Source organism: Meriones unguiculatus, chromosome 2, assembly GCF_030254825.1.
Source record: "Meriones unguiculatus strain TT.TT164.6M chromosome 2, Bangor_MerUng_6.1, whole genome shotgun sequence".
In the NCBI taxonomy this organism is placed as follows: Eukaryota; Metazoa; Chordata; class Mammalia; order Rodentia; family Muridae; genus Meriones; species Meriones unguiculatus.
Genome location: NC_083350.1, coordinates 187,338,242 through 187,460,137, shown reverse-complemented (window position 1 = coordinate 187,460,137; position 121,896 = coordinate 187,338,242). Strand labels below are relative to the sequence as shown.

The 121,896-nt window shown below is 47.1% G+C and overlaps 2 protein-coding genes and 2 long non-coding RNA genes across 4 annotated transcripts; 1 reads left to right on the top strand and 3 right to left on the bottom strand.

The window, feature by feature from the left end:
• Window positions 1-2,276: 2,276 nt before the first annotated feature.
• Window positions 2,277-19,470, bottom strand: Rnf175 (ring finger protein 175). The gene is given in 11 exon segments (XM_060378635.1): window positions 2,277-2,364; window positions 4,421-4,522; window positions 4,910-4,916; window positions 7,949-7,990; window positions 7,993-8,058; window positions 12,046-12,087; window positions 12,090-12,163; window positions 16,608-16,715; window positions 18,786-18,819; window positions 18,822-18,939; window positions 19,312-19,470. Coding segments are annotated over 11 exon segments (840 nt in total).
• A 9,762-nt stretch (window positions 19,471-29,232) lies between these two features.
• On the bottom strand, window positions 29,233-39,527 carry LOC132652489 (uncharacterized). The gene is made up of 3 exons (XR_009590132.1): window positions 39,349-39,527; window positions 34,526-34,557; window positions 29,233-30,587 (listed from the first exon to the last, which is right to left on the bottom strand). It is a non-coding gene; the product is annotated as an uncharacterized LOC132652489 (long non-coding RNA).
• A 464-nt stretch (window positions 39,528-39,991) lies between these two features.
• On the top strand, window positions 39,992-55,789 carry LOC132652488 (uncharacterized). Its single transcript, XR_009590131.1, has 3 exons — window positions 39,992-40,318; window positions 54,311-54,445; window positions 55,384-55,789. It is a non-coding gene; the product is annotated as an uncharacterized LOC132652488 (long non-coding RNA).
• Window positions 55,790-55,796: 7 nt separating this feature from the next.
• Window positions 55,797-63,883, bottom strand: Sfrp2 (secreted frizzled related protein 2). The gene is made up of 3 exons (XM_021649647.2): window positions 62,738-63,883; window positions 60,532-60,612; window positions 55,797-56,932 (listed from the first exon to the last, which is right to left on the bottom strand). Exons 1-3 carry the CDS (start codon window positions 63,237-63,239, stop codon window positions 56,628-56,630), a joined length of 888 nt encoding a protein of 295 aa, XP_021505322.1. The 5' UTR covers window positions 63,240-63,883; the 3' UTR covers window positions 55,797-56,627.
• Window positions 63,884-121,896: the final 58,013 nt, after the last annotated feature.

Sequence of the window (121,896 nt, the reverse complement as noted above, 5' to 3'; positions counted from 1 at the left end):
ATGACTATTGAACCAACTGGGCACGGTATTAACCTGTACCCTAAGTACTTATCTTTATGTCCACAGATTTGTGCAGTTCTCAGCCTTTGTTGGGGAACCTTCTTTTTGTAGTTGGTGTTGATTGACACATAGACTCTCCACTGCTCAAAGCACTAGGGGATGCTCATCTGAAAAATGGACCATCCCCCCCAAGGCTCATCATGGAAGAGGAAGCAGACAGATTGGAAATACTAACAGGACTCCTGTGACACAGTTCCTTCTAGCCATGATAGCAACGCTGCACAGGAGCTCATAGCAGCTATGAATGCAAACACAAGACCTGTATAAGATCAAGCCAGCAGAAATCCCAGCATGGACTGGGGATGGGATCACAAAGTACACCCCTAGATCTGCTTACTTTGGATCTATACAGTCCCCCATAAGTCGCTCGTGTTCTAGGAAACGGTCTCTGTACCCTGCACATGTTGGCAGCAGTAAGTGGACTCAGAGGAGTAAAAAGGAAAAGAGTACAAGAACTTGGAAGGGAAAAGTGGTAGAGAGACTGGGAAGGATAGGAGGGGAGAATGCAGAAAGAAGATTTGGTCAAAATATATGCATGAAATTCTCAAACAATAAAAAGAATGTTTTCTTTTCTTAGTCCTTGCATATGCCTACTATACAATGCCTTCACCTACTGTCAAATAATTAAGGTAGCTGTCAAGTACAGGAACATTAGAATAAAGCTAGTAGTTTGAATGGTGAACCAGCTGTAATACTGAAGCATTTGGTAGTTTGAAGAAGCAAAATTCCCAACAAGAAGACAAGTGCGTTACTTTGATGATGAAACATTGACCACCACGTTGCCAGTCTGTAAAAGGCAAGTGAAGCAACATGTGGTTCCTTCTGCTTCATTAAAGTGTAAAAGTCTCAGGGGCTGTAGAACAGCTGTCTGCTTCTCCACAGACAGCGTTGGCTGTTTTAACAAGTAAGCACTAATTTCAGATGGATTAATTAGGAGTAGTAACAGTGACCTTTCTATGGCTGTGACATACCATGACCAAGTCAACTTGGAGAAGGGAGGGTTCATTTGGGCTTGTGGCTCCAGAGGATGGAGGTCCATCGCCATCATGGTGAGGCAGAATGGTGGCAAGCAGGCACGGCTACTAGAGCAGCAGCAGAGGGCTCGTATCTTGACCCACAGAGTGAAGTAGAGGGTGAATTCGGAATGTGCAAGTCTTTAAACTCGCAAAGGCGCTTCCAGCGGCAGACTTCCTCCAACACTGCCAGCCTTCCTACGCCACCAACCAGCGCCATCAAACGGGGTTCCAAGCATTTAAACACTGAGCCTATGGAGCGCATTCTCATTCAAATTCCCACAAGGGTCCAGACCCACCCCTCTTGGATCAACTCATTTCAACTGCTCTCATGTATTCTGCTACCTTTTTCCGCATCAACTTACTCTCTCAACAAATCGTTCTGAAGGATCTGCTGGGTACTGCTTTAAGAGCCATGAATGTAGTGGGGGATGAAAAAGATGAAACTTGGCTTTGTGGACTACAAGACAAGCAAAAGTATATGGCATCTGATTTTCAGATGCTGGTGAGTTCTCTGAGGAGGGTACCATCAGGTATCAAAACAGAATGGTAATGCCACCCATGTGTCAATGTGTGTACAGGTGTGTGTGTGTACCCACAAGTGGTTTCTTCTCCTTTAGTTCTGCCCTCGGGCGGGTTGAGGTTGAGTTTGAGTTTGGCAGTACTCAGCATCCCAGAGAAGCCAGCTGATAGAGCTTTAAGGGTCGTTACATGTGTATAGAGGGGCTTCACAGCGTCAGAGCAGCCACATGCTGGGAAATATGACAAGCAGACTGGATGGGCTCCTGAAGCTGTTGCTTAACGCTTCTACTGACATTCAGATGATGCTGAACCGATGCTCCCCCTTGTACATGTGATACACATTCTCAAGCCTCCTAAACACTCTAAAGATCTGGTTATTAATCAGCCAAACAGGGGCCCAATGCCTATGGCCAGAAGAGATGTAACAAGGGTGTCTCATGCATGGGCGAGAGAGTGTTAAAGGAGAGATGGAAATGCACAATGTTGTTAATTCTATCACTTAGCTTTTAACTCTTTCCACGTAGATGAATTATGTTAAGTGTGGCATCAGACTTTGCTTCCCGACCTCTCTGGATCATCTCCAAAATCCAAACAGAATGCCAGTGTTGAACACAGGACCACAGTTTTAAGAATATCTCCACCACGCAATACAGTGGGGAAGTCTGCGGTGCTATTCTAGCTTCAGGAAATAGTTAATGCCCTGAGCCAGGCCACCAAGTAATGAAGCCAGTCTGAGATCTTTACACAGAGCATGTGTGTGCGTCCCCAGCTGAGGCTAAGTTAAGGGCCAAGCAGAAGAAACACCCATCAATATCTCTTGTAAAGATGATTAACATGTCTCAAAGGGGCAACTCCTCTTGTAAATTCAATGTGCTCTATTTAAAGAGCTTTATATGCTGGTCCCCATGATGTGTGTGGTCCCAGCGGCTAGTGAGGCTGAGGCAGGAGACATACTTGAGCCTGAGAGTCTGGAGCCTGCCGTTGGGAGGCAGCCTCTTGAAAAAGGAATAAAAATAAATAAATATACAAGTTAAAGCATCTACAAAATCCTCAGCAGTACGATTGTTATTTACATCACACCCAATTCCCGAAAATAAGCTGAGAACACTCACCTTAAGACCAAACAGTGACAAGGGCAAGGTATATGCTGAAGAAAAGGAAAGGAGAAATTTGTTTATGGAAAACCAAGGAATCTAGCAGCTGCTGCTATGTGGGCAAAACCTGACCTCTGGACTCCCCAGGGTGGACACATGAGAGGGAATTCGGGACAGGAAGAAGAGTGGAACCAGTTTATTGCATAGGATCATACCTTTTATCTTTTTTCCTGGCATCACTAGTAAACTGTGCTAAGACAGCTTAACTGATGGACCGTCTCACTGATGGCAATGTTGCCAATGAAGACCAGCTTTCTCACACAAGGTTTTCCTTGCACGAATCTCAATAAACAGAGCGTATGCTGCACTCAGTGGTTTGTTCTAGACAGTAGGAAGAAACAGATTTCTGTTTTTTTAAGGATAATTTAACATGGCAACTGGTTTCCTGACAGTCACCTCACATTGGACAGGAACTTCAGGAACAGTAGGTGAGGAAGGGAAGGTGACCCCAGGCAAACAGCGCAGTGCCAAGCCTGTGGGTGGAGCTGCACAGCTGGTCTCACCCACAGCTTCACCCCGAGACCCAAAGACCAGTGATGCAGGCTCTTCTCATGTCCAGGCTGAAAGAGTCGCTGTCTGTAACAGTCAGAGGTGGGACAGCCACCACAAGGCCACAGGCTTTTGGGCTGGTGAGGAACAGAGGAGTGGAGAGGAAGGACATTGCCTCCTCGGGACTGTGGCATTTCTGTCTGTCAGCATGTACAGAAGGGCAGCCTCCCATGAGAAGACGTCTGTGGCAGGCTAATGGCACCTTCTCTGTGCCCTCTGCTTAAGAGGTGATAGCTTGAATCTCTTGGATCCTTAGAAGAAACATGTTATGTTCTTGGGACAGAGTTACGGAGGACTAAGTCTTTCTACTTAGTTCTCATTGAGGGTTGTTACTTTCTTGTGATCTTTTGTTTGCTTCGGTTTTTGGAGACAGGGTTTCTCTGTGCAGCCTTGGCTATCCTGCTCTGCCTGCCTCTGCCTCCCCAAGTGCTGGGATTACAAGAGTGTGACAACATGCCAGGCACTTATTGTGGTCTTAATGAAATATGCATTTATTCTGTTGTGCATTGTTTTGTCTATAGTTTGTTTTGTTTTGAAAGTCCTAGTTGTTGCTGTTAGCTCCCTGAGTCTGTGGATCTTTGGTTCCTTTCAGTATCATTATTGCTGGAATTTAGTCCAAAAAAATAAGGCATAGCAAGAAAATTTAAATGCTAAGATGCAAGACAAGACAAAATCTAGTCATTTCTGGTAAAGATAAAATCTGTTCAGCCCACAAACAGCTCTCTCCACACTAGTTCAGTTTCAGCTTTTAAAATTTCAATTTCAATTTATCTGTGATATATCCACAAACCCATCTAACTGAACTATTTGTCCATCCATCCATCCATTTGTCATCTCTGTTATTCTTCCTCATGTAGTGCCCATTTTTGAACTGCTCCAACACATTTCTACTAAATCTCTTAACACGGGAAAGTATGAGCCATAAAGGGTGGAAAGGTCTTGGGTTATTTAATCTCCTCGCCAGAATAGAAAAAAAAAGCACAGAAAACCCAAAGAGAAGTCGTCTGGAAATAAGTTGTTAGGGACAACAAAAGTTTTCTACCACAGCTATACAAAGACAATGGCGGTTCAGGCCGTACTACGCATCCCTGGACATACTTCTACTGCGCACTAGAAGGGTACGGGTTGCGGAGCATCCTCTTCAAATCAACCTTCTCTTTGCAGTAAGGCCAAGTCTGCTTCTTCCCTACGATACACCAACCTCAGATGCAGAATTCACGAAAGCTGAAACAGCTCCTTAAGAAAAGTCAGTAAAGAGCAGTGCCCGGATGGTGGCGACCCGGAAGTTCAGTAAAGAGCAGTGCCCGGATTATGGCAACCCGGAAACGATCCTTCGGTCTAAGGCGTGGGAAGCTCAGAGCAGTGATCTGTCGGCCAGCACGACTCACTCTGAGTGTGCATATCCCCAGTTTAGGAGAGACAGCGACAGTGAGGATGGAATGGGGATTGCAGCAGCTTTATGGCCCTGATGAATTTACTTAACGTCTTGGCCTTGTTTGTGCCTTTCTTGATTCTAGTAAAAATTAGATGAAGAACATGAGGACCCTTTTGCATAGTAGTTTTTTATGCAAATGTATCTTTGTGCTTCCTATATTTGTGCATTTCCCACACACATGCTCTGGCATTCCCAATCCTAGAGAGTATGCATTACTTGGTACTTTGTATGAGTACTACTGACAGGCGCTGGGGTTATGTGTATTCTTAAACTTCTGGCTGTTTCTCTTCCTCCCCTCCCCTTGTCTCCCTCCTGATCGAGCCCTGGGCCTCACGCACACTAAGCTTTACCACTGAATTACAAATATTTCTAATAACTTCTTAAATGCTTTTCCTCAACTTTCAAAAATTGCTGATAATGGGTCATTATTTTAATGTAGTATAATAATGGGTCATTATTTTAATATAGTATAAACACAACAAAAGTCTCATCGTCTAGCCTGTGCAGATTCGTTTACATAAACATCTCTAGAAAGTCTTCCCATCGTCCCTCCGCGGGCATGAACCGTGTTTTCCGCAGGGACTGGAGACAGCTTCTCAGACAGCATGGCCTGCTGTAAGCCTCCAGGCTCTCTCAAGTTACAGGTGACTGCAGGAACAAGCTCCACTCACCCTTTTCCCGTGCCACCTTACGCAGGAGTCCAGGAAATGTTTATTGAATGAGCACAATGAATCTTTCAAAACTAATTATTTTTAGAAATTAAGATTTCCATGCTTTCCAGTATTGCAGATTTGGGGAAATGGTTAACTCTAACTACTGGCTGATTGACAGTCATTGGTCTGAATGTGGTTTGGGGCCAAAAGCACATGGCTTTTTGGCCAGCTACTGCCCATCCATGTTGACAGCAATGATATAGAATGTCCCTCCTTAAGAAACGGAGGACTGTGTTTGGAACCCTGGCAAGGTCATTGGTGTAATTCCTCCAGACTTGTTCTTCATGCAACTAAGAGTTTCCACTGTTTTATGTTCTTGGAATCTGGGACATTTTGGCAATGTGCTTGGATTAGCATAAAGCGGTATATTATAAGAAGGATTGCGAACTCAAACCCACACAGCCAGCCTTTAATTTTAAAAGGCTGGCATTGAGCCTTGCCTTTCAGACAGGTAGAGCTCTGGGGTCACAGAGCTGGCATTAAACATTCCCATCTTCCCTATTGTGCCTTTTCATCTTCAGAGTTTCTATTCTGGAGCTCGCATGCTGGCAGAGCTGCTGCAGAGAGAAGCCAGGTAGCCTCTCCTGGCTAACAGGACTCACGTTTGTGCACTAAATATGACTCATGCTAAAATGGGCCATTAATAATACTCCCCGCAAAGCATATTTAAAGGTGACTACATTTTAGATTACATATGCACACATGTACAGCAATCCCTAAGGGCTTTTAAAGATGGAGAGAGAAAATATTTCCACTTGAAAATGGTTGAGGAGGCTCTGTTCCAACATTTGAAAAGTAAATCATACTTAAAACTAGGGCCAGGCTTGGAAAATTTCTACTAAGAATGATAGTTTTTTGGGGTGTGTATATCACACTAAGAAAAAAAAACCTCACTGTAGAATTCCATATGGTATATCTTTGTGTTTCTTCCCTTAAATTTTTAGGGCTTAAATGTTGAAGAAAGGCTCCTATTACATTTGAGATGCATTCGGACCAGGTTCTGACTGCTAGCACAGAATCAGTGGAAAGCGTCCAGATTAAACAGGACTGAATCATTAGTCGTTCATTTAGAAGGTATTAGTGTGATGGACGGGATGAGGTGGGCTGCTGTGGCAAAGGACAGCTGGCCCAAGCATCTCGCGGCAGCAGAGCTTTGATCTGACTGGGCACATGGAGACAGTGCTGTAAAATCAATGGTGTAATGCGAAGATGAGCAATGCTTTGTTGTATGTTTAGGAACAGGTGAAAGTACGGACTGCTGGCCAACCCAGACACAACTTTGCTATCTGCAGCCACAGGCCTGGACAGCAGAGGCTGCTTTGTTCAAGGGCCCTAAGACGTCTTTCTAGTTGGGTCTGTTCTCACAGAAACCTGGTTTATGGGACCAGGATCACCCACTGTGGCTTGAATGTGAAACACCCCTCTCGGGCTCCTGTGTTAGGATACTTGATCCCAAGGTGGTGGACCATGTTGGAAGGTCACAGTCCTGAAGATCACAGAGGCCAGTGGCGTTCATGGTGGAAGAATGTCGCTGGGGTGGCTCACTGAAGCTTATAGTCCGCCTGTGGTCCCAGCCTTGCCTTCTGTGTTATGGTCAGCCATGACATAAACAACACCTAGCATGTCCGCGCCTGCCACCGTGCCTGCCACTGTGCCTGTCCTGCCATGATGAGCCAAAACCCTCTGAAACTGTGAACCAGAATCTTTCTCCCCTTCAGGTTGTTTCTATGAAGAAGCTTGCTCATAGCCATGTGAAGGTGACCAAGATGGATTCCTACCATTCCCGACCCTCTAGCCATCAGAGAGCTGTTGGAGCAAGACCCCCTCAGGAGAAGTTCTGGGTGGTCCAAAAGGAAGACCCCCAATGCTTGTCCCTCTTTTGTGATCTATCACACGGGGCTGCTTTGTGGTGCTGTCATATTTAAAGGCCCCTAACTAGAAACGTTACACGAGGCTTGGTTTTCTTCTTCCCCATGGCTGTTGCTACAAGTGGGCTCCTTGTAGATTATTTTCAGTCAAAGTGGACTGTGTATGCGTTATTCCACCAAGGTTTAGACACAGATTCTCCACGAACAGTCTGGCATTCTTCCCTGCATCTGACATGCTCCAGAGGGTTTTGTGGTGCTGGCATGAATACAAGGCCTCTGGCATCGAGTGATACCCTAACACTATACTTGGCTCTTTTGCTCACTCTTTTTTTCTCATTTGCCCCCTTCTGTCTCTGCTCCTTTATACTCACTTACAGTTTCTACCAGCTTCTCCAGGCAGCACCCTGCTCAAGTGGAGCTGCCTTCCCGCCCATGTGGGATGAAGCCTTTTTTAAAAAAGGAAATTACTATAAAGGGGAGGCTCATTTTAATCAGCCATTCATTATTCAGCAGGGATCACAGGACAAAGGTCTGGGGCTGGAGAGTGGGGGTTATGCAGGGCAGAGAAAGTGGGGACAGAAGGCAAGGATGGGAAGCCAGAAGCTTCGGGAAATCCATCAAGGGATTCTGTGGCTGCATGAAAACCGGTAGGTGCTTTCCACGAGCCCTTCTTCGTCTGCCCCCAAACGGCACGAATATCGCCGGACAGCCTCCTAGTGGGGATCCCGCTCTCCCTGTAGAACCACCAGGGAAAGGAAAGAACACTGGTGGCGAGGAGGGCCCAACATCGAGGGCACACAGGATGACCACTGCAGACACTGTATCACACAGTGCCTGGGGCCTGGGGTCTTCACTGCTTTTGAACTGGAATAGTATCTGAGAAGCCTTTTCTTGCAGGGTCAGCTCAGGGGCGCTGAGGTAGGGCCCGTCAGCGCCAACAAACCTGGAGTGCATTGCAGTTACAGTGGTCCAGAACCTCTGCACAGGGCAGCTGTGGAGCTCTCCAGGCCGGGACCTTCCCTCCCAGCATCCTCCACTCAGAGCCCTGCAGCAAAGCCGTGCACTTCCTTTGCAAGACTCCCACGTCCGCGCGCTCAGCCTGATCAACTCCTGAAAACAACCCTCTTAGAATATGACCTCAGGAAACCTTCATTTTCCAGAGGTGCAGGTGAGACTTTGATCAACACATCAGAAATCCTCATGAAGCGAAAAACAGTTGTTTTTGAACACAGCATTTATCTGTTTTAGATTAAAAGAAAATATTCAGAGGTAGTACAAAGGGTGCCACACGTGGACTTGTCTGTTAGTAAGACCTGTTTGAAAGACCTGGCAGACGAGTCTGGGGAGCGAAGTCGAAAAACCCACAGGGCAGCCTGGCTAAGACTGGGCACGGGTCCGTGCCGCTTCCCGGAGGAAGGCTTCCTTCTCGGAGCTCCGCGTTCCTTCGGGGCAGCCTGGCTCAGTCTGGGCACGGGTCCGTGCCGCTTCCCGGAGGAAGGCTTCCTTCTCGGAGCTTCCGCGTTCCTTCGGGGCAGCCTGTCTCAGTCTGCCGTGCCGCTTCCCGGAGGAAGGCTTCCTTCTCGGAGCTTCCGCGTTCTCTCAGTCCTTTGCTTAGCGCAGGTCCACGTGTGGAGGCCTCTAACCCCATGAACGGTCTTCCTATCAGCCCACGCTCCTCTCCTTCTTTCTACCTGTATTCTAAACGTCTCCTCTGCCGCTTTCGGCTCCCCACTCTTTCTCTAAAGCTCCCTCTCTGCCATAATGTTGCCTGTCCATCACGTGGCTGATCTCCATACAAACTTAGACAAGGTGGCATTTTTTTTTTTTTCCTCATACTTTTTTCCATTCTGGGCACCTGCTGAGATTTACAGCTTGCCTGCCTTCAGGGTTTTATTTTAGACTCTAATAAAATTGTCCTCAAGGTTTTTAATTAATTAATTAATTAATTTTTAAAGACCTTCATAGCTACATCTAGATTAGTGTTTCAACAAGCAAATTCAACCACGGCAATCTCCATGAAAGTGGTGTGTTATATCAGTGAAGAGACATTCTGCTATCCATCTACTATCCTGGACGACTTGTTCAATTATTTTTTATATCAATCTGAACTTCCGGATTATTTGTTTGGTGCTCCAGGTAATAATCTAGCACCCTTCTGCCGGCTACCAGCTGTGTGCATTGGAGGCACTCCCCCCCACTTCCCTGTCACTGTGGGTATTGCTCTGTTTTCACTCTCTTACCTTTGAGGGTGCTCCAGGCTCATACTGAGTATTTCTTACCCTCATCTGTAAACAACCGTTTCTCCAAGAAGTCTGGCTCTTTTTATTATAGGATGGCATGAGAAATCAGGGTCTGGCACTGGGGTGCCATTGCTTCAGGATCTCTTAGACAACAGAAAGAGGAAACACATTTGTGCATAGTAACTTGGGTCTATACACAAGCCTATAAATGTTTTGCACGTACTTGTCTGCATCTACACTAACCAAAGCGGGAATTATATTGACGGCTCCAATTCAAGCCCATTGTGACATGGGTACTTTGGCCACATCTCCTTCTTATCTGTAATTTCTTGTTCTGATAAGGAGGAATTCAGAGTCTAGTATCAACTCTCCATTTCTTTAGTGGCTCCATTCCAGAATGTACATACAGAACAATCAGAGTCATTAATCTATTAGCTCTGGCGACAGTCACCACATATCACAGACTGTATGGTCCTCTGTACAGCTCTCTCTGCTTTTAGATCTATACTCTGCACTCGGTTTAAGGTCAGCATAAGAGTGTGCGAGTGTGCGTGTGAGCGCACGCGCGCGCGCGCGCGCACACACACACACACACACACACACACTTCAATTAGATTCCTTTCATCACACTTTTTTTTTTTTTTTAAATCTTGGGATTCTCTGGCCTCCTAAATAGTTTTTTAAAAGTTTGCATGCCTGAAGAAGATACATCCCACATAGTTCTGTGGATGTTTGAAAAGGTCATGATGTATCCTTCAGTCTAGTGTTGAAGGACAGTCCTACTGCTATGAAAGTCTCCCTGTTCTCCCTCATGTCAACCATCTCAGTCCCTAAGCCCAGCCCCTGGCAAGCACTGATCTGCTTAGCATCTCTATGGCCTTTTCCAAAATGTCGTGGACATGGGATTGGCCCCTCTCCACAGAAATATGCTTTGAGGCCCATCCGTTTGTGGATGGTTTAATAGCTTACTCCTTTTTCTTGGGAGGTTTTTATTTTTAATTTTTAATTTTATTTATTTATTTTAACAAAGCAGATGCACTGGCTCCATTCCCAGCCATCCTGACTTACCTGATCTGGTGTGAGGCTCAGACATCAGCATGGGAAAAACAAGTTTGTTCCTCTCTCAGCTCACACACATGTGCAAGTGTTCACCTTGTGTCTACACGCAGCACCCGTACCTATATACTGTACATATGTGTGTGCGTGCGCATCTAAACTGGTGACTATAAAATATTGTTTTTCTAGAATAGATTTTGGACCTAGAATGAAGGATGAGGATGGCATTTAGGACTGTGGGGTGGGCTCGGTAAGAAGTCTGGGAGTTGGTCTTCATGGCTGGGCTGTCCCACCCTGGAAGCTCTTCTTCCTGGGGAGAACAGAACACAGCCCATCTCTCTCTTCCTCTCATGTTCATAAACAAGCTCAAGAGGCATTGGTGATCTTCTTAGGGACAGGATATCTGGGCTTTCCTGGAAGTGGGAGCGAACATGTTGCCTCCTGTGCACACAGTGAACATTATGAGGAGTGTGGTTTTCTGTGCTTGTCCCCAAGGCAACAACAGCAGAGGACTGGTGGAACCCGGGAAGGCAGGGAGGACAACAGGTACAGAGGAAATCAGATCCAGATCCACCAAGGGGTAAGAAGAGCCCAGAACCTCACCTCTGCCACTTACACGTATTCCCCACTTCAGACGGGCATAAGTCACAGGAGGACCAGGATGCAAACTCTCAGGGTCACACAGCCCGCAGTTTGTGGTCAGAGATGCACACGTGCCAGACACAGGTGATCGCTGTTGACTAGCCTTTGTGGTACAATTACCCTGAGTTGCTGCGATATGTGAATGTTTTATGTAGCATCAAATATGTTTATTTCCTTTCCTAGCTAAGAAGTCAGCTCAGGGCTTCAGATGTGTTAATCAAGTGCTTTACTCTTGTCTATATCCTAGCCTCTTAAATGTTATTTTTATTTTAGTAGATGGCGTTTTAGTCAAAAATAAGTGGTTTTTTATGGCCTTTCTTTAATTAACTCTTTAAATGTTGGCAGTTAAAATATTGCAGTTATGATAACTCAAATAAGTAACACTTTATTTTACAAAATGACACATTTCCCAATACTTCTACATACAGAATGTATCTTTTACATTTAAAACTTATTTATTGTGTGGTGATGGGGTGGATGGGCATATGTCTCTGTGTGGAGGTCGGGAGATGACTTGCGGGAGTCAGCTCTCCCTCCGCCATACGGACTCCTGATATTGAACTCTCGTCATTAGTCTTAGCAGCAAATGCCTTTTTCCACTGAGCCATCTTGTTGACCCCAGGAGTGTAGTTTCTAATTAATTAGCAATGAATAGCTTTTGAGAGAGTGAGGCTCCAGGGAACAATAAGTCTGGAGAGCCGTGACAGTACAGAAGGGAGTGACACAGATATAGAAGGTGGGGCTGATTCTTCCCCCATCACAAAGGGCTTCAAATGAAGAAAACATACTTTCCCTATGGTAGATGCCATATAGTCTGAGCAGATCTCAGCAAATCTTGACCCATTATCCCATAGTAAAGGCCATAGAACAAGGATCCAATCCCCAGATCCATGGACTCTCTAAATTTGATTCTATGAAGAAAAGCAATATAGAAGGAAGTAAGAATGAGGCATTTGGGTTGGGTAAGGGAGATGTGGAGCTTGGGAAATATTACCACAATATTTAACAGAGCTTTGTGGCTATGCAATTGTTCAATAACTTGATTTTTTTGTTTTATTTTTTCTTTTTAAAACTAGAGACTAAAGTTCTCTTCCTCAAGTTGTACCACTCAGTGTCAGTGGACAAAGGAATCCTTGATGACACCTTTGTCCTTGGATGTCATGCTCCGAGCTCAGGGATGAATGAGCTCTTGGATAGGACTGAACCCTCTGTATGATGTGGGTTTTCCAATATATGCACACACATGTATCTATTATGAAGTTTCATCTACAAATTAAGCACAGTAAGAAGTTCAAAAAATCAACAATGAAATAATGAACACAGTGTAGTAAAACATCTGTGCTTTGAGAATGTTTATGAAAATCTGGTTACTTGAACACGAGTATCATGTGCGATGATAGCTGATCTGATAGCTGAGTTGGCTACTAACTGGCTAGCAGGTGGGTAGCAGACGCATGGCAAAGGGTGATTCCTGTGTCAGGTGAGATGGAGCACAGAGGTGAAGGATTCATAGGCTTCTGAGCTGAGAACATTATGAAACTTGGGGTTACTATTTATTTACAGAAATTTCCATTTAAAGTATTTAATCTTTGTAGATCATGAATCACTGGAGCCACAGAAAGTGAAACTGCAGTGACGAGGGACTGGCAGAGTCATGCAATGATTGTCTGTAATTCAAGCCTGTTCTAACCAATGCCAAGGTTTGGCTCGACATAGGAAGGCCTGGGCTACCTACAAAGTCTGTCTCGGGATGACGCCCTATCCCAGGTACCCCAGAATCTCGGGATGGAATCCTAATCTCAGGATGGCAGCTGTGGAGTGATAGTTTGATGGTCCATTGAACCCAAGGGCTTCTGAGGGTAGCTGAGACTGTCAACCATTAGAGAAACAGTTCCTAGACCTAAGCAGAGATTAGAGTCACCCGGGGGATTTCTGATGTCCTGATGGCCTCTCTCAAATGCTCCTGAGTTCATGTGTGCTGCAGCTGTGAAAGGAGCCCCACTGTGGCGGCCGTCAGGTACCCCAAAGATGAGGACCTCCGCCATAGACTCTGGGCTCTGTAGGATGGTTGTAAATATTCTGACTTGCCTAAGAATAAAACGTCTGGAGGAGATATCATTCCTTCTTCACACATGAAAGCATGGAGACTAGAGAGACATCACGCAATAGTCAAGAATGAAGCTCAGGTCTTCATGCCCTTTGCTTTTCTATGCTGTAGCTGCCACATAGCAAGAACCTCGGTTCTGCAGGTTGGGTTATCTTTCAAATGCACTAGGATTCCCTGTGACGGTCTCCTCCCACATCTTAAAGAAAGATCTTAAAAACATACAAGCCAAATGAGACAATAACCCCCATACAAGTAGCCCTAATCTTGATTCATGAACCTTAGCCCTTGCGTATTTGGTGGGTTTTATCTGTAAAATATTCTCCAGTGCCAGCAGTGGCCTGCCAGGTTTCTCTGAGTGTAGGAAGGGAGTGAGGTTAGAGCTGGGCTGTGTGGGCTACCGCGGGAACCCCGGTCTGATTACTTTTAATATTTATTGATTTATTTGAGAAGTGGCTCATTATGCTGCCCCAGCTGACCTAGAACTCATATTTTCCCTTTGTCTGGCTTAATTATTTTTAAAAAAAGAATTTCATACACAATCATTGTTCTATATACTTTCCACTCACATGTTTTTTCCTCCTGTGATGCCTCCTATGTCACCCCGACTCCCTTCAGACTCGTGATCCCTTCTTTAATTTCTCTTGTTTCACACACGCACCAAGTCCACGCAGTGTCACCCGTACATATTTGTGGTTACTCACTTGGGATGGGCTATCCTCCCAGGGACTCCCTGTGGGGAGGACGGCTCCTTTCTCTGGTGGCCACTGATCGCCTGCATTTCTTCACCTGAATAGGGCCTGGTGGGACTTCCCCCATCCACAGGGCAGGGGGCAGCATTGCTGAGGCTCCCTGCGTGCAGCTCACCACAGAAGGCACCACCCGCCACAGACTGCTGCTCCTTGCCGCCCTCCTGCCCCTCTCCTGAGGTGCTCTGAGCTCAGGCTCCGTGGCGCACGGGAGATGCACGGATTGGGGTGTGCGCAGTCAGGTGTTTCCTGCATTTTGACCAGTTACAGGTTTCTGTAACAGTGTCCGTCAGCTGCAAAAATCTTGGATGAAGGGTGAGAGCTACGCTTATCAGGCAAGACCAGTTGCATGAGCCCTGTGTGACCAGAGTGAGGCCAGGCCGAGAGTTCTTGAGCTCCCTGCTAGGATCCCAAGTGCTGGGGTTACAGGTACTCAGTACCACGCCCAGCTTTTCTGAGCAGCTTTGCGTGCTCATTCATTTAAAGAGGACACAGTACAGACTTTTCACATTTAGAAAAAAAAAAGTGTGTGTGTGTGTGTGTGTGTGCATGCATGTGTATCTCTCTGTGTGTGTGTTATATGAACTGGGAATTCCAAAGCAGATGGCCATGCATTCTTCCAGGACACATCCGATGTATTTGCTAGGATTAGGACACTGGGGGAGATCAGCTCTGCCTTCCCTCCACACCAGAGCCGTACGTCTGCATCATCTTAGCCATTAGAATTACAGTAAGAAACTCATGGCTTCACCCGAAGAATCTTAGTGGAATATTCCCCACCATTAGTAGTGAAAAGCTAGTCCCTCCAGCCAGAAGGGCTAAGTTTTTGGCCTGCCTTCTCGTAGGAAAGTTCATGGTTAAAGGTCTGAAAATCTGAGCAGTAATGGTCTTGGAACAACTAGAGTCCCAAGTGTTTCATAAAAATCTTTTCAAATATTTTAACAGTCACAAAAATAAAGCATTATAGACGTGTACTAAAAAAAAAAGTAGTCTGTGACTTTCTCGTCTTAAACTAGCAGTGTTTGGTTGGCACAGTTACTCCTGTTCTGCTCTGCTAGCAGCATTAGGAGCTGTCTCTGGAAGTCCTGTGAAATGCCTATAAAATCAGATCGCTGTGCAGCCAGAGGAAGTGCCCATGGCAACACAGGGCCGATTGTTCATCCACTTCCCTGTTATTTTATGACTCAATGGTTGCCAGTCCCTGCTTTTTAATTTTTGTTATGGTCCCAGAGACTTGGAGTGACTTCAGAATGAGGGATAATCTGGGGAATTTTTATTTGAGCGGCTTGCTTTCCATAGCTGTGTGATTCCTCCCAAATCCCCTTCCACAGCACAGGCCTGGTCCACGGCCTCATTAACTCCTGAGCCACCTTCTTAATAGAGAAGCAGCTCTGACTACAGGATTACCTATCCTAGTTTATTCTCTCTCAAGACTCGGCTCTTGTGGTATTCTTTCATTTCTGTTTCTAAGCACCCACTTTCCCCTGCCGCTGAAGATCAGTGATGCAAAATGGAAATAGAGCCACGAGCACACAGCTAGGAACTGAGTGACGACCTTCCTGCAGTGATGGGCCTTGGATAGAATGATGGCCCCACACTCTTCTACCACCATTTGTGTAACTAGCAGCAGTATTTGGCTGGGTCTGCGAGGACGTTAGTCTTTTTAGGTGATGCTTTGTGAGGGAGACACATTGTGAAGCTCCTAACAATTCTCAAAGCGAACCACCCCAATTAAGCGATTCGAGCCTATAATCTGAAATTTTCCAGCAGCCACATGCAAAGTAAACAGGAACAGGTGACATGTATCCCGGCAACGTGTTCCCTTTCAACATGTAATCACATCAACACACGTCCTTATTCTCATCAGACTGTCTCTGAACCCCAGTGTGTAGTTTCCATATAAGATGCATCTTATTTCACATTTTAAGTGCTCAGTCATCATAAAAGCTAGTGGGTTTGGCGGTGGTCAGGTCAGTTCTAAGGATATTAAGAAACAGGATGTTTAACGGGGGCTATGGACACTACGGTTTCATGAGAAGGGAGCACCGTGTAGTCAGTTATTCTATACCACTAGAGACCCATTTTCATTTTGTTTTGTCTTTTTGAGACACGGTTTATTTTTGTGGCCTTGGCTGTCCTGGACTCCCTTTGTAGACCAGGCTGTGCTTGAACTCACAGAGATCCACCTACTTCTGTCTCCCAAGTGCTGGGATCACAGGTGTGTGCCACCGCTCGGAGCCTCACTTTCAATGGTGATTGTCTCAGTTCGCAGGGGAACTCTTTAAAGCTCTCGATTTTTGAAAAGTTGTATTTTGTAAGGTGTCCTTTCTTGCTTTTCTCTTGGGCCCTCCAACGATAAAGCTACATGTAGATATCTGCTATGGAAAATGTGTACCTGGAACTTGGCAGGGCCAAGTGATTCCAGCTGAGTGAAGGGCATGACCAGGTGACTGACCCATGAAGGTGCTTAGAGATATTTGTCTCCTAAGTAATAATACTTACTTCAGTATTAGGCTGAGTCCACACATTGTAAACTTGATGGCCACATAGCCTACTATACCAAGTGCACAGCTGGCCTTGTAGCTTAGCAGAAACCATTTGTAGACCAGTCTGTGGAAATAGAAATTGGAGGCAGCACAGAGTATGTGAAAAAAGCACTCTCTCTTTCCAAACACTGTTTAAATACAGTCTTTCTATATTGATTTCTGGGTTGAGGAGCTTAAAATATTTTTGTTCTTTTAAGATAGGGCCTCAGTATGCAGCCAGGCTAGTCTGAAACTTGAGATCCTCCTGCCTCAGCTTCTGGAGAGTGAGGATTACCTGGCTTGCTCCTGCTTCCCTTCTGATTTTGAATTGTCTGCTTATTGCAATCCTACCACCTTCTCCAACAAATAATTACATTAAAATAAACTTTACAACTTATCATTAGTAAATGTTTAATTCACACACATATTTTATGTACCCGTCTATCTGGGGACATGTAAAAATTACTCTAGTGAAGACATTTTAAAAACTGCTTTAGAACACAGGGGAAAGCTTCATTTTGGGGCAGCAACGGGGTTCTATGGAGCCCATGCAGGCAGATGTTGAAAGGGACCGCCATGGGCGTGAGACCCGGACAGCATGGTAACCTGGTCATTTGAGGTATATGGGCCATGGAGCTCAGCGAAGCACATTTGGACAGTTCCTGCGGTGAAGTGTTTCTGCTCAGGAGCCTGCACTGAACTAGGGAATTCTTTATGCCGTGGGAAAAGAAAATGCTCGCATTGCCAGTGAACTACATGTACTCATTGTATTCCAGGATGAACTAAGTACATTTGGGTTCTGAAACGCAAAGTGCTCTGACAAATCTTAAAAAGCTTATAACATTTGGTAGTCAGGAGAAAGGCAGCCATGTGTCTACTTTTTATGGACTTTTAAAGGCTTTATAAGACCCCTATCTGGCTAGTCTAAGTTGTCTCCTGACACTGCGCCCAAGCTCTTCTCAGTGTGGAATTCGGTTAACTACCTGCACACCTGCATCATGGAGCTGCTTTGTTTTGTTTTTGAGACAGGCTCATCTGGAACTCACTACGTAGCCCAGGCTGGCCTAAAACTCATTGTCTTCCTCAAGAGAAAATTTCAAGCTTATCATCATGTTTATTTAAACATCTCACATTGTATACTTCTGCTTTGCCAAGCTAAAAAGGAAAACTTACTGTTCTATCTTTCTTAGTATTTAACAGGACAAAACCAAATCCACAAATGGAGAAATGGTCATGAAAATATTTCCTTGAAGCCTATGATTTTGTTTTCTCTGAAAGGGTAAACTTTTGCCATTGTCTCCTGACCTCTGCGCACTGCACATGCTCTCCTTTGCTCTCGGCGGAGGTTCCTCGGTGAGGACTTGCACCCCACTCACAGAGCAAGAGCAAAACTGGAGGCGTCTGAGCTCCTGTGAAATGAGACCTGTGAGACCTGTGAAGATGTCATGACACTAACTCTCAAGAGGCCGCCAGCCCCCGCGGTGTTAAGCATGGGTTAGACATGCTTCTGTATATCCCTGTGTGGTAGGTATGTTCAGCCCTTGTCCTGTTCTGAAGTTCCCCTGACACAACCTGCAGGAGGAGAAAACAAAACCAAACATGCACATAGTCTTCTAAAGATTAAGAGGAAAAAGGTAGTTCCCCTTGCCATTTGTTGTTGCCTCTGTAAAGTCTGCAGTTAGGAACTTTATTGGGAGGCAAGTGTGAATGGCCATTACAGACACAGGGTCTGTGAACTAACAGTACGGCACTCAGTCTCTAGCTGGCTTTACTGCAAAGGTAAATAAAGATTAAAGGATCTCCAGAAATGTGTAGACACTCCACGAAAAAGGGAAATTAAATATACTTTTTAATGTTTACAAGACAGAGATGAAGCCAGGCATGGTAGGACAGGCCTATAAAATATTTTCAATACCATTTACCCACTTAGGACTTTGGTTTTATCATCTAAACTACTAGAAAAGATTAAAATACTAATTCTAGCTCTGGGAGAGCCCAAGGCAAGGGTATTATAAGTTTTAGGCATATATTTAGCCCATATTGTGAATTCTTGTTTCAAAATAAAACAAACAAAACCCAAGACCAACCAAATAAAAACTTTAACTCAAAGTGAAGCAAAAAGGACCACGAGGAAAGACTGACTGGGAAAACCTACCGTGGTGTTTGCCCTGAAAGAGGTTTCCGGGTGCTCTGAAGAGGGTGTAACTGGTAACAGCGGAGGTGCTTCCCCTCAGAGACAGAAGCCGCCACCAGTACAGCTTTAGCGTGAGGTACAAAGGGACGAGGCACATCTGCAGCGAAGTCACCAGCTCTCAGAGAGACGACTCCTTCACTGACAGGGGCCCTGAAGGGCACCTCAGCTTGCTGTGCGAGGCTGGTGATTGCTGAACCAGACGCCAGCCCCGGGACCTCCATCACTCACTAAAGGATTAAGGGAAAGCAACGTCGCCATCACGTCTATCACCTGCCAGCTGTGAGTCAGTGCTGCAGGGAAGTCATGGAGGATTGGCTCAGTCACCGAGGGCTCCCACGGGAATGCTCCGGACGCCCCCGCCTGCCTGTTCCTTCTGACTGCTTTAGACGAAGCGGTGTAGGGCCTCCACAGTGAAGGGCTTTCGGATAGGACCGCATCACTGTAGCTGTCAAACTTGGGGGTGCGGAGGTCCACACTGCCTTCCTACCTGCAGGATGACACAGAGATCAAACGCAACCTCGGGAAGAAAGAGCTCGGAAAACCACACTGTGCTACACGGAGCCCAGGGCCCGCTGTTGCTGACACGTGCCCACTTGAAAGGCCACGGAGGAAGCGGTGGTCGGTGACTCACAGGCTTCTGGGGCATCTACCCAAACCACGAGTTCTACCCTCCGCTCTCTTGCCTCTATTAGGTCCTTCCCTGTGCTCCTTCTTCTTTCTCCTCCTTAGCTACTGGTGTCCTCTGTGTTTGTGCCAGTGACCAGAGTCCAGGAGGCCTCCAGAGGGTACTCGGCTGGGCCCACCTCCACAACATGGGGTCAGGACAGACTGAGCCGCCGGGCTGTAGGTCACTGGTTGCTGCGGTTACTTAAGCAACAGCTGTACTTTCAGAGCAGGCCTTCGGCTAGCCACTTCCCTTGTCAAAAGCAGACTCGGAAAAGTACGACCTTCGGTCTTCTACATTTCACAGCATCAACCTCTTATCTCCTCAGAATGGTTACAAAGAACCGCCAACGGGGTTTCGTCTCCAAGGGGGAACAACCACATTTTAGGATCGCCTTGCACAGCCCCACTGACTGGCTTGGCAGTGAAGAGCCCCGTGTCTGTTCATTGCACTCCCAGCATGGTGGGAAGGGTCGCTAGAGTACCACACATACACACACACACACACACACACACACACACACACACACACACACCATCCCGAGCACAGAAGAGCTCAGGGGAAATGTCTGTGTGAATTTGCGGCTCCCTTACATAAGGTCTTGGTTGTGATAGTTTGAGGTTGATAAACAAACCACAGGACAGGACAAGACTTCAAGACGTGAGAAAAAAAGCAAACGATGGGGAATTTGCCTGGCTTTTGAGTCTCCGCCCTGCCTCCTCCAGCCTGAGAAACAGAACTGCTCCCAGTCACTTTTCAGAAAGCACCAAGGTTGCATTCTTTCACAAGCACTTGAAAAATACGCCTTCAGAGAAAAAAAATCTGCAGAGTTTTGGTGAAAAAATTTGGCCAGCTCTGCTTTTCAGACTTCAGAGAAGAGTGCATATTCTTTATTCTTGTCTAATTAGGCAGGTAACCGCATTTCCCACTGTATTTGTGGGCATAGTAAACTTGTGCGTGTGTGCATGCGTGTGTGTGTGTGTGTGTGTGTGTGTGTGTGAGCGGTGTATGCATGTGCATGCATGTGTGTGCATGTGTGTGTGTGAGCAAGTGGTATACGTGTGTGTGTGTATGCATGTGAGGGAGGAAACAAGCCTTACTTTAGAAAATAGAACTGTTTTCATTAGGGCCTGCAATCAAGATAACCAAGACTTGATCAAGGTCCACAGATGTTGGTGCTCGCCATGGTGACTGCAGAATTCTGCTGTTAACAATAAAAACTGTCAAATCCTAAAAATTTTTTTTCTATATTTTTGGTCATTTGTTATATATCATGAATCGTGCAGTTTCTGTCTCTTAAGGTCTATGACTTCTGGTGTTAAGGGAGATGGATATCTTCCAAAATCCTATCATCTGCTTTTGTGTTTTGTATTTGTTTTAGTGTCCTTCATTTTTCTAAGAATTCACCTTTTACATTCCTTCTGTACATGGCATTTATAAGAAACAAAAATCTGGGGCTCGAGAGATGGCTCAGAAGTTAAGAGCACTGACTGCTCTTCTAAAGGTCCTGAGTTCAATTCCAGCACCCACATGGTGGCTCACAACCATCTATAATGAGATCTGGTGTCCTCTTCTGTCATGCAGGTCTACATGCAAATAGAATGTTGTATACATAATAAATAAATAAATAAATCTTAAAAAAAGCAGAAATCTGTCTGTTCATTTTAAAATGTTTTTCTCATTTATTTTATTCACTTTACTCTTTTAAAAAACTTTTGAAGGCTTATTTTTCTTATTTTATTGCATGAGTATTTTGCCTGTACATATGTGTGCATACTGCATGTCTGGTGCCTTGGAGATCAGAAGTGGCATTAGTTTTCCTGACACTGGGGTTACAGATGGTTTTGTGCCATCATGTGAGTGCTGGGAGCCTGACCTGGGTCCTCTGTAGGGGCAAGAAGAGGGTCCTTCCTTCCCCACACCTTTACATAGTTAATAACAATAAAAAGTATCTTAAGAAATAAGGAGCCACTTGTGGAAGACCCCAACTTTCTGTTTTTGTAATGCCTAGATTTAATCAGCAACAAATAGCAATGTTCCGTGTACAGGTATGATTCCTTTTTTCGAGAGAGGCAGGGTTTCTCTGTGTAGCCTTGGCTGTCCTGGACTCATTTTGTAGACCAGGCTGGCCTCAAGCTCACAGAGATCCACTTGCCTCTGCCTCCCAGAGCACTGGGTTACAGGTGTGCACCACCAAACCTGGCTCAGGCATAATTCTTAACAACAGGCTTCAGAGAGAGATCAGAAATGAAAGTAGAACCAGGGCATCACCACAAAGTGCAAGTGTGAAAATACTGGCTTTTCAACTGTCTTTGAATTGTATATCCAGAACCATATTTTCTCAACGGAAAAGTAAAAGCTCCCATTATGAATTGAATAATTGTATGAGGAGGGTTTCAAAATGAGGGTCACATTTCATAGCAATTTAAAAGATTCTTTATCAATTTCCAGAGCAGTTAAAACTCCTCCTTTTCATATGTAGGATGCCGTGTCTCAGCAATAAGAGCATACCCTAAGTGAGATCAAGGCATGCACGTGCAGAGAAGGAACCTGGCTTATGGGACACATTAACAATGCCAGAGGGGTCACCATCTGGGCATTCGAGGAGAGCGCGCATTGCATTATTGGCAGAGGGCAGCGTGAGCATCTGGATCACATCAGCCGCCTTCTCCCCACCCACACATCACAGCAAGAGGAATTTCCTGACAGATCAGATGTTGCCCAAAGGTACCATGGTTTTTTTTCTCCTTGTTGTCATGTACATAAGTAAATGTCAAAAGAATAACAGATCAAATAATCAGAGGTATATTTCATTTCATTTGAATATAATAAATGGGAGCATTAAAGGAGAGGAGACTGTGATGCTCATTTTCTTTGCACTGTAAGTCTCCAACTATTAACAAGCCTTTGTATATACAGATGGCATATAGGGAGGGCAGAAGGCTGCTCAGATGTCAAAGGGGAAACGTTATGGAAACAAATAACTCCAGAACACATTGGTGCTATCCATGTAAGGGCAGAAAGTGTGGACATGACTCTGAGCAAGAATAATGCATGGAATCCTGGCATGTGATAGGCCCTGAGAACAACAGTTGCCCACATTTCTATCTTACAATCAATCCACATAGTTGATTTTGTTATTTAACTCTTAAAGACAGTCCTGAGATGGTACATTAATAGCTGTCTGTGTAGGCCCTGCCCTGGCACATACATGACTGTCTGTGTAGGCCCTGCCCTGGCACATACATAACTGTCTGTGTAGGCCCTGCCCTGGCACATACATAGCTGTCTGTGTAGGCCCTGCAACATACATACATAACCATGTCTGTGCAGACCCTGCGATGGTATGTTCATAACCATGTCTGTGTAGTTCCTGTGATGATAGGTTCATAACCATGTCTGTGTAGTTCCTGTGATGGTAGGTTCATAACCATGTCTGTGTAGTTCCTGTGATGGTAGGTTCATAACCATGTCTGTGTTTGTATCTTGCTTTATTTTCAAAAGATTTGAGCAGATTCATTCAGTATTGGCACAAGAATCATTTCCAATGTTTCATGCCTGTTAATAGGCAGGAAGTTTGATTTAACCAGGGCAAAGCTTTGATCTATTATGAATTATTTGTTTTTGTACTGAGGTAAGTTAATGGTGAGTCAGAACTCTGAATTCTGTATAGGTGGTTATCAAGCTTTATCAATTTATGGAATTGTTGAAGGGTTCTTTTTTCAGAGTAGACTTCTCTCATTACTTTCTGAACATATGAAAAGTATCTTCACATTAAAACAGGTAAAGATAACAGTATTGAAAGATTTTATGTTTTAATTAAGAGCTGTTAAAAGTACTTGGAAAAGATGTAACCTTGAAGTTCTGCCAACGTCTACTCTACATCAAAATTATCACCTTGAGAAAATCCTGGCTGAAAGAGAACAACTCCGGCTTTCACATGGCCGCTCTGTACCGTGCTGGAGATGTAGGGTAGAACTTCTACGTAGTTAGTAGCAGCCCAAGAAGGGTAGATCCTCCCTCAGCCCCTGCACTTTGGTTTCACACATGACGGCTAATTACGCTTTCAGACTATTTGACAAGTACATCGGCTGCTTTGCTTTTCCTTTGTTCTGAATTCTGCAGCTTCTATAGACCACAGAGCATAATTTGCCTGGACAAATTAAATGACCATTTCATGGGGGGGAGGGAGGGACAAAGGGAGGGAGGGGAGAAGGAGGGAGGGAGGGAGGGAGGGAGGGGGAGAGAGAGAGAGAGAGTGAGTGTGGTGTTGTGCAAGGCCTGGTCTCATACAGCTCAGGGTAGTCTCAAACTTGCCATGTAGCTGACTTTGGCCTTGAACTCCTTATCCTCCTGCCTCTAGTTCTGCAGTACTGAGATGAAAGGCATGAGCCACCCACCATACGTGGTTCACAAAGTGTTCTGGCCTTGTGAATTCTCTGTCCACTTAAGTCCATACCCCTACTTACGTTTGACAAAATGTGAAAATAATCTACAACATAAATAAATAATAGTGTCTTCTGTGTATAAAGCTCATTAGCATGCACTTCAGACATTTCCCACCATTTCTCTCTGCATAACGTCTGCACACACCTACCCAAGCAGCAGGGAACACAGCTCCCGCCGGCACCTGTTTACCTACCTGCACGTTCCCACAGAACACGGTCCGATTGTTAACCACTGCCCTAGAGTGTGCTCGTGGGCAGTCTCCAGAGCCTCCATCTTCAGACTCCACTAACTGCCAGCACGGCGTGGAAACACACTTTTCCGCCTCCCCTCCAGTGTTGCTTCCCACAGTGGAATTTACTCGGGTCTCCTGTTCTAGTGCATTTTTCTTATGATTCCCAATCTTATACTCAATCTTTAGAAATGTCTATCTTTTAAGGTCCACTCTCTGCACTGTGCAGTTCTTTGGGATTTGACAAATGAGTGTTTTGTACTCATGACTACAGTATAACACAGATCAATTTTACCACTTAAAAAAACCCCAACTCATCCCATCTGTTAATTTCTGCTCTTCCCTCGGAAGCACTCAGTGTTATACTGAATGGGTTCATACTTCTGCATATTCCATAAAATTAGACCCACACACTGCAGCCATTCAGCAGGTTCCTCCTTGTTTTCCCATGATCTGGAAGCTTCCATTTTTGTTGAATAGCATTTTATTGCATGGATATATAAGTTAGCTCACCTGTTCAAAGTTTAGAAAGCACCTGGGTTGCTTCCCAGTTGGGGATGATTATGAATACAGAGGATATCTATCTATCTATCTATCTATCTATCTATCTATCTATCTATCTATCTATCTATCTATCTATGTATCTATCTATCTATCTATCTACTATCTATCACTGTCTATTTCTATCTATCTACCTATCTAGCACCGTCTGTCTATCACTATCTATCTATCTATCTACCTGCCTATCTATCATCTCTTTATCTGTCCATCCATCTGTTGCACAGACACACACCCTCGCATCAGACTGTGAATGTAAATTCAACTGAGGAAGCACCTGGTGCTGATCCTGCGGGAAGACCATGCGCAGCCGTTGTGGGAAACTACTAAATAGCTTCAAAAATGTTGCCTTCTTGCCCATGAGACTCCTGCTCTTCTGCCTTCCCCACAGCATTTAACGCTCTCTTGTACTTGAGCTTTTTTTATAGCATGGATTTGAAGTTTGTTATCCCCGCAGTTTTCAGTCCCCTATGGCATGAGAGGCTGAAGAGGACAGTTTCTTCACATATGTCCATTTGCCATTTTCACATCTGTTTTTATCAGCTGTCCTCCCACATATCTTGTTACTTTAAAAATTAGTTGCTTTAAGTTTTTAAAAACTGTGTGTGTGCACGTGTGTGTGAGTTTATGCACACGAAGGTCATGTAGGAGCCCCAGAGGCCAGAAGAGGGCGACAGAGTCCGTGGAGTCGCAGGCAGTTGTGCATCCCTGATTTGGGTAGGAACCAAACTCAGGCTCTCTGCAGGGCAGTACTTGTCCTTCACTGCCGAGCCACCTCGCAAGCCCCAAACTAATTGCTTTTTAAAGTATATTTTAAGTATATTTTGGATTCAAGTTTATTTCCAAGCGTGAGTTACTGTTAATATTTTATCTTAGCCTGAGGCCTGTTTTGTTTTTTTTTTAATTTTTTTAATTTTTCTTTACAGTATCTTTGACAGGATAGTTTATAAGTTCATAAAATAAAATTTCATTTTCATTCATGGGTCAAACTTTTCACATCAGGCCTAAGAACTCATCACCAAACCCAAGGGTACTGAAGTATTTTTTCCTATGTTATCTTATAAAAGTCTTATATTTTATATTTAAATCTAACATATTTTGAATTTCATGGAAATTATAGGTTTTGTATCCAGATTAACCTTTTTTTTGGCATATGGAAAGTTGAATTGATCCATCACCGTTTGCTGAAAAGCTTAGCCTTTCTTCTCTGAACTGTCTTTGCTGTTGACTTGGATGACTTGATTGCTTTTGTTTGTTTCTCTTAGGGGACTTCCAGTCTGGCCAGTAATCGTGTGTTTATTCTTTTTGCTAACACCACACTGTTAGTGACTGAAGCTGTATAGCAAGTCTTGAAGCTGGACAGGGTCCATCCTTCGACCTCATTCTCCTTCAGTGTTGACTTACACTTCTGGTTTTTGGCCTTTTGTTATCAACTGTGAAACTGTTTTGTTACAATACATAGAATAGCTTACTAGAATTTGCATTGGGCTTTTGCTGATTCTATAAGTCAAAGTGAGAAGAATTAGCATCTTAACACTATGTAGTTTGAACATGAATTATCTTTCCACTTAGCTTAGATCTTTCAGTCGTCTGAATATAGATCTTGTACATGCTTCTTAGATTTATGCCTACGTTTTCTTGGTGCTCCTGGGAATGGCAGATCTCAGCTGGGATCACCCCCATTCACTTATCTCTGTGAATTTAAGGCCGTAGTCCCTGTGGCCTCAATCCCCTGACAGGATAGTTTTTGATACTCAGTTTGCACAGGCTGATGCTTGTTGTAAGGTGGGAAGGATGACTTTAAAGTTTTTATATGTTGGAGCAGAAACTGACAGCTTTTTCCATTTCTTTACGCTCTGTTATCTTTACATACTGGGGAAATGAGCTTCACTGTGATTCTCTGAATGGCTAGAGTCGTCAGCTCCTGAGAAGACCTCCTTGTCTTCCTTCTTCATCATCCTGCCTCCAGCTCCAATGGGCACATCTTCAAAATTATCCCAGGGACTTGTTCTCCAAACAAACAGGGCGGAGCAGAAGGGCGTGGCAAGCTGGCAGTGTGCACAGGTGCACTGCTTCCAAAAAGACATTCACCAAACGCCCTCATGCAATCTGTGAATCGATGGCCAGCGAAGTCACGTCAGCTTCACAAGGCATCTAGAGAGGAACCTTCCATTAGCAGACTGCTGCAGCGGGACCTACTTATATATGCAAAGACCTCAAATACAGGCACTGTCTGTTCTGTGCATGGAGAGCAAACACAGGGCTCTGAACCGTCCAGTACCCTCACTGGAAATGCTCGTGGAGAGGGTTCCAAGCTACACCTCTGTGACATAGGTCTTTACATGTGTCTGCTATACAGAGAAGGGAGCTGTAATGCCAGGATCACGGGACTTTCAGAGATCACCAGGAGACCACTGGATGCAAGAGCAAGAGAGCTTTATTATGAGACCGATCGAACTTGGGACCCAAGTCTCACTGACGAAGCAGTAGAGAAGTGGGACCCCGAGCTCTGAGTGAGTAGCATTTTTAAAGGGGAAGTCTGTGAGCAGGAGGTTGTTTCCATGGCAGCAAGCAGGAGGCACATGTCTTGACCTTTCAGGATTAGGTAAAAGTTAGAGGGGTGAGGTGACTTCTCTGAATCACAGCTACCTAAGGCATACAACCACAATGGCTAAGGCACACAACCACAATGGCTAAGGCACACAACCACAATGGCTGTTCTTCTGAACTGTATTTGAAACATTGGGGAGAATTTTCTCACCCAATTCCCAACCGGTTTTCATTGATTATTGCCAAGGAGATTGCCTCTATTTTCTATAAAGTATTTATTCTGTGATATTTCCTGGAGGCTGTTGCTAGGAGAGTTAACTTTGTTTTCTGCCACGTGTACATTTTGTGATATTTCCTGGTACCTGAATTCAGCTCCAGTCAAGAAGGCTTTTTATTTCAAAATGAGGTTATACCCAGGCTAACTTAAACTCTTCAGAGCCACGGCACAGGGATATTTAGGGAGCTTGCTCTTGGCGTGACAGTAAATGGAGGCTGGATTCTAGCTTCTATCTGCAACCAATTAATTATACAGCTTTGGCCAATGTGTTTAAACTCTATGAACTACATTGTACAAAGTGGGATTAAAAATTAAGTAGCACTCAGGGTAACTAGACTAACATTCAAAAGGCTCTTATCCTGGCTATAATACACTTCCAGAGGTTTACACTATTATTACAGTGATTATAATAATTATTATAAGGTGATTATTACAGCAATTATAATTATATATGCTGTTTAATGATGGTCTACTAATATATTGGTAGAAGTTACAGCAGCAAATCATGGAGATAAACTTTATTATATGGCTATTCATTATTTTATGTTGTAGGCGATGTGGCCTCTGTTCTATTGTTTTGTAGGCGATGTGGCCTCTGTTCTATTGTTTTGTAGGCGATGTGGCCTCTGTTCTATTGTTTTGTAGGCGATGTGGCCTCTGTTCTATTGTTTTGTAGGTGATGTGGTCCTCTGTTATGTTATAGAAAAGAGCTAGAAACTTTACAAATCATATAAATGAGTTCAGGCCCTCCATAGCCCTGGTCGGTACTGTGTGACCTCAGGTGTCCATGGAAAACATTCAGAAGTTAGGCTCTCTCTGGACAGTTATTTAGGATATCAGACTGTAGCCTCAAGATATTAACTGGAGTAATACACTCAGTCCTGCTTTCCCCAGCCTAGCTCATTTAACACATAAGGAAAGAGCAGAGTCTTCTGAAGCCATGGGTGCTCCGTAAGCACTTCTGGGGCCAGCGGTGGGAGATGTCTCCATGTCCCCACGAGCGACAGTGGAGACAGAAGGGGGACAGCTTGACCTGATCCTTTGGACAATGTGTTACGGGACTGCTGGCCTATTTAGTCTCTAAGCTAACCCACCAGAGTATGGCCACAAAGAGACCTGGCTCTGCACCTGTCAGAGCCCTTTATCAAGGTCTGCAGCTTTGTGAGGAATAGGACGGGCTACCTAGAGGGAGGCCACGCTCTCAGCCCCCTGGTTACCTTCAGGGTGACCTTTAGAACTGCAGAGCCCCTTTGGGTGGCAAAAAACAAACAAACAAACAAACAAACAAACAAACAAACAAAAAACCCGGGAAAGTGTGTGAAGGGAATCAGAAATTACAACCTTAGAGAGTGACAGGGTCTGGGGTCACCCCAAAGTACGGCATCTCACGTGTCCAAGTCAGCAGAGTGAATGCGAGGAAACAATGCAGAGCTGCCGCCGCCAGCTGACATCAGGGTCACAAAGCCCATCTGGACCCATGCGTCCTTTCACCAAAGAGGACCAGACGCTCAGTGGACACACGTCCTCAGAGAGAAGCTGCTCAGTGTGTCACTGCATCTGCTGCGGCCGCCACACTCTCGGGTGCGCACAGGACTTTTAAACCCAAGGACTGAGCCCGCGGCATTCGCCACCAAAACCCAACAAATAAGACTGTGTAAAGAAGCCAGGCACATGTGGGCTCATGTGGCATTGTTTCCTTTCAAGGGCAGGAAGCTAACGGCAAAAGTCATACCTCAGTACCACAGAAACAAACCACCCTACATTATCTAATTCAGAGGTACCTATCAGGTACGGAGAAAAGATGGAGCCACGGCTCAGTGGTTCAGAGCGCTTGTTTTTGCAGGGGATCCAGGTTCGGTTTCTAGCGCCGCTCACAACCGTCGGTAACTTCAGTTCCCAGGGATCTGACGCCCCCTTCTGAGCTCCACAGGTACTGCAATCGTGTGATGCACTTAACAGATGCAGGGAAACACTCAGACACATAAAATAAACACATCTCCACAATCAAAAGGACAAAGGTGGAATGGAGCCCTGGGTGATTTCTTAGGTCACCAGGTTCCTTTCTGCACGAGGGCTTAGCATTTCCAGCCTGGGGTTTTCCGTTTTACGGAGTAGGGGCTGTCGGGAGATAGAGTTCTTCTGTGAGGCAGACAGTGGATAACTAGTGACATTTAATTCTAGTTTTATCTATTTAAAGTGTATTCAAGGCACTATAGTGGTGTTTTTTGTTATTATATCGTTACTTATTCTTGGAATGGTGTTCATAGAGGTATATAATGTACTTCCTGTCTACCCAATCTCCCTTCAACCCCCCAGTCTCCTCCCACACCCCATCTCCTGTCCTTTATTAAAAAGGAAAGGCCAAACCTCAAACCTACTGAGTCCAGTTGGCTCTCCCCATGTGCTCAGGGCTGTAAAGCCACTCATGAGTCACCTAGGGCCAAGGAGGTTGGCTTTTTTTTTTTTTTTTTCACAAGAAAATGGTGGCATACAATTTTGATGGATTTGTTTAAAAAACAAAAACAAAACAAGATTCTCTTCTCCCCTTAAAATATTAAAAAATGCCTAAACCTAAATAGTATACTGTACTGAAAATGCCTCTACATCCTGGGCTGCAGAGGAAATAATGTTTAGATGGAAAAATAAAAGAAAACCCTGGTCTAAGCCAATCCTTCACCTTTCACGGCAAGTCTTTTATAGCGACGAGTGCAAGGCTCGTTCCCACAGAGAGTTTCCACGGAGGCTGTGCTCCTTGCACTGTGTCTGTATTTAGGCCATGTTAGGATGTAAACCAGGGATTTCCCAAGTGTTATCTCAGGAGAGTCAGCAACGAAAATGCCTTCAGACTTGGTTCCAATTCAGTAAGAAGTTCTGGCAGTGGAGCGTTGGATCTGACGACAAAGCCATCCGGGGACTGCGGATGAGGATGTGAAGGCAGGCTCTCCGGCTGCAGGGTTCAGAGGATGCGGTCCCGTGGAACTGGCCAGCAGAAGGGACATCCCGATCCGAGCTGCGCATCTCCGTGGAAATGCAAACCTTTCATGGCAAGACGATAGATAGCAATATCCATTAGCATTATTTACCTCCAGTGACACAACATGAAACCGCTTCAGCTTTTGATCTCTGCTATCCTAAACCTCATTCTCTAGGCTTTTGGCAAGGTAGTACATGAACAGAGAAGAAAATGGCATGTTGGTATGTTTTTTTTTTTTAATGTATACACCTTACCCTTGTTCATTCAAATACTGATTTCTCCCCCACCCCACCCGCAACTCTCTGGTTTCAATCCGGATATTGTATTGTGATACTCATTCTAAGCATCCTGTCTCAACTCTTGTGTAAACAGGAACAAAATAAAAGCAACTAGACACAATGTTGAGCAGGGAGGAGCCAGAGGACAGGAAAGAGGGGAGGAGCCAGAAGGCAGGAGATGAGTGGGAGGAGAAGGAAGAGAAGGGGCGAGAGGAGAGCAAGGAGAGCAGAGCTGGAGGAGAGAGCTTGGAGGACATGGAGCATGAACCAGACCTAAGATTTCACAAAAAGCAAGTATAATGTGGGAAATCTAAATGTTAGGAAACTGAGGGCTTGGAGGTTTAGGAGGGAGTAAATATTGCCCAGTATCGTGTTCTAGGTTAACTAACAACCCAGTCTCTGTGTGGTGATTTGGTTATACAGCTGTTTAAGATTAACAGCAAGCTTGACTAGAAGATAAACCCATGGTAAATATTAATAACCACTTACAACAGTGGCAGTTAAAGCCAGGCCTCTCACCCTGGCCTCTGTGGTCATTCTTGGTGCAGAAGCTGCCCTGCGTGGTGGAGGTTTTGCCCATCCCTGGGTTCTTTCCACTGGACCCCAGGAGCAGCCCTCTCCCTCTGTACAGTCCCCTCAAGCCAAGTCTTGATGATCAGAAGCCTTCGCAGACACTGCCAGCCATCACCGCAGAGCAAAAGTGCACTTGTCTGAGAAGCACCGACCTAAGCTAAAGCATCCATAGTGGCCAAAGGATGAGTGTGGCAGCCGGAGGACGGTCCAGCTGATGCTGGGGACTCACTGTGGGAGTGGCTACGCCCCGTCTCCACTGCACCGGCATCATCTGGACTGTAATCGGGGAGGAGAAGATCAAGATCATTTTCACGTGCGTGGCCTCTCAGCCTGTTGCATCTGGAGTGTCTTCTCCTCATTCAGGCTGCAACTGGCAGACAGGGGCGTGAAGAAAAGACCCCAGCCATTGCACATCTGGCAAAACATCACCACCACCCTCCTGACTCAAAAACCGAGCATTTCAAATGTAGGTGGGTGAGCTTTGATCACAGAGTTTGGCTTGGTTTCTTCCTTTCACTTGGGATTGGGGGAGGAGCAGCAACATCAGTTCCCCAAGTGCTTAGCTCTCATGTGCGACTCTGACCCCAGTCCTGTCTTTTCATTTAAGAGACCGAGGAGGTGGAGAAGACTTGGGTTCCAGCTGGCTCCAGGTCAACCACTTCATCATCTCATAACCTAGGAAAGTCATCTGTCTTTTTGTGTTAATCCCTTAGTAACTCATGGTACATTACGGCTGTAAAAGAACCCGTAAGCTGCCTTCAAGCAGCTTCGACTATTTTTAAGCAAAAAGCTGTCTTGCAGATAAAAGGCGCCAATGGCTGTGACCTTAACTGACAGGCAACTGACAGCTCTAGGGCGGACCGCATAGACAGTTAATTAACACAACCAACACAGGGGGAAGACCGGGTCTAAGCATTTTCCTAGACAAGCACAGGCATTCACGATGGTGAGCGGCTTTCAGGTTCTAGCTGGACACTTGCTTTTGCACCTTGGTGGATCCGTCAGTGAAACAGTGTACCACCTGAGAGGTGGCCTTGGAGAGAATCTAGAGCAGAGGATCTCAGTCTGTGGGTCCAGGAGTCACACATCAGGTGTCCTGCGTGTCAGGACTGCACTGCGCTTCACAGCAGTGGGAAACCACAGCCATGAAGGACAAACCAAGTGTTGGGGTCGCTACAACACAAAGAACTTCATTAAAGGGCACAGTGCCCACGCTGTACCCCATATCCATTAACTGACAAGCAAGGGCCATTGAGAGCTGAACCCCACAGTGAAGGACCAATCCCTAGCCTTGCCAGAATTCATGAATTAAAGATACAGCCCCTGTCAGCTCCATTTGTCAGCCCAGCCTTGCCAGCACTTTGATCTTGGCCTTTCAGTCTCTAGAAATACCAGGTAATCAACATTTGTTGCGTAAATCATTTCATCCATGGTAATTTATTATAGTAGCCCTAGCAAATTATTTTTCAAAATTTCATCATGATAAGTTTCTTTTTAATGATTATATAATACTCCATTTTAGTGAGATACTGTGTGAACTTACATACATGCATAGGCGGCATAATGTTTAAAGTATTAGTTATTAAAGAAAAAAATCCTCACATGATTTTAAGGGTGGTCAACACTGGGACCACTGGTCCGAAGGGGGCAAGGAAGAGATAGAGAGTGGGGGAGAGGAAGGCAGAGAGAAAGAGAGAGGGTGAGAGGAAAGGAGGGGAAGGAAGGGAGGGAGGAGGGGGGAGAAAGACAGGGGGAGAGAGAAGGAGAAGGAAGGGAAAGGGAGAGTGGAAAGGAGAAAAAAGGGAAGGAGAGGGGGTGGGAAGGAGGGAGGGAGGGGAAGAGAGAGAGAGAGAGAGAGGCCTAAAGTCAATTCAAACAGGTAAGAGGAGGAAAATTAAGCACAGGACAGCATGACCTCAGTTGCAGTGGGGAAACTCTGTCACAAAATCCTTAAAGAAACTTTTCGGCTCCTGGCTGGTTACCACGGGCAGCTAGCTAGTGTTGCCGTCAGAAGGCGGGGACCTTGTGCGGTTCTTGTTGGATTTACTGCCCCTTTGTCTTTCCTCCTCCAGCGTTTCCACAAAGCTGGAAGCATCCAGCACTGCAGAAAAGATCCCCATGCAAACCCCAGGGGTGCCCCCTGCTGGAGAAGGCACAGGCATGAGCTTTCTGTGATAATCTGTTGGAGAGGGACTTAGGAACAGTGCTGGAAGGGATAGAGAAGGACTAGTAAGCCTTGTTCATCAAGTGTGGAAGTCAGGTCCAATCAGGAAGTCACATGAATGAGGCTACAAGGATCTGTTGGAAGCTGATCTCAGAAGACAAGGATGATATTTTTTTTTTAAGGCTTATGAGAAATACACTTACTCTCTAGAAGAAACGGAAGCAAAATGACAGGAGTCTAAGAACTTATGTCTTTTATACACCTAAGTTCAAAATAGGGTTGAAGTATTCTGTGGCATGAATGGACTGTCCACATGGGCCATATGTGTGGACACATGGATTTATCATCACTCTAAAATGAGACTTCAATAGATAGAAAACAAAATCTGCCTTCTGATAGTCATCCCCTGTGTGTGTGTGTGTGTGCGTGTATGTGTGTGTGTGTGCGCCCCTCCCCCCACTGCACACCCACGTATGTGTGTAACGACGATGCAGCTCAAGGGGGTTAACCTATATGGAAGTGCTTTGAAGAGCATGAATTAGTACACACATGTAATAAGCATTTCCTTATTTTGAATAGAAATACACCCATAATTGATTACTGTAATACAAGAGGGGAGGGGCTTTGAGTTTTATTTCTTTCATGTGGGGCCCGCAGGACCCAGTGGCCCCACTGTAGATCCCAAACACAGAGAAAACAGCACGTAAAGAAAACCAGATGTCTCATCGCCCAAAATAAACGAGAACTTCTTAGTGCCACATTTTTAAGAACACACAAATCTAACTTGGCGGCACTGCATGGATCACATTGGAGGAGGCACATAAACCCGCACTCTGGGGCTGAAGCATGTGTGTTACACACATGTGCTGTCTCACCCCCACTCAGAACACTTACAAACACAACGATGACTTCATTCAGTCTCTCCAACTGTTAAGAGGAGATCTTGTTGTTAATAGAAACAGCCATAAAAATACTAATAACTTACTTGCAGGCATCGTCTGGAGAAAGCTTGGAGAGCTGGAAAACACAAAAGGACACATTAAAATGTCTTTATTTTCTCAACATGTATTTTAAAACATTATATGAGAAATACAAACGAGAGGGAGAGAGAGAGAGAGAGAGACAAACATTCTCCAGCACTGGAATCATTTAGGATGAAAGCAATTATAAAATAATTTGTTTATAGAATAAAAACAAAACAAACAAACAGAAAACAACAAACCACCAGCAGTCAGGTCACTTTCCTAGGTCAGAAAGCCAGATGTGTCTCCACTCCTGCACTTTTGTTTTGGCAAATCAGTCACATGGCCTCCCACAGACAGTGCCCCTTTAGCTTCAGGCACGTGACTTAAAAATGCAGTACACCTGAAAACCATCTGGCAGATGGTGCCTGGAGTGATGCCAGTCAGCAAGCTCCAGCTCTGAGTTCAAGGCTTCAGAGTCAGAGCTGACTAGAAAGCCTATTGGTTTGGAGTATTGTTCTGCCTTCCAGGTGAGAAGGCATTACTGAGCAGAGCCTTCGTCCTTGCTGGTGAACTGGGGAGCATAAACATTCCCAGAACAGAATCACCAAAGATCGCCGTCAGTTCACCAAAACCTTCAAACCAGTTAACAGAAAACCAACATCACAGCAGCTTACTTCCTGGGCTGGCAGAGCTAAAAGGTGCTATTCTAAAGGTAAAGTCCCCGAAGACAGCACAGAAGAGGAGGCACAGAAGAGGATTAGCTACCAAGATGCTCTCCTCTGCACTTTCTTCAAATGGTGCAAACAATTCTGACACAGCTCCGTCTAGGATTTCCACCTTAAGCAGACTGTATGTGAATATGTGCTTCCATGAGAGGCAGGAGGCATTCCCCGAGGAGACAGAGCAAGGCTCTCCAAGACTCTGTTAAGCGTCTTAGATAGTTTCTGCAGCGTGGTCCTGGATGATGCCAGGAAACAAAAAGTGCTTAGTGCAGTGGCTGGATGAGGCTGTCCCCAGAGGCTTGGTTCCCAGGCGGTGGGCTGTGTACAAAGCCTTCGGAGTGTAACCTTGCTGGAGTAGGTATGGCCTTGTTGTACAGATGGTATGTCACGGCTGGGGATGCCCAGGCCGGGCCCAGTCTGTCCTTCTCTCTGCGACAAGCAGATCAGAAGTGAGCTCTTTGCTACCGCTCCAGGACCTGCTTGCATGCCACAACCCTTCCAGCCATGATGGTCACAGACCTCACCCTTTGAAATGTAAGCAAGCCCCGATTACACGTTTTCTTTTCTAGGTTGCCTTGGTCACAGTGTCTCTTTACAGCAACTAGAACACCTGTTTTTTTTGTTTGTTTGTTTGTTTGTTTGTTTTTTTCCTCCTTTGATCAATCTCCCTCTGCAGGCTTCTGTTTTGGGGAGGAAAACATTGAATAGGTTTAGAACCCAGAGCTGAGTGGCTGTCCAGCATTGCCTCCCACCAAGCAGTGAGTTTCAGTTCCCTGGATAATTCTTTTGAGTGTGTCACTCACCTGGTACCTTCTCAGCTTCCTCCTCATTCGATGCTGTGGTGCTATAACTGCCACTTCATTGGAATGGCATGGGCCTAAGTGAGACAGTACGTATTTTATAAGAAGAAGGTTAATCCAAGAGCCATTTATCTCAGCAAGAGTCTGGCAAAAGGGCGTCCTCTGTGACCCTCCTCCTTTTGCTCTTACGGGTCTTTGGGTTTAGAGTCTGGCAAAAGGGCCTCTTCTGTGACCCTTCTCCTTTTGCTCTTACGGGTCTTTGGGTTTTCGCGTTAATACTAGGTTCAAACAGGGAATTGAGTATTCAGTAGGGAGAGTGATCTATTTGCCTTTTACTTGTAATACAGCCCTGGGTATAAATGTCTTCAACCATCGCCTGGATTCTGCTTTTTATTTATTTATTTATTTTTAATGGAGGGTGAAGCCTGGGACAGTTGAGGGTGTAGAATTGTACCTCAGACATTTTCTGCTACCTACCCCGTGATGATTTCCCTAGGGAATGTGATGTTGAAACTATTAATTTCCTAGTAAAAGGTGATGATGATGATAATTCTCTTAGAGATACTCCTCAATAATACATCCTTGACCCCCCCCACCAGGGGGGTACCTACTTTTGAGGCCATGTTTTCTGAGCTACTATTTGGTAAGGCTATTTATTCAAGGTCCTAAGAGTCTGGAAATGATGTTGACACTGAAATTTGTCTGGAGGACGAGCATATGAAAGGAGTCAAGCCTGAGGGTGAGCCACCAGACCCTGAACTCCGTGACAGGACCTCAGAGACCATCTGAAAAGTGTTCTGGCTTTGAGTCAGGCTGGCAGGTGAGGAAACAGAGTGGTCCAGGAGCTGACCCACGTGCCTGTGATAAATAAGCCACTCCAAATCAGTCTGGGGAAAAGGAGATTGTGCAATAAATGGTGCTGGGGCAGCTCACAAGATCTGGAAAAAAGTAAGTAGGATCCACCCATGCTCACTCTGTATTTCAAATAAATTCCACATGGATCAAATATTTAAATGTAAGGATAAAAACTCTTAAAAGTCATTAGAAGAAAATGCGGAGAAATACTTTTATACATCTTGTGGTGGATAAGACATTTAGAAGTGTGAGATGGCGCCCAAAAATGATAAATGAAGTGAAACAGCTGATGGGTTCTGAGCGCATAAGGATCAAGTCTATTGCAGTTGCCTCCACTGAATGACAGACTTCGGAAAGACAACCAGCCTGACAGGCAGAAAGTTAATAACCCAACTATAAAAAGAGCCTTGCAGCCTGAATTTTAAAAGGGTACAAAATCCCAAAAGATGGAGTATGTGAACAGGAAATTCACAAAAGAAACGAATAGCCAATATATTTGTGGAAAGATGTTCGAAGTCACTGATAATAACCATGCTTTTTAAAAATGAGACAATCAAGTGAAAACAAGGTTTTCTAGTGAGACGCGTCAAGGCACTTGCCTCCTCTCCTTCACACATGACTCGATGACTTCTGAAGGACAAACTGTCATGGGTCTCCAGATATATGAAGAACAGAAGAGGATCCAAGCAACAGTTACTGGGTTGGAAATCGGAGGGGCTCTGGACAGTGATATGGAGACAGGACACAGAGGGAGGCCAGAACAAGGTGAAGGACAGTCCAAAGCCTGCCCCACTCCTTGGGATCTCTACTGCTTCAAAACTTACATGCGATTTTATTAGAAGCACGCAAACCGTGACATAGAAAGGCTTCCCTGGTGCATTAGGAGAGAAGCATGCGTCAAGAGAGTCGCGTATAGGATCTATGTATGGCCTACCGCACACCCATCAGCACACCTGAAGAGATGCGACTCTTCCCAAAGAGCACCTTAAAGCTGAAAGGCTTATGCTGGCCCCAGTTCAGAGCAGAGCCCATCATGGTGGGGAAGAGAAGGCAGCAGGGGCTTGAAGCAGCTGGCGACAGCACATCCGCAGTCACACCGCAGAAGGTGTCCTCAGCTTGCCTTTCCCGCGCCATGCCGCCCAGGAGCCCCTGCACAGAGAAGGCTCCTCTCATGATTCAGATGGGGCTCCCTGTATTGAACGGCACAGTCAAGATCACCCCCACAGGCCCACATGCCAGGGGCTTCTAGATTCTGTCAAACTGACAATGAACTCTACCAGTTTTTCCAAGTGGCAAAGAAAGACAGAGCAATGAACTCAGAAATGCTGTTGTCCGCTGGCCGCCTGTGAGCGTGCTGAGCTCCTGTTAAGGAACTCGTGCTGTAGGGCATAAGAAAGGTACAATCAAATAGACAAGAGGAGATTGGGTCTCTCTAAAATGCCAGTCAGTGCTTCAGTCATGCCCGCCTCCAAGGGCGCTTCTGAGGTCCTGGGGTGCCACGTCTTGTAGCTGCCTTTTTTTCATCGGCGCAGAACGTCTCTGTGCGGGAGACAGACCTTCTTACCTCCAAACTTCCTGCTCCCAAGAACTTCGTTCTCACCATTTCTCCCTCTTCTGAGAACTGCGTTATACTCTTCTATTTACATTACTCTTTTGCATGGAATCCAGAACCACACACATGCCAGACAAGTGCTCCGAAACTGAGCCACGCACCCAGTTCTTGCTCTTCAGAATGCAGCCCCCTTCTTACAAGACAGCTCGCTGTCCTATCTGCACCACATGGAATTCTTGTAAGAAAAGGTTATGACCCCTCTTTCTACACAAGTGGTTCTTGCCTTTAAGAATTGTTTGAAATCGCTTGCGAAGTTTGAGGAGTCTCACCAGACTACAGGGCCTGTGGTGGGTGTTTGCCCAGGAAGGAGGGCTGAGAGCTGAGGTCCTGGCCATGACGTTTGACACCCCGTTCATTCGGTCACTGACTTAATCACAAATGTATACCGAGGACTGGCCATTTGCCAGATTCAGTTCTGGTAGAGGAAAGCGAGGAGTCAGCAAGGAACCAGGAACCAGTTCTCCTGAAACCTGGCGCTGTTGGAGGCGCTCAGACAAGCGAATGGTGTGCAGATAGGCGGTAGGGCAGTGTTGTCTACGGGCTCGCCAGAAGCTGCCCTGTCCTCCTTCACGTCCCCAGCTCTTGGGAAACCCAACTGAAACCAGCTCAAAGGCAGCTCCTCTGGCCACGCCCCCAGCCTCCTCCACTCTCTGCTCAGGTCAGGAGCAGCACCTCAGGAGGCAGCCTTCCACTCTCATGGGATTCTTTTGACCTTATTTTAAGGATGCAGCCTCCAGAAGAAACGCGGTCTCTGACGGTATCAATACCCAGCCTGGACACACAGCTCCAGTGCCGGCCAGAGCAGAACTATCCCACGAGCGAACATAAAATAACACTGTATTTTCAATACCCACCAATGGATGGCAAGGACGATCCCGGGGGACTCCAAGCCTGAGCATCAGCGACTCCCGGGGGTAGACAAGCTAATTCATAACAGGCCCCAACACAGCAAGGTGCCCCTTACGGAGGGAGGCATCGGGTAATTCAGATCCTTAGAGACCCTCAGGGCCTAAGGAGAAGCTGGAGGTACAACACCTCCCCTCTCCTTCAGTATGGGGGTGGGGAAGCTTTACCCTGGGCGGGGGCGGGGGCTGCAGCAAGAAGGAAGGGGGGGAGGAGGGGGGAGGAGGGGGGGAGGAGGAGGAGGAGGAGGAGGAGGGGGAGAGGAGGAGGAGGAGGAGGAGGAGGAGGAGGAGGAGGAGGAGGAGGAGGAGGAGGAGGAGGAGGAGGAGGAGGAGGAGGAGGAGCTTCTCTGTTGGGCGGGAACGGATCAGGAACAACCGGGAAAAGAGAATGAAGAGAATGAAGAAGGTCTGGAGGAAAGAGAGCAAGGGAGCATTTTCCGGAAGGTCCTCAGTCCCTGCCTCCAGTCTGGGCCGGCTCACCCCTACTGTAGGCGGAGTCTTGGGGACCAGAGCGCGCCTGGCGCTTGCGGGACAACATCCTCAGGACCCTAGCAGGGTCCCTGGCCTGTGCCCCGGCGGGTCGGTACCTGCTGGAGCTGCAGGGGTGCCTCAAGCGCGGCCGCCGCCCGGCGCGCCGCCATGGTCGCGGCTGCGCCCGATCCGCGTGGAGAGGTGTGGCAGAATTACGCGCGGACCGCGCCCTCGGGTCACCCGTGGGAGCTGACCTGGCGGTGGCGGGGCGGGCAGCCTGGCCGTAGCTGCGCAAGGCGGTGCCTCTCCGGAGCCTAGGGTCACCGTGCACCTTGCCAGCGCCGTGCGCGTCCCCTCGGCCTCAGGAACCAGGACAGGGACGGGTTCTCCCTGTCCTAGGTGATGAACCGTCCTGCGCCCCGCCTGGTACTCCCTGCTGGAACCACAGGTGACTGGGTTGGAGGAGGGTCCTGAACAGGTAGGAAGAGATGTGGGGAGTTGAGGACAAATGGATCAGAGAGGCCTAGGAGGGGGTGGGGAAGGGGGTGAGTAAAGGAAGAGGAGATGGGAAGAGGGAGGAGGATGTGGAGAGTGGAAGGCGAGAGAGCAAGGAGGAGGGGGATAAGAAGGGAAGAAGGAGCATAGGAGGGAAAAGAGGAAGGGGAAGGGGAGGGGGGAGGAGAGGAAGAGAAGGACAAGGAGAGGGCTGCAGGAAAGGAAGGAGAGGAAGAGGGAAAAAGGTAAGGAAGACAAGAGGAAAAATGGAGGGAAGGGAGGAGGGAACAGAGGGAAGAATGAGGGGAAAGAGGAAAGAGGGGGAGGAAGAGAGGAGAAGAGCAGAAGGCAGAAAGAATTTGGGGGTGGGGTGGAGAGATGAAAGGAAGAAGGGGGAGGCAGAAAGGTTTCCTTTGCAGCTGTCGGGCAGAGGGGTGCAGTAGAAGAGTGAAGGCTGAGTGGCGGCCCACATGCTGACCTTGGACCCCTCTTGAACTCAGAGCTTGTTTCCTGGGCCCACTGTTCTTCCATCTTCTGTACTTTCAAAGACAACAAAGCTGAGACGTTCCACCAAGGAGAGCATGTAGAGCTTTACCATCCCGGGGTGGTGTTCCAGGACCTGTAGGTCCCTTGGGAAATCACCCAGAACTTACCTTTACCCTCTACCTTCAGAGGGCAGCTTTCTCCTAATACCAAGTGGAAATTTACTCAAGCATACGACAAAGAAACGCCCACTTAAAACATCTAGCCTACAGAATGTGGCCTCCTCCATCCCTCACAAGGAGTTACTAGTGTAGCTTTAATGGTCAACTAGATGGGCACATCTCTGCAGTCGGGGAGCTTAATTGGGGTTAGATAAACATCCAAGCGCAACTCGTGAAAGTCAGTGCGTAGGCCTGCGCCCAGCTCTGTCAGAAAGGCTACAGCAGCCCCGAGCCCCTCTTGGATTGTTCTGCTTTCGGGGGTCTTGGCCGGGACATGAGACTCTCTTTAACAGGCTCCTGCTGCTGCTGTAACTTACCTCAGGGATTTCCCTGGCATGGCTGGGGTACTGACAGTGCTCAGCTGGAAGGAAAGGGGTTGTGACGGCCTGGTGCGGTGAGGGGAAGGCACCAAAACACAAACACTAGCTGACACAGAATGCCTTCTGGGAGCCTGGCTGCCCCAGGTTATCTACTTGCATTAACTCATACACCACCCCACCTCCAACAAGGCGTGTTCTTACCATCTCCACCAAACTAAAGCATGGAGATCAGGGAGCTTGGTGCACCGGCTGTGGGCATTCCTCAGTCGTGCAGCACTCGCCTGGCGTGCAGAGCTCCTGGGTTCCATTCCCGGCGCTGGGGGAAAATATCTTGACACTTCAAAGCTAGTAGGTCGTATAGTGGAATTTGAAGGCCGGGAAGCCTGACTCCATTGCCAGGGGTCTTAGCCACTGGAGCCAGTGGCTGGGAAAGTCTATGTAAGTCACAGTAAACAGTGCGGATTGTGGCCTCCAGAGAATGGAAAGTGATTTCCATCTTAAGGGAGGGGATTACCAGACTTGTCTCTTGAATCCACGGATGGGAAGGAGGAGTTAAGGCAGAGAGAGCAATCAGAAACCACTATAGTTTCCAGTACAGATAACGTCTTCCTGGTGTCTGTCAGGATGTGTGTTAGGAGGAGGGGCTGGAAAGATTCCAGCAAATCCCGGAAGTTTAGGTGATGGCTCTCCAAGGCCTGACTGATCTTCAGTGTTGAGGCCCTGGCCTGTGGCTGGTGCAGGTTAGCGCTTGCTTCAGTAGGTGCTACAGCTATGACTGAGAATAGGTAAGGTAGATCTGGGGGAACTGGGGTCCCTTGGAGCACGGTGCATCCTTGCCTTAGCTTCTGGCTGCCTTTCAGGGACAAGGGTCAGTATTTTTACCCAGGGGCAGACACTCACCTGGATTTCCCCAAGTCAGTGAAATAAACAAGACAATAAGACATTTCCCCCATGAAAACAGAAATATTCTTTTCATATATTGTTCTGGCCAATTATCATTATTGGGTTCTGATTGGTGACTGTCTTCCCTTGTTGGTGACTGTCATAAAGGTCCAAATACTTCACTGAATACACAGGGAGGCACAAAGGTGGCATCTTCTTTCTGTTCTCACTTCAACAGTTATATCAGAATAGAACTCCCCCAGAACACACTTCCTATATGGTATGGTGCTGTGGTGGGCAAAAACCTTAAGATTTCAATAACACAAGGGCTGGTATGGAGGTGATGCAGCCTGATGAGAATTCACTAGATCATTGGTTCTTAGAAGGAATTAATGTATTCCTTCCAGGACACTGGTTATCTTCTGTAAGAGCAGAAGTGGTGGTTTGAATAAGAACGGCCCTCATAGGCTCGTGTATTTGAATGCTTAGTCACCAGGGAGTGACACTATTCCAAAGTATTAGAAGGATTAGGAGGCATTCCCTTGTTGGAGTAGGTGTGGCCTTATTGGGGGACGTGTGTCACTGGGGGTGGGCTTTAACATTTCAAAAGCCCAAGCCAGAGCCAATCAGTTTCTCCTCTTCCTCTCCTCTCCCCTCCCCTCTCCTCTCCTCCCCTTCCCTCCCCTCCCCTCTCCTCCCCTCCCCTCCCCTCCCCTCCCCTCTCCTCCCCTTCCCTCCCCTCCCCTCTCCTCTCCTCCCCTCCCCTCCCCTCCCCTCTCCTCCCCTTCCCTCCCCTCCCCTCCTCTCCATCCCTGCTGTGATCATAATGGACTAAACCTCTGAAACTGTAAGCCAGCCCCCAGTTAAGTGCTTTATTTTATAAGCGCTGCCATGATCGTGATAGACATCAATAAGACAGCAATAAGACAGTGACTAGGACAACAGTATTATAAAAAGTAAGCCTGGCCCCTGAATCTCTGTCTTCCTGTTTTACAATTGTGACATCATCCACGATTAAGGTCCTCACCAGAGACTGAACAATGCGCCTGCCTGATCTTCAACTTCCAGCCTTCAAAACTGCAGTATAGACAGCTTCTTTTCTTCAGAAGTGCTTAGCCTAAAGTATTTCGCTATAACAACAGAAAAGAGGGATAGATAAGACTAATTTTCAATGTGGTTTCCAAATCAAATAGCTTGCAGTAAACAGCATATTAAATTCTGGACTAGATAAACAACCTTTCTGTTGCTTGGTGCTAATGTATTTAAAATATTAGATTGTCAATGCATCATCCTGTCATCAGGGTGTGACTGTAATGATGTAATGGAAGAAATGAGTGAATGCAGTAGAGGCATTAGAAATCACCATGGACGTTAAGAAGAGGTGCAGGAACAGACAGCCAGAGAATGGAAGCCTCCTAGAGAGGCACACATATTTTTGGGAACTAGTTTCACGAGCAGGGAAGGACTGATTAGTAGATTACCTACCTCCATGAGCAGTTATGTCACAGCAGGTTAGCAGATGACCTATCCATGAGCAGTTACATCACAACGAGGGAAAACACTGGGGCAAAGTGTGAGGAATTGGAGCTCTGGATAGGAAAGGTTACATTAAGCATGACTCAAGGACAGGCACCTTGCCTGTGAGTAAAGGGCCTAGTCAGATGGCTTAGCGGGTTACGGCACGTGGCTCCCACATGATGACCTGAGTTCAATCCCGGGGATCCACAGGGTGGAAGGAGAGGCCTGACTCAACACAGGTTGTCCTCTGACCCAGGGCGTGTATCCCTGTCCCCCACTAAGTAAGTAAAGGTAACAATGCTTTTTTTTTCTTTAAGAGACAAGTTGTGTTCCAGAAGAACTTATTTGTACATATCTAACTGACAAAAGTGCTCAAAATCCGCACATCAGCCTGTCATCCCAGCTACAGAGATGGCTCAGGCAGGGGAGCACAAGTTCAAGTTTCCCTGGGAAACAGTGAGTTCACACAAGCCTGGTTGACTTTCTGAGACCCTGTATCAAAACAGAAAGTACAAAGAGGCCTGGGGGTGTAGCTCAGGAGGAGAGCACTCGCTTACTTAGAATGCGTGGGCTCAAGTACTAAAAACCAAGCAAGCAAGCAAGCAAGCAAAACCAAAAGCAAATATAGTTCAAAGAGAAGTCAGAGTCAGTAGGAGATGGGAGAGGACAGGAGCCAGTTGGAAGAAATGAAAAGTTGTGTGATTTCAAGGAAACAGTTCCATTTGCATGTCGATTTGTGCTGTCCAGAAGGATCATATAGAAACTGAGCTGTTTCCGCCTTCCTATCCGTTTTCAGCCCATTCGTTAATTCTCTGTTCTCCTGGCTCCTGGGGCTCAACTGCCTTGAGCTGACAGGTCCTGGATGGCTAGATCCTGCAAAACTCCTTTGTGTTGTTTTACAAACGACTTTTCTTTTCATTTATTCCTGTCTTTTTCTTTTTCATAGTAACACAAAATATGTAACTTCTTAGCTTTAAGCTAATAAGCATTAAGCTAATTAAGTGGACCCAAATGAGCCAGGTGCAACAGTGAGTACTTGGAAAAGCGAAGGTAAAGTCCAGACACCTGATGGGGCCACACCTCCTTGAGCAGTAGATTTGGTGTGTGTGTGTGTGTGTGTGTGTGTGTGTGTGTGTGTGATTAAATCTCACTGACATCTAGGCAGTGAGAGTCAAAACAACTTGTCTGGTCTCAGTTACCAGTGCCGGAGAGGCTCGTGGGGTTCTGTGCTCTGATTCTAGGGGCCAGGGGCCAGCTTGTGCTTCAGTGGAGTTAGTCGCCTACAGGATGGAGCATTGAAGCCAGGCTCCAGCTTAGCTACAAAACAGCTGCGTAGTCATGATCAGGCTAAGTCCTTCACTCTGCTGTCCCCCAGGGCTGCTTTGTGGAACCATGTTTTCTTCAGGTGCAGACACCGGGCCCTAAAGAACTGACAAGATCCCTTCAAGCTGGTCTGAGCTGAAGTGCCCAGTCCTTCAGGATAGCCCCAGTCTTCTCTGGGCTCAGAGCCCGGTTCTACAGACCCATGGTGCCCCTTTGAGGAAGTCTGTTTTAGTTTAAATATTGAAAACCAGTGCAAAGGAAAGATACTCAACTTTACAGCTTATCTTATTGTTTAGTTATTGCTATTATGACACTACTGCTTGCTGTTTTTTTTTTTTTTTTCAGCTAAAATGTACAGGTCTTGGCCATCTTATAGATGCGCACGTGTGTATGTGTGTATGTATGTGTGTGCACGCGCTTGCCCCGTGTGCCTCTGCATGCTGGCCTTTAGCCCTAGTTGTCATTTATAGCCTTGCATCTATGGGGAAGACGCCTTCAGCCTTTCAAACCACAGCCTTGCAAATGTGCTTTTGGAGCACAGTCTGTTTGTAAGCAGGGGCTGACAGTATTAACAAACAGCTCTTGGCCCAGGGCAGCCCCACAACCGAATGACATGTGGTTTAAGGTTCATGTAACAGCCAGTTCATTTAAATAATGCTAGCTAGAGCCCAGGCTTTCAGGTTCTCCGGTTTCTGGGCAGTTTGGAGTGGAGGGCAGCAGAGTCTCCACAGTGACAGGGCGGGTGTGGGGTGCCCGCTCCCTAGGAGAAATGCCACATTCCTGCTTTTAATGGCTTGCCCTGCAGGTTTTTAAGACCAAGCCTCTTTCGAGGGCAAGCTTTTCAGTTCTGCTGAACAATTGATCTTGAGAAAGAAGAACCCCTTTTAAAAAGCAGCTGTAGTTTCAAGCCTGGAAGTTCAGCCAGGGTCATTCTGGTTTATTGAGGGCAGGGGCTCCTCAGTGGGAGGGAAGGCGCATTTCAGTCCTCCCTGGGGCTCCGTCCCTCCCCTCGCCCTATTTTCTCTTTGCCAGTGCCTTTACCATGTCTCCTCTTACTAAGTGACAGGCCAGACAGCCCTTCTCAGGCAAGCTATCGTTGACCTCGCCATAAAAGGAGTCACTCTTTCTTACACACAGTTTGCGCAGACATTGGGCTAAGCATAGGTTGTGTCTGATACCATTTCATCTGTGGAATCATCTTCTGTGGGAGCTGTCACCAGTTACAGCAAGATCAAAAGAGTGGGTCTGGACATCCAGGCCGCCCCAGCTGCCTGACCCCAAGGCCGTGCTGTGGGGCACTGTGTTTAGGACTTGCAAGCATAGCTGCAGTACTTCCGGTTAATTGTCAAAAATCACACCGCAGCTCCGTTCCCTCAAAGTCAGGTTCCTATGAAAGAGAAACAAGAATATTCTTAAACAAGGCCTGCTATAGACTCGCCAGCAGGAGCCTACTATTCATTTTGACTCCTAGCACACGTTTGGTTTGATCTCTGTTTCCTATCCATGACAGTAGCTGAAAATTATTATTTATTATTGTCATTATACTCAACATCACCGTTTTCACACTAGAGGTAGAACCAGGGATTGGATTCCTGCGCACGAGGCCAGCTCCCTGCCGCTGAGCTCCAGCTCCCTGCCGCTGAGCTCCAGCTCCCTGCCGCTGAGCTCCACGCCCCTTGCAGGTGACTGAACCTTTCTGTAGTGCCTACATTTAGGGACTCCTGCCCATCTCCACCCTGTCGCATGTTTGAACAACACTCTCCTTTCCCATTTGAGCCTGCGAAAGTCCCACTTCTCCTCCCAGGGCCTGGCTGCCTCTGTTCCCTCACTGGCCTTTTCCAGGCCCCGGTGGCGATACACCTCTCTCAACACTTTGCTCTCCCACTCTTTTCATCCAGCTCAGTACCAGATTGCTTAGTATTCAGGGTGCTGGTATGTAGAATAATTCCCCTTTGTGCTTGAGGGGGGCATTCCAAGACGTTGCGGATTCCTGAAATTGGAGAGCCCCAAATGACATATGAAGACACAGTGTCTCCTCAGTGGGTCCAATGACTGAGGAGTTATTAAGAGACAGCCTATGGGCAGTGCATATGGTGTGGACACAGTGGACAAAGGGGTGATTTACGTCCTTGGCAAGACACCACCACAAAAGATTTTATTGTGCTACCCAGATGGTATACCGTTTTAAACAGGTGACTTGTTTATCTCTAGAATTTCCCTCTTAATATTTTAAAGCCACAATTGACTACAGGTGATTGAAACTAATCAAAGCAAAATCATGGATGTGTGTGTGTTTATGAGAGAGAGAGAGAGAGAGAGAGAGAGAGAGAGAGAACCTCTGAAGAGTAGAGATTGCCTTCCACTTAGCTTTCATTCCACTTGCAGTGAAATCAAACTGGTGCCAGTTTTGCTCCAGGCCTCCCTGGCATTTGGAGGGAGAGGAAGGACAGATGGTCCCCCTTCAGCCCATCACCCGCAGAGGGTCTCTCCTCTGAGGAGAGGGCAGTTGTTACTGTGGCCACAGCCTTTCCATACCTACCCATTCCAGAGCTATTGAGAACTGCACAGGGTTGTGGACTGCAAGTAAGAAAAGAGGCTGCCAGTGTGCCCTCAGCAAAATTCCGTAAGGTGCTGCTACTTATCGGCCAGTGCGCATGCCCCACGCATCTGTGTGCGCATGCTCTTATTTTACATAAGACTGTAAATGTTTTGTAATGGCCATGTGCTACAGCCGTGTGGAGCCATGTTCTATAACAGGGGATTCTGTACTATTATGGTACAGTAAGATTCTGTGACCCACTGGTACCAGAGCTGTCTTAGCTTGTGTGGCTTCTCTGGGTGATAAGCAGCAATAATATTCCCTCGCGGTGGATTTCTCAAAACACATCTCTGCAGCTAATGGCGAGTTACTGTGCTTCTTAGTCTCCAAATCCTGCTACTTAAGATATATGTTTTTGTCGGCACTTGGAGGTGCTTTTACACACTTGGGAGAAGGAAGTCATCTACACAGGGCAAAGCCTGGGCCTGTCCTGTCTTACTGACTTTCCTATCCCTTTTCCTATCCCCTAGCCAGAAGACAGATAGAAACATAAAGGAAAGGAGAGAGAGCTGGTGTTTGACAGTAGCGAATTCTACAGGAGGGACTATCTCACTAGAGGTCTGTAATTTGAGACAAGAAGAAGGTCCAGGAGCCACACTGATGGTTGAGGCAGTGGGATCGTAGTCAAGCAGTTGGCCTTCATTCATGTCTCAATAACAACACATCTACCATGTGATTTCCAGCCGGGACACCTGGCTCTGTGAAAGAACAGGCTTGAGCTGTAACTTCTACACTGTGATCCCCCTCTCTGAGTGGTTTACAGAGGTTCACATACTGGATTATTCACCACAATGGACTCCAGAACACCTTGATGGCCCCTGAAGAACCCCGAGTTCACTAGCTGTCCCGCTGTGTTCCCTCCCTGGCCTGTCGCATGGGGACCTCTAGTGCATTTCCTGTCTCGGTGGTTTGTCTGTGACAGAGGTGACATACCTTCTGTGGGCTTTGCCTGTCTTTTCACTGCTGTGCTTGCAGGTAGGATGCATCTGCCTTCCATTCCTTTGGATGGGTGAATAATGCTCCATTTTAGGAACACAGCACATTCTGCTCACAAACCAAGAATAACGGTTGGTTATAGTTTGGGGCTAGAGTCAATAATGATGCCCTGAAAAACTAAGTAAGTGCTTTTTGTTACCATAAACTACATTCTATCAGGCATACCAACAGGCATGGCCAGTGACTCATACTGTAACTGTGTGTTTAGAATTTTGAAGATCTGTCAAACCATTTTCCAAAATGGCTGCATTTGACAATTCTGCTTGTCATGTGTGAGGAGTTTGACGTTTTTACTGGAAGATTATCTGGCTTTTTCATGCCAGCCATTCTGGTGGGTATGAGGCAGTGTTTCAGTGTGGCTTTGGCCTGGATCTCAGTACCAGGAAGTAACACAGAATCTTTTTCTGTGCTTGTTGCTCATTTCCCTGTCTTTGAAGATACCGCCATTCCCTGGCTCTTTGTATCTTGTGGATACTCATATTAGATACATGTTTTCAAGTATTTTCCCTGATTCTGTTGTCTTCCTCCCCCCCCCCCCCCCCAGTAAGCTGGGAAAACGCAGGTACTTTTATATTTGTCTCTGTTATCTCTTGCTGCTGAGGCCCTGGTGCTGTAGCTATTGTCTGTGGCTTAAGCCAAGGTCATGGAGACTCCAGTTTCTCCAGAGTCTGTTTAGATCTGAGTTGCTGTTATATGTGATGTAAGGCTAGGATCCATCTGTTTTGTGTTGTTCTGTTTGTTTGATATGATAACCATTTATCTTGGCAACACTTACTATAGAACTATTACCCCTCCATTGAATCATTGAATTGTTGTCTTATTATGATTATAATTTTTACAATTATAGATCACAGGTACTTGATTTTGTTGATCTTTGAGTGGGTCTGAAAAACTGCCTTAATCATTTCAGGTTTGTATTAGATTTTGAAATACAAAATTTTGAGGTATGAATCATTCAGCTTTGCTCTCTTGCCACATTATCTCAGCCGTTCCCAATCTCTGTATTTTCGTAAGAATTTTATAGTTTGTCAGTTTTCACAGAAGAGACAGCTGAGATAGCAAAAGCGATTGCGTGACTTTGGAGGCTAGTCTGAAGAATGTTGCAATGTATAGTATTAAATTCTTCCAATTCATGGGCCTTGGATGCCTTCCCACTAATTTAGTTCTTTTCACATTTTCTTTCCATTACTTTTTTTTTAGGATTTACTGTAAAGTGTTAAATTTCACTTGTTAGATTCCATTTCTGATTATTATTTTTAATGTGGTATACTCAATTTTATCTTTAGGATTGCTTACTGCTATAGAAATTCAATCATTTTGCATATTGTATTATATCCTGTAAACTTCCTTGGCTCTTCTCCCCCTCCCCCTCCCCCAGGGTTTCTCTGTATAACTCTGGCTGTCTAGGACTCGCGTTGTAGACCAGGCTGGCACTGAACTAACAGACATCCTCCTGTCTCTGCTGGGATTACAGGTGTGTGCCACTGTGCCTTAAATTTTTCTATAGATTCCTTAAAATTTTCTATAGATAAGATCATGTTATTTGTATTTTTTTAAATTTTTGCATAGTATGTTTAGACCATGGTTATTTGTTAATAAAGGTTTCAGATCTTTCTTTTCTGATATGTATGTTCATGCTGTTTCTTCCCCTCCTCCCTTTCATAGATATATATGGAAGTAATTCCCAGCATTCCTTTATAATTGCTTGTATTTCTGAAAGGTTGCTAATAGTGTTCCCTTTTCATTCTAGATGTTAATAATTTGAGTTTTGTTTCTTTATTTGACCAGTTGAAGCTTTTGTTGATTGTATTGAAATATTTTTTTTTCTAGTAGTTCTCTGAGACTTTATTTTCCTTGTATGCTCAGCTGTTTCCTTCTGTTTCCTCTGCTTTGGGCTGTGCCTCTTGCATGTTAAGGTGGAAACCAAGTAATTATTTAGCCTTTTTCTTTTTTCTTTTTCCTTTGAGACAGGGTTTCTCTATGTAGCCTTGACTGTCCGGGACTAGACCAAGCTGCCCTCAAACTCACAGACACTGCTCGGACACCTGCCTCTGCCTGTGCTGGGATACAAGTGTGCACCACCACACCAGGCTGCTTTTTTTCTTTTTTTAAACATAGTCATTTGTAGCTATTTCTGTCTGACCATTGACTTAGCTCCATTCCGTACATTTGGAACATTCTGTACTATGGGTTTCAAACATGTCTAGGATTGTATTAATTTCCTTTTGTGTGTGTGTGTGAGTTTCTTCAACTTACTCTGATTCATTTCCGCTTCCATCCACTGTGGTTGGGGCCAGTCCTTTCAGCTTTGCTGAGCTTGGTCTTGTCTTCCGTGTTGCCTGTGCTGGCGGCTGCTCCACTGCACCTGTGTACTGAGCTTAGACTTTCAGAGCGAAGCGGGAAAAGATCAGAACAGGAGCTGGCACTATCACAGTGGGCCCAGCAGACTTGTTAGGTACAGGTAGGGCTGTAGGAGAGGTGACTTTCCCCTCAGTGGATCTTCCAGACACAGAAACTCATTTAGACGAGGAAGGTGGCTTCTGTGATCAGATGCTATCACGGGGTAGTGAGGTAGGGAGTCTTTGGATCAGAAAGCCCCAAAAGGAGCAGCGCCGTGCTAGTCAGTCAGCCCTCTCATTTCCGTGCCAAAACGCTCACCACGAACTTAAAAGGAGAAATAGTTTATGTTTGCCCTTGGTTTTCGAGGGTTTGGTCTGTCATGGTGGGAGGACATGATGGTGCAGAGCAGTTCACATCTTGGCAGCCAGGAAGCAGGAAAGGAAGAGACCAAGCAAGATGCAGCCCTTAAGACACCTTCCCTATGACCTACTATTGCTTTCTCCCACTGGGTTTTGCCTCCTGCCTCTCACTGCTTCCTGATAATGCTGTCATGTTATGTGCCTGTCATGGATTAGATCAGAGTCCACACGATGTCACAGTCTCCATGATGCCCAGAGCTGTGCTTTCCTAATGCCCTCAGCGTTTCCCGTCCTCCACTCAAGTTAACAGCTGCAACCAAGCACCACGTGCAGTCTTGGTAGACGGTGTTCCAGTGTGACTCAGACACTGCTCTCCCTGTAGCATCTTTATGATGACCTTAAACTCAACCTGAGCCAAATACTCTGTGCTCTGCTCTGGCTGACTACCCACTCCTGAGGGCCACGCACAGGTCCCTCGGACGCCATTTTGACTATGTGTGCCTCTCATCTTTATTGTGTTCTCAGTCCTTCTGGAAGGCTGTTCCTGTATCACCAGAATCTGGAGTAATCTCTCTAGTATAAAGTTGGAGTAGGGCAGAATTGCTGCTTCCACACCTAGATCAGCACCTGCTTGTGGATACACACTTGGTGGCTATTTATTGATGAGTACACCACTGCCAAATAACTGGTGGTCAGTGTTTGCTGAGTTAATAAATGAGTACATACGTAATGTGTGCACAAACACATAATGTGAGCGCTGTGTGCACAGGCAGATGTCACACTGCTCAGTCCTCAGACTCAGAAACTATATAAGGAAAGATGGGGCGAAGGGTAGCTGGGGGGGGCTTATGCCTGGCTTTGAGCTTTAGTGTTAATAGCCCTTCCCCCCAAGAACATTAAGAGCCTCAGGCCTATTGTTTTGACGAAAAAACAGGGAATGGGGGATGGAGAGTATTTTTGGGTAACTGAGCTCTTTGTGCTATGAATTTCAGTCTACAGAACTGTGTTCCTAAGCAGTGCTTTTATCCTTTGTGGAACTGGAAAGTGCTACTCAAAGAACTCTTTAGTTTGTTTTTACAGATCAAATTCTACCTTGAGCTATTTACTAAAGAAAGGAGGAATGAGCTGCCTAGGGATATATAATTTTAATATTCTTTAGCTTTTCTCTCTAGGGCAATCCTCTATTTTAAATGTTTGAGCTTCTCCATGAGTCATGAATCATTTTGAGGAACTCAGAAGTCCAAAGCCCTCCCTGTTTCCACTCAGGGATGCACAGTCCTGTTTCCATCTGCCTACAAGAGAAACGTGGTAGTTGAAGAAATAATTAAGGCTTCAGACACAAACATTGCAAGGGCAGATAAGCTGTGTTTATTAGAACAAAATAAAACAATGAAATCCAGCACAGACTAGCTGATCTCCTCCAAGCACACCTTATTCCTTGTGCCTACATCAAAGGTGGGGCGAGATGAGTAGTGGCCAGAGCTGGAAAGTCCACAGAAAGATACGTGGCAAGAAGCAGAGAGTGGATGAGCTACTGACGGAGGGAGGCCCTGCCGGGCATTAGCATGCTTTCCAGAACTCCATCCCGTTATACAAGTGTGTAACTTTGGCTTGTTTAGAGAGAGAGCGTTCAAATAGATTTCTTTCTTCCAAGTTTGTTTCCCTGTTGGTTTTGTCATGCTCTAGTGTAGCCCAGGCTGACTTTGAACTCCTGATCTTCCAGCTGACATTATATCCTTTGCCGTTGCACCTTTGTTTCTATCAAGCTGATTCTTTACACCACCTCTGCTGAACTGTGTCTATTCCTGTTGATGTACTTAAAAACAAAACAAAACAAAAAAACCCTCTTTTTTCCAATCCCTTCCAACACCCCACCACCAGGTAGGAGAGAGAAAGGATTAGTGAGAGAGAGGGGGCGCAGTTCTTTCTTAGCTGCTTCCTGCTGGTTAGGGTGGCTGGGTTTCTTAGAGCCAGTCTAATCTTTGTTTCAGGAGATCTCCATCTTCTTGTTTCACAACAGCAACCAGGAGCAGCAAGGGGGAAGCAAGAGCAGCCTTGTTCTTTCTCCTATCTCCTTTCTGATCTTTGGCATTTATTCCCTCTCACAGTCCTCAGATTTTAACTATCTGCATCTGGCAAAGAGCTCCTCTCAGAGCCTGAATGAGGCAAACAGCCTCCTGCTGTGGACCATCTGAATCAGTCCCACATCCCATACCTGGGACCAAAACAAAAACATGTTTATATCCACAACATATCCCCATTTTAATTCCTGATTTTTGATAAAGTCACTCTTTAATTTACTGTTGTCTCCTTTGTCTTTTCCTTATTTTTGTCCTTCTTCTGAGCCCCAGGTCTCCTGATGTAACCATCTGACCCTGAGTTCTGTAGAGGGCACAGAGGTCCTCATGCACACAAACAGCCCTAGGGAAACCAGACTGTTAAAACACACGGGCTTTTCTCCTTAGTGGGAGCAATTTACGCCTGTTTCTGCCTGTAAAGCTGAAAATGGACGTAGTTAATAACTTGGTGATCGTCACTATCTGTGGACCAGGCCTCATATAAACCCCCCAGACATCGTTTGTCCCAGACCCTTCCCAGACTCCTGAGCACGGTTTCTCCATCAGTACAACCCAGTCTATGGATGAGGGCGCAGGCGCTTTACAAAGGAGCTCCGATATAGTTGTGCCTCAGACTTTACGGTGATAATTGTCTGGCAGAAACTGTTCCGAGGTTGCACCATGTTTTAGTGTGTCAAAAATAAATGGCTCGGGTCAGACTGTAGGAGCTTGAGTCAACACTGTCATGTTGAACCGGATTTCCTTCTTGTTACTCTGCCTCCAGTACTGTTTGCAGGGACCCCACACAAAATTGTGTCCCCCATTTATCGCTGGTCGTCCTTTGCAGATACGGGGTTTGCCTTGACTTTGAGCATCTGATGAGAAGCAGAATCATGTGGTAGTGCAGAGGAAAATGAAAGGGGCCAGCCACACTACAGCTGTGGAGGGAGCGGAGCCTGAGGCGCTGTGGATAGAAGGCAAGGTAAGAGGCTCTTCAGCGTCGTTGCATGACGCCCTCACATGACACCCGTTAAAAATGTCAGGTTAGGGGCTGGACAGGTGAGTCAGCGGTTACAAGCATGTGCTGCACCCGCACCACACACAGACACACACAAAGACACATACAGAGATGCCACAAACACACACAGAGACACCACAGACACAGACACACACATACACACCACACACACACTAAAAAAGTCTTTTAGAAAGTTGGAGCACCTGAGCAAAACTGCTGTGTTCACTTCCCCGTGCTCTGCAGACAAGTCACCAGTTTCTCTGATATGAGCATTTCCTTTCTTTACATGATCTCTATAGGGAATAAAGCGAATGCCTGTGTCCTCAGTACCTAGAGCACGTTTGCCACATTATCGGTAAATATTTGCTCAGTAGCTGCTTGTGCAAAGGCAAGCGCGCCATGTTCCCACAGTTTACTCCTACACTGAGCGGACTACAGTCTGTTTTCTCGCTGGCTCCACTGCTGCCTGCTCTCTGGGCCTCAGTTTCGTGTGCTGGATAGCACTTGTAAGCTTTATAACGGAACAATGAAGCTACGGAGAGACATTGCTAAGATCTGCCGTGTCCCTCCAAAATTCGTTTTAAGATTGAATCCCCTGTGAGTAGGCGTTAGGAGGTGGAGCCTCCGCGGTGAGGTCATGATGGCGGAAATGGAATTGCTGCACCCTGAGGAGGTGCAGGGAAGGAGTCTCACCCATCTGCCATATTGGGAGATGCTGAGAAGCAGCCATCTTTGAAGCAGAGCCAGGGCTCTGTGGTGATCTTGGCCTTTCCAGCTGCCGGGGCTGGGAGAAGCAGGTTTCTGCAGTGTAGCTGGCTGGGCTAAGCTACTTTGTCACGGTGGCCTACGTGCACTGAGACAGGCGTTTGTGGTGGCTGTCTGGCTCTTATCCTGTGTTTCAGCATCCTCTCGGTCCTGGCTTCCAGTGGACATGCTCCAGATCATAGCTTCCGCTTCCTCAGGTCAGAGCTCAAGTACCATCAAGGAATTACCATCTTCACAATGGCTGCCCTTCTCACCTATGAGTCTCCAGGGCTGCGGGACTGCAAACTGCGTGACCTGGCATGGGGCCCTGCAGCCCAGCGTACCACTGCGCATGCCTGAACTGCATGAAGGGCCCCTGGAATCTGCCGGAGCAGAGGTGATGAACCCTGGCTGAAATGCGAGGTACATGCTCGTGTTCAGGGAGACAGTTTTCTAAAGCAATGGAGTAGCTGCTGACTTCAACCTGCTGGAGGGAGGAAATGACAGAGCTCCCTCCCAGCTCCTCGGTCGAAGGACACGTGACAAGACAAAGAAGAGGCTCGACAAGATGTGAAGTTTATATACAAAGAATATAATGTTTATCTGAAATATTTACAGTGTTGGTTAAAGCAATATTTTTACAACTTTTCCAGGTCAGCTACTATGTATATTACAGGTAAGCTACAATGATTTAATTTGCAAAATTGGAAAAATGGAGTAAACAAAAATGTTTTAAACAAAGGTTAAAATCCTCAGGTCAGTTTATACTGCATTCACTCTGCCCTTTGCGTGAAGGCATCGTGCAATGTGCCCTTCCGGACTGAAGTTCTGTAGCTGGGGCGGGGTGCGCCAAACAGTCGCTGAGGGTTACAAGGAGCAATGAAATGGTTTAAGACTCTGGCTCTCAGGCTGGAGCCGAGGAAGATGGTGAGATAACGGCCAGCTTTATCTCAACCGAGTCTGGGACCCACACGTTTAGACCCCAGAGAAAAAAAAGAGTCTGCCTAAGTGGCAACCTTAGCGCACAGTACAAACCAACAGACTGACCAAAGAGGGAAATGCCCCTCAGGTCACAGCACTACCTACTCACAACTAACCTTAAAATGAGCTGTTGTAAAACTTCATTAAAATAGCCATGGTTTTATTAGTTTGAATATCTCTACAAGATCTGGAAGGACTCTGGCTTTCCATGAAAACAGCTGTCCATTCCAGAGGCCTCCTAGGGCCTTTATAAAATTCAGGAAATGTTAGGGATACACACATGCAAGAGGCAGGGCAAGCCGCTCCAAGCTGGGGCTGGAGCTTTCGGGGACTGTGCTTGGGAAACCGGAAGTGAGGTCGCAGAGCGAAAGCGGCCCGCAGAGCCCAGGGCCTGAGTAGTGAGAGGCTGCCCGCTGGGAAGCTAACACTGCAGCTTGCGGATGCTGCGGGAGATGCGCTTGAACTCTCTCTGGCCCTTCTGCCACCGCTTCACGGAGGTGATGACCAGCTCCCCGCCCTGCTTCTGTCCCATGACCAGATAGGGTGCGTTGATGTCGTTCATCTCGTCACAGGTGCACTGCAGGCTGTCTCTGAGCCACAGCACGGACTTCTTCAGGTCTCTTTCAGACACACCGTTAAGCTTGTAGATGGTCTTGCTCTTGGTCTCTAGGGTGATTTTGGTGTCTCTGTTGATGTAGGTTATCTCCTTCACTTTGATTTTCAGTGCTGTGAAGACAAGAGGGGCAGGAACGACAACAAAGAGCCCGAGTTATGACGAGGGGGAACTGTGCAGATGGTAAGCTTTGCTGCGCTTGGGCTGTAGGGGTTCCAGGGGAGAGGAGCTTCCTATCAGCACACAGACTGTAGGGGCTGGAGGTAGGGCCTTGGCCCTGGGGGCTGCATGTGCCTCCGTTTCTAAAGCCCCGAAGCTGGTGGGGCATTTGGTTTCCCATCAGCCGCTTTTCAGAACCTCCGTGGAGGACTCAGTTAACTCTTCTCACACCACGCCCCTGTGCTTCACATATGGTTCCTGCCACTCCCAGCAAAGGGCTCTCCTGCTGGAGGAGAAGTGCCTAACTCTTAGGTGAAACATGAGCTTCCCTGGCTGCAAACGTTAAACTGGGTTTATTATGTCAGAGAGGTTTCCAGACAAACCTGTGAGGAAATGGTATCATGGTCACTGTTTTCTCAGGAACAGATTACAGGGAAAGGAGAATGGGTCTTGCAGCTGCTTTTGATTTGGTAAAGTAACGAAGAGGAAAAAAAAATGCAAGTCTTTTTTTTAAGAGCACAGCATGTTTATCCATAAAAGTGTTTTTCTGAAGACTTCATCCTCATGTGTTCTCATTTGCCTGGCCAAGGCCAAGGCATTTACAGATCATGTATGTACTGTTTCCAGAATGTGTGTGCAGAGTCATTAGAACGTTAAGACCAAAACATAAGTTGTTTACTATAAAAGACACGTTTTATAGCCATGAACACTACACGTCGGGAAACACGCACACACACGCCGGGATTAAGTTTCAGGACTCCACACGTGCAGGAAAGGGATGGGATTTTCGGGTTAGAAAGGGTCATCCCGTTAAAAGCTCATTAGGACACAGAGATGCAAATTGAGAGACGTGTGTGTGCCTTGTGCCAGGCCACCCAGGTAGCCTTTGTCCCATCTCAGTCCCCGAACCTTGCCCCACGCTACCAGATCTCTAGAGGCAATGTGGAATTGCTGTCCTTGAAGAGCACTGAGTTTCTCAACCCCAGCGTGTCCTAAGACTCTTGGTGCCACTGACAGCTGAAATAGATGACATGCATGCACGGCTTCCCAACTTTGATGGGGTTTGATGCATTGTTTAAATTAGTAATAGTGGAGAATTCTGTGTGTGTGTCTTTGAGGTTTTCTTTTCCTTAAAAAAACAAAACAAAACAAAACAACAACAAAAAACAGGCAGGGAACTCAATGGAGCTGGCTTCCTGGCTAGAATGGAAATGATGGGTGCTTAACTGGGTTATGCATGGGTGCTGTGCCTTGGTGAATGTCTGAGGTGGTATTCATCTGAACCACAGTCCTGACTCCTCAGAGTTTACAGAATACGACATGTGGAAATGTCACAGGATTGTGACTTTAATGGGGGCTGAGAGGCCATGTAGGGTTAACTGACCTGATTATACATTAGTGAGGAGTCTAGTCTCTGATACAGATGGGCAGGAGCAAGGCTCCACCTGGCCAGTGAAACATCCCTGCACTTCAACACCTGAAGAATCATCGCTGAGCTCGGAGGTGTGTTAACTGTGATCACCACTCTCTTTAGCTCTAAAATGTGTATCACGGGGGAAATGGCAGGGGTTCCTCCTTAGACTTGAAGCTGAGACAAAACATAGGGAATCAAGGACCCAAAATAACAGGCTTACCCTGGAGGGGTGACTGGGGGATTCAGGGTGTGGTAGGAGGCACAGGTGACAGTCCCCGGCCCCATGCCATGTTGTGTAGGGGGTTGGGGGAGGGCAGTCGGAGGCAACAGGCCCAGGCCCGGGTCTTATGTGTAACCTGCACTGTGGTGGCAAGGGCTCTGCGTTCCGAGTCTTATGTGTAGCCTGCGCTGTGGCGGTAAGGGGGCTCTGCATTTCTGTTTGGAATGTGTATTTGGGGTGGGGGTGCTGTGCCTGCCAGGATGCTGCAAGGGAAGTAAGTGCCATTGCCGGGCCTGTTCTGTTTGCTACTCCCCAAAGAACAGAGGCCAAAGGGACTATTCCTTCATCGTCCCTACCTGGGTCAAAAGGGTAGGGCGACAGAGAGCAAAACTGATGGCTGCACTGCCCATCACACTCACACCACTTCTTTGGCTCAGTCCTTCACAAGGCACCTTGAGAGAGTTTGCCTTCTGTTAGGTGAGTCATGAAAGCAAGCGAGTGGTGTGTGTGTGTGTGTGTCTCCCAAATGCATCTGCTTTAGAGTCCCGTGAAAGCCAGGAGAGAATTCTCATGTGTAGTACAAAGAGCATAAGCTGCTGGAGAAAATGCTTTTTAGAATTGTCAGTTTTACTAGATATGTGGCAGCAGAGGACTGTGACTTGGTCAGACTCTGGAGACTGAAGATTACCCACTGCTAACATGCCTGGCCCTGAGATGGCTTGAGGTCTGTTTGAAGACAGATGCAGGAAACCTTATGGGCCCCACTGAGGCTCCTCCTACTTGGCAGAGTTAGTTACTAGTTAGGACTTGGAGCTCTTCATTTGCCTTTATCCTTCCTCAGTAACGTCTAGTGTTTCCTTGGGTCAGGGCTACAGTTCAGGAACCGGCCAAGGTTCAACTCAGGATACTTCCTGAAAAGATCTGAAGTGGATGAGCAGTGGCCAGGACTGTTGTCAGTGAGAGTTCAAGGTGGCGAGGGAACGAGGGGTCAGCAGTGGCCCCAGTTTCCTCAGTCCTAAGGATTGTTGACTGTGTGGCCATGTTAACGTGGCTCTGTTGGGTTCCATGTTGTTTAGTAGACCAGTGGCCTTCTGTACTCACCAAGACTGAGGGGTACCAGCCCCTCTAATACAGCCAGCAACAGTACCAGCTGGGCGAGGCAGCAGTCTGGGCCACTGGCCACTCCTGATTCTGACTGTGCCTCTGCCCCTTGTCTAGCTGGTCTTCTCCCTTTGCCTGGGGGATCTCGGACAGCAGTAGGTCCAGGTAGTGTTGGTAGAGAGAGCCTCCGTCCTTCCTCTGCTAATTCCCTAAGGGGAGTGGCTTACTGCTATGCCTCTTGTGTTGTATCACTCCATGTGCCCCAAGCACCACACTGTCGCGACCTTCCTCACCTCACCTAACTTGGAAAACTTTCTTCTTTTTCACCATTTGTAAAACTGTGTCAGCTGTGTCCCTGTGAGCTACAAATAGAGCGAAAACATTTCAATCTGATTCAAGTGTGGATGTTTATTTTGGGCCGCTTCAAGAGCTTGAACCTGTTTTGTGAGGGCGCTCACCAGTTCTTGGCACACAGGTCAAGCAGTTTAAAAATGATGCACGGCCCAGGACCCGGTGTGTTCGCACAAACGTGTGGGGGCTGAGAAGTTAGCCATTGTGCACTTGTGATTTGGGAAATCCCTATCTGATTACTGTTTAAGGCAGCAGTAAATGTCATCCTGTGTGACTCAGTTCACCAGTTACAGATGAAGAGAACTAGGCTAGGGGTTAGGTGACTTTGGGGAACGGGCGATGTGACCATTTCTCACCCAGCCTCATCTGAGGACTTCTCACTGACTTACACTACTTACACTTTGTACGTTTCCTGGTAAATAAAGCTTGGATGGATGTGAAACCTGTTGGTCTTGGCAGTTACTTACCAAAATCATTTTTACAAAGAGTTTCCATTATGTCGTTGTCATCCTCGTTTTTAGTTTTGCAGGCTTCACACACCTTCGGGGCTGGAAATGTGAAAAGGTCTTTAGTGAGTTTGCTGAAGCAGGAACAGCAGGTGGCGTCTGTAAACAACCCTGAGGGACTCAGCCAGGCCAGACCAGCCACTGTCCTGTGCAACCCCCTACTTCTGCCTCCTCTGTACAAAGAGGACTCCTCATTTCCAAATGCTGCACTTTCCATTCTTGGCCTGGTGAAAAGCGAGTGCCTGAATGTCCTCTGTTGTCAGCACCCACCCTCAAATGTAGAGGGGGTTGTGGGCATGGGTAGGCCGGCTTGCAGGATGACCCAATGAGGCTGCAGCTTTTCAATGCATCCTCCTCACTCCTAGGATGAATTCAGTCATCCGCAGGTCTCTAAGGGGAAACTGCCCGAAGATCCAAGCCCTGGAGGGAGCTGGGAGGATGTTAGCCATAAAATACAGTGGAAAGATGGCTCTCATCTGCAGGACCTGGAGGAGCCCCTTCGGTGTAGCTAGACTCTGGGCTGGAAAGGAGGGCCAGTGCTGTGCTGTGAGGAACCTATCCAGCTGGCCTGTACCCTGGAAGCACCTCTCAGTAACTCCCACAGCCCCATCTAGCTGGTTCTCCACCTCCTGCCAAGTTTACGTTTCACTACTCCCCTTCCGCTCCCTGGTACAGGTGCCTGTTTCTGTCCTTGCAAGCACAGAAGCCTGGAGACAAAGTGATGCAGGTGAAGGAAAACTTGCTGTGGGGTGTGCCTGAGCAGACTAAGGACTTTTCTGTGCATGCACAGCTATCAGTCTGTCTAAGGCTGTCCTATAAGAGCACAGTTGCACCAAGAAGACATTTTTCTTTCTCTAATTTATAAATATGCCCAAATGCTGTCTTTAAAATTCATGTGCAATTTTATAGGTTTCCACTAGTATGAAATTGAATTTTCACAGAAAAAAGCCCTTGTAACTCACAATAGAAGTTATGATTTTTGAAAATACCAAAGAGCAAAATTTGCAGGCATACAGGCATATATTGAAGAAGGAAATGAATTTTGGAGGAATACCCAGTATATATTTGGGTTGATAGTAGAAAGGAAAACAAAAGCAACCCCCACAACCCCAGCAATCCCCAACCAGAAACACGTCCAACTGGGAGGCTCAGGGTCTGTGTGAAATGCTACCAACCTGTATTGCTTACTCCATGGTATATGTCAGACAAATGTCTGAAAAACGCCAAACATTTGCAATGAATTAGAAACCTAACCAATAAGATGATTGCAGACTCATGGTGCCTGCCAGGAAAGATTGCTAAACAACTTTGTCTTTTCTTTAACTAATGATGTCTGCAGGAAAACAATTAGAGATCGAAAGGGAGAAGCCGCTCAGACCCTGAGCGGGATTAGGAAGCCGGCTTTCTATCTCAGGGGGCCGGAGTCAGCTCAGACACATTGGATCCTTTTTCCTTTTCAGGAAAAATCTCAAGAGCCCATGAGGTTTTCATTGCTTTGATGGTTTTTGCCTATGAACTCCCTCTGTTTTCTCAAAAAACTCGAGGGAACTCTTTTGCATGATTTTCTCCAGTTAATTAAAACCACGCCTAAGATAAAAGCTGATAGTGATAGAAAGATGGTTCCTGGCGACTGCCTCATCTCTCCCTCAAACACCTGGGCACTGGAAACCGAAACTCAGTGTTCCGCGTGCTCCCAGGCAGTCTCCCTTACATCTCCAAAACCTACATTGGCAAAGGACAAAAAGCTCGGAAGGTGATCATTGTGTTTTTGCCCAGTGGGACAAGAACATGCAGAGAGAGGCTGAGCAGAAGAAGCCTCTGGCCTGGGTGTTTGTCACTAGGACCCGGCCATCCCAGGCGGGACGGCGGGGAGGCACAGAACAAGCCTCCTGAAACAAGAAGTGCCACTTTTGTTTGGCTTTCCTAACTCCCCAAGGGGAGCTGTTTCAACCAGGGAGGGATCTTGGCGCAGGGGTGGGAGATCTCAAATTCGGTACTCCGTAAGGCAACGGACTAGGGTAGGGAGCGCTTCCGCCACATCCAGGGTTGCAACCCCAAGCTGGGAGAATGGGACGTGGAGTGAAGGCTTCGGGGTCCCCGTCTCCCTCCACAGGCCCCAGTCCTAGCAGCTTGTCCGGAGTGAGTGGGACGAGGAGGGAAGGCTTACCTTCCTCTGTGGCCGGCAGGAGGTGGTCGCTGCTAGCGAGGGGGATGCAGAGGTCGTTGTCCTGTGGGAAACGGTCGCACTCCAGCATGTCCGGCCAGGGGAAGCCGAAGGCGGACATGACCGGGGCACAGCGGTCCTTCACCTGCACGCAGAGCGAGTGGCACGGCTGGATGGTCTCGTCCAGGTCGTCCAGGCAGACGGGGGCGAAGAGCGAGCACAGGAACTTCTTGGTGTCCGGGTGGCACTGCTTCATGACCAGCGGAATCCAGGCGCCCGCCTGCTCCAGCACCTCCTTCATGGTCTCGTGGCCCAGCAGGTTGGGCAGCCGCATGTTCTGGTACTCGATGCCGTGGCACAGCTGCAGGTTGGCCGGGATGGGCTTGCAGTTGCTGCGCTTGTAGGAGAAGTCGGGCTGGCCGAAGAGGAAGAGGCCACGCGCCGAGCCCAGGCAGCAGTGCGAGGCGAGCAGCAGCAGCAGCAGCGAGGCAGGGCCCCGCGGCATCGTGGAGCGGCGACCCCCGGGGGGCGGAGGAGCCGAGCCGGGGAAGCGAGGCGGCCGGAGCCCGGGCTGGTCCTGGACCCGCTCGCCCTGCTCGTGGGCTCCGGAAAGCCGGCGGCACGAGCGCGCGAAGCCCGGCGCGGGGAAGTTGGCGCGGGCGAGGCACGGCAGGCCCGCGCGCAGCTCCGGGGGGCTCCGACCCGGGGGAGCAGAGTGAGCGCAGGCTGGGGCCCAGCCAGAGTTTTCTTGGCCTTTTTTATGCAAATCTGGAGGTGGAGGGGGTGGGGGAGCAAGGGAGGAGCCAGCCCCGAGAAATCCGAGCAGGCAGGTCGCTGCTTTCCCGGGCTGCTTGCGCGCAGAGAATGCCCCTCAGCGCCGGCTGGCAGGAAATTTGGGCTGCGCCCCCCACCTCTACTGCAGCGCCGCGCGCTCTGGCGACTGCCTTGCCAGCCGGCCAGCCAGTGAGGCCACCGTGCCCCGCTGCGCGCGAGCGGAGAGCGAAAGTGGAGGGCACGCGTGGGGCCCGGCCAGCGAGTCTGGGCTGCAGCGTTTCACGCCCCGCGTGGCCCGCCTCCGTTTTGATGTGCTGCAGCCTTTATGCCTCAGCACCGCGTCCCCGGGCGGCCACGAGCCCGCAGTGCTGGGCTCTTTGTGCCTCCGGCCTCAGGCCCAGGCCGGCTTGCTCGAGGAACTTCATTTCCAGCCCAAGTGGAGCAGGCTGGCTCCTGCCGTTTGTTTCCACGGCCCTTCGACGCATTCTGAATCACAAAACGGATAGCGACGATACACTGAGTTTCTGTTTCGCTGGGCTCTCTATAGGATTTTCTTAGAGTAGAGGACTTGCAGACTCACAGGAGTTTGCCCGCCATTTCTCCTTTTGGAGAGGAGACTTCGACCTCTGAAGGGATGTCCAGACTTGAAGGCAGCCCTGGTTGTAATGCATAAGGGGTCAGGATAGGCCACCAAAGCAATAAATGGGACTTATGAGTGCCAAGGTCAGACGCCGACAGTTTGGGAAGGAACAGTGAGAGATTCCTAGCTAGTCAGGTCCTGGGGATGGTTGGCTCATCCATTCTGTAACAACCAGGGCCACCATCCTGGTGACCAGCCATGCGACGTGAACCCACAGGGCCAGGCTCTGCTCTGATTGGCGAAGGTGGGGCGGAAGCGCTGCAAACAGTCAGTGGATGGAGGATAACTGAGCAAGGTGAATAACTGAATAACGGAGGAAGGTGCCAGCCAGGGACCAGTGGAAGGGAGCAGTGAGGGGTGGTGTGAGCGCATGCGGGGTATGCGCGCGTGAGGCGGTCCTTTCCCCGCACCACCCCTTTGCTTAAGCTTTAGCCTCCCTTTCAGGGCGACCTTTCAGGTCCTGAGTAGTGACACCCACTCCCCCCGAAGCCGTCCTCTTTCTTATTATGTAAGGTGGGCACATTGTTACTGCTTCCTGATCCCCGCTGCCCATTTTCGGGATGGCACACTGAGGGCGCAGCGGCCAGCACTTTTCGTGGTCTTGCAGAGACTAAGGACTGACAAAATGCTGTTTCCTACCCCCTTCTGGCCGTCGACAAAGCAGGTAAACGTCGGAAGGGAGTGTGCCATCCGAGTCTCTGGAGGTCCAGCTTCCGTTTTTTTTTTTCCTGTTCGGCGGAAGCTGTTCCGTCCAGTGTCTAACTGAGGCAGCCAGGGCTTAAAAACCCTTCTCCCCAGATACAAGCCAGTTTGAAAACAAGCCGCATAAACAGAAAAAGGTTAAACAGCGAAGGAGAGCCTGGGCCCTGAACGCTAGGACTTGGACCCTGGGGTGGATTAGGACTCTCCAGTGTTCACTGTTTGTAGCCCCAACGCATTCCCATGGGGTCACCTCTCCCCTGCAGGCCCCGTGGGTGGGCGCTCGAGAGCCCAAAGTCAGTCCTAGTTTGATCACTCGCTTTTGTGTTCCCGAGGGCGCCAGGCCGCCCCTGCGCCTCGCGCTCTGCCGCGGGCCGGGGCATTGTCTGGGGCGCCCACGCCAGCCCGCTCGCCGCCAGGGGGCGCCCGAAGTCTCGGGAATCTTCGGCGACACCCGGCGCGAGGTGGGCCTCCCGCCCCTTGCCGGCCGGCGGCAGCCCAGGAAGCTGCTTGTCGCAGACCTTTCCAACGCCGTGCCACTGGCCTGGGCCCACCCGGCTCCAGCTGCATCCTCCCCTCCATCTCCAGTCAGGCCCAGGGACACTCGGTGACCGAGTTCCTGTGTGAGCGCACGTGGCTCGGAGGACGGACCCCGGGAAGCACGCGCTCGGCATGTCTGGGTAGCCCGGGCTGCCCGTGCCTTCTGGAGGCGCCTGGTCCGCAGCTTCCCCTTCCTCCTCGCCATTCAGCCAGAGCAGCAGGCTTTTGCCGCGGGGAGGCCAGGTGGAGTCTCTTCTGCGTATTTCCCAGAGGGGAAGCTCGTCTCGCTCTCACCTCGTTAGAAAACAACGAGGATCCTGGGATTCGCAGCGCCGGCCCCGGGGTTCTCGTTAGAGGGGCTGATGGGTCCCTCCCGCCAGTCCCTCGAACGCGGCTGGCCTGGAGAAGCGCCTCGGCAACTCCTGCCTTTGGCCCTCCGCTTGGTAGTTTCTCCCTCTTGGGAGAACCTCGAGGGACAAAGAAGGCCTCCCCAGCCCCTCGCAGCTCGGTTAAACCTCTCATTGCTGGATTTCTGGAGGGGCAAGACCTTGGCGTCACGCTCAGATGCTTGGGGCATCTCCGGGCTCTGGAGCTTGTCAAGCCCAGGTGGGCCCAGCGTCCGCGAAGGTCTCTGGTGCTCGGAGAGAGCTTCCTCCCGCACCCTGGAACCGTGTCCCGAGGGCGTAGGGAGCCCCGCGAAGGGCCGAGGGCAGGACAGCCGCACAGACGCTGCTTCCTCACCGCAGCTCCGGCGCCCGCGCCCCGCAGGCCCGGAAGGGAAACTAGTTTCTAGCCCCCGCGGAGTCCTCACCGCCGGCCGCCTGCCCTCACCGCCATCCAGCAAGTGGCCATGATCACTATCCTCCGCCGTTTAGTATGGGGCTTGGGCCACAGCATGCCTGTGAGAGGACAGCTTTAGGGGGTCAGTTCTCTTCTTGCACCTGTGGATCCCGGAGGGAGCTAAAGCTCAGATAGGCAGTGATACGGCTGCCCGCTAATTCAGAGTCCTGTCCTTTTGGGTGTCTCCAGAAGTGCTGTTACCTGGCCTTTATCCACAGGCCAGGCTTTGCAGGGTGAGTGTACCAAGTCTTTCAGGCTCCTGGTGAGGTTCTCCAGGATTCGCTGCAGCCATCTGGGGGCGCCATTTCCCAAACCAGAGCGTGTCTCTGGTACAGCGAGTGTTGCTTCCCCGCAGCTGTGGAAACTTTGGGATCGTTTACAGTCTTGCTCAAGAGGGTGGCTTTTGGTGCTCAGAGAAACAGCCACTTCATTTCGGACTCCTCTTGGTTCGGTCCCCAGCGGGTCCTCACTCCAGGGGACGCTTCCCGCGCAGGCGCAGGGAGGACAGGTGCCAGCACCCAGAGGTGCTTCTCAGCCGAGGAACTCCGAGCACAGCGCCTGCTGTCAGGTGCTTTGGATTTCACTGAAAGAACTGGCTGGAGTGAGAGCGAAGACTATGCTGACAGTTGAACGGGACTTTTGCGCATGCTGCCTCAGGATGTCAAGGGCCTCAGCGCCAACCTGGAAAACCCGGCCAAGGGACCAGACCGGGACGCTGGCTGCCACGCAGAGGCCTACACCGGTGGGGTCAGGCTTAGCGTTCAGTGCTTGCCACAGAGACCTGGGCAGCAGTCAGGGGCATGTGAGGAGGTGATCCCCTAGGGACACAGCCGAGCTGTCCCGTTCCTGGCTTGATGGCCACCTCACCGCCAGAAGGAACAATGATTGCAGTGGGCCATGTGGATGGCAGATTCCAACCACCTGTGGATGCCTACACTCTCTCTGTCCCAAGTACAGCGAGCTTGCTCATCGACAAAGGCCAGGGAGTCAATGAATGGATGCTTTGGAAGCTCCGCAACAAGCAGCTAATGAGGTAGAAACCACTTGGTGGTTGAGGGCCCTTGCTGCTGCGGAGCTGTTGCCAGCATCCACATGGAGAGGGACTCACAACCCCCTGTGACTCCAGTTCTAGGACAGGCTATGGCCTCTGTCCCCCATCCGTACTGGCGCTCACATGGTGCATATACATACATTCAAATACATTCAAGCAAACACAATGACCCATAAAATAAAATATATACATAAACGACTTAAAGAAGCGGGATGCCCTGAGTTCTAGTCCTGGGGAGACTGAGGCAGGAGGATTGTCACAAGCTTCAGGCAATCTTTGGCTACACAGTGGTTTCCAGGCTTGTCTGGACTTCATAGATAAATCCTTTTTCAAAAATAAAAAGCGCTAGGGTACAGTTTCTCTCAGTAAAAGCCATCACAGCCACTGTAGTGTGTAGTGGCTGCAGGGCTTTTCCTTGCTCACAGGAAAGTTTGTCAGCAACAGACTGGAGATGGATGAGAGACTTGTTCTAGAGAAGGCTTCTCTGGGGGCATGAGGTCACACCAGGAAAACTGTTTGTGGCTGGTGTCTTGGAGGGTCCAGTTTTTATTCCATCTGTTCTTTCAAGGAGAGAAATGGGCCTAGAAATCTTGGAAGAAAGAGCAGAGTGTGTCTTGGCCTTCCCGGGCTGCTTCTGCTTGAAAAAATCCAAGCCAAATAAACAAACAGTGACAGCAGCAGCAAACCCCAGCAGGGAGGGAGCAGGGAGGCTGCAGCCACCGGAGAGTCCATTGCTGTTTATGGCTCCCTCATAACCCAGAGCAGCAGCCTTTCATTTACAGCCTAAGTCATCCCATTGACCCCACCATTCGCAATTCCTTTATTTGAGGGCTGAAAAATATGAAATCTTTGACAGCTGTGCCACCTCTCAGCCTCAGGTAAAGAAAGCTTTGCTGGAACCTTCCCTTTCTTCTGCCCTGCCAGCTAAATAGCTCACCCTGCCTCCTTCTGGGATCTCAGGAGTTCATTGCTCTCTGATGTACTGCAATTGCTGATGATATTCCTGAAGGGATTGCCTAATTACTCACTTTAAGAAGTGCTTAATAGAAACAGCAGAAGTCCAAGGCCATTCAGAGAGCCTGGGAAGAAAGTCTGGCTTGGTAGTCTGATATAAACAGCTTGGGCCACTGACTGAGCCCATTCTGGCTCAGGTGAGAGTTTTCAGCCAACAGATAAGAAGTTAAAGCTTGGAATCTTCAGATGGGCCCTGAGCTCCTGCAGGTGTGTGCTCCCAGAGACAGACTTGATGATGGAAAACTGTAATTCTCACTGAATTAACTTCTCAGAGATGCTTCTCCATATTTTGTAATTTGTCTCTTTGGGTCTTTATAATTGGTAGATTTTCCTTTTCACAGCTCAAATGAAGACACTTGTCAGATTCATTAAATTGACTCATCAATTTATGACAGGCTGAGCTTAGGGAGCTGCAGGATTTGGGCTCATCTAAGGCTAAGCATGCAGCATATCACTTCGGAGGGTGCTAGCCAGCCCGGGCAGGATCAGCACCCTGGCTGAGCTCACTGGCGCTGAGTGTTTATAAAGCTTTCATTAGTAAGCCGAATGTTCCTTAGGAGTTTGTAAATCTCCAGTTGTACTGGGAGGAGTCACACATTTCACAGAAACATTTGCAAATGTGAAATTGGGTTCCTGGTCTTCAGCCAGTTTGTAAAGGCTCTAGTGATCCTGGCCATGATGGGCAATGTTTTCTATTTTTTTCTCTTGTTTCTGTGAAGTTTTAATTAGCTAAAGCAGTTCCCAACAAGTTTCATCCTAGAAGAAAATAAGATGAAGAAAGCTTTGAGTGAGATAATGTGTTACGCGTAGGGGCTCAGAAATGTTCTTCACTGCCATACTTCTGGACTGAAGCTGAAGGGGAATGAGACCGTCTATGGTTTTTCTTTTGATTCTTTTCTGTGACAATCTGAAAACATGTCGGAGTCCTTTCTGCTCAGCGGTAGTAAGTTAAAACCTTTAATTTCTGCAGGTTTTTGTTCTCTTCAGGGGAGAGGTGCTGGAAGGATCCTAAAGGGGAAAAAGAGGCAGAGGAGTAATTTTTCTCATACCAGCTTCAACATCAGGTCATGTCTCTATATGTATTTTCATTTTGAAAGTTTTGAACAGTAGTGTTACTTTGTAGCAAGTCATCCCCATGATAGTGTTGACATGGCAATGATTGCTGTAGATGTCACCATGTCACCAGGAGGACAGTCCACCCTGCTTCCCTCCTCACTGGTGATGGGGATTGATTCCATCTGTTCAATCAAAGTGCTTCTATCACGTTCTGCTAATTTGTTAATTTAAAAATGTTTTCAACTTCAAGAGATTTTTTTTTCTTTTTGCTTAATATTGCCAGTTAAAAGTAAAGCTGAAAATGACCCAGCTTTCAGAGAATAGAGAATACTTTAGTTGCAAACAGATACTGGGGAAGATCTTCATGAGGGAGGAGTGTGTGTCACACAGGAAAACAACAAAGCAAAGACTGCTCAGTTGCTGGTCCCATTTGAGGGATGGTAGGTTAAGTTTTATGAGAGGTCAGAGAAAGCTCTGCAAACCGTCTTTAGCGGTCCGTTTCTTGTCTTCATGTAAGGCCAGCTTAACCTGCCAAAGAGATGGTTCTTTGCCCACTTTATAAACAGCTTTCAGACAAGAATGCATCTGCCTTAAAAGCCCTAAATTGTTTTGAGTTTCCCCAACACAAAGAAACTGTGAGTGTTTGTGGTCATTTTCTGATACCCTCATCACACACACATTGAATATATTCTAAAAATATCCCATCTCTCCACACATATGTATAGTTACTGTGTCAATGAAAAGTAAAAATGTATTTGAACGCCCTAAATTATAAGAAACACACAAGAAATTCACATGGCCCTGGAGAGAAATGATGTATACTTAACAATTTTGCATTTCCCTAACCAACAGTAGCTGCTGTAGAAAGTAAGAAGGGATACAGGCAGACTCATATCAGACTGTTCACTTAGGGCTGGCTTCTCTTAGAAAGAAATGATGCTGTTTTTGTTTGCTGTTTTGTAATAAAAATTTGGAATTTAAAAATTCAGACAACACACAATTACAAAGGAGTTAGTAGAAATCTCTTTAATTTTATTACCCTGATTTACAAAAGAATGTGAAAAACAGTTATATTCTTTTCACTTAAGAGTGAATACCCACAAAGCTGTCTAAAATACACAAGCAAGGGCCTTGAGCTGTGGCTCAGTCAGTCAAATGACCAGAACATAAGAGAGTGGATTCTAAGCCCCTGTAAGACACTGACCGTGGCGGCACCGGCACCCACGTGTAATCCCAGTGCTGGTGAGACAGAGGCAGGGGAGTTGCTGGGGCTCACTGGTTAGCCAGTCTGATTGAACAAGTGATCTCCAGGTTCGTCGAGACACTCTGCCTCAAAAAATAAAAACGAGGAGTGATTGAGAAAGGAAAGCAGATGTCAACCTTTGGTTTCCATTCATGATCATGCAAACAATGCAACACACACGCGCACGCACACGTACACACGAGCAAATGGTACATCACAATTTGTAAGAACTTTTCACAGGTCGCATGGAGACTTCCGTCATGCTGAATTATCCTCAAGTATTCACTCTAGCTACACGCTTCAGCAGTGTGCCGCTGCCATGGCGGCTGCCCTCCTGCGCATGTCTCCAAGAGTGCTGCGTTGGCCAAGACCGGCACGCTGCAGCTGGGATGGCTCTGAGCGAGCCCCTCATTGTCTTGACTTCTCTTGATATAGAAATCTGATCACAATATTTTCTGGCATTTGGACAGATTTGCCAGGTCTCAAAAAGAATTTTCTTGTTTTCTTCAACATGACATTTCCCATACTGCCTTGGTCAAAAAAAGAGGATTTTTGATTTTTAAATTAAAATTTAAAAAGCCAATAGAGCTTTTTCCCTTAACCTCAAAAATGGTGTGGTTAAAATTTGAGAAGGGTTAGTCCTTATTTTTCTGAATCATTTTTCCCATTCATGGATTTCAAGTGTCCGTTTGTGCAGACAGGAATGTGCTCTGCGGAGCAGGGCTTTCTAGTGCCTGGAGACTGTCCTTGGAAAGCCGAAGCGCTTAGCAGGCGGGTGCTGAGGCTGACAGTACCCTTTGAAGGGTGGTTCTGGGAACGGCACTTCTTTTGCTCATTGGATGTCGCGGTAAGCCCTTTGGTAAGCATCTCATGCTGGTAGAATCGGCGTTCACATTTTGTGTCAATCTATGTTCTACCTTCAGAATTAGTTTAGCTAAATAAGTTTTTTGATTTAAAAGATAGAATGCAGCTGTTCTTTATGTTGAAGGATGGTCCTGTTGATCACTGGGCTGTTGCCTTCATTTTCCTTTATAGAGTTAAAGAGATACATTGTGAATTGGCACATAGACCTATGTAAACAATCCTTATTAGTTGTTTTTCTATTGCTGTGACAGAACACTGTGACCAAGGCAAGGTAAAAAAGAAAGCTTGTGTTGGGCTTCCCGTTTTAGGAGTTGGAGTCTGTGATGGCACAACAAAAGCGTGTGTCAGGAGCAACTGAGAGCACATATCTTGGGGAGGCAGGGAGAGGAATACTGGATTTTTTTTTTTTTCCGAGTGCTGGGATTAGAGATGTGCTCTACCATGTCTGGTTGAGAGCAACCTGGAAACGGTATGAGTATTTTGAATCTCAGAGCTTGTCCCCACTGGAACACCTTCTCTGACAAGGCCACACCTTCTAATCCTTCCCAAACGGTTTAATCAGCAGGGGACCAAGTGTTCAAGCATTGAGCCAGATTCCGAGGGCCACTCTCACTCAGACCACACGCGCTTTCTCAGTTCTCCTTGGAACTACGTGTTAGTAACCATTTTCCTTGTGCTCTGTCCAAATGCTGCTCAAGCACTGATAGAGGAAGATGGTTATTAAGGAGCTTCACACCTGGCTCTAGACTTCCAAGTGATTTCGGTCATAGATCACATACCATCAGGTCAACTTGGGCAAGGCCATGCTGCTGTACCAATTGCCACCAAACAACAGTGTGTCTCTCACGTGCAAGGCTTGCTGTGGGAGGCTCAGAATTCTCATCTGGCTTATGCAATGGTGCTGCTATAACAACTTACACACACACTATGGCTGGACAGGCAGAGAGAGCCCGAGAGCCATCACTCAATGACAAACACTTCCGTTTGGAGGTGGAACATGCCGATTTTACTCACATCTATAGGACAGATAACTAAGAATGACCTCTAACTCAGGGCGGTGCAACACAAATTCTACCTTTTGGCTGTCAGTGGAGAGAAACTATACATAGAGGCAGCATAGGGCCACTGCGTGTAGGAATACACTTCATAGCAGTGGTTTTCCAAACCACTTAGTGCTTAGTGCATAAGATACTATTGGTCGGGATGGAGAGACGGCTCACCACTTCCCTTCAACCCACAGGCCTCCACGGACATTTATCCAAACATAGCAAGTCCCTGGCGAGGGTGAATAAAATGAAGCACTCAGAAGGAGCGCACAGAAAGGGCCTTATGTATGTGCTATTTGTGTTTTCATTTCAGCAGGCAAGAGCACTTTGTGGCCGCCAGCTCCACCCACCGAAGCTGCCTGTGGGAACTTTGCACGTGAACGCAGTGAGGGTTGGGAGACTGACCCAGCTCACTGGCAGAGTTGATTGTTACTCAACTGTTAAGGTCAGGATGGAAGGCCACACTACCATCACAGGAAAGGAAACAAACCTGACTCACGAATTGAGGAGAACGTAAAGCTGGCCCAATTAGAAAGAGATTCAATTATTATTATTTTTAAATGTAGCTGTCACTGGAATTTGAAATGCAAGCCAAAATTGTGTTCCCAAATAGATGAAAAGTAGTTGAAATATTAACTGAGGGAAACAGTGAGCACATGCCCAGGAGAATCCTTGTAATTACTCTTTCCTGGTAATCTCATCAGGGTGACCATTGCTAATTAGAAACACGTTTCATCATCCCATCCAGATTTTAAGGCTGGTGATGGCGGGAGGTCACAATAGCCCCAAAGCAGTGGTATGCTGTGCATACAGCAAGAACATAATTGGTGTAGTCTGCTATGGCTCTTCATAGAAAGCTGAACATGAAATCACACACTATGGAAGACTCAAAAGAGAAGGTTTTTTCTGGAAGGGGCCGTTGTCTTCCCCAGTTACAATATGCACGTAAAGAGCGAATGCGGTTCTGACAGTGTGGTGGCGGCATCTGGAGTCTGGCCTTCTACCCTGGGCCTTGACCCCTTCTTTCAAAAACAGTAGACAAATGCCGTGTAGGGAATTCTAGACAGCAACGGGCTGTGACCCTACGAAACAGCAGGACAATGCGACTGGCACATGAGTTCATTGTGTCCGTCTAAATAAAAGCCACTGACTTCTCTTTGGGTCCATACAGTGCACTACCAACCCCCTTCACGCTGCCCAGGGTGGTTCTCTCGATTAGTTGTTCATTCAGAAGATGCAAGATGCTCACAGGCAAGATCTTACGCAATGAAAACTGTGTAGTTTTGTTGTTGCTTCAAAATATTCATAACACAAAGCCTGCCATTTGAAACCATTGTTAATCGTATATGTAGTTCACAGACATCTGGATCACATGTTGACCTTTGAATAAAGTCACCATTCATGGTGGTGGGTGGCGTTTATGACTCTGCTAGTCAGCTACTGGACGCTGGGACAAAATGCCTGACACAACCACTCAATAGAGAAAGTTTATTTTTGTCTCCTGGTGCCATTCCCCTCTGGAGGGGGGAGGGTGTGGGGAGGTTGAGCGTCTCACTGGCAGGCACCTAGGGAAGGGGGAGGGAATGTTAGCTGGCTTTCTCTTCGTCCTCTTTTATTCCTTCAGGACCACCACAGGGTAGAATGGCGACATGTGCATGCAGAGAGGCTCTTCCCAGCTTAGTCAGTTCTGCCAACCTCACAGACACACCTCGAAGTGTGAGTCCCTAATCTGCTGGCACTCCTGAACCCTGGCAGACTGTTAGGATTAACAGTCATTAGCACTTCTACCAAAGAAAAGCCTGGGATGGAAGAAGACGGACAGCCTGACAGCGTTAACAAGTTCTCTTGGTAATGTTTCTGTGGATGATCTGCTGGCATGAGAAGTGGAATTGATTGACCAAAATGAAAGTTTGCTTTTAGCAGTGGTCGTTATTCTTGCTGTGTTTTTCTCTCAATTGAATTGGATTTACTCATAACCTCATGTAGACTGCAGTTCCATCGGCTGAGCGGCCCTTCAGAACGCACTGTAGTGGAGGAGGCTTGGCTGTCCTCCAGCCTGGCGGAAGATGCTGAAATACCATTTCCTCGTGGTTACTGCAGCTTTGCAAAGGCCATCTTCCATCTTGGTGACCTTGATAGGGAAGACAGGACTATCACCTTCTTTTTCACATGAAGTGACACTCCAAGTCCTTTTTCTCTCACAGGGTAAGAGCCTATCTGTCTCTCAAAGCCAATTTCAAATACTCATGTCCCCAGAGTAAAAAGAAGATGGTGACAATCATCAGAGACCATGTATTTGAGAACTTGGGGAACAAAGGAAGGAAAGGTCAGAGGAACCAAGTGAAAATTTTTACATATTTTATTTTCTAGATAGGAGAAGCCAAGTATATTTGCTGATGGAGGTGACTTTTTTTTTCCCATAGGGAAATTTAGGCCCTTAGTGCAAAATGATGCAATTTAAATGATAGGAAGGATGTGGAAGGCCAGCTGGTCTTTTCTTCCCATATAGTATCTGCCCTGACACAGTGCCCTCCTGGGCGTGGGCACTCCCTCCTGAGCTGTGTCTCAAGATCTTCTCTCTTTACTGCATCCTGTGTTTGCCACTCAGCGCTTACATAGGATAGCAGGCTGGGCTTGTTTGCTAGAACCTCGAGAGCAGAATACCCAGCAGGGGATCTTCAGCACCACACACCTGCCCTCCTGTGAGTCCGGGATCAGATTTCTGCAGGGCTGGCATCATCTGAGACTGCTCTCTTTGTCTTGCTGATGGACGGCCTCTTTCTGTTTTGCTCTCACAAGATAATCTGTTTGTACACATATATCCTCCCCTTATTAGGGTACCAGTCACATCTAGTCACGGAAGCTCTCATTTCCAAACATGGTTACTTTCTGAAGAACTAGGAGTTGGGACTTGACTATAAATAAGATGGCAGGGTATGGAAGTGGAAAGGCCCCACTTCAGCCAATCACAGGTATTCTGGGAAGACTGAGTCCAGAGAACACCAGTGAGCTTCAGAGGTCTCATCTTGAAGTATGGATTCTCTTAGCCTTTTGGAATCCTTGCTCAACAGGAGGAAACAACTGGGAGTTTCTTTCCAGAAGAGGGAGAAGGCCAGGACGCACCAGTGTGCCTCCAGGTCTCACGCCATGCTGAGGCACAGCTTCTGTTAGTCTTCAGGGTACGTGGATGATCAAAGGTTAGCGGGGTGTCTTTGATGGATTTTCCTTGCATAAGCACCAAGGTGTACAGACTGTGGTGAGGCACTACGGGAACTGTCCATCTCAGGCACTAGGAAGTCTGTGCTCACCAGTCTAGGTTAGGGAGCATCACCACTGTGAAGGCAGCAGCACCATGAAACAGGATGTTTCTGTGGAGGAAAAGAGGGAAAGCAGGGAGAGCAAGCAGCAGGGTGAGCAGGTACTCTAGACCCTCGTTATCCTGTACGGAGATGCACCGAGGCTGGGTCCGGCTGGGTCCCTCAGGCACACACACAGAACCTCCTCCACAATGCTTTACAGTGTGCTCCACCAGCTGGCTGTTACCAGCCCATGAGGACACATGACGTGGCACCAGAATGTCAATCTACAATGTTCCTCGTTCCTCCTTCCTTGGTCCTCCTTCCAGCTCGTGGGTGAGGACAGGGGGTCAAGGCTGCGGGGGAGAGAGGCGAGGAGTCACCACACAGACACCATGAGTAGGGTGAATGCAATCTGAGGGCAAGCAGAGGCAGACTCCTTTATTCCGGAAGAGAGAGCAGGTGACATAGCTGTGGGAGACCAATCAGGTTCCTCCACACCATCTCCGAGCCTGCCATTGGTTGTTTCTGGGACTGACCAGCGTAAGGTCATCAGGTCACCTACGTTCCGTCCCATCAGTGGAAGCTGCCCCAGGCCACCTCAGCACAGGGAGCAGGCAGGGTGTAGTTTTCCCTGTAGTGAGGCTTTCTCAGCGGAGGAAGGTACATGCTGATCTACAGTGTGATGGCGCTTTCACATCACTCGCAGAACAGCTCCAGTCTGACCGTGGGGCCCAGGAATACACAGATTGAGACACATCTCTGCCCCTGTGTCCCTGCAGTCATACAAGCTGCTGGTGGAGGAACTGGCCTTGTTAGGGAGGGCATGTTTGAGCCTCAGCATCTGGAATCAGCCTGGGAGACTTGCTAAGTCAACTTCTCCCTAAGCTCCCAGAAACTGGACAACATGGGTCCCCCGGGACAGGAGCTTCATCTCTCTCCTACCTTATTGGGCTGTTGCTCATTACCGATGTCTTTGGTATGTGAGGAGCATCTGACCAATCCTGTGTGCACAGACGCTGCAGCATTTTTGGATCTGCAGTGCTGAAGACCAGACTTTGGACTGTGGTCACTGACGAGCCAGCCGGATGTCCTCACAGACGCCTTTCCTCCAGGAAATCCCACCTTTCTCATCATCTACTGCGAATGGTTCTTCTGACACCACCGTGATGTGGCCTGTTAACAGCCATGATGTTTTCTTAGATGCCAGGCTTAATTCTTCGTCTTCTTTTAAAAAAGCAATCGAGACATGTTGTGAGCAGGATCCTGGAAACATCAGGCAGGCAGGGAAATGAACCCTGAAGAGGTGAAAATGAAAACCGGGTTCAGCTTGACTTCATCAGGCTGCGTCAGACCGGTAGAGAGTCTGGTGCCAGGCAGTTTATTGACAGAATATTAAACCACAGTTAAATTTGGGGACAAGTTCCCTGGTGTAATACAATCATGGTGCTCAAGGAGGCATATTACGTCGTTCAAAGTACATGTGATTTCCAGCCAAACAATAGGCCGAGCTGTAGAAGAGCAGGAAGAAGGATTGAGGGAGCCAGAGGGGTCAAGGACACCACAAGAACACCTACAGAGTCAACTAAGCTGGGCCTGTGGGGACTCACAGAGACTGAACCACCAGCAAGGAGCATGTGTGGGCTGGGCCTAGACCCCTTACACATATGTAGCAGATGCGCAGCCTGGTCAACACGTGGGCCCCCCAACAGTGTGAGTTGTTCCCGGCCACTGGATCCCTTCTCCCTAGCTGGACTGCCTTATCAGGCTACTGTGGGAGAGGATGAGAATAGTCCTCCTGAGACTGCCTGGAGGTGGTAGGGTGGGCTGACACCCTTGCAGGCCTCTGCTTCTCTGAGAAGAAGGAGAGGGGGAATGGGGAAAAGGGGTATGGAAGGGAAAGGAGGGGGCCCGGGGTCAGGCTGAAAATGGGAAAAGAAAAGAACATACATGTGATTTCTTCCAAGAAGGGTTCTAGAGATAGCTTACCTGTGTTAGCTTAAGGGAGTAGGGAAGGACCTGGCTGGGGCCGCGTCATACACATAGCATAGGGGTCATTTGGGCTATCAACCATCTCCCGTCTGGGCTGTAGGAGCTCGGGGAAGCCCCTGGCTAAACAGGTAACAGGAGGGTCATTTAGATTACTAGCAACCTCTGATCAGGTTGTGGAAGCTTGATAGGGCCTGGCCCAAAAGATAACACAGATCACCAGATTGTTAATCACCTCCAATTCCTATCTTTCTGGACGGAAAAACAGGTTATGTGTCCTTCCCTTTGTAATGTCAATCCTGCATTTTTAGCATTTCTGATTTCTCTCTGGTGATCTGTGGGTGCAAGGACCTTCATGTCCCCAACAGTTGTAAATGGACTGGTGTGTGTGTGTGTGTGTGTGTGTGTGTGTGTGTGTGTGACATGGGGCCTGGGGGCTGTAGGTGTGCATGTGCTATGATGCAGGTATGAGGGTCAGAGCAGTTTCAGATCTTCTGACTTCACTAGAAAGTACTGGTGACAGTTTCAATAAAGCGCTAAAAGCAAAGAACAAAGTCATTAGCTTTTTATTCACTAATAACAGAATCCCAGATAGGATTTCAGCCTTTGAAACTGCTCGAGAAAAACAGGTAAAATTCTTCAAGAGATAAGGACAGGCAAGGACTTTCTGAAAAGGACTCGGTCTCTTATTAATTAACATAGCAAGCTGACAGGTGGGACTGGTAAACCCCAAAGGTTCTGCACAGGTGAGGAGCTACAATGTAGTGAAGAGGCAGCCTGTAGAATCGGAGAAAGGCTGAAAACATTAAACACCAAATCCCAAATTATCCAGATGAACAGACAGTTCTAAACGGAAGAAATGCAAACAGCCAACATGCCCGTGAAAGAAAGCTAAGTGCCCTCAGCTGTCAGGGACACACGTATTAAAGCTAGATCATAATTTTATCACCAAGGAAACACAAAATGCTGGTAAGGACCTGGAGAAGAGGAACCGGGACAGGAATGCAAACTACTGCAGCCGCTGTGGAAGCTGAGACTAGAGCTGCCTCTAGCCTGGGCTCCGGATCCACCACTCCTGGCCATTAGAGATACTTGAAAACCTGCGTTCACTGTGCACTATTCACAAACACCCATCAAGGATGAGCGGCCAAAGAGAATTCGTGTCAACAAGGGAGCTAGTTAGTCAAGCTAAAGAAGAGTGACGCTATGTCCTTTACAGGACAATGGGTGTAACTGGGGTAACACATTTTCCATTTTACACAAAACACATCAGACTCAGAAAGGCAGGTCTCACAGGTCTTTCTCACTTATGGAATAAATGTTGTGCACTTCTTATGTAGATACTTTACAAATTATTTATATGGCATATATACTCACACACACACTCGTGTGTGTGTGTGTGTGTGTGTGTGGTGTTTGAAAGCAGAAGGGAAGTTATTTGAGGAGAGGATGGAAGAGAGAGAAGGGAGGATAATGGGTGTGAATATGAACAAAGCTCAATTATGTATATGAAAATATAATGAAACCATTATCTTGTATAATAATTTATACACACACACTGGTTTAAACTCGTAAGGCCTTAGTATGAGCAGTTAGAATATTTGTGATCACAAACAGAATTTGCTGTTTAGATAGTGATTTGGTTTATATTGTCCAAGTAAACCAAGTGCCAAATTATGAAAAACATAAATTGCAACTCTTAAGAATAGCAGCAGAACTTCATAAAATATAATGACTAGGGGTGAGTGGTGGTGTTCCCCGCTTTTAATCCCAGCATTTGGGAGGCAGAGGCAGGTGGATCTCTATGAGTTCAAGGCCAGACTTCTCTACAGAGGAATTTCAGGACAGCCCAGGCTACATAGAGAAACCTTGTCATCAAAAACTAAAAAAACAGAAGAAAAATTAAGACTGTAGAGATGTCTTTGTGTTCACAGACAAGCCCTCAGGTAGGTAGACCTGGAAAGCACTCGGGCTTGTCTCGTCTACGGAAGGGCTGTGTGACTGTTTTCCACCCAGGAGGCTGGGAGAGGGTGCTGTTGATAGGTTGGTGGTCTGTGCTACCTGGGGGGCCAGGTCACACCCAATCCCCCTGACAGACTCTCCCTCTATAGACCTTTCTCTTTAGCATTGTCTGTCAGCCATAGTATGGATCCTCAGGGGAGATGCAAGGTGTGTGTTGTAGCTTGGTGACCTCTACATTGTCTGTATATCTGAGACCACACCTGATCCTCTCCTAGGTCCCTAACTCGCCTTAAGCTTTATTGTTTGCAGTGGGATCTCGGTACCTGTGACCAGGAAACTTTCCCAGTGTTCCATACTGAAATAAACTGCTCCATGTTAGATTCTAGAAATTACAAGCCTGGCTAAATTACAAGCCTTACAAGTTGTGCTGAACTAGATTTCCCTTTTGCTTCTCCTCAATTGTTCCTCTGTCAGCCCTAGCCTTTGCAGTGACTTCTCCCCCCATCCCCATGACTATGTGAGTTAGGTTCAAATTAGAAAAGTCACAGAAGCATGTGGTTTTAAAGCTATATATGAATATCAGCCCTCTGTTCACAGGAAAGGAAGCAGAGTCACAGGAATGAGAAGAACAAGGTCAGGCAGGTTAGTGGCCAAACTGTTGATCTGTAGCTGAAGATTCATACAACCATGGGACTCAAGTGCAGGCTAATGTTGGGTCATGGCACACAATAGATGCCCACTCTCATGGCTTGTATCTGTCAGGCTGATTGAACACCAAAACTTTCTTTCGGGTTGTGTCTACAAAGGCATTGGGTGAAATGCTGGGCATCACAACGCCAGTTAGGAAGAGAAGAAAATTGAAAAGGGAGGCAACAAAAGAAAGTACTGGAAGACTGACCTTACACATTTGGGCATCCCGAGGTATTCTGACTTCCCCGATTGCCTTAGAGTGAACATTTTTTTTTTTTAAGGAGAAAAAAGGCTAAGTGTGAACTGAGTCTCCCTAAAATTGCCTATCCCTAAGGGCCCAGGGATCTCACCTCTCTATCTGTCTGTCTGTCTGTCTGTCTATCTATCTATCTATCTATCTATCTATCTATCTATCTATCTATCTATCTATCTATCTATCTATCTTCCAAGACAGGGTCTCACCTTGTAGCTCTGGCTGTCCTGAATTCCCTCTGTAGAGCAGGGTGGCCTCAGATTCAGAGATCCGCCTGCCTCTGCCTCCAGAGTGCTGGGATTAAAGGCGTGTGCTGCTATGCCCTGTGGTGGGATCTTTTAAATTGGACTTCTCTCCCCTCTTCCCTTCCTGCAGAAGAGGATTCTTTCTGCTCCATGTTTGTGTGTGTGTGTTTAGCCAGTACCATACACTTCCTTGGCAAGGCATCTCTCTATGCCAGGGATCTTTCTTGAACTGCTAAGCAGAACTGGACCCAAAAAAGTTGGACAGAAGTCAGAGACTAGCCTCAGGGTGGTGCCTTGGCACTTGGGGCTTAAGATGAGCCATCCATGTTCCGTGTGGCTGGGTGATCACCCCAGGGATGTCTAAGCATGTCTGGGCTTCTGGAGCCCCATGCTTACCAGTAATACACAGTAAGCTTCCATAGCATCTGAAAGGCTGTTCCTATGGGAACCAGTCCCAATTGTCCTGTGATGAGCTCACTTCCAACCAGGGAGGGGTGGACAACTGCAGACAGCTGACCAGGCCGACAGGTTTACTCGGCATGGCTCAACGAACTGTTCTTTTGCTCTGTGCAGACAAATGTTGCCACTGCTTATTTGTGACCCGTGGGTGGGCTGTTACATTCTAGAGTGCTTTTATTCAATCTGACATGTTCCTTTAATGGTATTTCTTTTTTTAAGAAAAAGGATGTATTTATTATGTATACAGTGTTGTACCTACATGTATGTCTGCAGGCTAGAAGAGGGCACCAGATCTCGATACAGATGGTTGTGAGCCACCGTGTGTTTGCTGGGAATAGAACTCAGAACCTTTGGAAGAGCAGCTAGAGCTCTCAGCCTTTGAGCCATCTCTCCAGCCCTAACGGTATTTTTTCTCATCTTATTTGATGTATCTGCAAACTTTTTGGGTGTGATAGGTTCTTACTGAGGAGCAGCAGAATCATCCTGCTTTCGCCTCGGTGCAGAGCTGAGCGTCACCTGTCAGTGATGGTTCGGCTGGTGGCCCCTGCCCCTGGCTTCCTGACTGTGGTCTTAGGAGCTGGAGCGGGGCACGCTCAGCTGTGCAGCCGTCTTAGGTGGAAGCGAACGTGTGTGGCTGGCTGGTGCTGGTGACCAGGGTGACCTCAAGGGAAACAAACCCGCAAGAGCTTCGTAGAATCGCCCTTTTACATCTTGCCCTCCTTACATGGCCGAATCCTGACATTTGACCCTTGTGTTCTGGCCCTTCATTATAAGTCTTCACTGTAGAAGACTTGAGTTCCTTGGATGGCCAGTTTTGATGCTACGGTAGCTAAATCATGGCAGCAACAATGGCAGCAGGAATGCCTGATATCCTTACTCACTGTAAGAACCCTGTAAGAACCAGTGGCTCTCTCTGGCAGGGGGTGCAGATAAATAGACACCTGTACTCTGTCCCATGAAAGGAAGATCTGGGACATCTTCAGAAAGAACAGGCTTCGAAGCTCAGGCCTCCCACTATGTTTCTTCACTTCTGAGAAATTTCAGCAGATTATTAAGCATTTACAGTTTTTACAAGGAAAATTCAATTTTCTGTTCCTACACGTCTTAGATGAGGTTTTTTCTTAGGACACTACACTTATGACAGGCCTACCAGGCAGCAGTTGTAGCTCATAGACAGATCCAGCTACACCTGGCCCCAAGGCCTTTACAACAAACCGTTGACACCGGTTCCAAATGGAGTAAATACTCTCATCCAGCACCTTGTGTAGTCTTCTCACGGTCTTTAGACTGGGCTGGGGGTGGGAAGGAGACCCTGGTGCTCATAGTGTGTGGAGCATTTGTGTTGTTTCTTGCCAACCACCTCACTCCCATGCTCCTGGGAGCAATTTCCCGTGGAATGGAGAGCAGAGAGAACCATAATTGCGTCTCAGGGCTGGTTCACCACCCAATGGGGTCTTGTATTTCTACATGTGTCCTTATAAAGCTTCTGGCTAAATCAGGGTCTCAGATGTGAAATCCAGCTCCTCTGGGAACTCTTTAGTAGAAAGGAAAGTCTGGTTTAGGTTATTGTTTTTTTAAAATAAGGTTTGTGAGATGTTTACTTATGATAATTATAAATTTAGAACAAAATTGTTTTATGTGACGATAAAAACAAAATTTCAGAGGAACGAAAGTAGAAAAACCTCAAACACACCTTATGCTACACTCAACATGACATCACATTTTGCATATATCGGCATCACTTTTGTTTTGTGTGTGCTGTGGACCAAACATGGTGCCTTGTGTGTGCTGGACAAATGTTTTTCCACTGAGATAACTAAACGGTAAGAAAGTAATGAAAACAGGACAAGCTTTCACCCTGGTTATAGCAATGCCCTTGAACAACCTTTAAACTTGACAAACGCGGTCAACCTTCGATTCAGAGGGTTTGGTGCCAGCTAAATCCCAAATGGGTGGAGTTCTGGAGCCCGTTTCCTAAGCAGCACGCTGCCTGCCCTCGCTGCCTGCCCTCAAAGGAGGAGGTCCTGTGTGCTCAGCCCTCCAACGGGGCCAAGCACTCTTTTAAACTCTGGCTTGCTTGATGCTATCTGTCAAAATCCAGACAGAGTGATGAATTTCTCCTGAAGCAAGGAAACTTGCAGTGACGGCTGCAGGCCATGATCGTGGGAGTCCTCATCGCATAGCTGTTCTTTTAAACACACACACACACACACACACACACACACACACACACACACACACACCAAATATTTTTTCTCATTTTGGACTTCTGAGCTTGAATTTAGGATCAAGTTACTGGACGCCATTAGTGTAAACTGAGCATACGAGCCCCTGAGTAGCTCTAGAACTCTGCAGAAGAGTTGCAATGGTTCCAGTGAGAACTGTCTCCCATAGCCACATGCATTTGAACACATGGTGCCCTGTTGGTGGCGAGGTTCTGTGAGGTTGTGGAATTTTAGGAGATACAGCCTTGGAGGAAGTGTTACCCTGGGGATGGGCTTTGGGAGTTAGTTCATCGCCTCACTTCCAATTTGCTCTTTCTGCCTCCTGTCAGAAGTTAACAATGTGACCCTCAGGTTTGCCTTTAGGGGCTGCTGCTGTGCCTCCCTCGCCGCTACGGAATCTCTCTCTGGAAGTATGTCTTACTTAGATTTTCCATTGCTGTGATAAAACACCATGGCCAAAGTGACCCTGGGAGGAAAGGATTTATTTCATGTTACAGCTTGTAGCCCATCTCCAGGGAAGCAGGGACCGGGAGGCAGGAGCTGAGGCAGAGACCTTGGAAGAGTGCTGCTCACTGGCATGCTTCTCCTGGCTTGCTCAGTTTGCTTTCTTGCAGCACCCAGTATCCCCTGTCCAGAAATGGCACCAGCCACAGTGAGCTGGGCCCTTCCACACCAATAAACTACCCCACAGGTTTGCTCTCAGGCCAATCTGGTTGGGGCATTTTCTCAAATGAGGGTCTTTCTTCCCACATGACTTAATATGTGTCAAGCAGCAGACAAAAACAAACAAACAAACAAACGACAATGATAACCAGAACAAACTTAAGTCTCAACAAACTCTTCTCTTCATTGTTTTTGGTCATATTGTATCACTGCAGTGAAAATTAACTGATTCAGGGTAGAAAACTCAGGGGTCAAAGCCTGAGGTATAGAGGGCAGAGGGAACACTTGTTTTTTTCTGGGAAAAAATGACTATCTCTATCATTTCTCTTTAGCTTGAACCCTCAGCAATTGTAAGGTTAATAAGAACCTTTCCAAAGCTGGAGATAGTAAATTCATAAACTAAGTTCACATAGCCTGCAGAGGTAAGGGCTTACTGGGGAATCCCACGCTGGAGTCTTTGCAGAGTCCAATGGCTTTTGGGACATTCTCTCTTGCCCTCCTCACTTGCCTCCACACCTAATATTTTGTAAGCAAGAAAGGTATATGACTCACTCCCCTAATGAGGGAAGTGTCTCAAGCATGCAGTTTTCGGTATGGGTGGCACACATTTGTAGCTGAAGTAATTTATTTGTTTTCAATATTTGCATTAATTCATTTTGAAGTTCTAGCTTTTAATTCAATTAACATTTAAGTTTACTTTCTGATTTTTCTTTTTAATGTGCAAGGAGCCATTTGAAAAGCCTGTGGCAAATGCTGTATTTGAGAGGACAGAAAAAGCATGAAAAAAATAATTAGCATGTGAAAGATCTTGGGACCAATAGCCAAATACACATTAAGGTGAGAGAGTTTTCTTATCGAATTATACAAGATTAAACAAAAGAAATGTGCTGGAGAGTCTTTTTAAGGTAGTCATAAATCAGAATCTCTAGGGGGACAGAACAAGACTGGCAGCAGTGGGAAAAATTTCTCGAGGTAAGATGCATCAGAAAGGACCTAAAGGAGCTGGGTGTGGCAGCCGTTAGTCCCAGCACTCAGGAGGCAGAGGCAGGCGAACCTCTGTGAGGCTAGCCTGGTGTGCAGCGCAGCTCCGGGACAGCCAGGACTACACAGAGACACCTGAAGAGGAGGTGGTTTGCAAAGGATCGAGGGTGGGGGTGAGAAGTGGGTCACAGGGCTTTGTCCACGTGGAGAAGAGACCCGACCCTATCTCGTTTATTTTCACGTTCATACTAGTCCATTGTATGAGCAATTAGCAGTTTGTTTACTTTTGTAGGTAACACAATCACTTTTAAATTCTTGTTATTACAATCAAAGCTACAATGGACACCTTTGTGTGTGCCTCCTGGCGCTTACTTGAAAGACTTTTTTAGGGAACTATGATGAGGAATAGATGTTCTGAGCCATAGAGTAGGCCTAGGTAGTCCAAAGTGGCCACTCCAATGGAAACGCTCACTAACAATGAGAGTTTCCTTTTTCTGCCGTGCTGTCGCTCCAGTTCGGTGGGCACCAATAAGCATCACACAATTACTGTGCTTCACTGATTACAAGTGAGGTTTATAATGCCTTTTGTATAGTTATGTGCCTTTCAGTGCCCCTCCAGCAACTTGTCTGTTTTCCTTTATTCTGTCAATTTTTTTATTGATTTATTGATTGATCTTTATATATTCTTGGTGTCACATTTAAAAAAATATCAACCAAATGCAAATATCTTTGCCACATTGGAGTTTTGCCCTTAAAGCTTTATTATAATCTTTTTTTCATCCAGTACTAATTATAATTTAGACACAACTATCGATGTTTTTCTTTATGGTGTCTACTTCTATGGCTTGTGTAAGTATTATTCCGACATTCTGTAGAACGTCCCCACACTCTTACTGCGGTTTTGTTTTCCATGTTTAGGCCTTTCATCGGTGATTTTTGTGTAGTGTGGTAGCTGTGATAAGTGTGTCACAGCAGACTCCCTGACTTACTATTTTTGTGACTATTTTTCCAAGTTACTCTTTTATGTTCATCACACACTGGGAAAGTTGATGCAGATTTCAGCTGGTTCAGAGCAAAATCTGGAATCCTCCCAGAGGCAAAGAGTGTGTGTGTGTGTGTGAGTCCCCCATCATTGCAGGGGTCCTAGAAGCTGCCACAAATGCTGAATCCAGACATGGTTTGATCTGAGCTCAACCTTCTTTACTTTAAACACAGCAAAGTAATAGGACTACTAGCAAAATAAATTGGCAAAATCTGGCCCTGAAATGATTGTAATTGGAGCGAAGTTTGGGGTAGAAACACGAGCTGTTCACTTCAACTTCAAATAGTCTGCAAGGGCCAGAGGGTCCTGCCACTGGGCTCTGAGAAAGCATGAGAACAGAGCGAGGAGGACACAACAGCCTTAAACCCAAGAGCCTGCGAAAACCGACCCGAATAAAGTGAACAGCACAGAGTCAGTGCAAGGCAAGGCCCGAGCAAATGTGGGGAAAGGAGCTGTGTGCACGAAGCCCCGGAAGAGCCCTCTGGCTCCCACTGCTACCCGGTGCTCTCTGCCCTTCTCCTGTGAAGGCCAAAGGTTAACTGCTTGCCCAGCTTCTCCTCTTGCTGCTCCTGTGGCTCAGCTGTAGCCAGTTAAGCAAGTGGTTGACCTTCCTCTCCACACAAAAGCACAACCTTGCCTCAGGACAAGGCTTTTAGGTTTTCTTTCTTTCTAGGAATACGGGGCATGGAGGTAGGTACAACATCCGTCCAGATCCCAAGAACAGGCATGTGGGAGTGGGAGGTACTCCACAGTGCTGCTCTTCCTGCAGCTAGACTTCTGTTGCCTGAGACAAAAAATAATACATGTTGGCCTAAGTCTTTGTAGTGAAGTTTTTATTTCTGAAGTTCATTTATGGCTAAATGCATGCCTATCTGATGTGCTTAGATGTCTCTTTCCTTTCTGCATTCCATGTTCCCTATCACTGAATGCACACACAATAACGAGTGTGTGTTGGTGAGGTCCCTTGGGAATGGACAGAGGAGAGCATGAAGATGTAGCAGGTGCCTCGTTGTCTCGGTGAGGGCTCTGTTGCTGTGAAGAGACACCATGACCGCGGCATCTCTTACAAAGGAAAACATTTAACTGTGGCTGGCTTAACGTTTCAGAGGTTCAGTCCATTATCGTCATGGCGGGAAGCGTGGTAGTGTGCAGGCAGACGTGGTGCTGGAGAAGGAGAAGATCAGCAGGCAGCAGAAATGGATGTCACACTAGGCCTAGCTTGAGCATCTGAGACCTCAAAGCTCACCCTCACAGTGACAGTGGCTCTAACACGGCCACATCAACTTCAACAAAACCACACCTCCTAATAGGGCAACTCCCTTGGGCCAAGCATTCAAACACACGAGTCTATGGTGGCCACCCCTAGTCAAAGCACCACACTTGTGTATCTAGATTTTTGCCTTAAAATAGGATAGATGAAACATGACCACTGCTAGAATCAATTTGTGACAGGTGCCCACATGGCAATATTTGGCACTGTTTTTCGTTTGTATTTTTTTTGTCAGGTGGTCTTTTATTTGCTTGTGGGACTCACAGCTGTGGTCTGAATTTGCCCCCCAGTATTCACATGTTTAAACTTACCCATTGGTGTGACAATATCAAGGGATGAGGCCTTTGGGTGGTGATTAAGGAATGAGAGAACGGCCTCCCTGAATGGAACGGGGCTTAGAGGAGGGGCCTCATTTTCTCCTGTCCCTCCGTTCATGTGGAGACAACATCTGTCCTCTCTGAAGGATGCAGAATCAAGGCACCATCAGAGAGCATCCCACACACCAATCCTGATGATCTTATGCTTCCAGCTTCCAAAACACGTGAGAAAAAATCCTGCCACTTATAAATGACCTACCGAGGACCAGTAGGCCCTCCTCAGGGTGGAGCCCAGCTACCCACACATGCATTGCTAGCACTGTACCGAGACACATTTTGAGTCCAAAGTTCTAGACTTAAATTCAACAGTTAATATGATCCAGTTTCTAGTTCCCTGGCTCAGAGGAATAAAGCCTACAACAGAGATGTGGACCACACCAACTAATTTCTCACAGAGTATGGTTGGTTGTGGTCAAGCCTGATGATAGAATGGTGATGGAGGGAGAGGACAAGTGAAATGTGGCCACAGGAGCCATACCCAGGTTGTCTTTGGCCCAGAGGCTCTCCAGGAGAATGGGTTGGGAGACATCCAAGCCAGTTTATTCTCCTCGGATTTCCTTCTTGCTTCCAGGAGGCAATTATCAAGGGATTGCAGAGACCCTCATCCTGGCTTTAGTTTGTATGGTGTGTGGGCTGTCCCAAAGTCTATCCCTGGAACTTCTAATCTGACCAGACTTCGCCCAAGGCTCAAGAAACAAACAAACAAACAAACAAACAAACAAACAAACAAAAAAACAATTACAAGTGTTAGCACAGGGCTGAGGTTGGGGCAAACTTGCCAACTCATTACTATGGTGCTGAAAATCTCCCTCTGGAAAACCCTCTAGTGAAGCCTTCATAACATACTTGTTAAATCTCTTAGATGAAGACAGATTATGTACTAGAATAGGAAGGCCAGGGTCTTTAAATGTCTGTCCTCATTTCACACACTGAATGATGTGGCTTTTATCTCTTTGTCTTCCTCTACCTTTGTTGGATGTCATCTTTCTAGACTAAAAAATGCCACGCACATGAGAGAAAGTTGATGGTAACAGTTTTCCCTCCACATTAAGGATTTACTTGTTTCAGAGACTTGTTTGCAGTTCTTCTGTGATTACCCAAGTTCAGTTTTCTTTTATATAAACAAAAGGGCTTTAAAAATATGATGAATCCCAATGTTGGCGAATGCTGAGAATCATACTGACCTCAGAGTGGAAGTTTATCTTTTGAGGTTGTTTTGACTCCAGGAAGAATAAGTTCTGGAACTTTCCATGGTGAACAGTGCTTGGTTGACTTGTTTCCTTCCGCATGACGCTTGAAGAGAAACTCTCCCTGACCATAAGGCCCAGTCCTCAACTGAACTGGCCGTCTATGTGCAGTATCCCTGTCTCTGCAGTGCAGAGAACCCCAAGAGGTAAATTCATGCAGGCTCTACGTCTGGAATGGGAAATCTGCTGCCTGATTGAAGAAGAGTCTGAGCTCCCAGGAGAGCAGGGCATCTCAGCAAAGTCGCTAGGAAATGATGCTGACGACTGAGCACTGATGTGGTACTCAGAAGAGAAATTGGAGGGTACAGTGATGAGGCACTGAGCATGTCCTAGGAAGTCTTGATCCCCAGGTCAAGCCCATAGATTTGTATTGGCTTTTAGTGTGCGCATTTGTGACAGTTGATACTGACATATTGTTAGCTGAAGTTTGCTGTGCCGTCCACGCCTGCTTACAAGTGCGTAAGGCCACGCACCACCTAAATACTGTAAAGGTCCTTTGTGCTCCGCCCTCCTCTCTCCTTAGTGCCATACTTTACCAGCTCTTGTATATTTTTTCCCTTCTGTTTCCATTACGGCTTTGCCAACCTCTTCTGTGGTGCCGTATCTCTGGGCCCCTCTGGGCGCTCTTCTCTGTCGGGGCCTCAGCTGTATCTCATTCTTGTGCTCTATTTCATTGTAGCTATTTCCTTGACTTAGAGCATGTGTGATTCTGCTAAAAATCAATCAATCAAACAAAAAACCCACAAAAAGCAAATCAAAACAAAGCAACAAAAACCCAGTTATTTAATTTTACATGTGTGAATATTTTGCTTGCATGTCTGCTTGTACCGTGTGTGTCCAGTGCCCTCAGAGGTCAGGAGAGGCCACTGGATACTGAAGTTTTGGCTGGCTGTGAGCCTCAGTGTGGGTGCTGGCCACTGAACATGGGTCCCGTGCAGGAATAACAAGCGCTGTGGCGGCTGTGCTATCTTTCCAGCCTTTGCTCCTCAAACATCGTTCACACTGAGACCCGTAAGTAATGTGACTTGTACAGTTATTGGAAGGATAGAGACTATCACAGACACCTTCACCCCATCTTAGAGAAGAAGCCTTTGCTGCTCAGGACCTGGAGGAGAAGAATTTACACACATGAGAAGATGTGGTGGGGAAGTTGTCACTATATCCCTGAAATTCTTAAGTGGACGCTGATGAGCAAAAGATGCTTCAAGAGAGCTTCTCAGGCTGGAGCCATGGGTCATTCAGGAATCACCTCAGACCTATGTGTGTGTGTGGGGGGGGGTAGCATGTGTGGAGGCCAGAGGACAATCTTAGGTGTCATCCTCAGGAGTGTTATCCACGTCCTTTGAGGCAGGGTCTCTCACTGGCCTGAAGTTTACCAATCAGACTAGGCTAGCCATCGAGCCCCAGGAATCTTACCATTGCCACTTTCCCAGCACTGGAGCTGTGAGTGTGTGCACCCCCACACCTGGTAATCTTCCAGCTTAGGCCCTCATACTTGTAGGACAAGAACCATTCCCTTACCCCCACCTCAGGCTTTACCTCTGAAACCATGATGGCTTGTACCTTATGGACTGAGATTCCATAGTATTCGATTCTATAAATGCTGTTACCATGACCTTCCCAGTTAAGGAAGACATTCTCTCCTTATGTGAAATAAAACGACAATGTACCTCTACCATGACAGTCCAAACAGAAGAAAAGTCTTCCCAGCCTGAAGATCAAGCTTTTATCTCAAGTAATATTTTCTGAGTGGTAGGAAAATTTTACTCTTGCTTGGTACCCAGGGATGGGTGATACCCAGGAGTGGGTGATACCCAGGAGTGGGTGATACCCAGGAGTGGGTGATAACCAGGGGTGGGTGAGACCACAGGGATTGCTTGTACACTTTATTTTTCATGAGACATAAAAAAGCTGGCATCAAAGTGGATGTGGGAAGGTATGTGGAATTCCTACAAAATGTTCTTGATACAGAGGTGGAGATAAGGTTTTGATGACGTTCCACCTGCCTTTGATGCCAATAAAAGGGGTGAAGATAAATGTAGGTGGCAGAAGGGGACTCCAGTAATAACATGAAGGCCCATGTTATGAATTTCTGCCTTAATGATCATTGATTGGTTTCTTAGAAAGTTGGCCACCAACGGGCTAACCTTATTGCCTAAAATTACATTATTGAAAGGTGTGCAGGAGCTTCTGGGAGCAGATTCAGCTTGGCTCTGTGGAATGGATGCATTTCTTGGGGACCCTGTTAGTTTATCAAGGCCCCAAGTTGTCAGTGTAATAACAGAACCTCTTGTGAATTCCTCTTTAGCTAGAGGAACGTGCCTTTTTGTCTTCATTGACCTTCAGATTGACACATTTGACCAGAGAAAAGCAGGGAAGCTATCCACAGGCTGGGGAACCAGAATGAACTTGGTGTTTCACCCTAGAATTCCTCTGCAGGGAATCGTTGCTGCAGAGCTGCAACATGGTCGCTCTCTCACAAAGCCTGTGTGTACGTCTGCTGTGTGCAGGAGTGACCACACCCAAACTCTGTGGAAGGGAATCGGATGTGCTTCCACCAGAAGGAGCCCAGGGTGGGTTGGGGGGCGTGGATGTGTGGGAAGCAGCCATCTGAGAGCAGGCTGTTCTGCTTTTCCGGACATCACCTGCAGCTGCTTCCCTAGAATCTGGAGCCCCTCCGCTGGGATTCAGTTTTATGGGGTTTAATGTAAGGTGCTGTATTTCATGAGATGAACTCATATCACAGTGGGCTGTGAGAACTTTGAGAGTGTTTCCTCAGAGCATTGGCAAACATCATCCTACAGAAAATGTCTTTGTCTTAAACAGAAATGTAGACCTTTTGGAGAACTGGGAAGCTAGCGAACTCTGATCCTCTCTAGACAGCTAGGGCTGAGGTGCCCTGACACATGGCTGCCCTGACTGTTCCAGCTGAACCCTTTTTAAGTCTGTAACTTAGATTGTACCCCAAGACTCCACAGTATGTGGGAAGCGCATTTTTGGGGGTGTCCTCACTTCTAAGTCATCAGTAAAACTTGTTATAAAACTATTTATAGGTTGTTCAATTCCCAATAGACTTTGACAATGCAAATGAACATTTGGCCCAAACCAGAGAATGCTATCAAGACTATCTCAGCTTGCTTCCTCTCTTGTTCTGATATGTTCACCAGCAAGCTCTCCATCTGTGTTGTAGAGAGAGCAGAGCCATTACCTCGCCTTAGGTTGACCTTTCCCTTCATTCTAAAACACACACACCTGTCCTTAGGCTAAAGATCCCTTCACTTTGAGGTAATTTCGTCTCCTGTTTCCCTGCATGGCAACACCGTAGGCCAGGTGTCTCAGGAATGGTGGAAAAGGCAAGGTCCTATGAGAGAACCTGGCGCCTCTTCTCATTTTGATGTGTGGAAGGGGTTTGTGTGCTCTGCAGCTCAGAGCCTTTGAAATGTGGTTCAGGCAAGAATATTTGGAAACACAATTAATTCAGCATGGGAATCTAGCAAAGCCAACTCCAGCCCCATTGTACATAGTTCTTTTCCCAGGGAGCTTTCCTCCTCCCTTCTTTCAGAAGTAATAGTTGAAATCTTATAACTTTAAAGATGTCTGCATAGGCTGCCATATCCTCTGTAATGATAAAAAGATGTGCACATCAGGGCAGATGTGTTTGTATCAAATTGTACGCTTTATATATCTCCTGTGGAGCCCCCAGTGAATTCTCATGGCAACCCCAATGAAATTCTTGTTACTGAGGCAGGGAGGCAGCGGTTGTGAGTTATTACCACCAAGTGACAAATGTTACATTCCTTATCATCCTCAAATGCTTTCTCAGAAATCGGAGTCGGAACAGGCTGTCCAGTGAAAAGGTCTGGGCTGCAGGATGCCAGGAGTCAGTAAGGAGGTGCCCCATGTGGCCAACAGGGGGCAGGAGGCTTCTCTGTACCTGTAGACTGTCACCCATCCTTTACCTTGCTTCCCCAAGGAGTCTGCGCACCTGGGGATAGTGGAAAAAGGGGTGACCTGGGCTTTGGGGGATGGTTCAGTCAGTAAAGTGCCTGCCGTGCCAGTATTGTGTTTGGATTCCTGGAGTGCTCATCAGAAGCCTGTGACCCCAGCTGTGGAGGGGTTTAGTGGCTTCAGACAAGTTAATCCCTGCAGCTCACTGGCTAGCCAGCCTAGCCTAATTGATGACTTTTGGGTTCACTGAGTGACCCTGTATCAATCAATCAATCAGTCAGTCAGCCAGTCAATCAAGGCAGGGCACAACTGAGGGGTGACGCCTGCTGTTGACCTTGGGCCTCTGCACACGTGCACACAGACATCACACCACACACACACCTGTGCACAACAGCAGTGGGGACTTGCCGACTGAGTCAGCATCAACAGGGCTCAGACCAGGAAGGGGAAGTTTTAATAGGCTGAACAGCCAGTACTAGGACGAGGCAAGTGTAAAAATCTAGTAGGGTGAAGAGAGGCCTTTGATAGAGGGCAGCTTGCTGAGTGTGTCTGCAGGCTAGTGACATCGGCCCAGGGACAGTCGTGACTGTTCGCTGAGAAGAATATTCCCTTGCACTTCTCAGTCCTGCTCTGCAGAGTGTGTCCCTCCAGGGTATTTCTCTCCAAACTGTTTTAAGGAAAGACCTCCTTCCCCCAAAATGGCCTTTTTTTTTCTTTTATGACATGAGAAATTTGTGGCTCCTTGAGTTGCTTCAGTTGCCAGGAAGCTTATTTATTTATTTATTCATTGGCTTGTTTGTGTGTGTGTGTGTGCACACGTGTACTGTACACGTTTTTGCACCTGTCACAGTGTGCACGTGGAGGGCAGAGGACAACTTCCACCAGTCAATTCTCTCTCTGTCAAGTGGATTCCAAGCCCAAGGATGGGACTCAGGTCAGCCGGCTTGGGATTACAGGCGACGTCATACATCCTGCTACTTACTTAGATTCTATCCTGTTCCTGCCAATGACCTACTGTGGATGCTGGAGAGAACCAGAGGGAAGCAGAGAGGACCGGAGAGAACCAGAGAGAACCAGAGGAAAGCAGAGAGAACTGGAGAGAACCGGAGGGAACCAGAGAGAACCAGAGGAAAGCAGAGAGAACTGGAGAGAACCGGAGGGAAGCAGAAAGAACTGGAGAGAACCAGAGGGAACCAGAGGGAACCGGAGGGAAGCAGAGAGAAGCAGAGAGAAACAGAGAGGCCCACATCAGTCCTACAGGGGTTTCACTGGTTAGCCATAGACGGGAACATGGACCAGTTACCATGACAGTAGTGGAAAGGCCCCCACTCTCACGTTAATGTGTGCCGTTCGCTTCTGTGAACATCTCTGTAAAAGTAGGGTAGTCCCCCAACTCACAATTGCAGGTTTGGCTGGAGATAGTCTAAGTGGCAGTTTTACTTCTTTTCTTTTCATTGTAAGGTAAAAAGTGCATCAAGGCAAAGATGAAAGCAAATAGCTCAAAGAATGGAGGATTTAGAACAAAACAGCAGCTTTTGTTCAACAGCAAGTGAACCGGCCCACGTGCTGAAAAAACTGTGCCCACTGGCACTCTGGAATAGCTGATCATTACTTCAGTGTCCATTTTCTTCTGCTCTCTCCTATGGGAAGTTCTACTTTCTTCTGATGTTTCTGACACCTTCCCTTGATGTTGAGGATTTTTTTTTTTCCCTTCTCGGAAGGCAAATGGCACAGGGAACAGGTTCAAGCTCTCCATCCACAGACAAGCAGGGCTTTCCTTGTCCTCAGCTTCACTGCTCGCATCTTTCCTGGTTCTTGAAGTCCCTTGGAAGGTCTCTTCTCACCCTTGCGGCTTCAACCTGTGCCACTTGGGGCTGCAGTTCTCTGTCATCCCGTTGCTTTTTTTCTCTTCTTGACGTAAAGCGTGTAAAGCTCATGTCTGTAGATGTCTTCATTTTGCACAGGATGCTAGTGGGCTAGCCACTGTCAGTGGGCCTGTGCTCTGTGCAGTAAGATGAGCTCTGAAACCATGCACCCCGCAGAAAGCATCTGAAAGACTCTACCTAGCAGTGTTCCAAAGTAGATACTAAGACTCATAACCAAACCTTCGGCAGAGTGCAGGGAATCATATGAAAGAAGGGGAGTTTGATGTGGAAAGGATAGGAGCTCCACAAGGACCAAACATATCTGGGCACAGGGTCTTTTCTGAGATGGACACTCAACCAAAGACCATGAGAGGATAAAACCTAGAACCTCTGCTTGGATGTGACCCGTGATAGCTCAGTAATCAATTGGTTTCCCATAGTAAGGGGAACAAGGACTATTTCTAACAGGAACTCAATGACTGGCTCTTTGGTCTCCCCACCTCCCAAGGGAGGAGCAGTCCAGTTAGGCCACAGAGGAGGACTTTGCAGCCAGTCCTGAAAATACCTGATAAAACAGGCTCAGATGAAACGGGAGGAGGTCCTCCCCTATCAGTGGACTTGGAAAGGGGCAGGGAGGAGATGAGGGAGGGAGGGTGGGATTGGGGAGGGAATGAAGGATACAGCTCGGATACAGAATTAACAAAATGTAACTAATGAGAAAAATAAAATTAAAAAAAAAAAAAAAAGAAACCACGCACCAAGGCGAGCCACACCCCAACAGTGTGTCTGCCTCACGCAAAGCCCTGCCTGGCGTTTCGCTTCAGGCCGTCCTTTGGTTGTGTTGGGTCCTTCCTTCAGCTCTAGGTAGAAAGGAGGGAAAAAGGGAGAAAGGGAGGAAGGGAGGAGGAGGGAGAAAAGAGGGGAGGGGAGGAAGGGAGAGAGATTTACAGGGAAACTATGAAGTATGAAGTCATACCTACTTCATGGACCCAAGAGGGACCAAGAAATCAAGCTCCAGCCCCCACCCAGGACAGGTGGAGAAGCTGAGGCCGTGTCTCAGAGCAGTCTCTGTCCCACTGCCTCAGCAGGAAGGCAAGTCTGTCCACGGGCAAATAGTTACTTATTATCCTTCAAATTGGCTTTTTAACTGTCTTTTAAGATAGAGTTTCAAGCCCAGGCTGTCCTTGAACTACTGCTGGCTGAGGCCCTTGAACCAACCCTGACCCTTCTAAGGCTTATCCCACACTCTGCGGTGCAGAGCATGGAGGGTAGCGTGTAGTGTGCTCATGACCACGAAGCACCCTATAGACTGAGCTGCTGCTTCACTAAGCCTGTATTTCCCCACTGAACTCACCAGCATCAAAGGTTAGCTCTAGATGTCACAGCCCTCAGTTAATCTGTATTACCACGGCTGCACAAGTGTACGGATGCACACAGACCAGGTTTGCACTGATGGAGACTCACCGCGTGGTTAACTTTGATGGACATCTGCACACAGCGTGTGGCCATCTGGAAAGAGCATCTTCATGAGGCGCCGTCTGGATTGTGTTGCCCTGTGCGCTGGCCTGTGAGGGATTTTCTTAATTGTGTTACCTGAGGTGAATGTGGGTGGCACCATTTCATGGAATGAATGAAGGGGGGAGAGGTGCCAAGCAGAGGCGAGCATGCATGCAGAAGGTACTGAGCAGTGACGAGCAGGCATGCAGAAGGTGCCAAGCAGAGGCAAGCATGCACAGTCACCACTGCTGTCTGCTTGACTCTGCGTCTAACGTGACTAACTCCTTGACTCTACAAAGCTGGGCTGTGCTCTAGGACTGCGAGCCTATAAGACCCCTCGCCTTCAAATTGCTTTGGTCAGGGGATTTTGCCACAGTAAGGGGAGAGGACATTCACCAAGGCGCTCTAGCTTTGCTCTTCTCAGTGACGGAGGCGTGAGCTACACACTCACTCGGGAGAACTTAGTCTCTTTCCTTGTTTGAGAGGTCACGGATGAGAGCTTAGCTAGAGATATAATAATTTTACTTCAGGTTAAAGGTGGGAGTTCAGGGTGGAGTCGTGGACAGATGAGTCAGGTTTTACAGGGAGAGAATGGGAGGGGAAAGGTGGAGGTGATGGAGGTGATGCTGAGAGACTGATGGAGGACAGAGGCAGCTCTAGGAAGATTTTTCAGAAATGAAGTGGCTGGACTGGCTGTGTGGTGGGTGTGATGGCCAGAGCTGGAGACTTCGGGATGGATGAGGCATGGTGGTGACAGTACATCCCAGAAGAGGTGCAGGTGGCTGTCAAGGTCAGCTCCAGGTAGCGGCAAACAGCCTTCATTGTTAAAATCACTGGTGAGACCCTGTTAGTACCCCCACTTTTGTCTTAACCTGCTAGTGGCTCACTGACCTTTTCCCAGAATGCCACTCCACAGGAGGCGGAAGCAAAGGTGAAATCCTCAGAATCTGCTGACTAGGAGAAAACACTGAGGAGAAGAGGCCCAGCAAGCAGTGGAGGGAATTTCAAGGACCGGGTTTGCCTGTTTGTTTGGGCAGGGGTGCATTCTGGACAATGGCTTTCAGCTGGCTGGTCCTCCTGCAGGTGTCAAGGTTGAGGGAATGACTGGTCCTTAGGCAGGAGGGAGGGAGGACATGGCAGCTGGGGCAGTGCCCAAATTCCTCCTGAGGGCGAGGGTGTTTCAGGATGCCTGCAGCTAGCCTCCATTTCAGAGGAGAAAGTTGCAGGGATGCGTCCACTGTGGGACTGTCAGGCGCCTCTGCTCCCAAGTCCTTGTGTCAAAACTTGCCAACTCTGCAAAAAAAGAGCCAGAGTAAAAGATACAGTTGATTTACTGTGTCTACGTTCTGAGTTGAAGTTTATGTAAAATATTGGTCAAAGATAGAGAAAGAGCCAAGAAAATGACAGTAGGGATTAGATGTCAAGCCAGATGTATCTTGTGTGACCATTTCTGGATGCTGCAAACGAGAGCACTATCTTTGGTTTGGAAGCATTTTCATCTATTTGTGGTGTGTGTGTGTGTGTGTGTGTGTGTGTGTGTGTGTGTGTTTTACTTGAGAGATTTGAGAATGCCATTAAAAATGGATAGTTCAGGCTGAGGTGGAGCTCAGTGACAGAACATATGCTTAGTCTGAGAGAGTTCCTGGATCCAATTACAAACACAAACACACACACACACACACACACACACACACACACACACACACACACAAACACGTGTGCACAGGCACACACACCCACAAATTCAACCACAAGATTTTATAATTTTTTCTTAAATGTTAATGTAGGAGAACAAAGGGTAATTTCCTGATTTTCAATTTCTGGAAATCTCTAGAGCAATCAAAACAATTACTATTTAGAATAAACTTTGCAACAGAAGTATGAATTTCAGACGAGGGGAATAATTATGAAGCTCTGCTGTGATGAAGTCTTACTCTTGAATCTCTGTGGAGGGCATTGCAGCCTATGGAGCCACAGTTACAGGCAGCTGAGTCTCTTGCCGTGGGTACCAGGGAACTGAATTCACGTCTTTTGTGAGAATGACAGAAAATCAAAACCATGGAGCCATCTCTGCAGCTCCCAGCTTTGGTGAACCTTCATGTGCACTGAATTGTGACTACTGTATTTTGAAGTTTCCCCCCGTGGCGTGCATCAACAACTGGACAATGTGAGTTGAAAATAGTTAGGAAGCCTCAGGTGTAAGCGTTTGTTGATGGCTCTCATGTTTTGTACTCAGTGACCTAAGCTCACAACAGAGCTTGATAACTGCTCTTCTGATCCAGTGGGTTTTCCAGAGTGGAGGAAAGGCCACAGTACTTCCTGCATTCCAAAGAAGGGGTGCAGAGACTGGAGACCGAGAGCAGCAGAACTGGCTCCATGCCTGTCAGCACCCCAGCCCCTTCAGGCTAGCCAGGATAAGATTAGTCCTCCGAAAGATGCTTCAGAAGGAGCAGCACGGCAGAGGGTGACCAGTTAAAGTTCAGGGTTGTGTTAGCCCGGAGGTGGCATTTGTATGTCTGTGCACACATTCACACACACACACACACACACACACACACACGCCTTATTCTATTTGCCACCTTGGAGCCTTTTCCTGCTGGCTAGTTTCATACCAAGTTGACGCAAACTAGAATCATTTTGAAAGAGAGAACCACAGCTGGGAAAACGCCCTCCCTAGGCTGGCCGCATTGGCAGGCCTGGGCTGACTTTTTGATTAGTGGTTGATGTGCGAGGGTCCATCCCACTGTGGGGAGTACATTCTTGACACGGGGTCCTGGGGTGCGTAAGAAAGCAAACTGGGCAGGTCAGTGAGCTCGGCTGCTTCCTGGATGGCGGACTGCAATGACATGGTGAAATAAACCCTTTCTTCTCCAGGCTGCTTCTGGTCCTGATGTTTGTGACAGCGCCCGAAACTCTAACACACTCTCAGAACACTCGGAACAGAGTCAGTGGGGGACTGCAATCTAGTCAGACTGTTTAGATAGACAGCGTTAGAGTGTCCTGCTGAGGGCCTCATGATGGCCAACTTTCAGTGTCGACTTGACTGGACTTAGCAGATGTGCTTCTGGGCCTGCCGTGAGGGCATCTGTCGGGAGGGTATCTGCCGTGAGGGTATCTGTCGGGAGGGTATCTGCCGTGAGGGCATCTGCCGGGAGGGTATCTGCCGTGAGGGCATCTGTCGGGAGGGTATCTGCCGTGAGGGCATCTGTCGGGAGGGTATCTGCCGTGAGGGCATCTGCCGGGAGGGCATCTGCCGTGAGGGCATCTGCCGTGAGGGCATCTGTCGGGAGGGCATCTGTCGGGAGGGCATCTGAGGTGGGGAGATCCCCCGACTGTAGGCAGCACTGTGAGGCAGCGTGGAGAATAAAAAGGAGGGAGAGGGAGGGAACAGCATTCACCCTGCTTCCTGATCATGGGTCCAGTGAGACCGGCCACCTCATTCTCCTGCCGTCGTGACTTTCCTCTCAGGACGGATTGTGCCTTCTGACTCTTAGCCGGAATAAACCCTTACAGTTTTTAAGAGGTATATTGCCATAGCAACAAGAAAAGAAAACACTACAGCCCCTCAAACTGGACTGGCATTTGGGATTCCTTGGATTATGCTACAGCTGTGAGCATGGCCCACAGGAAGAGTGTGTTTCTTTAGAATGCCACCGTTGTTGCTCATGAGCTAGCATCAAGGCGATGCAAAGAAGGGGAACTGCTTTGGCATCTTTTAGTATGCAGTAGGTACATTTTCCCCCCTCAGTTGTTAAGAGAGAATACACGACAGAAGCAGCTTAAGCCCAGAACTTGATAGAACACAGAAAGCTGGAGGCTGGGAAGAATGAGGACAGCCAGTCACAGTGGGACTGGCACAGGTCAGCGGGAGCCTCCGGTGCCTCACATATCAGTGGCGGGCAGACAGCAGAGGCCTTGGAAACAGGACTGAGCTGTCCATCCTGGAGCTCTGGCCTTAGCTGCCTGTCTGCTCCACATGCCAGTGGTTCACAGTGTCTGCTATCAACAACAGCACCACCAGCTGGGCCCCGGGTGTTCGAGCAGGGGAGCCTGGAGGGGACATTTCACATTCAAACTGCAACAGTAGGCCCATGGAGAGAGTTTGTGAAGGCTGTTATCCAAGGTTGAAGACGCTGAAACTGATACAGAACCCACCTGGAATGGGTCTGTGGTCACACAGCATAAGGGGGCGGGGGCTTGTCCCTGCTCTGGAGGTATTACCTTTACTTCTGGCCAGAGGAAACTGCTCGTAAGGTATAGTCCCTCGGAGAAACCGCACAGTAGGGCCACAGCGGGCTTTACTGGAAGAAAGGGACACCATTGTGTGTATTTGAGACTTCTCTCTTTCCATAAGCTAAATTTTCTAGCCGGCCTAGGGTCAGTGCACACTTGCCTATTGTAACCCAGGGAGAAACTTGATCCGATTGTCTTGAGGGATTTCAGCAGTGTGGCTGCTCCACCTCCCCACCCCTTGCTTCTCTGTTCCCTCTTCCCTCCTCCCTTGTTTTGTTGAAGAATTTTCTTTTGTCTTCTGCTTCTGCTTCATTTGGCCAGCTTTAGTCTCTGGGGGTCTCTGGCCACCGGGAAGGCCTACATTTGTGTTTGCTGAGCTGCCCTGTGCCCAGGCAGGCAGGGGCCACCATGGCGCCTTGCTGTAGCTTCATCCTTGAAAATTGCTCAGTCATTTGTTGCTTAATCCCCACGAGCTCTTTGTCACAGAGGCAATACCAGCTTATGGGGACCCTCGGTTTTCTGGTTTAGGAAGCATCAGTACATGACCTGTTGGAGGACACAGGTTGAGTTGAGAATCTGTCTGCTCTGCCCAGGGAGACTTGTAAGTGAAAACAGTAATGGTAGCTCCAAGTAGAGAGAGCAAGCTGAGCTGGGATGGGGCTGAGGTTTTTGGGCGCCTTAAGAAACCCTAACAACTTAACTAAAGGTATGAGAGACCCAGTGGTTGAAGATGTTTTTGGGAGATGGGGATCACAGAGTGGAACCTGCACACTCAGATTGCTTAGAGGTGGTAGTGGTTTTAGAGGTGTGATTTCTAAGCCTGCTGTCACCCAGGTCCCTTGGTTATTTCAAATGGTCAACTTTGTAGTGAGTCAATGCTAGAATCTCAGTCATCTCCAGCTCTGTGACATTTCACCCTCCACTCATTCTGAATAAAAGCGCTCTTGTTTTCTATTTTGCTAATAAAACATAGGTCACAGGCTTCTGGGACTTCTGACTTTTCTCCCTTCTACCTTGCTCTGAATTTCACTTTTGTCTGCTGCAGTCAAGGTTTGGTTTCTTTAGAAACTCAGTTTTGCTATGTAAGTATGTTTTTGTTTTAATCCCAAGTGTGGGGTATGGCGTTGCTTTTAGTTTGTCCAGAGTTTGTAACAGCCTCGTGCAGCACAGACAGGCACATGACCTTGGCCAACTGGAGGCAGCAGAATTCTGAGGACTTTGGGAGAATCTAAATTCCAGAGCCCAGAGAGAGAAAAGAGCTTTAAGGTGATGAATGGAGGAGGAAGAAGAGTGTGTATTCATCCTGCTGCATTTGCTGTTTGCTGTTGCCAAATGCCAGATATCCTGGTGACTGAGATTGGTATTTTCCCAACAAACCGGATGACCCTAACCAGCAGGATTAAGTCTAAAGAGGTCTATGTCCCCTTTCCTTCTCACCTTCTTTCTCTCCCACTTGGGATTTTTTGGGGGGGGGGGCTTAGAAGGGAGTTAAAGGCTTAAGGAAACCCAAATAAAATAGAGTCCAAAACTAGTGTCTACACTCTGTCCTTAGTTGGGTAGCACATCTCATAGGCTGAAGACCTGGATGGCATCAAGGGAGAGAAAGGAGCATGCTCAGTACAGCAGGAATCCTGCCTGTAATTGCAGCACAGCCATGTGACAGAAGCTACTCAGTCCCTGCACACCCCCTCCATCATGGACTGCTCTTCCTGAAACCATGACTTAAACACACACTTTGTCCTTTAGGACGCCCCTTTGAAGTATTTGCTCACAACAACTAAGTCTAACACAGAAAACTGACCCCAGAGTGTCTGGCTCACAGTGACAGACAAGCCACTGGCCTGCAGGAGGGACTTGGGGAAACTTGGAGACGTGATCTAGAGGAGCCCTGTGTGGTAGCAGGGCCTGCTGGTCAAGCCTGGTCAAGCCAGCTGTTAGGAATGGGGACAGAAAAGCCGGGCTCCTCAGGGAGAACTCCACTGGGCGCGGCCATACTGTCCATGCCCTGAGATCTTGTGTGAGGGTGAATTCAAACCTGACTGAATAATCTGATAGGAACTTTCAGGGTCGTCCAGCATTCAGGCTATGCATGGTAATTGTGGCTGCTTTGAAAGCCAAGTTTATAGTAAAAATTGTGAGCAAAAATCAGAGGGGAAAGATTACATGAAACTGCAGTTTGCCCAGAAGAGAGGCTCACAGAATGTTGGGACCACGACAGAGGCTATTGCAGAGATCTGGACCAGCCAGGTGCTGTGTCTCAGGCTGACACGTAAGATGCCCTGAGGGCATCTTGGGAAATGGCTGGGTCCCATCTGCTGAAGGATGGTAGAACACTTTAGCTCTTTTGAAAGAGTGTGCTTTTGGAAGAGAGCTCCCCGGTGCCCTGAGCCCTTCTCCCTTTTCTCTTGCCACAGTTGATCTTCTCTGCTCTGCCACACTCTCCTCACCATGAAAGACTGAAAATGCGGAAACATGACTCAAAATACACCTCTCCCGCACATGTTTCCTTTCAGGTGTTTGGTCAGAGTGATGAAAAGTCTGAGACATCTATGCACCTTTCCTGTGTTCCTCTTATTTCCAAGAAAGCCTTTCTTCCTGGGGAGCCTCGCTGTGGCCCCTCCCACCCTGGCTTGCATTTTGACTCATCTTCCCTGTGATTGTTCCAGCTCCTCCCCAGCGCTCCTCTCTGACACTGACACCCCCTCTCCGTTATCTGTGGCAGTACTTGCTGCTTGTCTGAAAGCACTTTCCTCCTTTGAAGCCGTCTCCATTCCCCTTCCGCATACTGTGCCTCCCTCACTCCTGCACCCCACACTTGTTCTTACTGTTTCGACCGTCCTGGTTACTTTTCAATTGCTGTGAAGAGAGACCTTGACAAAGGCAACTCATAGAAAAAGAAGTTTTTTGGGACTTACAGTTTCACAGGATTAGAGTTCATGATTATCAGAGCCGAGAGCCTAGCAGCAGGCTGGAAGGCACTGGCACTGGAGAGGGCTCTAGCAAGCCCACACCCCTAAACCTTCCCAATGTTCACCAGCTGGGGACAGAGCATTCAAATGTAAGTCTGTGGGGGCCATTCTCATTCCAAGCGCCACAGTCACCAACGTCCATTCCCCTCCCCCCTCATCCTAAGTGGTTATTTCTAAATCGTTCCTGTCCAGGTCATCCCACGCCTGCAGGAGTTTCTCCTCATTTGGCCTTACCACAGTCCTTAGCTTTTTGTGTTCTGAGTCTCTTATGTGAGCCCCTTTATGCCGAGGTGCTTCCTTATCTTCCTCATGCCCCCCCCCAAAGATCCCACTTGCAACTCTTTCGCTCCACCGACTTACAGCTGAGACTCAGTGCCTAGGTTTGTGCCGTCTCAGTGAAGATTCCCACCAGACTCCAGCCGCTGACTTCAGGCCTGTGACGAAGTTTCAGAATGGATGCCATGACAGCAGTTGAAGCCTAGTGTACATGAAATGCAATTCTCCATCTGCTTCTAAACCGGTTCCTGTTGATGGCATCACTGAGTGCTAAGCCTAAGCCGCTGGAGGCTTTGTCCTTGTGTCCTTCCATCCATCTATGTCGCTTCCTCTATCAGCTGGCTGAGATCTCTCCTCTCCTGCACCTTTGACCTCCACCTCTTCAGCCCCACCCACTGCCTAACTGACTGCACTGGCCTCCAGCTCTCTTTCTTCGGCCGCTCCTTCATTCTGCCCATTCTTTTTTCTGGTGGAATTTTGCACATTTCCAGATGCAGAGATGACAGTTACTTGGATCCCACTGCTTCCTGGCTCAGAAATTGTCAGTTTTTAAAAATTGCTCCTGAAATCTCCTCCAAATTTTATAGTCTCAGATCCTCGGCTCCGGAGCCCACATGCTCTCAACCTTCCTCCCTGACCTGCATGAGCTTGTGATGCATTCAGACTCTCTCTGGTCGCTCCCTGTTCTTCCCTGCACCCTTTCCTTTCTGTCGGGCATTTTCTCTGTTCTCCATCGCCAGTGTTCAGCCTTTCTTCACGGTACTGTCTGCTCTACCCAACACAAGGGTCTACCAGAGGAAAGCAAGGGCGAAGTGATGCCCACCATGTCCCTGCAGCCACGGTGGCCACACTTGTCACAAGTGTCTCTGGTGTGTTCCCAGGCAGCGCTGTACAGTCTCAGCTGTACAACAGAGCCACCGGGAGCTCTTAAAAATCCCAGTGCACAGACTACCCAGACCAATTAAATTCAAGTCTTGGGGGCTATGAATCGATTATTAGTATTTTTTTTTTAAAAAGCTGGTCAAGTTCTTCTATAGAACTAAAGACTTGTGTTTAATAATACTGGACTTTTTTTTTGTCTCCATGATACCTACAATTGTTTATCTGAAAATATTTTATTTCACTTTTAATTGTGTGTATGTGTGGGGAATGTACAGGTGTAAGTGCAGATGCCAAAGACGTCCAGAGAAGGGCGCCTGATGTCCTGACTCTGCCAGACGTCCAGAGAAGGGCGCCTGATGTCCTGACTCTGCCAAAGACGTCCAGAGAAGGGCGCCTGATGTCCTGACTCTGCCAAAGATGTCCAGAGAAGGGTGCCTGATGTCCTGACTCTGCCAAAGACGTCCAGAGAAGGGCGCCTGATGTCCTGACTCTGGAGTTACAGGAAGTTGTGGGCCTCCTGACGTGGGTGCAGGGCCTGAACTCAGGTCTTCTGCAAGAGCAGCGCACACGCCTAACCACCATGCCAACTCCTCAGCCCCTCTGCAAGTGTTTCTTACCAACACTGGACCATAAAGGAAAACAGAAACCTGTGAAGAAGTCTACAAAAGGAAATGAAAAGTCAAATTTTAAGAGGAACTCAAATGCAGTGAGTGTGTAGCCCACACTGGAAATGATGAATTCAGAGTCTCTTGCATGTTGTCCTGTTTGGGTAGTTGGTGGAATTCGAGTGTATCCTAGCTCTGAATTACATTAATTCAACATTTGCCTGTATGTAATAGCAATTGCAGAATGCTAACTGAGCCCTTCCAGGACTCCTACTGTGTTTGTTAAGGTTGCATGAGTAAGTAGTTAGAGGGAGTGGATATAATTAAAGTTCTCTGAGAATTAGTAAGAATATTATTTTAAAGAGGACCAGGTGAGTAGCCTGGGCTTGAACAGTAGAAAGTGTATCAGGCAGCTTGTAGGACCTCTGCCACACCTGGCAGGACCTAATGGAAGCTCTGCTTTCCTTAAGGGGCTTTCGGTATCAGAGAGGTCACACTAGGAGACTAGACAGCCTCAGGGGTGGTTGAGAGTTGTCTCATTGGCGTGTCTGTGGACAGAAAATCAACCTTTTCCGGTTGGTCCAGGGGTTGTTCGTTTGTCTGACCCACATGGTACCCTTTATCTTCTGTAGAGTCACTGAAAGTTTGCGTTCCTTTGCAGTGTCTGCGATAAAATCTGCTCACATGTATGGCCTAAATCCAGCCAGGCCATCTTAGTGAGGTAACAGCAGATGGTCCCTGAGGGACAGCATGGGGCCAGCACTGCTGGCTGCTTCCCCAGAAGTCATGGTGTTATTTGAGAGCATTTTGAAATGGACCCGCAGCTGCAGATGTTTCTGGAAATTCAGTTTGAAGAGGCTGTGTGTGTGTGTGGGAGCTGGTGCTAATTTTGCGGCTTTGTTGTGCTTAGATCACCTGCATCCTCCACAGTGGTCTCACACGCAATCCTCTGTCCCAGACTTCACACTTACTAAAGATGATTCAGACATTTCTAAGCCACAGCAATGACTAGGACAGCAAACTGCAGCAGGATTCTCTTGCTCCATTGCCCACAATAGTATATTTTGTATAGCATGACTTTCAGGTGACTTGATTGTTGTTGTTTGAATTAACTGGAATTCAAAGTGTTAAAATGTGGCCTTCTACCTCCCGACACAGAAATGCCCCACGTGCAGCTGGACTGGAGCTTACCAGCTGATGCTGAGGGATTTTTTTTACACTGGAGTAGAATTACATTTATGGATTGAGAAGGAAGCTTCATTTTTATGTGTTTCCTAGAAGCCAGCTGAAATTCTGAGGAAAGACTCTGTGACCATTGTTAGCCACTCTGTCATTCCCGGGGGCTGGTTTGCTCATCACCGAGGGCTGACAGCAGGGGCCAGGTCATGTGGAACTGGGAATGACGACGATTGCCTAACACCAAGCTGTAATGACATATTTAAAAACATTTAATGTGCATCAGGCTTGATGTATGCAGTGTACTTTTGCCTGTGGGCATATGTGTGTGTGTGTGTGTGTGTGTGTGAGGATTGAGTGACACACACTCACACTCATATTATTATTATTATTATTATTATTATTATTATTAATTTTTATTTCTCACATAACATTTGACCACAGTAGCCCCTCCCTCCACCCTCCCAGTACCCTGCCCTGCCCCACTCTTCCTCCACTTCCCTTCAGAAAAGAGCAGGCCTCCCAGGGGTACCAACCAAACTCTGCTTAACAAGTTACAATAACACTGCACAAACGCTCGGATCAGGGCTGGGTGAGGTGACCCAGGAGGAGGAACACCCCCATTTCTACAGTCCCATAAAAACACCAAGATAAACAACCACAGCATATTTTCAGAGAGCCTGCCTCGGACCCGCTCAGGGTCCATGATTGTCTTCAGTGTCTGTGAGTCCCTGTGAGCCCTGCTTATTTGATTCTGTGGGCCGTGTTCTCCTGTGGTCCTTAACCCTTCCGGTGCCCACAATCCTTCCTCCCCCTCTTCTGCAGGGTTACCTGAGCTCCGCCTACTGTTTGCTTGTGGGTCTCTGTATCTGTTCCCATCAGTTGTGGGAGGACACCTCTCATGGTGATTGGGCTAGACACTAATTTATGAGTGTAGCAGAATCATTTCATTCACACACACTGACATACACACACACACACACAAACAGGTACAGACACATAGACACAGATACACACAGACACACAGACACACACACACTCACAGTTGGCACTTGGCCAGTCTTGTTTGGTTTTATTTTAGACCCCGTGGCTATCCAGTTTCTCGCCATTTTGGGGCAGCGTTGTCAGGCGTAGGCTCCCTCCTCTGCGGAGGACCTCAAGTTGAACAAGTCACTGGTTGGCCACTCTGAAGGGGTTCTGTGCTACCCTTTCCCCAGGCCATGTTTCAGTCCACCATTCTTTATTTTCCAGGCAGGCTCTCTCACTGAAGCTCACTGGTTCTTCTGGCTGACTGGCTGGCTAGCGATGCGCTTCACGGATCCTCTGATTTCTACACTCCCAATGCTGAGATGGCAGGCCTGAGTGGCGATGCATATATATAGATATATATGTGTGTGTATGTACATGTATATGTACTGAGTGGCAATGCATATATATATATACTTAGCACGGGTGCTGGAGATTGGAGCTAGGCCCCTCTTGCCTGTTCTGTGAGAGCCATGCCCTAGCTTTATGAACTGACGCATTTTAGCGCTGTATCTAGATAGCAAACTCTTTAGAAACAGATGAAGCACATTTTATCTCATCCCAGCGTAAGCTCTCTGACTTTTTGCTTGCTCTGTTGTGTTTGCGATTCTGGGTAACTGCCTGAGGCTTTTGCCATCTTCTTTCCTGAGTCCTGTTACAGAGCTCTACTTCCCTTGGATTGCCTCTTCTGTGGCTTCCAGATCCAGAGCTAAAGAGCCAGTTCACATTCCACCCTCTTTCCAAAGCACTTCTTTTCTTTTGCACACTCCTTTGTGCCTACATTTATTAAGGGAGAAAGAAATGCATTACTTTGGTCTGAAAGATTCTTGCTGAGTTTCCATTAGGAAATGTAGTATTTGAAAGAAAGGGTCCTGATTCCTACCTGGGAGTCCAGGTGATTTCACACAATTACTTTGTGCATGTTTGTTGCAGGACCCCAGACCTGATTGCACATCTGGATCATGGGTGTAATAGCAAATGGGCTAGCGGACATGCTGGATGGGAACTTTGTGCGTCTGAGCCTCAGGCCCTGTCATTAGACAGGTTTTCCGACTCAGGTTGTTTCCAACCCTGTGAGGGTTTGTTCGAGGACCTCTGAAATCTCCATTTTTTTCCTTTAATTTTTGTTAGTGTGCATTAATTGTAGGTGTTAATGTACATCAGCGTGTCATTTTACATCTGGAATAAATCTGCTCTCCCTTCTGTCCCCCACCCAGCTTTCCTGATCTCCACATGACTGCTCTTTGTTTGGCTGTTCTGAACTTCTGTGTGTGGGAAAGGATCCATGGCAGTTGGCTTCTCCTGTGACTTATTCCATTTAACAATGTCCTTCAGCTCCACTCCCGCTGTACTGCAAATGACAGGATTTTTTCCTTTTTGTAATATCCATACATCTGCATTTCTCTATAGTGCATTTTCTTTCTCCACTCATCTGCAGCTGGTCACCTAGGCTGACTCCATGTTAGCTCTGATGAATAGGGCCTCAGTGCACACAGGCGTACAGGTACATTTTTGGCGGGCAGGTTTCACTTGGCTGGGTATGTGCTCAGAAGCAGTGTAGCTGGGACACATGCAGTTGTGCTGTCTGGAAAAGCCTCCATGCTACGCTCTAGAATGGAGCATAATTGCCCTCCCCATTAACTGTGCATGAAAGTCCCATTCTTTCTCACATTCTTCCCAGCACTTGTAAATATTTTTTATAATAACTATTCAAACAGGGGTGAGATAGAATCTAACTGCAATTTTAATTCAATCTCCTATGTCTAATGATAGTGAACATTTTCCATATATTAATGTCTAGATTCCATGTTTTAGTTGTATGATGCAGTCTTAGTATTTTGGAGTTAGGAAGAAGTTTAGGTCTGTGTAGTTACCTGCCTCTACATTCCTCAAGCAGGGAGCTGGATTTTATATGAGATCTCAGACAATGATGAATCCTCTCTCAAAGAACCTTTTTCTCAATGTTTGCAAATTAGATCAGATGTGCTTTTCCTGGCCTTGGCACCATCACTACTTCCCTTTGAAGAATTCCACCGAAAACTCAATCAACTGACCAAGATATTACCATTTAACATAAAATCTACTGCAAAGTTTACCCTAAAGGAGACAAAAAGGAACTGTTATTGGCAGAATTCAAAGGGCCGTGAGGGGTTCTTGATCTGCTTCCTGAAAGAGCAACCAGTTGGAGTAGAAAACCAAGCAGGGCTCACTGTTTGTCTTTATTTCTTTGCTCACTCATTTCCCCTGGAAACAGGCATGTCAGTGACAGGCACGTTGATAACACTATGTTGTTTTGCAATATCTTTGCTAAAATAAATCAATCGCCAAGCAACCCACTTGTTGCAAGCAGCTGAGTGTCTTTAGCTTATTAACATGTTGAGCAATGATCACACCAGCATCCATGGTAAAACATCCCAGGGTCCGCTCTCTCTTCCCTGCTGTTTGTCTGTGCTTGGAGAGGTGATCTTTCGCCTTCCTGCTTTGTCTACCTGCTGCCATTCCTTCCCTCCTATCCTGGACTTCCCCTCACACCGCAACAGAAAAGCAGTTGGTATACACATGTCATTGTAATGTAAGGCCCATCTGTGTTACTCTAGTTTGCATCACCAGTAATTTTTAGCATCTTTCAGTATGTTCAGTTTCCTTTCACATAAATCCTTTGTTGGGAGCAATCTTTACAGAAAATATTCTTATTAGTTAATCTGATGGATAAAAAATGGCAAGAATCACTATGAGGAGATTAACACTTCAATGGAGAGTCCAAAAATTATTTTATTATTTGTGATTACTGTTACTTTACTTTACTGAAAAAGACATTAGGAAACAAGAGGAAACAAGAATGTATTCATAATTACGTATGCATATCTCCATAATATAAAATAATAAAATACTAATGTATATATAGGTTTAGATCCCCTGCTCTTCCCCCCAAAATTTATGCTAATTGAAGATGATTTTGAACACGTGCCCCTGTTGAGTCAGTACCTGCCTGGGAAAAAGCCACTGTGCTCAGAGAGATGAGCTCTCAGGACATACAAAGTGAAGAAGACAGGGTAAAGAACTTTGAGACAACCAGCCCACTGTGGGCAGCGCTACCCCTAGGCAGGTGGACTTGGGTGGTATGAGACTGGCCAATCATGCAGAGCAAGCCGGGAGGCTGTGCTCCTCAGTGGCCTCTGCTTCAGCTCCTGCCTCCTGGTTCCTGCCTTGGCTTCCCTTGATGACAGCTATAAACTCTAAGATGAAATAAACCCTTTCCTCGCCAAGTTGATTTGGGTCATGGTGTTTCTCATAGCAGCAGAGAATCAAGATGAAACATGCAGTGGCTGGTAGACATAGGGAGAGTTAGCACCTCCTATGTTTTCATTACTGTCGTCACACCGATTTACCTGTTTGGTGCTTGGCTGTGCTACCCAGGATGCATATAGTGTGGGAGAGGAAGAGAAGTGGTTATACAGAGAGCTGGGCTCCCCAGGGAGACATGAAGGAAGCCAGCCGGATAAAAGAGGCAAAGATACTGGCAAGAGAATAGTCAGATGGAAGAAAAGAAAGAAAACTCAGTGAGAGCAGGGGATTGTGGGAAGATTGTAGAAAACTGAAATAAAATATTTCAGAGGTTGAATGGTCACAAATAAAAACAAACATTCTCTATGAATATAGTTTCTCAGTTCAGGACGATCATACCTAAACTGTCTAGGAAAATCCCTCTCTATCTTGGAATCACTCCCTTCACACGGAGGAGGCTAGTGAAAATCTGAGAAACTAGAATCCAGTTTGGAAACTCCCTCAGCGTGAGGTTAGACTTAGGAGAGTAATCCAAATGCTAAACATTCAGATAAATGAGAGGAAGCATGGTGGGTAAAGATGAAAACTGTAGCAGAGTAGGGAAGAAGGAAATCAAAACAATCTCTTTATTTCTGATTTTGACACTTTCCCTGAGTCCTTACTCTCATCTACAGTTCTCTTCATTTTTCTAATTCTGCCTTCAAAGTTTGATTGAGTTAACTTTGATACTCCTTGATATATATTTTTTCTGCTTAAAAAAGAAAACAGGAGCAAATTGTAATTTTGACAGCTAGCTTCCTGTCTCATGTTGTGAACTGAGATGAGCCATCTGAATTACTCCATTTGATTTTCACAACACTCTCTGGGGCAGCCACTGTTACAACTCTGTTGTATATGGGAGGAAATCAGGGCACCTGAGGATGGTGTGCCAAAGGCTCGCTGAGGTTAGGACTGGTGTTCCTTCCCTGAACTTTTCTCCAAGTTCATGTCCCTAATTGTAACCTATTCCCGAACTTCCCATTGTAGGACCTACTTCTGGTCTCCATGCCTTCAGCAATGCCCACTCTCAGGTTTCCTGTTGACCACAGGGTACAACATGTACCCTCCCCTCTTACAGTTGGCCTCACCAGGATTCTCAGAGACAGCTTGCTAACTACCCCAATCCCTGCTCTCTCCCTAAGGAGTAGTGCTGATGAATTTTCTTTCTGTTTTTGTTCAGAAGTCTTAACCGTTTCCACGCTTAGCCAGAGGAGGACCTTGTGTTGGGACAGTTTCTGACTCCCTTTTCATACTGAGTTTGTTCTTTTGCTAAGTAACTATGAGATTATATTGCTTGGCTAGCCGATTTCATGGCATGCTATGAATATTCGTGAGAACCGTTCCTTAACAAACCTGTGTGTGTCAGTGGCTCTCACTCTCTCACTCTTTTTTGCTTAAGACTGATATTTTACTTTATTTTTTCCTTATTTATTTATTTTTTATTAATTACAATTTATTCACTTTGTATCCCAGCTGTAGCCCACTTCCTAATCCCCTCCCAATCCCAACCTCCTTCTATCTTCTCCTCCCATGCCCCTCCCCCAGCCCACTGATAGGGGAGGTCCTCCTCCACTTCCATCTAACTCTAGCCTATCAGGTCTCATCAGGACTGGCTGCATTGTCTACCTCTGTGGTTTGGTAAGGCTGCTCCCCCTTCAGGGGAAGGTGATCAAAGAGCCATCCACTGAGTTCATGTCGGAGACAGCCTCTGTTCCCCTTACTAGGGAACCCACTTGGAGACTGAGCTGCCATGGGCTACATCTGTGCAGGGATTCTAGGTTATGCTCATGCATGGTCCTTGGTTGGAATACCAGTCTCAAAAAAGATCCCTGTGCCCAAACCACCCAGATGTCCCTCAACTGAGGAATGGATACAGAAATTGTGGTACATTTACACAATGGAATAGTACTTAGCAATTAAAAACAAGGAAATCATGAAAATTTCAGGCAAATGGTGGGGACTAGAAAAGATCATGTTGAGTGAAGTATCCCAGAAGCAGAAAGACACACATGGTATATACTCAGTTATAAGTGGGTTTAAGACACATAATATAGGATAAACATACTACAATCTGTACACCTAAAGAAGCTAATCAAGAAGGAGAGCCCTGGGTAAGACACTCAATTTTCACTCAGAAAGGCAAACAGGATAGATATTGGAAGAAGGTGAAACAAGGAACAAGATAGGAGCCTACCACAGAGGGCCTCTGAAAGGCTCTACCCAGCAGGGTATCCAAGCAGATGCTGAGACTAACGACCAAACTTTGGGCAGAGTGCAGGGAATCTTATGAAAGAAGGGGGAGATAGAAAGACCTGGAGAGGACAGGAGTGCCACAAGGAGAGCAAGAGAGCCAGTAGCTTTCTATAGCTTGGTGTTCTACATCCTTAGATTCAACAGCTGTGAGTGGAAGATATGTGAAAAAAAGTGTCTTTTTTCATCATTGTTGCCTAAGCAATACAGTCTAGCAATTGTTCATGTAGCGTTTACACTGTATGAAACATTGCAAGTGCCATTTAGAGCATATGGGGTGACATGCAAGCATAATCCCGTCTTGTGGAGAGCCCTTGGATTGTAGTGTGTGTGGAGCATTCTGATCTGACTCTCGAGCCAGTCTCTGTGGTTCTGAGAGGTGACTACAGCGGGTGCTGAGGGAACTTCCTGAAGCTTCTAAGATGTCACTCAAGAGACGCACAAGGTGAGACCTTCAAGATCTTTTCTTTTCTGAGCAGTCCACATTAGTCACATTAGTCAATTTCTTTCTCTTTTTATATATAGATTCAAGAATAGCCTTCAGTGAGACCTAGTTTAGAAAGCTGAAGGTAATCTCCTTTAAAATCTCTTAGAGTCCATGGACCCCACAATAAGTCTTCCCCAACTCTGCCAGCAAAAGGAAGGTGTGTCTTCCCCAGAATTCCAGCATAGCAAATGAACGCTTTTCTCTGTTTATTTTTAGCTTTCACTTGCTTACAATAGTTACACATGATCATGGCTTCCATTACGACATTTTCAAACGTGTACACAATATATTCTGACCATATTCACCCCTCACCCTCTGTCTTGTCCCCCTCACTCCTACTGGTTTCTTTTCACTTCTCAGCCTCCTCCTCCTCCTCCTCCTCCTCCTCCTCCTCCTCCTCCTCCTCCTCCTCTTCTTCTTGTTAATAGCACATGCTCATTGTACAGCGTGTAGACAGGTTCTATAGAGGTCTCCTTCCTCGCAAGACTAAGCGCGCTGTTTCTGAACATTTGTTTATGAAGTTCCCTTCATGCGAGTCTCTGCACCTCGTTCTCATCAGCAGACACTAAACTGACATGTAAAGTCAGGCCACAGACTGAGCGTTCAGTGTAGCAACTGGGGGGCCCTGCTTGGGTTGAATTGTGCGGTGCAAGCTGTTCAGGAGAAGGTCAAAAGTGCAACCCAGAGCTCTGAGCCCAAAAAAGGCAGAGGGGCCCCATGAAGGAGTGTGATCGGGCTGCCCCAGACGTCTCTCTCAGCGAGCCACACCATCCCCAGAAATAACATGTGTGGGTTAAAGCAATAAACAGCACTCAGATCTGGAATTCCAGACAGCCACAAACATATCAGCCTAAATGTAAAGTGGCACTGCTCACAGTACATCTATAATTACATCTTATTTTATTAGTTGGAAAGGGTAATTGCATCCAGAAAATTCCCAGTGCAAATGTGTGCTGCAGAGACAGTGTGCGTTACTCTGAGAAAGCGACAACACTGTGGAGGATTTCAATGATGCTGAGCGACCTCCTGGCTCGCTGCAGATGAACTGGCATCTGGACTGCAGGAGAGCAGGGCCAGGGCAGTTGCCAGCACTCAGGTTGGCAGAATCTGTTGTGAACTCCTTTAGTTTATCCATTCTCTGCCCCTGAGTGTGTTGAGGAGGGGCATGGCTTTGGAGAACTCAGGGAGGCAGTTGCATAATTAGAACTGGACGATCCTCATTCAGAAGGACAAACAAGATGGACATCGGAAGTAGAAGACAAGGCACAGGACAGGAGCCTACCATAGAGTACCTCTGAAAGGATCTACCCAGCAGGGTATTGAAGCAGATGCTGAGACTTAAGGGCAAACTTTGGGTGGAGTGCAGGGAATCTCATGGAAGAAGGGAGAGACAGAAAGATCTGGAGGGGACAAGACTGATGAATCAACCAAGGACCATGCATGGAGAGGACCCAGACACCCTGCTCAGATGTAGCCCATGGGAAGCTCAGTCTCCACATGGGTTTCCTAGTAAGGGGAGCAGAGGCCATCTCTGAGATGGATTCCATTGCCTACTCTTTGATCACTTCCCCCTAGTTGTGGGGAGGGCATTGCCAGGCCACAGAGGAAGAAACTTCAGGCAGTCCTGATTAGACTTGGCTGGGGTCAGATGGTAGGGGAGGAGGACTCCTCCTTTCTGAGAAATAGGGGAAGGGAATAGGAGGGAGGAGGGAATGAGGGCGAGACCAGGAGAAGACCAGGGAGGGGGCTACAATCAGGATTTAAAGTGAATAAACTGTAAAAAAGTAAATTTAAACAGAAAAGAACTAGACGCTGAGGCAGCTGGCTTGGGTAGCGTTAGAGGCTTCAGCCAGCTCCGGAGCTCGCTGTTCATAAAGGGGTGATCTTAACTCAGCAGTTCCAGGCAGTCTTCTGGTTGCCTCTAGCAGGATAGGGAATGCCACCCTAGTGTATACCTAAGCTACAGAATTCAAACCTAGTGAATGTGTGAGCATTCTCCTTTAGTAGCTAAGAGAGAGTAGAAATTAAGCTCCATCTCTGTGAACATTACACTTGTATTAGGATCCAACCAAAATGTCATTCTTGTGGTAGAAAACCACACTGAAGATAGAGGGACAGGATAGTGCTTTGAGTAGGGTACCTAGCAAATGCTTGGGGTCAGCAATGGAACCTCCCAGACATGCCCAGAGAGCCACAGAAGTGGCAGCACAGCCTTCTGCCCACTTTGCTCTTGGCCACTCTGAGCTCCTGTGTTGCTCCTGTGGCCCCACAAATGACTTCCTACAGAGCAGCGGGGCACACATGCTTCATTCTTCCCTTACTGTTCCTTTGGGTTATCTCTCTTGGCCCGAGCCTCTGAACTGATTACTAGGGGGCGTTTCCTCTATTTGAAACATGGCGCTTTTCTGAGTCCTTCCACCATTGTGTAACTGGAGCTGTAAAACAGTTGGAGACGGTCTCCTTAAAAACGCCAGTAAATGCTGGGGGACATTACGAACCCCAACTCCTGTGAACATCTATTGAGAAAGTGAGAAAAGAACATATTTCCCCAAGTCCCATATAATTTTCATTATGAAATAATAGATAAAGTTAATATTTGGGAACCAACCAACCTGACAACTTTTGTCAGCAAACAAACAGGCTTTTGTAAGCCTTTCGGTTGCTTCTGTTCCCTGAGCTTTAACAGTTAATTCTTGGTTCACACACTCAGTCATCCATTGTTAGTACTTGTAAAATGCCCGTGCCGGACAGTCCACTGCAGTGGTGTGTACACAAAGGAGGCTGGGTCTCTGTCCCTGGTGAAGAGGGAAGCATGAGTGGGAGGTGAGAGGCTGTGTGGCGGGGCCACGAATGGGATGTCAGGCAAAGAGCCTGTAAAAGGTCACAAGTAGTAAGCAGTGACTTAACAAGGCTCCCGGGAATGTTCAGAGCAGGCAATGAGGCCCATGAAAGGTGGGGAAGGTTCCAGAAGTCTGACAGGGCTCAGACAACTTAAAAACAATGTTCCTTAGAGTTGGCAATGAGGGGCCGTTTTTGTCACTAGCTGAACAATTTCCTTGTGGAGATGGACACAGAAGCTGGGCTGCAGCAGGTGGTGAATGACCAGAGAGGAGAGGCAGGCTGGGTGCTGGCTGCAAACAGCCAAGGGTTCAGCTGAGCCAGCTGGTCATCTGTAGAGGGCAGGAGCCATCGAGGAAAGAGGGCTGTGCGAGCCTGGTCTGCAGAGGTACATTTTGTTTTATGGCCCATTCAGGAATAAGGAGACACTGTTCTTCCAGCCTGGAAACCCTTCAGTCAGGACAGAAGACCAGCATCTCACGCTGTGGTGTCAGTGAAGGGAGACAGACAGGACTCCGAAAGCCTGCTAGGTCCGTGTTCGTCTAAGTGGTCATTTTTGTTTGGCTCCAGACAAGTTTATCATGGGATAATGCAGACCCAGTGTTTCCAGATCAAGCAAAACAAAACAAAACAAAACAAAACAAAACAAAACAAAACAAAACAGAAAACAAACCTGAGCCACCCGGAATCTGAATTTTTATGTGAAATTTTTCCAATTTTGAAATGTTGGACAATATTAAAGACAAATCAACATTCTAGTATTGAAAAAGGAGAGGCCCCATCCTTAACTACAGAGCTATGGACAGTGTCCAGTTTTCTTTCCAGCGAGGTTGACCACGTGCTAACGGATGGCCCCCAACCCAGGAGTATATGGGTTCCATAAATTGGAGTTGAAGGATTAAAAAATAAAAATCAGAAGTCTGCCATGTGAGGTGGTAGAAGTGGACCTGGGAGGAGTTAGAAGAAAGAGTAGAAAATGGATATTCTCAAAGTGTATGCCATCGATTCTTAGAGAATCAGTGAATAGATTATGCAGTAAATAAACAAGCATGAAAGCTAAGACCAAAACAATCATTAACATTTTAATAAAAACTTTTATAAACATTGCTGAAAATGCGAGTTTTTATTTTCACATTTTCCCACTCCCCTGCCGATAGTCAAGAAATAGTGAAATTATTGTATTAATTGTTTGGACTGAAAATGAACAAGAAAACTGATGTAAGAGTTCACCAAAACATGTGTGCCTGTCTTGTCATTCCGAACACCGACTGGCCATGTCTAACTTAGAATATCTCTTTTAAGGGCTAGATTTTTTTTTCAATTGTTGAATCCGGGCCCCTTTGAACAACCACAGAGAAAAAAGTTAATCTGGAAAACAGCAGGGAGAGCTGAAGAAAGAAGCAGAGTAACGCATTTAGTCTTCCCAAGTCAGGCTAAGGGCTGCGATCTGCCAGGACTCTAATTTCAGTAAGCAGATTCTCTTATGTCCACATGTAATCATGGAATTTTCTTTACTCACTTCAATATTTTCTAAAATTGTTGCATTGCCCTGGGAAGCAAAAAGGATGTGACCACATTTTTTTAAATTAATAAAAATAGAACAAATAACAGTAACTTAGAAAGAAAAATGGATCCTTGTCGCATAGGACTGGCTTGAAAAATATACATACAAACAGCTGATGTGGCTACATGTGCCAAAGGAAAGAGAGTGCTTTTATAAATTTGTTTTCCCTCTTGTCTTGACTATTAGTCATTCTTAGTGGCAGGGTAAGAGTGGGCGTGCGTGAAAAGCAGGGAAGGTGGATGCAGGAACCTTGTAGTAAGGAAGGCTCCCTTCAGAGAGCAGGTAGATTGTGCTCCTGGCATGCCGTGTACCTGGTGGACACAGGGAGGGCCTTCTCAGCCTGCACTCTGGCTGCTGGGCTGTGTCTTGGAGTTTCTGATTTTGTAGGAAGTGGATTCCTAGGTTGTATGGATGCTACCTCTCTGGGAACACCCTCTGGAAAAAAAAATCAAATGTTGTAGGATGTTTCCAGGCTTTACCATGTCTCCATTCAGGGCATATTATACACGCATTTATTTCAGTTAACCTTTTTTTTTTTTTTAATTATGAAAAGTAGATCTATGTTCTGGACCAAGGGACTGTAGATCTGGCAGGCGAGTGTGAAAGCAGGAGATCCGTCGTGTAAGCAGGAGAGACAGCCCAGGTTGTCTGCTCTCCGCTGGCTGCTGCTGTTCCCACCTGGCTGCGCTGTGGATGTGTTCCCTTATCGACACCAGCATCTTATTTATTGAGGATGGACTCTCAGCTCCACACTTTGTTTGCTCGAACTCCAAATGTCTTTATTTTCCCTGTTGGTGATTTGCTGGGTTCTACCAATAGGGGGCAGTAGAAGGAGCCTGCAGGGAATGGAGACGGGAAGAGACTTGTTCCTTCTGGAGTACTCGTTCTCCTGAGAATGCTGATCCAGAAGAGGGAGTGATGGCTCATGCTGTCAGAATCAGCTTCGTGGCGTTTTCTTTTCTTTTCTTCAGGGCTATATTGTGTTTCCAGGCAGCATGGTCTCTTTCTCTGAAAACCAGCACTGTCTACCTTCCCAGGCCCCTCTCTCCTAGTGCCAGTGACATCAGCAGTATCCAGGCAGCCGTTCCTTAGGGTCTGGGTTCTCTTCACTCTGCGGTGTCTCCCTTCCAGGCTTCTGGGTGCTAATTCTGACAAGGCCAGCTGAACTGCTTCTCTGTGTTCCTGCAACCTGAGGAGTGGCGTCTCCTTTGGTAGCTGCTCCCCGAGGGCTCTCCTTTGCTTTTTTCAATATGTTGAAGAGCGTTTCCGTATTAATATCTCTCTGCTAAAAGAGCAACCAGTGCATTCACTTTTCTGATGTCTGTCTTTCTGTCAAACTGGGCTGTACTTCATGCCTCAAACCTCAAACTCTAGAATCTGGATAATGGATGTTTTAAAAACGATCAAGGAAACACGTGAACCCTCACTCCATGTTATAGCTGGAGTTTCATTCCATTCCAAGAGATGCTTAAAGTAGAATAAGCCTGCATGTTTAAAAGGCCTGTGTTCCTAGGTCCCTTCCCTAGACTTAAAATAGTTTGTTTTAAAAGCATTTAAAATAAGCTTTCTAGATGAGTTTCTGTGACTGATGATTTTTTTTTAATTAGCCACACTACAATCCAAGACCTAGAGAAGCTAGGTAAGAGCGTAGGAGGAAGGAAGAGCGTAGGGAGGATGCTTAATTCTTGTTCAGGAGGGCAAATAGAATAGACACCAGAAGTGGCTGAAGAGAAGGAACAGGACAAGAGTCTAATATAGATGAAAGATTCCACCCTAGCAGGAGATGGAAGCAGATGCTTCCAGCCAAACTCTGGGCAGAGTGCAGGGGATCTTATGGAAGAAGGAGAAGATAGAAAGACCTGGAGGGACAGGAGCTCCTCTGGGCTCAGGAGGGCCTACAGAGACGGATGCATCAACCAAGGACTAGGCACTGAGAGGACCTAGACCCCCTGTTCAGATGTAGCTGATAGACAGCTCAGCCTCCATGTGGGTTCCCTAGTAAGGGGACCAGAGGCTGTCTCTTACATGGACTCTGTTACCTGCTCCTCCATCACTTTCCTCTGTTGGGGTGACCTTTCCAGGCCACAGAGGAAGAGGATGCAGACAGTCGTGATGAGACTTGATAGGCTGGGGTCAGATAGTAGGGAAGGAGGCTCCCCCTTTCTGAGGACTAGGAGGGGATAAAGGAGGAAGAGGGAAGGAAGGTGGGACCAGAAGAAGATGAGGGAAGTGGCTACAATCAGGATATAAGGTGAATAAATTAAAAAAATTAAAAACAAAACAAAACACAAATTATTTTTAACAACTATTTCTGTGTGTGTGTTTACACGTGCTATGTCATGTGTGTACAGGTCACAGGCCAACATTAGGAAGCGGCCTCTTCTTCTATCTTTGTGTAGGTTTGAAGATCAAATTCAGACCATCAGGTGAGCACCATTATCCACTGGGCCCTCTCACCAGCACACACATATCTACATATGCACATATATGCACAGATATACATGTATACATATATGCACACATGTACATATACATACACACATGTACATATATACACACATATACATCTACATATATACATACATCTATATATGTATATACATGTACATACATATATGCACATACATATGTGTGTATATATGTACATTCATGTATATGTGTGTATATATGTATATGTACATATATACACACATATACATACATATATACACACATATATACATACATATTTATACACATACACCACATGTACATACACATATATGCATAGATACGCATATGTACATATATATAGTGTGTGATGTGTATAATGTGACATGTGTGCATGGCTCACATGTAGAGGTCAGAGGAGCTGGTTCTCCTTCCACCTTGACACGGGTTCCAGGGACTGAGCCTGGGCGGTAAGGCTTGCTGCAAGCACTTTCACCCGCTGAGCTGTCTTGCAGCCCCAGTGGTGTGCTGACTTGGCCGGACAATGGGGACCAGTTGTTTGGACAAACAGCACTATACAGCTGCTCCTCCATGTATAATGAGCTCTATCCCAGCCAAACTACTGGGAGCTGGGAAGCATTTCTTCAGCAGACCTGTCTGCCAACCGTCATAGTCTAGCAACAAGGCACAGGCAGAGTACGGACATCGCCCGTGATCACGTGGCTGTGGCTTCTGGCATTTGGCATCTGCCTAGAATTGTGTGGCGGCACCATGTTGTGCTGTAGTTTGAGTCTTGTGTGCCCCACCGAGATGCATGCAGTAAAGGCTTGGTCCCTGTGGTAGCACCACCGGGAATCTTTTGGAGTAGGAAGCTGGTGGGAGAGCCTTAGGTCCCTGGAGAAATGACTTTCAAGTGGGGAATGGGACCCTACCTTCTCTTCCCTCTCTCTCTTGTATCCTTGCTGACACAGTGAGCCTTTTTCCCCTCTGCCACACACTTCCCCCACAGCAGGCTGTCTCACCACAGGCCACCTTCAAAACTGAGAGGCAAAATAACCCTTTTCTTTTCATGTATCTATTATCCCAGTATTGCATTGTAGCATCAGGAAGCTCTCTATGCATGCTAGCTTAGAAAATGGTCAAAGTGTCCACTTCTACTGAATGCACCTGCCTCACATCATCTTGAAGTAAAAAAACAAAAAACAAAAAAAACCCCAAACCATTACAAATTGGCGACCATCTGCAGATACTGCTGCAAAGATATTTTCAGATGTGGTCAGCATTTCGATTAGTAGGCTCTGAGTAAGCAGGTTTTCCATGATGTGG

Excerpts from the sequence above, each read along its gene's own strand:
- Sfrp2 (XM_021649647.2), bottom strand. The coding sequence starts at position 63,239 with ATGCCGCGGGGCCCTGCCTCGCTGCTGCTGCTGCTGCTCGCCTCGCAC. Across the intron at positions 60,613-62,737 it reads CCTGCCGGCCACAGAGGAAG|CCCCGAAGGTGTGTGAAGCC; the intron begins GTAAGCCTTCCC and ends TCACATTTCCAG. Across the intron at positions 56,933-60,531 it reads TCTTTGTAAAAATGATTTTG|CACTGAAAATCAAAGTGAAG; the intron begins GTAAGTAACTGC and ends TTGTCTTCACAG.